The sequence below is a fragment of the Thalassophryne amazonica genome, chromosome 11, assembly GCF_902500255.1.
Source record: "Thalassophryne amazonica chromosome 11, fThaAma1.1, whole genome shotgun sequence".
In the NCBI taxonomy this organism is placed as follows: Eukaryota; Metazoa; Chordata; class Actinopteri; order Batrachoidiformes; family Batrachoididae; genus Thalassophryne; species Thalassophryne amazonica.
In genome coordinates, this window is record NC_047113.1 from 54,675,408 (window position 1) to 54,811,905 (window position 136,498).

Below are 136,498 nucleotides of genomic sequence, written 5' to 3' on the forward strand. Positions count from 1 at the left end.
TTCCAATGAAGTTGGGACATTGTGTAAAATGTAAATTAAAACAGAATACAATGATTTGCAAATCCTCTTCAACATATTTAATTGAATACACCACAAAGACAAGATATTTAATGTTCAAACTGATAAACTTTATTGTTTTTGTGCAAATATTTGCTCATTTTGAAATGGATGCCTGCAACACGCTTCTAAAAAGTTGGGACAGTGATATGTTTACCACTGTGTTACATCACCTTTCCTTCTAACAACACTCAATAAGCGTTTGGGAACTGAGGGCACTAATTGTTGAAGCTTTGTAGGTGGAATTCTTTCCCATTCTTGCTTGATGTACGACTTCAGTTGTTCAACAGTCCGGGGTCTCCATTGTCGTATTTTGCGCTTCATAATGCGCCACATATTTTCAATGGGTGACAGGTCTGGACTGCAGGCAGGCCAGTCTAGTACCTGCACTCTTTTACTATGAAGCCATGCTGTTGTAACACGTGCAGAATGTTGCTTGGCATCGTCTTGCTGAAATAAGCAGGGACGTCCCAGAAAAAGACGTTGCTTGGTTGGCAGCATGCGTTGCTTCAAAACCTGGATGTACCTTTCAGCATTGATGGTGCCATCACAGATGTGTAAGTTGCCCATGCAATGGGCACTAACACACCCCCATACCATCACAGATGCTGGCTTTTGAACTTTGCACTGGTAACAATCTGGATGGTCTCTTTCTTCTTTTGTCCGGAGGACACAGAGTCCATAATTTACAAAAACAATTTGAAATGTGGACTCATAGAGACCACAGCACACTTTTCCACTTTGTGTCTGTCCATTTCAAATGAGCTTGGGCCCAGAGAAGGTGGTGGCGTTTCTGGATGTTGTTGATGTATGGCTTTTGCTTTGCATGGTAGAGTTTTAACTTGCACTTGTAGATGTAGCGACAAACTGCGTTAACTGACACTGGTTTTCTGAAGTGTTCCTGAGCCCACGCAGTAAGATCCTTTGCACAATGATGTTGGTTTTTAATGGAGTGCCGCCTAAGGGATTAAAGGTCACAGGCATTCAATGTTGGTTTTAGGCCTTGCCGCTTACGTATAGAAAGTTCTCCAGATTCTCTGAATCTTCTCAAGTTCAAGTTTATTCAGCATTTTAGCAATAAAATAAAACAAAACAACTGATTTCTCAGCCAGTCAACCCATGCAATCGAAAGGGTGTAGGTAGAAGCAAAGCTTATATACACCTACCCCTTTTACCTCAGTAACTTTTACTTATTACTGTTGTGTGGGCCGCTGAAGAGGAGGTACTGCTGGCCCACCACCACCAGATGGCGCCCTGCTTGGAGTGCGGGCTCCAAGCATGAGAGGGCGTGGGAGCCGCTGGAAGTGACAGGTGTCACCTATCAACACCAGCTGTCACCCATCACCACCACTACAAAGGCCGGACTGCAACTCCACCTCCTCGCCGAGAAATCAACTACCAATCAGGTAATTTTCTCTGCTGACTTAAACTTTGAGTATTAGTCTGATCTCTTTTTGCAGCCATTTTAATGTGGTGTGCCTTATCTGCGGAGTTGGCATTTGGTGTGGACTGCGACGGCTTCGCCTCACACCCCACTCAGATAAGTGGTTAACTCAGGAGCTGCACGAGTGTGTGATTGGAGGTGGAGGTTCTCCCTCCTTTACTGAATACAGACTGTGGGATTACTGAGTGTGCGACCTCACACTCATCTGGACTGTCTCTGTTCTCTGCCAGCAGTACCGGGTCTGACTGCTGAAGACAGCGGCCACCTGGGGCACAGGGCTTGGCGGCTCGGGTGTTCTTCAGCTCCGTTGGCGGTGGAAGCTGTGTGGATCCGGCTTTTCTCTCGCCAGGCGTCTTCTATCGTCGAGCCTGCCCACACGTCACCTGGTGTATGATTGACAGTCACTGTATTGTTATTGTCTGTATATCGTTGTGTGATTCACAACATTAAATTGTTACCTTTTGGCTTATCCATTGTCCATTCATTAACGCCCCCTGTTGTGGGTCCGTGTCACGACACTTTCACAACAGGATTTCTCGGCCAGCGTCATGGATCCCGAGGGGCGTCAACCATCGCTTGAACAGCCAATGGAAGAGCGAGGTGCACAGGCGCCAGCAGGAGGCGTGTTGGGTGAGCTGCAGCACATCTTAACCGCCTTTACCGCTCGGTTGGACTTAATTACCGAGCAGAGCAGTGTTCTCAATCGTAGGATGGAGGCTCTCACCGCCGAGGTGGAAGCGCGTGCTCAGGGCGCTGCTGCAGCACCTCCTCCTGCTGACCGTGTGCCAGAAACAGACATTCCGCTGGTCGTTCAACGAACCCCCCCACCTTCCCCTGAAGCATACATAAGTCCTCCGGAGCCGTACGGAGGCTGTGTGGAGACGTGCGCGGACTTCTTGATGCAGTGCTCGCTCATCTTTTCACAGCGTCCCGTCATGTACGCGTCAGACGCCAGCCGGGTGGCTTATGTGATCAATTTGCTTCGAGGAGAGGCACGCGCCTGGACTACGGCACTTTGGGAGCAGAATTCACGGCTCCTAACGGTTTATACTGAGTTTGTGAGGGAGTTCCGACAGGTGTTCGACCACCCTCATAGAGGCGAGACCGCTTCAAGTGTGCTGCTGTCGATACGGCAGGGGCGTCGGAGCGCGGCGAAGTATGCAGTCGACTTCCGCATCGCGGCAGCGCGAGCCAGCTGGAATGCTGTTGCGCTCCGCGCTGCCTTTGTAAACGGACTGTCTCTGGTCCTTAAGGAGCACCTGGTGGCGAAGGACGAGCCGCGGGATTTAGATGGGCTTATCGACCTGGTTATACGGTTAGACAACCTATTAACGGAACACCGATGGGAACGAGACGAGGGGCGTGGCCAGGCACAAGCCGTCCCTCTTCCTCCCGGGTCCGAAAGGAAGCCGACTTCCCCACGCTCCACTGCCAGGGCTCTCCACGTGACAACAGCTCCCCCTGCTGACGTTGCTATGGAAACGAGCAGGGCCAAAAAACGATCAGATCAGAGACAAAGGAGGCTGATCCGTGGAGAGTGTTTTCTCTGCAGCTCTACCGAGCACATACAGAGAGAATGCCCCAAACGGTCAAAACAACAGCACTCGTCCTTAGAGACTGGGCTAAGGGTGGGTCACAACACCCACGTGGGGAAACCCCGACGATCTGCACGAATCCCAGTCATGATCCTGAGTGGGGATCTAACCCTTCACGCCCCAGCACTGGTGGACACGGGGTCGGAGGGGAATCTGCTGGATAGCAGATGGGTAAAGGAGGTTGGGCTCCCTCTAGTGGCCTTACCGTCACCATTGTCGGTGCGGGCGCTAGATGGCACCCCTCATCCACTAATCACACACCAGACACAGCCAGTGACATTGGTTGTGTCTGGGAATCACCGGGAGGAGATTGTGTTTTATGTAACACCTTCTACCTCCCGAGTAATTTTGGGTTTTCCATGGGTGTTAAAACACAATCCCCGGATTGATTGGCTGTCTGGGGTTGTGGTTCAGTGGAGCGAAACCTGCCACCGGGAGTGTTTAGGATCCTCGGTTCCACCCGGTGTGACAGCTAAGGAGGAGGTTGTAGTCCCCCCCAATCTGGTGGCGGTGCCAGTCGAGTACCACGACCTTGCTAACGTCTTCAGCAAGGATCTGGCACTCACGCTGCCTCCGCACCGTCCGTACGATTGTGCCATTGATTTGATACCGGGCGCTGAGTACCCGTCCAGCAGGCTGTACAACCTCTCACGTCCGGAACGCGAATCAATGGAGACCTACATCCGGGACTCGTTAGCTGCCGGGTTGATCCGGAACTCCACCTCCCCGATGGGTGCTGGTTTCTTTTTTGTGGGCAAGAAGGACGGCGGACTCCGTCCATGCATTGATTATAGAGGGCTGAACGAGATCACGGTTCGCAACCGATACCCGTTACCTCTGTTGGATTCAGTGTTCATGCCCCTGCATGGAGCCCAAATTTTCACGAAATTGGATCTTAGGAATGCTTATCACCTGGTTCGGATCCGGGAGGGAGACGAGTGGAAGAAGGCATTCAACACCCCGTTAGGTCACTTTGAGTACCTGGTCATGCCGTTCGGCCTCACCAATGCGCCCGCGACGTTCCAAGCATTGGTTAATGACGTCTTGCGGGACTTCCTGCATCGGTTTGTCTTTGTATATCTAGACGATATACTCATCTTTTCTCCGGATCCTGAGACCCATGTCAAGCATGTACGTCAGGTCCTACAGCGGTTGTTGGAGAACCGGCTGTTTGTGAAGGGCGAGAAGTGTGAGTTCCACCGCACTTCTTTGTCCTTCTTGGGGTTCATCATCTCCTCCAACTCCGTCGCCCCTGATCCGGCCAAGGTTGCGGCGGTGAGAGATTGGCCCCAACCAACGAACCGTAGGAAACTACAACAGTTCCTCGGTTTTGCAAATTTCTACCGGAGGTTCATCAAGGGCTACAGTCAGGTAGTTAGCCCCCTGACAGCCCTGACCTCCACAAAAGTCCCCTTCACCTGGTCAGATCGGTGCGAAGCCGCGTTTAGGGAGTTGAAATGCCGGTTCTCGACTGCACCGGTTCTGGTGCAGCCCGATCCCAAGCGCCAGTTTGTTGTTGAAGTGGATGCCTCTGACTCAGGGATAAGAGCCGTGCTGTCCCAGAGCGGGGAGTCCGACAAGGTTCTCCATCCATGTGCCTACTTTTCCCGCAGGTTGACCCCAGCTGAACGGAACTATGACGTCGGCAATCGGGAACTTCTTGCGGTGAAGGAGGCTCTTGAGGAGTGGAGACACCTGTTGGAGGGAGCATTGGTACCATTTACGGTTTTCACGGACCATCGGAACCTGGAGTACATCCGGACCGCGAAGCGTCTGAACCCCAGGCAAGCCCGCTGGTCACTGTTCTTCGGGCGTTTTGACTTCCGGATCACCTACCGCCCCGGGACTAAGAACCAACGGTCTGACGCCCTGTCCCGGGTGCACGAAGAGGAGGTCAAGACCAAGCTGTCAGACCCCCCTGAAACCATCATCCCCGAGTCCACTGTCGTGGCCGCCCTTACCTGGGACGTGGAGAAGACCGTCCGGGAGGCCCTGACATGGAGCCCGGACCCGGGGACAGGTTTGAAGAACAAACTGTACATCCCACCAGAGGCCAGGGCTGCGGTCCTTGACTTCTGTCACGGTTCCAAGCTCTCCTGTCACCCAGGGGTGCGAAGGACCGTGGCAGTGGTCCGGCAGCGCTTCTGGTGGGCGTCTATGGAAGCCGACGTATGGGAGTATGTCCAGGCCTGCACCACCTGTGCCAGGGGCAAAGCCGACCATCACAAGGCCCAAGGCCTCCTCCAGCCTCTGCCTGTGCCTCGTCGCCCCTGGTCTCATATCGGCCTGGACTTTGTCACGGGCCTCCCGCCGTCCCAGGGCAACACCACCATCTTAACGATAGTGGACCGGTTCTCCAAGGTGGCCCACTTTGTGGCCCTCCCGAAGCTCCCGATGGCCCAGGAGACTGCAGACCTCCTGGTCCACCATGTCGTGCGTCTGCATGGGATTCCATCGGACATAGTCTCGGATCGTGGTCCTCAGTTCTCCTCCCAGGTCTGGAGGAGTTTCTGCAGGGAACTGGGGGCCACCGTCAGTCTCTCGTCTGGGTACCACCCCCAGACGAACGGGCAGGCAGAGCGGACGAACGAGGAACTGGAGCAGGCCCTCCACTGCGTGACCTCCACGCACCCAAGGGCCTGGAGTGACCATCTGGCCTGGATCGAGTACGCTCATAATAGCCAAGTTTCATCTGCCACCGGCCTCTCCCCGTTTGAGGTGTGTTTGGGGTACCAGCCCCCATTGTTTCCGCTAGTGGAGGGAGAGGTCGGGGTGCCCTCGGTCCAGGCCCATCTGAGGAAGTGCCGTCGGGTGTGGCGTACCGCCCGCTCTGCCCTGCTCAGAGCCCGGACGAGGGCTAAGGCCCATGCAGACCGCCGGCGTTCCCCGGCCCCTGCATACCAGCCCGGGCAGGCGGTCTGGTTATCCACAAAGGACATACCTCTACAAACGGAATCCCAGAAGCTTAAGGACAGATTTATAGGACCCTTCACCATCGTGAAGGTCCTCAGTCCAGCCGCAGTGAAGCTGGCAGCTGCCAGCTTCACTGCGGATACATCCAGTATTCCACGTCTCCAGACTCAAACCCTGCCACACCTCTCCCCTCTGTGCCCCTGGACCGGCGCCGCCGCCTGCCTGGATCATCGACGGGGAGCCGGCTTGGACTGTGCGCCGACTCCTGGACGTTCGTCGAAAGGGCCGGGGATTCCAGTATTTGGTGGACTGGGAAGGATATGGACCCGAAGAACGCTCCTGGGTGAAGAGGAGCTTCATCCTGGACCCGGCCCTCCTAGCCGATTTCTACGCCCGGCACCCGGAAAAGCCTGGTCGGGCGCCAGGAGGCGCCCGTTGAGGGGGGGGGTCCTGTTGTGTGGGCCGCTGAAGAGGAGGTACTGCTGGCCCACCACCACCAGATGGCGCCCTGCTTGGAGTGCGGGCTCCAAGCACGAGAGGGCGTCGGAGCCGCTGGAAGTGACAGCTGTCACATATCAACACCAGCTGTCACCCATCACCACCACTACAAAGGCCGGACTGCAACTCCACCTCCTCGCCGAGAAATCAACTACCAATCAGGTAATTTTCTCTGCTGACTTAAACTTTGAGTATTAGTCTGATCTGTTTTTGCAGCCGTTTTCCTGTGGTGTGCCTTATCTGCGGAGTTGGTGTTTGGTGTGGACTGCGACGGCTTCGCCTCACACCCCACTCAGATAAGTGGTTAACTCAGGAGCTGCACGAGTGTGTGATTGGAGGTGGAGGTTCTCCCTCCTTTACTGAATACAGACTGTGGGATTACTGAGTGTGCGACCTCACACTCATCTGGACTGTCTCTGTTCTCTGCCAGCAGTACCGGGTCTGACTGCTGAAGACAGCGGCCACCTGGGGCGCAGGGCTTGGCGGCTCCGGTGTTCTTCAGCTCCGTTGGCAGTGGAAGCTGTGTGGATCCGGCTTTTCTCTCGCCAGGCGTCTTCTGTCGTCGAGCCTGCCCACACGTCACCTGGTGTATGATTGACAGTCACTGTATTGTTATTGTCTGTACATCGTTGTGTGATTCACAACATTAAATTGTTAACTTTTGGCTTATCCATTGTCCGTTCATTAACGCCCCCTGTTGTGGGTCCGTGTCACGACACTTTCACAACAATTACAGCAAAACCAAACAAAACAAAACAAAGTGAGCAGAACAGCAAACACAGACATCTTAAAATAATCAGTAAACTCAAATTCCTCATCATATCCGCACCAATAACAGCACACATCGCATAATCCCAAAAAATAAATAAATAAATAAATAAATCCAAAATTAATAACTTAATTGTCCATACTTTAAGCAACAGCAACATAGTCCTTCAACCATATATTGAATTTTCAGAGTATTTACACAATTTTCACATATTAGAGAACATAATTTCCTTATATTGGCGTTTAAACTGACTGACATTTGGACATCGCTTGAGTTCCTTTGTCAGACTGTTCCATATTTTTTGGCCACAAGTAGAAACACAAAAGCCTTTCCTGGTTGTCTGAGTGCCAGCAATTTTAAAATGATACAAGTCCCTTAAATTATATTTTCCCTCTCTCTTAACTATTTCCCTTTGGTCCATATGCCTACTGATCTCTTCTACTGAATCGAGCAGAGCCAGTGCCGTGGACCTACCTGCTCTAAAACCATATTGACCTTCCTCCAGCAAGTTATGTCGTTGTATAAATTTATCCAATCTGCTATTGTAAAGCTTTTCCAATATCTTAGAAAATTGTGACAATAGATTCTGATTATATTATGGACTGCAGATGATGGAATCCCTAAATTCCTTGCAATTGAACATTGATAAATATTGTTCTTAAACTGTTGGACTATTTTTTCATGCAGTTGTTCACAACTCCATCTTTGCTTGTGTTTGGCTGAGCCTTTTTGGGTTGTTCCTTTTATACCCAATCATGACACTCACCTGTTTCCAATTAGGTGTTCTTTGAGCATTCATCAACTTTCCCAGTCTTTTGTTGCCCCGTCCCAACTTTTTTGAAACGTGTTGCAGGCTTCCATTTCAAAATGAGCAAATATTTGCACAAAAATAACAAAGTTTATCAGTTTGAAGAATAAATATCGTGTCTAGGTGGTGTATTCAATTGAATATAGGTTGAAGAGGATATGCAAATCCTTGTATTCTGTTTTTATTTACATTTTACACAACATCCCAACTTCATTGGACTTGGGGTTGTAGATTACCTTAGGATATTTGACACTAAATGCCCGTCAGTCCTATATGGAGAAACCTGCTCACTGCTCCTGGTGTTCTGAAGCAGCCTCCCAGCCAAGTACTAATCAGGACCCACAGTGCATTTAGAAAGTCTTCACAGCACTTCACTTTTTCCACATTTTCAATTTCAATTTATTTTCATTTATATAGCGCCAAATCACAACAAAGTTGCCTCAAGGCGCTTCACACAAGTAAGGTCTAACCTTACCAACCCCTAGAGCAAGCACACAGGCGACAGTGGTAAGGAAAAACTCCCTCTGATGATTTGATGAAGAAACCTCAAGCAGACCAGACTCAAAGGGGTGACCCGCTGCTTGGGCCATGCTACAGATACAATAGACAATACAGGAAGTTATACAGGAAATTTTGGGAGTCCATGCCGGTGCATAGGATGGAAGGCCTGCAGAAGAAGACACCACACCCATCTCTGGATGGAGCCGCACCTTAAACAGAGAGAAAAAACAGAATTGGGGCAGAAAGACAACAAATACAGTATAATTTGTCAGCATTTAGCAACAACAAAAACAGAAGAAATACTAAGGTGATTGCCGGCCACTAGCCCTAAGTTTCAGTAAAAGACCCAGAATTTAGATAAAGTTGAGGCCACGGTACGCTCCTTTCCTAATTAAAAGAGTTAAAAGCATAGCAACATACTATGCCAGTATGCTAGCCATACAAAAGGGAAAATAAGTGCTTCTTAAGTCTGGACTTGAAAGTCTCCACAGAATCTGACTGTTTTATTGACGCAGGAAGATCATTCCACAAAACAGGTGTCTTATAAGAGAAAGCTCTATGACTCACAGACTTTTTATTCACCATAGGGACACAAAGTAGTCCTGCACCCTGAGAATGCACAGCCTTGGCCGGTACATAGGGTTTAAGTAGGTCAGCTAAGTAGGGAGGTGCCAGTCCGTAAACAATTTTATAGGTTAGTAACAGAACCTTAAAATCTAATCTCACAGGGACAGGAAGCCAGTGAAGAGATGCCAAAATGGGTGTAATGTGGTCAAACTTTCTGCTTCATGTCAGAAGTCTGGCAGCAGCATTTTGAACCAACTGGAGACCCTAATGCTGGACTGCGGTAAACCAGAAAATAGAATATTGCAGTAGTCCAATCTAGAAGAGACAAATGCATGAATCAGGGTCTCAGCATCAGCCATAGACAGGATGGGATGAATCTTCACTATATTTTGCAGGTAGAAGAAAGCAGTCCTCATAATATCTCTAATGTGGAGGTTCCTCACTTTGTCAGTCTGATGTATGACACACAAGCCTAGGCTAAGCATTAGCTGGTCAAATTGATGCAGATGTCTCACTGGACCAACAACCATCATCACATCTTGTTATGTTACAGTCTTATTCAAAATTGGAGTAAATTCCAAAAAGCTTTTTTTTTTTTTTCTTTTTTTTTTTTTGCAAATGTATTAAAAATAAAAAAGTAAGAAATCACATGTACATAAGTATTCACACACTTTGCTCAATACTTTGTTGATGCACCTTTGGCAGCAATTACAGCCTCAAGTCTTCTTGAATATGATGCCACAAGTTTGGTGCACCTATCTTTGGGCAGTTTTGCCCATTCCTCTTTGCAGCACCTCTCAAGCTCCATCAGGTTGGAAGGGGATTTTCAGATCTCCCCAGAGATGTTCAATCAGATTCAGGTCTGGACTCTGGCTGGGCCACTCAAGGACATTCTCACAGAGTTGTCCCGAAGTCACTCCTTTGATATCTTGGCTGTGTGCTTTGGGTCATTGTCCTGCTGAAAGATGAACTGTCTTCCCAGTCTGAGGTCAAGAATGCTCTGGAGCAGGTTTTCATCCAGAATGTCTCTGTACATTACTGCATTCATCTTTCCCTCAATTCTTCAGGTGCCTTTTGGTAAACTCCAGGTGGGCTGCCATGTGCCTTTTACTAAGGAGTGGCTTCTGTGTGGCCACTCTACCACACAGGCCTGATTGGTGGATTGCTGCAGAGATGGTTGTCCTTCTGGGAGGTTCTCCTGTCTTCACAGAGGATTGCTGGAGCTCTGACAGAGTGACCATCAATTTCTTGGTCACCTCCCTGACTAAGGCCCTTCTCGCTAGATCGCTTAATTTAGACATGCAGCCAGCTCTAGGAAGAGTCCTGGTGGATCCAAATTTCTTTTATTTTCAGATGATGGAGGCCACTGTGCTCACTGGGACCTTCAAAGCAGCAGAAATGTTTCTGTATCCTTCCCCAGATTTGTCCCAAAGAGGTCTACAGACAATTCCTTTGACTTCAATGCTTGGTTTATGCTCTGACATGCATTGTCAACTGTGGGACTTTTTCCCCTGATCATTCAGTTTAGACGGGCGGGCAGCGCTAGGAAGAGTCCTGGTGGATGCGAATTTCTTCCATTTATGGATGATGGAGGTCACTGTGCTCATTGGGACCCTCAAAGCAGCAGAAATGTTTCTGTACCCTTCCCCAGATTTGTGCCTCGAGACAATCCTGTCTTGGAGGGGTACAGACAATCCCTTTGATTTCATGCTTGGTTTGTGCTCTGACATGCACTGTCAACTGTGGGACCTTATATGTAGACAGGTGTGTGTCTTTCCAAATCATGTCCAATGAACTAAATTTACAGCAGGTGGACTCCAATTAAACTGTAGAAACATCTCAAGGATTATCAGTGGAAACAGGAGGCACCTGAGCTCAGTTTGCTTCATGGCATACTTATGTACATGTGATTTCTTAGTTTTAATTTTTAATAAATTTGCAAAAATCTCAAAAAAATGTTTTGCACACTGTCATTATGGGGTATTGTGTATAGACATTTGAGGGAAAAAAAAATGAATTTCATCCATTTTGGAATCAGGCTGTGACATGAAAAAATGTGGCAAAAATGAAGCGCTGTGAATACTTTCTGGATGCACCGTATCCTGTTTCATTTCTGAGGCCTGATGGGATCAGGTACCATCAGGAGTATTACGGGTGACACTGTAACAGGCAATGAAAGGAGGAATTATAAATAATTATAATTCAAAAATCAGTTATTATTCAAGTTCAATTTAAAACAAGAATTACTAAAACAAAAAAATGTAAGTTAAAAATACACTAATTCATGAATAAATAAATAAATAGTTCAAAAATGTATTGAAATGAAATGAAATTTACCACTAAATTCACTAGAACACAGATTTTCATGCAGAGTTTAACATGGCAATTTGTGTTTCCATTTGCCTGCTGTGTTTCCTGAGACAAGGAATAAAAATACAACAAGGCTTTAACTTTTGGGATGTTGCTAAATATGCAAACTCTCACTACAGAAATATTTGAGATTGTTGAGCAAATTGGAAAAAAAAACAAACTATATATATATATATATATATGGCACCAGTGTTATTCCTGACTAAATTTTACCCTCGTCCCCTCACACACACACACAAATAAAAACTACCACCCAAAAACAAATGCAAATATATTTTGCATTTGCATTATTTGCATGATTAGATTTTAGTATTACTTCTATTTTGTCATTTGGTTTTTAAATGGACCTTGTATCATCCATGTATTTTTAATGTATTTACAATTATATTATGTACTTACATTGAACTTACAAAATAAAATCACGCATTCACACACGCACGCACACATGTACACAGACGCCACTTCACTTTTAATATACAGATGATTTACAACCCCCTGCTGTAATGGCATGTGAGTCCAGAATGTAATTATCAAGGTCCATTGTTTAGTGTTGTTAGCTAATATCCATAGTTTTTCCAAAAATAGAGTAGAATAGAATAGAATGGAGCCTTTATTGTCATTTTACATATACATACACACAATGAAATTTGTCCTGTGCATTTCACCCATCCTAGTTACAGTTAGACACACTAGGAGCAGTGGGCAGCCACAGTCCAACACCTATCAACTTTCCGTTTTGGCGGCGTTCATCCTTGACCCAAAATACATAAGCATACTAAACGGCAAATGTCAGCTCTCCCTGGTTTGTCCATGATTGAAGATAAACACACTGACGCATGCACGTGCACAGAGGCCACTTGGCTTATAATATACAGAAGATTTGCCGCCCCCTGCTGGAATGGCATGCAAGTCCAGAATTTAGTTATCAGCATCCATTGTTCACTGTTGTTAGCTAATATCCCCAAAAATATTAGTCCTAGCAACTTTCCGGTTTCGCAGCGTGCCTCCTTGACCCAAAATGCATAAGCATATTAAATGGTAAATGTCAGCTCTCCCCAGTTTCTCCATGATCAGAGCCATACACACGCATGTACACAGAGGCCACTTGGCTATTAATATATAGATTTTAAACCGTCTCTTGTTTTTAGGGGTTAAATTAATGTCTAGGCCAATCACTATGCCTGTACTGTATACTACCAGTGAAAACTATGCGTTCACCTGCTTATATAGGCTATTATTATGAATTATGCCGTTATTATGCTGCATTGACATTTGAAAGGTATTGCTACATGCTGCATCCTTTCATATGCACGTTACTGTAATTTAAATGAGTTCAGCAAATCCTGTGAATTTTCAAATAAATGGTAATGAAACATTTCTTGGAATCAAATGGTAAACAGGTGCAATCCTTTCAATATCTCTTGAGCATTTTGCAGTCAGAACTGTAATTAAGCTCAGTGAATGCTGTAAAGCTCTGATGAGAACATTTTTCTACAAACTGCGACTGTCTGTCTGCATTCTGAAGGTTTATAATGCAGCGGTCAGACTGTGCCAGTTCCGTTTCTCTGAGTTACCACAGATATGAGGAAAATCAGACAGATGACAGACAGATGGTCGGTCTAAGTGGGTTTTTAAATGTGTGAATGTAACCTGAAATGAAACAGTCTTGCATTGGAGGCCAGTCCATTTTGCTCTGTAACTATGCTTCAGCACGAGCTGTGTGGCATGGTGGGCTGCTCTTATACCCTCACGCCTGCTGGACCGCTGCCTGGGAAACAGATGGCAGCAAATAACACTGTCACCCACCCTGAATACTGACGTCCCAGCCTAGGCCTCAGACATGCACTTCACCATCAGTGTGTTTGTGCGGCAGCTCAAATCCGCCCTCATCCTCACCGGAACACAGCCATCACCAGATTAGCACATTTACATGAGTGAAACTGACTGGACACCCGATCATCTCAGCCAAACATATGCTCCAATTGTACAACGGGTCCATCGGGTCTTGCTTGCTGAAGTGTTTTGGGTTTAAAGACAATGACCCAATGTGAGTGCCTCAGGAGCTGCAATGGGAAAACAGAGGTCTCTGGATTTAAACAATTAGCCAATTACTAGTTAAGCAGGATCAGTTCAGTTGTGGGATAAAGGGCAAATGGAAATGCTGAAATACTTTAGATTAGAAAAAGATTACAGACTGCAGACTGAAAAAGAAATAAGCCTCCTTACGCCAACTCAAAGCTAAGATTGGGAGCGTTTAGGGTTAAACTACCTTAGGCTGAGCATGAAATACAGTACCCAAAATAGTGGATCGCATTAAATCCAAAGGTGGATCTACTAAAAGACCAGCGCATTGTATTTGTGGCATTTAAACAGCAAACCATTCAGACGTACCTTACATAATCAGGTTTTTGATGCACCTGCACACCCCAACATCAACAACACATGCTGTCATTGGTGCATTCTCTTTCTCAATACCATAGAATTGTTTGTCTTGTGCACTGCATATAAATGCCCAATAAAAGAGCAAGGGCCTAATTTACAAAGCACAAAAACGTGGCGTCCGTCCATCTCCACACTAACATAAAGATGTATCAAAAGTGAAATGACCGTGGAAATGTGTGGTGCGCCAAACAAAAGTCATGGCTGGCATATGCACATTTCTACAGCTATTGGTCCACCAGCAACACGTAGAGGTGATGTTGGGTCACTGTTAATAGTGTGAAAACAAGAAGTCATCAGAGTGATGTGCACATCAGAGACACACCCACATGTTTGCAATTATATGAGTGGGAATAAAAGTATGTGCAAAGTGATGAAGAAAATGATATTAACAATGTCTGTGTTAGCGTTGTTAGACGACCTTGCAAATGCAATCTGATGTGAGCATGTATTTGGCTCATAAGCTGATTCTGATTACCAAGGTCATTGTTACTGGAGTGGTGTGCTTAACTGCGGCCGGCCCAGAAGGCAATACGGCGAGGAGCCAGGGGTTGTCTGTGCCCACACAGGTGCTGACCACGCTGGGTGTCCCGGCAAAAGGGACATTCCAGCGGGAGCTGGCCAATCAGTCAGGAGTATGCAAGTCAACTTTGAGCCAAGCCATGCCAGCTGTGTGGGATGGAATCATCCAAATGTCATCCAGGTACATCACATTCCAAAATTAAAGCGCAATTTGCAGAGAAATCCGGTTTCCCTAATGGAATCGGAGCTACTGACTCCACACATATTGCTATAAAGGCACCATCACATGATTCATTTGTTTTTGTTAATAGGAAACAATTTAATTCCATCAAATCCTATGTGACGTGCAAATGCATCTAACTAACATCGTGTCTCAGTTGCCTGGTTCAACACATGACTCATTCACCCAGACTAACAGTGTGATTGGGGCAGCCCAGTCATTTTTTTTCACGCTTCCATCACAAGATGAGTGATATTTCCATGACGCGTTACTTTTATTTTACTAATTCTAACCCAAACTCCTTATCCTAACCCTAACCATAATCATAATGTAATTGTCTTCCTTCCCCTAACCCCGCATTTCCTGCTTCCGTCTGGCATGTGCGCGATGAGGAAATAGGTTTTTTCGCATAATTGTTGCAAATAAAACTAGTGCTGGCACATTTAGGCATGTGCACATTCAAATATGTTTTTTTTTGTTATTAATATTGTTATTTTGTTTTTTGTTTCTTGATGGTGAAACTAGAGCTTCTTCACAAGCCCCGATTGTCTCCCTGTGTCCAGTATTTGTCAATAAGTGCATGTATAGTTGTGCTGTCACAGACTGTTAGCTGTGGCACATCCAGTGTGTGTGTGCTACTTCTGTTTCATATTTATTACGGTTGACAGGGTACCAAATAATTCATCCCTACATATCTCCACTTCATTTACTTCATTTACTCTACTTCGTCTGTAGCTCACACTTAGTTCAATTCCTTTTCTTAAGCCCTGTTTACACATAGATGGTTTTGTCGGCGGGTAGTACGTAGACTGAAGTTCGCGGTAGTTCCAGCTGTTTTTGCGGTGGAAAGGGCTGGAGCATTTTGCCGGCGTTTTGACGCCGTAGCATCTGGCACACATCAGGCAACGGGGGTTAATACCCAGTTCTATCCTTTACAATTTCAGGTTAAGATGCGCGTGAGAACGGCGGTGTTCTGCTGCTGCCGATAATGCCCTGTGTACCGCTGGTTAATACCCAGGTTTTTATCCAGGTAAATACTGTGTTACTCCAGGATCATTTGCATATCCTGCACCGCCCCCAGAGTATAATAGGCTGAAGCAGCAGGAATACATGCCTCTGTCACTGCAGGGGGAGGGAGATCATCCTCAGCCTTTTTTTCTCCTTCCTTTCCCCCTCCTCAACGTGTTGCTCCGTCTCCACCACAGGCCTCCCCTCTGCTTCTGAACCAGACCTCTTGGTTTCCTTCTTTTTTAAGTCATTGCCACTGCCAACTTTCTTTTAGGAGGCATACTGGAGTTTCTCTGCAAAAATATCTGGAGCTGGCCACGAGTGAGGGGCCTGCATGCAACGCGCTAGCGTTTTTATACTGACCGCCGCCTATCGGCTGTTTGGAACGCCGTTTTAACCGGGAGGTGGCGTTTAGAATGGCGTACTGTCCGCTAACGCCGCCGTTTTGTCTGCCTCTGTCTCCGGTTAAAACGCTGTTGTGTACGCCGATGTGGGCTCTATCTCCATTTTATACGCCGTTGATTAGGGATACAACGCCGGCCGCCAAATAACGGCGGTGTAAACTGCAGCACTACAGGAAGGGACAGGATGAAACAGCGATTAAAAAGTATCAAATGCCGTTGTTCGCGTTGTCTCTGTCATCACGCGAATTCTCCGGGAGCGCTCCCGGAATTATTCGGCATGTTGAATAATTTTTTCGACGATTCCCAGTGAAGCCGGAACTAAGCCACGCCCCCTAGTGCCGGCGTTAACAACGCCGTTTGATCCCTAAGACGGCCCGGTGGAGCCAAAAACTCTTCCAGGATGCTTCCGGGAGCTCTTACTGTCTATGTGTAAACGGGGCTTTACCGTGATCATTCCGGACAGGGAGGGGAAGCCCCATGTCCCAGGGACTATTTAAGTACATTTGCATATTTAAATAGAGGCATGGACAGGGTGTTGTGTGGGCCGCTGAAGGGGAGGTACTGCTGGCCCACCACCACCAGAGGGCGCCCTGCTTGGAGTGCGGGCTCCAAGCACGAGAAGGCGCCAGACCCAGAAGAAGTGACAGCTGTCACTCATCCTCTGCACCAGCTGTCACTCGTTCATCATCACCACCATAAAAGCCGGACTGCAACTCCACCTCCCCGCCGAGAAATCGACTACCATTACCAAGGTAATTCCTCTGCGAACTTAAGACTGTGTATCTGTCTAAACTCTTCTTTGCAGCCGTTTTCCTGTCGGTGAGACTCATCTGTGGAGGTGGCGTTTGAGGTGTTCAGCGACGGCTTCGCAACACCTCCCACCCAGATAAGTGCTCAAACAGGAGCTGCACGAGTGTGTGATTGGAGGTGGAGGTGCTCCCTCCCTCCCTCACTGACTGTGGATTTACTGAGTGTGCGGACTCACACTCACTCATCATATTTCTGCTTTCTGCCAGCAGTACCAGGGTCGACAGCCGAAGACAGAGGACACCTGGGGACTCGGGACTTGGCGGCTCCGGTGTTCTTCAGACCATTGGTGGTGGGAGCCGTGTGGGACGCGGCTTCTCTCTTGTCGGGGGTCTTCTATCTTCGAGCCTGCCCACACGTTACCTGGTGTTAAATTGACTGTGCAAATTACTGTACGTTTCGTTGTGTATTATCACAACATTAAATTGTTACCTTTTTGGCTTATTCATTGTCCGTTCATTTGCGCCCCCTGTTGTGGGTCCGTGCTACGACACCTTCCCAACAGGATTTCTCGGCCATCGTCATGGATTCCGAGGGGCGTCAACCCGAGCTTGAACGGCCAATGGAAGAGCCAGGAGCACAGGCGTCAGCGGGAGGCGTGTTGAGTGAGCTGCAGCAGATCTTAACCGCCTTCACGGCTCGGTTAGATTTAGTGACCGAGCAGAATGTCCTCCTTAATCGGAGGGTGGAGGCTCTCACCGCCAGGGTGGAAGCGCGCAATCAGGGCGCTGCTGCAGCCACTCCTCTGGCTGGTCCTGGGCCTGTATCAGACGCTCCACTGGTCGTTCAACGAACCCCCCCACTGTCCCCTGAAGCATACATAAGCCCTCCGGAACCGTACGGGGGCTGTGTCGAGACGTGCGCGGACTTCCTCATGCAGTGTTCGCTCGTCTTTTCACAGCGCCCTGTCATGTACGCATCAGACGCTAGCCGGGTGTCTTATGTTATTAATCTGCTTCGAGGAGAGGCACGCGCCTGGGCTACGGCGCTTTGGGAGCAGAATTCACGGCTCCTAACGTCTTATACTGGGTTTGTACGGGAGTTCAAACAAGTGTTTGATCATCGCAACAGAGGCGAGACCGCTTCAAACGTGCTGCTGTCGATGAGACAGGGGCGCCGTAGCGCAGCCGAGTATGCAGTCGACTTCCGCATCGCGGCAGCGAGGTCCGGCTGGAATAACGTTGCGCTCCGCGCCGCCTTTGTAAATGGACTGTCCCCGGTCCTTAAGGAGCACCTACTGGCTAAGGAGGAACCGCGGGATTTTGACGGGCTTGTCGATTTAGTTATACGCTTAGACAACCGTTTAAACGAGCATCGTCGGGAGCAGGCCGGGGGGCGTGACCGGGCACGAGCCATCCCTCCCCCTTCCGGTTCCGACAAGGTGACGTCGTCCCCACGCTTCACTGCCAGAGAGCTCCGTGTGGCTACAGCTCCCCCTGCTGAGGAGGCTATGGACACGAGCAGGGCCAAAGTAAAAACAAATGTCAGACAAAGGAGGCTGGCCCGCGGGGAGTGTTTTGTCTGCGGCTCTTGCGAGCACATGCAGAAGGACTGCCCTAAACGGTCAAACTACAATGCCCGTCCTTAGAAACTGGGCTAAGGGTGGGCCATAACACGCACGCGGGAAAACCCCGCAAATCTGCACGAATCCCAGTAGCAATCCTTTGTGGGGATTTAACCCTTCACACCCCAGCACTGGTAGACACGGGGTCTGAAGGGAATCTGCTGGACAGCAGATGGGTAAAGGAAGTAGGGCTCCCTCTGGTGGCTCTGCCGGCACCATTGCAGGTGCGAGCACTAGATGGCACCCTGCTTCCATTAATCACACATCAGACACAACCAGTGACTTTGGTTGTGTCTGGGAATCACAGGGAGGAGATAGTGTTCCATGTAACACCATCTACCTCCCGAGTGATTTTGGGCTTTCCATGGATGGTGAAGCACAATCCCCGGATAGATTGGCCGTCCGGGGTTGTCACGCAGTGGAGCGAAACCTGCCACCGGGAGTGTTTAGGATCCTTGGTTCCTCCCGGCACTACGGCTAATGAGGAGGTCAAAGTCCCCCCCAATCTATCGGCGGTGCCAAAGGAGTACCATGATCTTGCGGACGTTTTCAGCAAAGATCTGGCGCTCACTCTTCCCCCGCACCGACCGTATGATTGTGCCATCAATTTGGTCCCGGGCGCTGAGTACCTGTCCAGTAGGTTGTACAACCTCTCACGTCCGGAACGCGAATCAATGGAGACCTACATCCGGGACTCCTTAGCTGCCGGGCTGATCCGGAACTCCACCTCCCCGATGGGTGCTGGTTTCTTTTTTGTGGGTAAAAAAGACGGCGGACTCCGTCCATGCATTGATTACAGAGGGCTGAACGAGATCACGGTTCGCAACCGATACCCGTTACCTCTGTTGGATTCAGTGTTCACGCCCCTGCATGGAGCCCAAATTTTCACTAAATTGGATCTTAGAAATGCGTACCACCTGGTTCGGATCCGGAAGGGAGACGAATGGAAGACGGCATTCAACACCCCGTTAGGTCATTTTGAGTAACTGGTCATGCCGTTCGGCCTCACTAATGCCCCCGCGACGTTCCAAGCTTTGGTAAATGACGTCTTGCGGGACTTCCTGCATCGGTTCGTCTTCGTATATCTGGACGATATACTCATCTTTTCCCCGGACCCTGAGACCCATGTCCAGCATGTACGTCAGGTCCTACAGCGGTTGTTGGAGAACCGGCTGTTTGTGAAGGGCGAGAAGTGCGAGTTCCACCGCACTTCTTTGTCCTTCCTGGGGTTCATCATCTCCTCCAACTCTGTCGCCCCTGATCCGGCTAAGGTTGCGGCGGTGAGAGATTGGCCCCAACCAACAAGCCGCAGGAAACTACAGCAGTTCCTAGGCTTTGCAAATTTCTACAGGAGGTTCATTAAAGGTTACAGTCAGGTAGTTAGCCCCCTGACTGCCCTGACCTCCACCAAGGTCCCCTTCGCCTGGTCGGATCGGTGCGAAGCCGCGTTCCAGGAGTTGAAACGCCGGTTCTCGACTGCACCAGTTCTGGTGCAGCCTGATCCTGATCGCCAGTACATAGTAGAAGTGGACGCCTCTGACTCAGGGATAGGAGCCGTGCTGTCCCAGAGCGTGGAGGCTGATAAAGTTCTCCATCCTTGTGCCTTTTATTCCCGGAGGTTGACCCCCGCTGAACGGAACTATGACGTCGGCAATCGGGAGCTCCTCGCGGTGAAGGAGGCTCTTGAAGAGTGGAGACACCTGCTGGAGGGGGCATCGTTGCCCTTCACGGTTTTCACGGACCATCGGAACCTGGAGTACATCCGGACCGCCAAGCGGCTGAACCCCAGGCAAGCCCGCTGGTCTCTGTTCTTTGGACGCTTTGACTTCCAGATCACGTACCGCCCCGGGACTAAGAACCACAAATCAGATGCATTGTCCCGGGTGCATGAAGAAGAAGCCAAAGCGGGGCTGTCGAACCCCACTGAGACCATCATCCCCGAGTCCACTGTCGTGGCCACCCTCACCTGGGACGTGGAGAAGACCGTCCGGGAGGCCCTGACAAGGAGCCCGGACCCGGGGACTGGCCCCAAGAACAGACTGTACGTCCCACCAGAGGCAAGAGCTGCCGTATTGGACTTCTGTCACGGGTCCAAGCTCTCTTGTCATCCCGGAGTGCGTAGGACCGTGGCAGTAGTCCAGCAGCGCTTCTGGTGGGCGTCCCTGGAAACCGACGTCCGGGACTTCGTCCAGGCCTGTACCATCTGCGCCAGGGGCAAGGCAGATCATCGGAGGACAACGGGACTCCTCCAACCCCTGCCAGTGCCTCATCGCCCCTGGTCTCACATCGGCCTGGACTTCATCACGGGCCTCCCGCCGTCCCAGGGCAACACCGTGATTCTCACGATAGTGGACCGGTTCTCCAAGGCGGCCCACTTCGTGGCCCTCCCGAAGCTCCCGACGGCCCAGGAGACAGCAGACCTCCTGGTCCACCACGTCATGCAGCTGCATGGGATACCATCGGACATCGTTTCGGATCGTGGTCCCCAGTTCTCTTCACAGGTGTGGAAGAGTTTCTGCAAGGAGCTGGGGGCCACCGTGAGTCTCTCGTCCGGGTACCACCCCCAGACAAACGGACAGGCAGAGCGGGCTAACCAGGAGCTGGAGCAGGCCCTTCGATGTGTCACCTCCACGCATCCGGCGGCCTGGAGTCACCATCTGGCCTAGATCGAGTACGCCCACAACAGCCAAGTTTCGTCTGCTACCGGCCTCTCCCCTTTTGAGGCATGTTTGGGGTACCAGCCCCCATTGTTCCCGCTGGTGGAGGGAGAGGTCGGTGTGCCCTCGGTCCAGGCCCACCTCAGAAGGTGCCGCCGGGTGTGGCGGGCCGCCCGCTCTGCCCTGTTACGGACCGCCGGCGTTCCCCGGCCCCCACATACCAGCCCGGGCAGGAGGTGTGGCTCTCGACCAAGGACATCCCTTTGTGTGTCGATTCCCCAAAGCTGAAAGACAGATTCATTGGACCTTTCAGAATCCTCAAGATCATCAACCCGGCCACAGTGAAGCTTCAACTCCCGGCTTCACTGCGGATTCACCCTGTCTTTCATGTTTTCCGTCTCAAACCACACCACACCTCGCACCTCTGTACTCCGGGACCTACGCCGCCTCCTGCCCGGCTCATTGACGGGGAGCCTGCCTGGACAGTCCGCAGGCTCCTGGACGTCCGTCGTAAGGGCCGGGGTTTCCAATATCTGGTGGACTGGGAGGGGTATGGACCTGAAGAACGCTCCTGGGTGAAGAGGAGCTTCATCCTGGACCCGGCCCTCCTGGCCGAGTTCTACGCAAGACATCCGGACAAGCCTGGTCGGACGCCAGGAGGCGCCCGTTGAGGGGGGGGTCCTGTTGTGTGGGCCGCTGAAGAGGAGGTACTGCTGGCCCACCACCACCAGAGGGCGCCCTGCTTGGAGTGCGGGCTCCAAGCACGAGAGGGCGCCAGACCCAGAAGAAGTGACAGCTGTCACTCATCCTCTGCACCAGCTGTCACTCGTTCATCATCACCACCATAAAAGCCGGACTGCAACTCCACCTCCCCGCCGAGAAATCGACTACCATTACCAAGGTAATTCCTCTGCGAACTTAAGACTGTGTATCTGTCTAAACTCTTCTTTGCAGCCGTTTTCCTGTCGGTGAGACTCGTCTGTGGAGGTGGCGTTTGAGGTGTTCAGCGACGGCTTCGCAACACCTCCCACCCAGATAAGTGCTCAAACAGGAGCTGCACGAGTGTGTGATTGGAGGTGGAGGTGCTCCCTCCCTCCCTCACTGACTGTGGATTTACTGAGTGTGCGGACTCACACTCACTCATCATATTTCTGCTTTCTGCCAGCAGTACCAGGGTCGACAGCCGAAGACAGAGGCCACCTGGGGACTCGGGACTTGGCGGCTCCGGTGTTCTTCAGACCGTTGGTGGTGGAAGCCGTGTGGGACGCGGCTTCTCTCTCGTCGGAGGTCTTCTATCTTCGAGCCTGCCCACACGTCACCTGGTGTTAAATTGACTGTGCAAATTACTGTACGTTTCGTTGTGTATTATCACAACATTAAATGGTTACCTTTTTTGCTTATTCATTGTCCGTTCATTTGCGCCCCCTGTTGTGGGTCCGTGCTATGACACCTTCCCAACACAGGGAGGAGTTTTGCATGTCTGCATGTGCACTCAGTTCCACGTTGACTGGGATGTACAAACGGAACGTGCTTGGATCCATGCGTACGCTTTCATACATCTTAAATTTTTGTGCTTACACCAATTTCTGGGTTTTGGTGTACGCCATGTTTCAGTATGAAATCCATGCAAGTCTTTGTACATGAGGTCCCAGGAGATTGCAGAATCTACACAATATCAGTTGCTTAATTCAGTTTTTTTAGTAGTTTACAATCAATTAAACTGTTACGAAAGTCATATCTGTCATACTTTGAATGAAGTAGTTATTAAAAATGTAATCTAGAGACCAATAAGGCCTTATAGTAGGAGAAATGTGATTTTATTTGTGATACATCAGATCTAGATGTAAATTTTGGTATTAACTGAGGGATTATTAACCACTGAGAGATATGTAAATTTGATACTTTGCTTGTCACACTCAAAAAGGTTGAATATTTGCAAAATTACAATTACAGTGTCAATACCAAGGCATGATTGATTTGTACACTTCCAAATTAAGATGCACTGTTTCAGTTAATAAATGCCATAGGTATTAAAGGCACTGCGCTGCAGTAGTTTGAATCATATTTGTCTAATAGATTACAATTTGTTCATGTAAATGGGGAATCTTCTTCACAGACTAAAGTTAATTATGGAGTTCCACAAGGTTCTGTGCTAGGACCAATTTTATTCACTTTATACATGCTTCCCTTAGGCAGTATTATTAGACAGTATTGCTTAAATTTTCATTGTTATGCAGATGATACCCAGCTTTATCTATCCATGAAGCCAGAGGACACACACCAATTAGCTAAACTGCAGGATTGTCTTAGAGACATAAAGACATGGATGACCTCTAATTTCCTGCTTTTAAACTCAGATAAAACTGAAGTTATTGTACTTGGCCCCACAAATCTTAGAAACATGGTGTCTAACCAGATCCTTACTCTGGATGGCATTACCCTGACCTCTAGTAATACTGTGAGAAATCTTGGAGTCATTTTTGATCAGGATATGTCATTCAAAGCGCATATTAAACAAATATGTAGGACTGCTTTTTTGCATTTACGCAATATCTCTAAAATCAGAAAGGTCTTGTCTCAGAGTGATGCTGAAAAACTAATTCATGCATTTATTTCCTCTAGGCTGGACTATTGTAATTCATTATTATCAGGTTGTCCTAAAAGTTCCCTAAAAAGCCTTCAGTTAATTCAAAATGCTGCAGCTAGAGTACTGACGGGGACTAGAAGGAGAGAGCATATCTCACCCATATTGGCCTCTCTTCATTGGCTTCCTGTTAATTCTAGAATAGAATTTAAAATTCTTCTTCTTACTTATAAGGTTTTGAATAATCAGGTCCCATCTTATCTTAGGGACCTCGTAGTACCATATCACCCCAATAGAGCGCTTCGCTCTCAGACTGCAGGCTTACTTGTAGTTCCTAGGGTTTGTAAGAGTAGAATGGGAGGCAGAGCCTTCAGCTTTCAGGCTCCTCTCCTGTGGAACCAGCTCCCAATTCAGATCAGGGAGACAGACACCCTCTCTACTTTTAAGATTAGGCTTAAAACTTTCCTTTTTGCTAAAGCTTCTAGTTAGGGCTGGATCAGGTGACCCTGAACCATCCCTTAGTTATGCTGCTATAGACGTAGACTACTGGGGGGTTCCCATGATGCACTGTTTCTTTCTCTTTTTGCTCTGTATGCACCACTCTGTATTTAATCATTAGTGATCGATCTCTGCTCCCCTCCACAGCATGTCTTTTTCCTGGTTCTCTCCCTCAGCCCCAACCAGTCCCAGCAGAAGACTGCCCCTCCCTGAGCCTGGTTCTGCTGGAGGTTTCTTCCTGTTAAAAGGGAGTTTTTCCTTCCCACTGTAGCCAAGTGCTTGCTCACAGGGGGTCGTTTTGACCGTTGGGGTTTTACATAATTATTGTATGGCCTTGCCTTACAATATAAAGCGCCTTGGGGCAACTGTTTGTTGTGATTTGGCGCTATATAAAAAAATTGATTGATTGATTGATTGATTGATTGATTGATTGATTGAAATGCTGTAAGTGCATGTGCAAGCGATATAATACAACTTTATTGTGTTGAAATGGGAATTCATTTTGCACGCAAAACAAAGCAAATTATTCAGGGTTGGTGGACGTCTGCACTTTCTGACTCTTTTTGTACTTTGTTTCTGAACAAATTAAATATCAAACATGTTACAGCAAAAAGCTCCTTCAGCTGCTGTAATCACAGCTGTGGGAAACAACATAATGCCATACAGTATGCACAGCTTTTTCTGTGTGATTATGAGCATTAAACCCTCCACCGGGTTACCAGCCAGCACACCAACAGGCTTTAGCTGAAGGACAGCTTCTCTGTTCTTCACACAAGCTCTGGGATCATTCTTCTCTCAAAATGTAGCTCACTCCTGTTCAAAGACTTGTCAGCAGCATGAGTTCTTTTTAATATCAGCCCGCGAGCGCTCTCCTCGCCCCCCACCAGCACTTCTAATCTGGTTGGCAGGAAGTGATTTGATCTCGGTGAAAAGCGGGACATCTGAAAATCTAATAGATAGGGACATGGAGAGCAGCCCTGGCTATTCGACCTTGTGTGATCATGCTGGTTCAGAGGAACGATTCTGAGAATGGGAGATGGTGACAGCAGGTGTTGTAACTTTTGGCCCTCTCATCTGCTTCCTGTGTCTGATTTCAGTGCAAGCGCAGTCAAATTTCATTCAATTCGGCTCTCTTTAGCCAAGCCAGTGCTGTTCTGTAGATCAAAAATGAACCAAAAAATATGTAATGTCATCTGTCTTAAAGAATCAGATGATTTACTTAATCAAAGCAACATGCACATTGTGCCTAGTAACTCAGAACTTGAAAAGTGACGGATGGTAATACTGATGAGCCACCACGGGGAACATTTCTTTGAGTGGTTTATAATTCATGCTCTCAAAATGTATTGAAAATAAGAAATCATGTAGACAGATTATTTAAATTGTGTCAAAGACACAAAGCTGACAGCCTCTCAACACTTTATTTATACCCCTGTCACATTAGGACACGGATGTCGTACGAACTGACATTTGAACGACATTCGTGCAAATTTGTGCTGCATTCGAAATGCACTTGAACGCCTTGTGGAGCGTTCCTACCGCAGTCGGCACATTCGTGTGTTACTCGTGCTGGAAAACATACCAGCGGTGGTGGAGTCACTTGTACCACATTTGTACTGCCATAGGAATGGACATGCCGTATGAAGTCACATTCAAACTGGTAGAGTTTTAACTTGCACTTGTAGATGTAGTGACAAACTGTGTTAACTGACAATGGTTTTCTGAAGTGTTCCTGAGCCCACGCGGTACGATCCTTTACACAATGATTGTTATGTGTCGATGCGGGTTGAGGAGCGGACCTGCGTTAGACGGAACCCAGCGCTAAAAATAACCAGAAAGTGGTTCCAATAACAAAAACAATTTATTTATTTCACCTGCTGGTGCATAATAAAGTGCAAAAACTAAAATAGCGTCCTTCTGGTGGAGTGAAGGCTGGCACGCTCTCCAGCGCCCAAAAGGATCGAAGCCCGGCGCTCCCGGACTCACTATCACCACCAAACACCCCCCAGGTGGACACGACAAACCGACTCTCTGCGAAGGATAGAAGAGGTGAGGTAAGTCAGCAGTTACAACTAATATCCTTCAAAAGACACACAATATCAGCAACACATTCTGGTCTGTATATTAAGCTTTATGCAAATGAGCAGCTTCTCACAACAGGTGGAGGATCACTTGTCCGCACGCCACAGCAGTGAGAAGCAAGCTGCACAATTCTCATCACAATTCAAATATACTGCGTAACAAAATACCAAGTTACTATCAACAATTAGTCAAACACTTAATCACCTCTTATGTGTGCTGACAGCATGTGTCCCTCACCCTTCCTCCTTCACGGGCTCGATGTGTCAAACCCAGGCGCGGTCCTCAGCGTCTCACAAACGAACATCACAAGGTCGAGTTCCCGGCAGTTCTGCTTGAATCACACATGACTTAAATGCAGAACGCCATCCAATTATCTGCTTCAGCTGAAAGTCTTTAAGGCTGCACGTGAGCACCATTCACAGGTGCTACACATGATGTTGATGAGGGTGAAGAACTCTTCAGCCAGCACCTTCTCCACAGACAAATCAGTGTTCATGCCACCTGGAGAGCAAAGAAAAGAAAAGAACACCAAAATGTCCAGCCACACCCCCCAACACACAACAATGATGTCGATTTTTAATGCAGTGCCACTTGAGGGATCGAAGGTCACAGGCATTCAATGTTGGTTTTCGGCTTTGCCGCTTATGTGTAGAAAGTTCTCCAGATTCTCTGAATCTTCTCAAGTTCAAGTTCAAGTTTATACGGCATTTTGCAATAAAATTAAACATGCAGTGCCGCCTGAGGGATCGAAGGTCATGGACATTCAATGTTGGTTTTCGGCCTTGCCGCTTATGTGTAGAAAGTTCTCCAGATTCTCCGACTCTTTTGATTATATTATGGACTGTAGATGATGGAATCCCTAAATTCCTTGCAATTGAACACCGATAAACATTGTTCTTAAACTGTTTGACTATTTTTTCACACAGTTGTTCACAAAGTGGTGATCCTTGCCCCATCTTTGCTTGTGAATGGCTGAGCCTTTAGGGGATGCTCCTTTTATATCCAATCATGACATTCACCTGTTTCCAGTTAAGTGTTCTTTGAGCATTCATCAACTTTTCCAGTCTTTTGTTGCCCCGTCCCAACTTTTTTGAAATGTGTTCCAGGCATCCATTTCATAATGAGCAAATATTTACACAAAAAAACAAAAAAGTCTATCACTTTAAACATTAAATATCTTGTCTTTGTGGTGTTTTCAATTGAATATAGGTTGAAGAGGATTTGCAAATCATTATATTCTATTTTTATTTACATTTCACACAACGTCCCAACTTCATTGGAATTCGGGTTGTATGATGCAGGTAAATGAATTGTTACACAGCTTGAACATGTTTGTACATACCTCATTCACATGCCATTCATCTATATATTAAAAGCGTGCGTTCGTGTGTTTATTCAGTATGTTCATTGTGAGTACATAATATAATTGTAAATACGTTAAGAATACATGCATGACACAAGAAAGTGAAAACACTTATTTCACACTTATTTATAATAACAATAACAATAATAATAATAATAATAATAATAATAATTATTATTATTATTATTATTATTATTATTATATTAATAGTGTGTATATGATAACAACAACCTAAACAATTTTCAAATACATTAAGACAGTAAATTATCATAAAATATTTACGTAGGTCAAGCCAGTAGCATGTTACTGACTCACTCTCATCATACATATGGAGAATATCTCTGCTTGCTCTGTCTTTTCTGCCATCTCCTCTGCTTGTGACACTCTTAGGCTTCTTAAAAGTCCTCCTCCCTACTCTTACCAGTTTGGCACCTTAGGAGCTCTCTTTGCTTTGTGCTTTGTGGACAACTTTCATCTTACCAAGGGAAAATTCTAAGAAATGTCTAAGAATTCTAGGAATTCTGAGATTTTCCTTAGGATAATGTCACTAGGAGCTATTTTTAGCATGGTTTCCAATCCCACACCACCTGGTTGTGTCCTAGGACAAGACACTTCACCTGCATTGTCTCAGTCAGCCCATGTGTAAATGGGTATTGGCCTTGGTTGGCTGAACTAACATGATGGTCAGGCATCTCTTCCAGGGGCAGCCATTTACTCTCATCCGCTTCATACTACAGATACTGGGCACAAGCACTGACACCAATGAGCCTCGGGGAAGATATAGGATTTACTTCTTCTAATAAACACTTATTTATGTTCACTGAGCCATAGCAGTGTCCTACCACGTCTAAAAGTTTAAAAGTCAGTTGGAGGCCACAGTGAACTCATGCACAGCGATATCACTGGAGGTGGTTGTCAGTATGTCAAACAGGGCTCTATCACTGTATCGAACAGACATGTTGGAAAAAAGCCAGAGACACCCCTGTGAATATTTTCACTCAAGACCATCTTCTCACTCTTGGGGTGAGGTATTTATCTCAGGGCTCTTGGGCCAAGAACAGCATTTTGTTTCAGAAGACAAGAGAGGGCTGTCACTTTTTTCCCTTACTGTGTAATATCAGGGGATCCAAAACTCTTTCAACCCATAACCTATTTCTCTTCTTCTCCTGTTTTGACGTGATATCATGTTTCACAAGACAAGTGCTTGTGCACTCGGGAGGAGATGAAGAATAACTATGGATGGGCCATTTTTGACACACCAGTTCCCTCAGAGCAGACGCACATCCAACACGTGTTCGGGGAAGCAGAAAGGCCTATGAGATGCTTGTGTGCACGTTCACATGGGGCTGAGGAGACAGAAACAACAGCTGCTTCACGCATCACTACCTTGCTGGAAAATCCAAGGGGACGCATTTTCTCTGCAGGAGACCTGATGTGCAAATTACAATAACTGGTTAAAAATGAAGAACATATTTTTTAAATGCACCTCAAGATGTCATTTCTCTTTTACCTCTTTCAGTTAACAATGCTACATTAGCCTGCAATAATAAGATGATAATCAGCGATTTGTGGAAGCACACTGGTCAGCTAAAAATTTGAGATCTGTATGTGCCGTGGCTTTTCCTGAAAGAATTTTTGGGGACTCACTGACTCTATTTTTCCTATGCTTGATGTGTGAATTGCAGGAAATGTATTATGCAGAAAATAAAAAGTGGGTTCTTGTTCAAAAGTGTGGGTGAGGTGGAGCATGAGATTGAAAGACAGATTGCGGCTGCAACTGATGCTGTACTGGACCATTGTGATGAAGATCAAGCTGAGCCTGAAGATTTACACTTATATTCTCACGTATGATCATGAACTTTGAGTAATTACTGAAAAACAAGTTTGCACATGAAAGCGACCCAGGAGGGACTCGGAGTAGAGCTGCTGCTTCTTTGTTAGCTGAGTTGGTTCGGGCATTTGGGGATGATGCCCTTGGTCATCTGCCTAGAGAGGTCTTCCAGAAGCGTCCAACTGGGAGGAGGCCCCGCTGAAGACTGGAGGGATTATACACCTCTGGATCCCCCAGGAAGAGTTAGAGGACTTGCCCAACAATGGAGAAGTGTGGGATGAACTGCTTGGTCAACTCCCACCATGACCCTGACTCAGAAAAGCGCCAGAAATTGTATTTTTTTTTTCTCTGCAACGGTTTTTATTTATTTATTTCCATGATTTTCCTTTATAAATCATTGGTTGTTTGGATCAGCAATTTCAGTTAAATATATCATATAGCAGACAAACACAGTGATATTTGAGAAGTTAAATGAAGTTTCTAGTATTTACAGAAAGTGTGCAATAATTCTTTAAACAAAATTAGGCAAGTGTATAAATTTGGGCACGCCAACAGCAAAAATACATCAATATTTAGTAGAGCCGCCTTTTGCAGAAATAATAGCCTCTAAGTGCTTCCTATGGCTTCTAATGAGAGTCTGGATTCTGGTTGAAGGTATTTTGGACCACTCTTTACAAAACATCTCAGGCTTGTTGGTTTCCGAGCATGGACAGCCTGCTTAAAATCACACCATAGATTTTCAATAATATTCAGGTCTGGGGACTGAGATGGCCATTCCAGAACATTGTACTTGTTCCTTTGCATGAATGCCTTAGTCGATTTTGAGCAGTGTTTAGGGTCGTTGTCTTGTTGAAAGATCCAGCCCGGTGCAACTTCAACTTTGTCACTGATTCATGAACATTGTTCTCAAGAATCTGCTGATATTGACTGGAATCCATGTGACCCTCAACTTTAACAAGATTCCCAGTACCTGCACTGGCCACACAGCCACACAGCATGATGGAACCACCTTCAAATTTTACTGTAGGTAGCAAACATTTTTCTTGGAATGCTGTATTCTTTTTCAGCCATGCATACCGCCCCTTGTTATGTCCAAATAACTCAATTTTATTTCCATCAGTCCACTGCACCTTATTCCAAAATGAAGCTGGCTTGTCCAAATGTGCTTTAGCATACCTCAAGCGACTCTGTTTGTGACATGTACGCAGAAAAGGCTTCCTCTGCATTACAGCATCAAACAGCATCTCTTTGTGCAAAGTGCGCTGTATAATTGAACGATGCACAGAGACACTATCTGCAGCAATATCATGTTGTAGGTCTTTGGAGCAGGTCTGTGGATTTACTATAACTGTTCTCACCATCCTTTGCTTCAGCTTATCTGAGATTTTTCTTGGCCTGCCACTTCGAGCTTTAACTAGTACTGTGCCTGCGGTCTTCCATTTCCTCACTATGGTCCTCACAGTGGAAACTGACAGCTGAAATCTCTGAGATAGGTTTTTGTATCCTTCCCCTAAACCATGATGTTGAACAATCTTTGTTTTCAAGTCATTTGAGAGTTGTTTAGAGGCTCCCATGTTGCCATTCAGAAGAAGAGATGCAAAGAGGGAAACATTTTCAAATGGCCACCTTTAATACCCTTTCTCATGATTGGATTCACCTGTGTAAGGAGGTCAAGGGTCAGTGAGCTTACCAAACCAATTTTGTGTTCCAATAATTACTGCTAAATGTATTCAAATCAATAAAATGATTTTGAATGTATGCACCTGTGTAATTTTGTGTAAATAATTATTGCACACTTTCTGTAAATACTAGAAACTTAATTTCACTTCTCAACAGTCAGTGTGTTTGTCTGCTATATGATATATTTAACTGAAATTTTGATCCAGACAACCAATGATTTATAAAGGAAAATCATGAAAATTATCAGGGGTACCCAAACCTTTGCATGCATCTGTAATAAAATTAATATACTAGACTGTGCAAAAATGATGAGAAGTGAATCCTAAATATTATTGTATACATAAGTGTTTATTTTTAATCATAAAAAAGAATAATTTTACTATCATGTGATCATCAGCTACTGTATTGTGTTGGCAGTATATCAACTGGTAGTATATTTTTATATACATATACATATTTTTATTTTTTTTTATTAAAGGGGTGGCCATTTATAAGCTTTTGTTTCTGCCTACACCGTTTTGGGCACATGGGTATGTTGTTAAATTGTTTTCTTTATGATATATATATATATATATATATATATATATATATATATATATATATATATATATATATATATATATATATATATATATATATATATATATATATATATATACACTCAACAAAAATATAAACACAACACTTTTGGTTTTGCTCCCATTTTGTATGAGATGAACTCAAAGATCTAAAACTTTTTCCACATACACAATATCACCATTTCCCTCAAATATTGTTCACAAACCAGTCTAAATCTGTGATAGTGAGCACTTCTCCTTTGCTGAGATAATCCATCCCACCTCACAGGTGTGCCATACCAAGATGCTGATTAGACACCATGATTAGTGCACAGGTGTGCCTTAGACTGCCCACAATAAAAGGCCACTCTGAAAGGTGCAGTTTTATCACACAGCACAATGCCACAGATGTCGCAAGATTTGAGGGAGCGTGCAATCGGCATGCTGACAGCAGTAATGTCAACCAGAGCTGTTGCTCGTGTATTGAATGTTCATTTCTCTACCATAAGCCGTCTCCAAAGCCGTTTCAGAGAATTTGGCAGTACATCCAACCAGCCTCACAACCACAGACCACGTGTAACCACACCAGCCCAGGACCTCCATATTCAGCATGTTCACCTCCAAGATCATCTGAGACCAGCCACTCGGACAGCTGCTGAAACAATCGGTTTGCATAACCAAAGAATTTCTGCACAAACTGTCAGAAACCGTCTCAGGGAAGCTCATCTGCATGCTCGTCGTCCTCATCGGGGTCTCGACCTGACTCCAGTTCGTCGTCGTAACCGACTTGAGTGGGTAAATGCTCACATTCGCTGGCGTTTGGCGCGTTGGAGAGGTGTTCTTTTCACGGATTCACACTGTTCACACTGTTCAGGGCAGATGGCAGACAGCGTGTGTGGCGTCGTGTGGGTGAGCGGTTTTCTGATGTCAATGTTGTGGATCGAGTGGCCCATGGTGGCGGTGGGGTTATGGTATGGGCAGGCATCTGTTATGGACGAAGAACACAAGTGCATATTGATGGCATTTGAATGCACAGAGATACCGTGATGAGATCCTGAGGCCCATTGTTGTGCCATACATCCAAGAACATCACCTCATGTTGCAGCAGGATAATGCACGGCCCCATGTTGCAAGGATCTGTACACAATTTTTGGAAGCTGAAAATGTCCCAGTTCTTGCATGGCCGGCATACTCACCGGACATGTCACCCATTGAGCATGTTTGGGATGCTCTGGACCAGCGTGTACAACAGCGTGTACCAGTTCCTGCCAATATCCAGCAACTTCGCACAGCCATTGAAGATGAGTGGACCAACATTCCACAGGCCACAATTGACAACCTGATCAACTCTATGCGAAGGAGATGTGTTGTACTGCATGAGGCAAATGGTGGTCACACCAGATACTGACTGGTATCCCCCCCAATAAAACAAAACTGCACCTTTCAGAGTGGCCTTTTATTGTGGGCAGTCTAAGGCACACCTGTGCACTAATCATGGTGTCTAATCAGCATCTTGATATGGCACACCTGTGAGGTGGGATGGATTATCTCAGCAAAGGAGAAGTGCTCACTATCACAGATTTAGACTGGTTTGTGAACAATATTTGAGGTAAATGGTGATATTGTGTATGTGGAAAAAGTTTTAGATCTTTGAGTTCATCTCATACAAAATGGGAGCAAAACCAAAAGTGTTGCGTTTATATTTTTGTTGAGTGCATATATATTTTTCTATTTTGAGTCTCTGTGTGCTGAATAAGTTCATTCATTCATTCATTCATTCAACAACAACAATAACAACTAAAGTCATGAGAATACAAGGATTGTGATCTTACTGAATAACGTCTTAGCAGAAAATAAAATGTTGTATCTGTTTGTGTTGCAGTAGGAATTTTGGACATTTCAGATTTTATTTTGTGTTAGTTTTTTCCAAGCAGTGATCAGAAGCTACATTTTTTCCTCACAACCCTGGAGTGCTTAAAATGTTTTTCGCATCACTGTGTATGCACATACAAGCTGTCACTGTGGTTCAATACTTTTTTATGTATATTTCTTTGTTTGCTCATTGCTTCAATAAAATAGTGTCAATAAAAAATGGTCACCACTGCGTGTGTAACTACCACAACTAAAGAGTTGAGTCTGAGCTTCTGGTGGGAATAATGACAAACTTTCTCCTGTAGAGACCGGATCCTCACCCGCTTATCTGAGTTCGATCCATGCCTGCACTTTGCACACCCCAGGAGCTGCATTTTTTCACTCCCACATGATTTGGTGACACTGTGATTAATCTTTTGTCGTCTTGCAGTCCTGCCCATGCTATGCTCTCCTTGAAAGGGTCAAACTGGTGTTTACCTTTTCTCCTGCGGAAAGTTTTCCTTGGAATGATAACTTATGAGAAGTGATTTTGCAAAACCTTTTCCTTAAAGAGGTGAAAGCGTTAAATTGCAGTATTTTTCCAAATAAAACTCTTGCATCATGGCTGTTGTTTGTCTATATATTTTTTATTCTTTAGATATCAATGTGTATATAAAGATCCATATTTGAAGAGACGTTGTGGCATTTGAGTGACATGTTGGGGTTACCATCGTAACTGTCAGTGCACTTGTCCCAGGAACAGAAACATCCGATTGGTCCTTTACGCATGGTTACCTTGGAACCATCAGCACTTCTCTCTCTGAGACTGCCAGACTTTGCGTTTGTGAGAGTGCATGAGTGGAAGTGGCACGATGGATGAGGAAATGGTGACACATGACCCCAGAATTGACGGAGGATGAACAGCCTGAGTTGAAGGAGGTGGATGGGTAATGAGGACGTCCATCAACCAAAGAGTATCTACCCATCTACCCGTTCAGATACACATGCTTACATCTGGAGCTTCTCGATCCAGTTTTAGACAAGTAGACAAGGCAGCTACGAGTTTCACCTACAGGAAGGAGTAAGAAACAGACACACCAGTTCATTCATGTAGAGAGCATGCACACTACTTTGTGCATGCTCTCTACATTCGTGCTGGCCTGCCAATTTGGCATATTTCCCTAAGTGCCGCACGAATGCTGTGCGGGGAATTTGAATGCAGCTGGACTGCAGAACGACTTGCACGAATGTCTACCATGCAAAGCGAAAGCCATACATCAACAACATCCAGAAACGTTGCCACCTTCTCTGGGCCCAAGCTCATTTGAAATGGACAGACACAAAGTGGAAAAGTGTGCTGCAGTCTGATGAGTCCACATTTCAAATTGTTTTTGGAAATCATGGACGTCGTGTCCTCTGGACAAAAGAGGAAAAAGACCATCCAGCTTGTTACCAGCACAAAGTTCAAAAGCCAGCATCTGTGATGGTATGGGGGTGTGTTAGTGCCCATGGCATGGGCAACTTACACATCTGTGATGGCACCATCAGTGCTGAAAAGTACATCCAGGTTTTGGAGCAACACATGCTGCCATCCAAACAACGTCTTTTTCAGGGACGTCCCTGCTTATTTCAGCAAGACAATGCCAAGCAACATTCTGCACGTGTTACAACAGCGTGGCTTCATAGTAAAAGAGTGCAGGTACTAGACTGGCCTGCCTGCAGTTCAGACCTGTCCCCATTGAAAATGTGTGGTGCATTATGAAGCGCAAAATATGACAATGGAGACCCCGGACTGTTGAACAAATGAAGTTGTACATCAAGCAAGAATGGGAAATAATTCCACCTACAAAGCTTCAACAATTAGTGTCCTCAGTTCCCAAATGCTTATTGAGTGTTGTTAGAAGGAAAGGTGATGTAACACAGTGGTAAACATACCACTGTCCCAGCTTTTTTGAAACAGGCATCCATTTCAAAATGAGCGAATATTTGCACAAAAACAATAAAGTTTATCACTTTGAACATTAAATATCTTAGCTTTGTGGTGTATTCAATTGTATATAGGTTGATTTAGGATTTGCAAATCATTGTATTCTGTTTTTATTTACATTTTACACAATGTCCCAACTTCATTGGAATTGGGGTTGTACCTAGCAAAGGAGTCAACCCCACTTCCTCACAAAAATAGGAGTTTCTGTCCCCTCCGTGCTCAGACTTGCTCTCAGACACCTCCTGGCTTACTCTTAGGCTAATATTCCTTGCCAGGAAATTATAGGCTAAGTTAGGAGCTCTATGAGAGGGCTTTGAGTTGCTTTGTGGATACAGGTCCAGGTCAACACACTGGTAGCCCAACTCCTATCTCACTGATCTATCTGCTCTACATTAAAGCAAATGGAATCTGTTTTTTTTTTTTGTTGTTGTTTTTTGTTTTTGTCTGTCAGAAACAACCAGCAAATAAATGAAGCTTCCAATAACTGTTTATGATACAGAATGATGTCTGCAACACTCTGTAATTGGAAATAATACTTATTGTTCTCCATGTTTGTGCTTACATTTTTTTCTATGATTCCCAAAATGACCAACTGGAAGTTGAGGTCCATTGGCCGGTGACATCATCAGCAGCATCCTGTTGTCAGTCTTATGTTGTCTCTAAACCAACATGTTGTGTGTCATGTGTTTCCACCCAGCTCGTGTTTCTGTTCAGGAAGTTTAGTCAGAATGTTAAATGTCGCTGGATTATTGACAAATATCCTATGAGGCAGGCGTTTGGAGCGTTTCCTGTCTGTGAACAACAGCTGCTTATCTGCCACTTCTGCTCAGGCGATACACTGCTGGAGGTTTGTCTTCTTTGGCGTCCTGCAGGCCAGCACAAATTTGCAACCAAACCATTGGCTCGCCTTTTTAAAAATCTGTCTATCTCACTCTCTCTCTCTCTCCCTCTCTCTTTTTCTCTCCTTCTCTTTCCTTCTAATTTGCTGGTCACAGTTAGAAGCCAGCCAAGTGGGACTTGGTCAATAATTGCAGTCTCTGCAGTGAATGCCTGCAGCATGGCTCCAAACGATGCACTAGAGAGACTTCCGAAGGAAAACTCAATAAGCTCTTCACACTTAAGTGTAGTCATTATTAGGCTGTTTCCACTGCAGTGAACAGTATACAACTTGTTGACAATGCCACCAAGTCGGAAAAATTCTCTTGCAATGTTCACCTGTGAGTAAAACTTGCACCCTTTGCTTAATGGAACCAGTTGGAAACACTGCTAATAGATAAAAATGAATCCATGTTTTAAGGAAGGTGGTTGACTTAATTTTATTTGTTTCAAGAGGATACTTTTGATCTAATCAATGAAAGTCGCACTCTATGGCCTTAAGTCATGAAGACTAGTGTGATGAAAATGCAAAATTGAACAACAAAAAAAACAAACAAACAAACATCATCACTCATTCCGCTCCATTTTCTTTGGTTAACCTCACACTGTTGTAGGAGTGGAAGAGAGCAGGACTAAACCCTGCACAGGTTCAAGGAGATAATGAACACAACGTTGTTTTACAAGCTGCTTGACATATTTCAGCAGCATTTATTGACCCCATCTGCTGACATCATTAGATCTCATGATTGTTGCAGGGTGTCCCAAAAAATGTGCCACAAAATTATTTGACTCTTACAACGACTAATATGAATTCTGTTTTTTTTGTTTTTGTTTGTTTGTTTTTTTTTTGTTTGTTTGTTTTTCAGGAATCACGGTATTAGGAATTTCATCTGATGTAGTTTGAGACTGATCCAATGAGGATGCCGCTTACAATCAAGCAAAAAGGGAAACTGGTGGAATTCCCTGAGATATGCTTCAAGATGACATACGACAGATATCATCAGTATCTAACAGTGTATAGATTTTCTCTGGCTTTATTTTTGTGACACTTTTTTGGGGGACACCTTGTATTTTGTTTGGCAAGAAAGCCTTGTTCTGGTTCATTAGTGCTTCAATTTTCTTTTATTTTAAACCTTCTGATTCAAAGGACATGTGTTGGATTCATGTTCAGTAATGATTTATTTGGTTTATTTGGCTGATCAGGGTTGTCACAGCAGATTCCATAGAGACACACGTTGGGATTACACCAGATGCCATTCCTGATCCAGTTCCATATGGAGAAACGTGGACCTCCTGGTGTTCCTAAGCAGTCTCCCAGCCTGGGACTAATCAGGACCTACTCTGCTTAACTTCAGAAATGTGACAGGATCAGATGTGCACATAGCGGCATAACTGCACAACATCATGTTCACTATATAGCAGTAAAAATCAGCATGGACGTAACAAGAATAGTGCTGTCTACAGATTTACATCAGACCCAGAAAGACAAACTACATGATTAGCAGCAAGCGATATAGTGGGAGTACTAGGAACCCACTTAAACAAACACAGTAGATTATTATAATATTTAGGGAACATTTACCAATTGCTAAATTGTTTCCAACTTATTTTTGGTTGAACAGTGTCAGATTCTTTAGGTAAAATTAGATCTTGGGGCATATTTGTCATTGTTACGCCTCAGGCAAATCTGCAGAATTCCGCTCTGTGTGTGTGTGTGTGTGTGTGTGTGTGTGTGTGTGTGTGTGTGTGTGTGTGTGTGTGTGTGTGTGTGTGTGTGTGTGTGGTGTGTGTGTGTGTGTGTGTGTGTGTGTGTGTGTGTGTGAAGGCAGGAGGGAAAAATGTTTTGTATACATTGCCATCTTTAGTGATCATTGGCTCTTTCCTTATAATAGCTAAAGCGGAGTTCATTAGGTGTTAGAATTACTACAGTCTCAGGCCTGTTCCTGCTTTTTTAATCTCTGTTGCTGGTTAAGGAGTGGTGCGTTAAGCTTCTACATCTGGTTGTGTTCTGGTCCACTGCAATTTAACTTGTGGGCATTTATCCTTGGGAAATATCTGATCTGATTTTATTACCTGAGGTCACTATTTTTGCACATGAACACAAGCACTTCTCGGTCTGGATCGAAGTATTACGGGTCAGTTTTGGTTCTTGTCCAGACTTTGATGTCAGTCGTCATGACACATGGCGACATACTGAGCAAAATTAACTGATCGTTTTGTAGTTTGTGGAAACAAAGGCGGATTGTTTTACCATTTGATTATTTTAAGCTCGTATATAGAGGGGGCAGATTGTACGTACCCCAACTAGCAAACATTTTACCACTTTAAGCCTCACTATCTGTGTTGTATTTACTGGGAGTCGACTGCTGCTTCTGCTTTGCGTTCTGATAACAATAGCCTTGTTAGTGCACTGAGTGAGTGGATCCATGGGCTCTTTTGCCCACCAACATGGTGAAATTGGCACTACATGTCAAGTAACTGCACAGGGTCTATACTTAGGTTAGAGGATCATATTGCGTAAAATCAGGTTTTATCATATGTATAGCTGAATGTACCCATATTTAAGTAATACTGAATACATGTAAATGTACACTTTAAAACACAGGATGCAACACCTCATTGTGACATCTATTTATATAATATAAACTTTCATATAGTTTTCTGAGACACCTGGAGACCTGTATTGACTGGCTGAAAAGATGTAACTCCTTTAAGTCTGGAAGGTAATTAAAGCAGAAATTGGATGTACTGCCATTTTTGTGGGATGCCTTCTGCTGTGACATTGATATATTGACTGAAGTGCAACATGGGTAATAAAGGCTATTAAATGGTGACACCACTTCCCACTTTATGGATTATATGTTTACTTCAGAGTCCACTGGGCTCCAAATTGTGCGCATAAAGAAGCATTAATTGTAAAAAAAAAAAAAAAAAAAAAATGTACTCAGTACCATGTCAGCGGTATGGCAGGACTGCTGCTGCTCCATGAAGGTCTAACCCCCCAATGGCTGACACAGAAAACGATAAAAAGGAATTCAGCCCAAACAGCCTTTCAAACATTTATATTGTTCTGTCTCTTGAGGTCTGTCAAAACTCTGGAAAGTGAGACGAGGCCTCCATTTGCAAAGGAAACAGATCCCATTGGTACAGGTATGGCTCCCAGGAGTGGCAGTATAGATTTCTTCTTCTGGAGCTGGATGTATATAGCATGACAACCAGACCACACCATGAATCACGGCTGCTAGCGATCATTTTCTGATTAAGAGCGCAAAAATACAGACCCCTCACACACCTGGCAATGCAAGCTCAAGAACTGATATGCAGGCACATGAGTAAGTGATGAAATAGAGGAGGCTCAGAAACATCCCCCCCCAAAGAAAAAAAGAGTACAGCCACCCCTCGGGAGCACAGAAAGTATTATTTTCGCAGCCTCCAGCTTTGAAAAGACGTCAGAATAATGTAGCAAACCTGCAGAGGGCTGCATGGTTGTTCAACTCAGTGATGAAGACAGTTTCATGTTCATTATTAAGGAAGCGCGGTCAGATATGATATTGAACCCCCCCGTTAGACGGTGCAATTTGGCAAAATGCTTCCACTGTCGATGTTAACTTACACAGCTCTGTGTATTTGCAATGAAGACTCGGGGTGACATGGCTATTTTTGGGCCCCAGGCCAGAGTCTTATTAAAAGGGGAAGAGAGATAACTCGGCGTCGTCTGTGAGTTACGTCAATCCGTGACTCAGCTCTACATATTTTTCTTCTGGATAGCGAGGTTGTGGCTCAGGTTTCCTGACAGGACTGTTCCTGGTGAGTCCAGTGTGGCATCACAGAAGGAACCGTCTTAAGTCGTTATAACACTGTGAACACAATGATGCAATCCAGAGGCGTCATAACAAGTAAATCTGGTGGATAAATAGCAGATAATTCCCCTCGGTTTATAATTTCCTGCTCTGCGACTGACTTGGACCCTGTGCAGGAAGCAGTGGGTGACTTCTGAGATATTTGAGGTGGAAAAAAGAATGTACAAACCGTTCATAATTCATGAGCTATTTAAGGGCCTGCTCTAGGGGTACATAATCTTTAATGGGTAAGGGTGTATTTAAACAAGAGGGTCAACCCAGTCGCATTAAGTCAGTCCACTGCTGCAGCACTGAACCACAAAACCTGACATTAATCCTGAGGGTAATGTGGTCCTTCCTGTGGCTAATGAAATCTGAAGCTTTAAAATGGCTGCACCTAATGACACTCCCTGACAGTTTTTGAATTAAGCAGCCGTGACTGCTGGGCCTGGCCTAAATAACACACAGATGGCCCACACCAAAGTTTTGTCCACCCACCCCCATTGTTGTTTGGCCCCTGGGTGCTGCATGCAGTGCTGTTCCTATTTGTGCAACTAACCAGCAGAAACAACTGAAACTTAAGATCCTTATTTACGGACTAATTTAGGGCACTTTCACACCTGTAGTTTGTGTGTTTAATCTCCGAGCAGGAACAAAATGTTACAATATTGCACATTTTCCTTGGCTCAGTTTGCTTTCATACACAAATATTTCTAAGTGGACTAAAATGTGTGTGTGGGGGGGGGGGGGGGGTGTGATCTAAACCCAACATGTGTGCATACTGTCCACCCATTTGTCATTAGGGTTACCCATGTATCGCACAAAAATTCTATTTAATAACAGCAGACTTTTTAAACTGTTGCTGACACTTACCATGTTCATGTTTGCCCACTCTCTTCTTTAGATTTTCCTGAGAATTTTTTCTTCGGTTAACAGGCTCAAGCTGCCTCTGGACTACCACTAAATCCCTAATGGGTATTTGGCAGTGGTGGGCACAGATAACCAAAAAATTTACTTCGATAACAGATAAGATAACTGAAAAGTTATCTTTGATAAAGATAAACCGATAAACCACCCAAAAATGTATCGGAAGTTACAGATAATCGATAACCGATAAATTCCGGTGTTGTCTATGTGACATTTACAGTTACTAAACAGCTGAAATTGATTTTTAACACAAAAGCAGTAAAAGACCTAAAGAATAAACAAGAATGTTTGACCATGCTGCCCCCTGCAAGAAGCAGCACAGACAAATCCTGCAAGCACCCATGAAATCAACTCTTTATTAATCATAATCATTAATAAATCATCTAATAATCATCATCATCATAATCAGCTCTTGTTTGCAACAGCACTCTCAGCACAGAGCCCCACCAAGAGCAGCCATAAGGCCAGCTCCCTATCAATTTCAACACTCCGGTCAGGCGGAGGTCTTGAAAAATTAAGTCATACTAACTTATGGTTTTTTGAAAATACTGATAGAATAACTCCATTAATGTCAATTCTGTCATTTGTACAAAGTTAAAATATAACATATATCTTTTAATGTTGAATAAGGCACTAATTCTGAGGTTTTGTAACAAACACAGGCCGCAAAGCATTCTGGGTAAAAGTGCTAAACAGTGATTGGTTCAGTAATCCATTATGTAAACCAACACGTTAATGTGATGTGTGTCGTGTGTTGGTTTAAAGATAAATGTGCTTTTGTAAAATATTCCATTTTTATTTGTAAAAACGGGCATTTTTACGGAGCCCTGGAAGTGTCATCACAATTACATGTTTTAAAACTTTTATGATGTTGTAAAACGTGCACTCAATATTAGTAAGTAAGTAAGTAAATTTATTTATATAGTGCCTTTCATAGACATAAGGCCATGTACACACGTTGTCGGGTATTTGTAAAACCGAATATCTTACCCTTTCAGTTTGGGGAAAAACTTCATCCACACTACGTCGTTTAAAAAATCCATCCACATCGAACCGTATAAATGTGTTGTAATTAGTCTGCCAAACCTTTGGGTGGCAGTACTGATTAAAATTCTATCCAATCAGGAGCCTTATTCTCTTGTCGTCACTTCCACAAAAACTAAAAACATGGCGCCAACCTCGTCCGTGTGGACCGATAAGGAGTCGGAATTACTTCTAACCGTAGTTTTAGAATACAAAGTTAACAAATATATGCACACAAAAAGCGCCTGGACAATGGACAATACCAACACTTTGAGAGCAGCCATGTACCCAGACGTTTAATACTGCCATGAACACTCCTGGCCAGTAGATGGCAGTAGCAGCCTTGAAAAAATGTCAAACAAAATTCCAGATAATCTGTGTCTGCTACATTTAAGATGCGTGGAATTTAACAAACGCAAATACACTAACGTCTATAAACACAGAGAATATATTCACGAGTGTCTCACATACATTTGGAATCAAACCCCGGTCTGTATATTGCTAGGCCAACTCCAATCCTACTGAGCCATCTGCTCTGTATATACTGTATTACAATCCGCATGTGTGTTTTTCTGTACTGGGGAGTTTCCCTTACATGGAGAGGGAGCTTCAGCTATGACTTTTGGGCCAAGAACCTCGTTTCTGTGGATATGATACAGCAAGCAGCTGACTTAGTATTGAAGACCCCAGAAACTGCAGAAGGTCAAGGGAATGTCCATCTTTTATCTGCCTCAACAGATAGATGGTTACCATCAAGTGGATGAGTTCTGTGGTGTGGTGGATGCTGCAACTCAGGACTATACACAACACCGCGCCACTGACTTGACCTGTTTCCAACATATTCTTGGTTTTTGTGAGCTGTGGAGAGCAGTGGTCATCTGACAGAATTTGATTGAGACACTATATCAACAACATATGTCATGCTGTGGTGACTTGTGATTTAAACACACACACAATAGCAAAGCATGGAAAAGTTACGGGTGTGATATTTGGCCAGTTGTTTTCGGTTTGATTCTTACCACAAGTGCTTCGTACCACAGTACACTTGGAACTTGACTGAGTCACATCTTTACAGTGCTCTGCATCAGAGTTCAAAGGTGTGTTCACACCTCCCCAGACAAACCAAATTATCTGAATGAATGTCTGATTGCAATGGACCTAGTAAGGTAGGTATTGAAGAACTTTTAGGTAGCATTTCTGTGCTAATATGCATTATCACACAAGAATGCTACATTAAAGGAATCATATTGGGCAAAATTAGTTTAGACAAAACTTTAATACTGTTACATGTTTTGGCATTTTCATGATAAAGATTCTCAAAGTCCCACAATTCTGAATGCAGTGAATGCAATACAGAAATTCTGAACTGAGTTGGTTGTCACATGGCATAACCTGACATGAAATAAAGGAGATCTAACAGCAAATCTGGTCAGGGATGTCAACCCAGTTTCACGGATTGTTGTGATTCAGCAGCATGAAATATACATGAATCTATTGGTTCGTCATATTGTCAAGAAAAGTGCAAAATTTTCATCATGGCAGCACGAATTCATTCTAATTCATTCTGTGATGGCTGCACATAATTAAAAGTGTAGCGGGTGGGTAGGGGGTGGTTATGGTTAGGGTTAGGGGAAGGAGTAAGGTTAGGTTAGGTTAGGATTAGCTGGCTCCTCCCTACCTAACTGACCTAATTAAACCTTACGTACCGGCCCGGGTTCTGCATTCTCAGGGTGAATAAGAAGTCTGTGGGTCACAGAGCTTTCTCTTATCGTGCCCCTGTTCTGTGGAATGATCTCCCTGCATCAATAAAACAGTCAGATTCTGTGGAGACTTTCAAGTCCAGACTTAAGATGCACATATTTTCCCTTTCGTATGGTTAGCATACTGGTATAGTATATTGCTATTCTAGTATTCATAGTATATTGCTGTTCTACACTTTTTACTCTTTTAATTCATTTCATTAGGAAACGGAGCGTGCCGCGGCCTCAACTTTACCTAAATTCTGGGTCTTTTAGTGAAGCTTAGGGCTAGTGGCCGGTGATCACCTTAGTATTTCCTGTTTTTCTTGTTGTTTAATGCTGACAAATTATACTGTATTTCTTGTCTTTCTGATGCTCCGGCGTTATTTAGTTGAATCACATTTTTGGTTGTGTGTTTATACGTTGCTGCGCACAGAAAAGCAGCATGAGTTGGGTTCTCTGTTGCCAAAGGGGGTTTTTCATTTTTAGCACTTTGGCTCCCTCTGTTGGTAACTGAGTCACATTACCGTTAAGCTCTTAAGTTGGAACAGGTGTGTTCCATTTGTTTGAGCTTAACGGTATACGTCACTTATTAGTTTAGTGTTGGTTCATTTTTTGTGGGTGTTTGAGTTGGTTTTTGTGTGGGATTTTTTTTTTACACTGTTTAGTGTTCTGGGGTCGTGACCCTGCAGTTTGTTTAGAGCAAAAAAAGGACCCAAGCAACTTCATGTTAGTCTGTTAGTCTTTCTTTTTATTTCTTTTAGTTTCATCTCCCAGGGTTTCATGGGACGGTCCCCTGGGGGGTGATGGGGGGGTAATTGGGTTGTTTTTTCTTTTTTGTTTTTTTTTTTGTTTTTTTTGTTTTGCCCTCTCTTTTCCTCTGGCTCCAGTCGTGTGAGCCGTATGTGTCGGCGTTGCTGGAGTGGTGCAGTTTGGTTATGCTGGGCGTTTCCCAGGTAACCTCTGCACCTGGGAGGGGGGGGGGGGGTTCGGGGTGTTGTTGTTTTTTTTTTTTTGTTGATTCCCTGTTCCACCTCCGGCTTCAGCGCACCTTTGAGCCATCTGCCATCGGCGTGGCTGAGGTTTGGGGCAGTGGGATATACCCGCAGCTGGTGGCTGGTTTGGAAGTCGGAGGAGTGGCGCCGTTTTGTGCCGTCTGCCATAACCGCTGTTCCACTCCTCCCGGTTGGCTTCTGGGGTATAGTCACGGTTGGTGACGCTGGACGTGCTTCCAGTTTCCACTGCGCAAAGGGGGTGGCGTTGGGGTTGTTTTGTTTGTATGTTTTTTTTTTTTCTTTCCTTTTGTTTTCCCCCCAGTTTCCGCCCTCAGGGTGTGACTGTGGTGTCCTCTGGGGGGGAAAGGGCTGTGGGTCCATCTAGCCATAGATGGCCGGGGCTGGGTCCGTTGGTCATGAGGGGAGGCGTCTCCTGGGGTTGATGGAACGGTCCTCTGGGAGGCGCTGGGAGTCCCCGTGGGTGACCTTGGATCCCAGAGGGACCTCGGCTGTGGTTATTACTCCTGGAGCTGGCGGGTTGTCCTCTGGGGGGTGTTGGTCCCTACATGTCGTCAGGGGGGGGGGGGTGTTAGCATTTTTATTTGCAAGCTTAAGTTTGGGTTGTTTTTCTTTTCTCCCCTTCCCGGGGTTTGATGGAACGGTCCTCTGGGGAGGGGGGGGTGGTGGTGTTAGCGTTCTTATTTGCAAGCTTAAGTTTGGGTAGTTTTTCTTTTCTCCTCTTCCCGGGGTTTGATGGGACGGTCCTCTGGGGGGGGGGGGGGGGTGGTTTGGTTGTTTGTGTTTGTCTTTTTTGTTTTATGACTAATCAGACTGTGAACATGGTTGGACAAAGGCTGACCGCACAGGTTTAAGAACTCCTGGCCACACCTGTGCTAATTGACTGACAGAAACAAAGGCAAAGATGCAGCCAGAGGAGAAGACATCAACCGTTCTGTCAAATGAAGATTCTGTTGGAAGATGTATGCAGATACGGTTTCCAGCCATGGTCCCTGGAGGGGGGTGTTTCTCCTGGGCCAGGTTTGTGTGGTCGCCGGGAGGCTTCCCGTGAGGGTGGGGTGCTGTTGTGGCTGGCGTGCCTGGCTGGCTTTTGTTTGTCTTCTGTTTCTGTCTTTTGGTTTTCCTTCCAGGTGGTGCGCATTTGGGACTGAGTGGCTGTGTGGCTGAGTTACCAGGACCTCACCCTGATCACCTGAGGCTGATCAGGTGCGGCTCGTCAGGACTCACAGCTGTGGTGCATCTACACGGATTGGAACATGGTGGCATTTAAGTCTGGAGTACACAGTGTGTATTTGCCAGAGACTCGACCTTGTGACCAGACGGGTGAGATCGTCGTCTCGAGAGCCATCTCATCATCAGTGGATGCAGAGAATGTCCAGGTTTGATGCATGGTCTGTGAAAGAGGAGAGGGTGAGGTCTCACGCTCATCAGCACACTTCCTGAGGTACATCAGGTTTTGTGACTAACATTTGTACAGTCAGTAAATGTGGTGTCCCTCACACCTTATTATATTGAGCTGTTATGTTAGTCGTTTTAATCAGCTTCCACTGCAGTGAGTTTGTGAACAGGGTGTTCCATGCCTGCAGGGTGGGAAGCTGATTAGTAATTAAGCCAGGAAGTGTTTGCTGTTTGTACACCTTTGAGCGGTCTCTCTGTGTGTGGAGTGTGGACTCACATGATGATTTCTTCATTCACAGACTCGGTTTGTCGCGGCCACCTGGGGGGTGTCGGCGGGGTCCTTGGGTCCGAACTGGTTCTGGCTCCGGACCGTTAGTGCTGCTGGGAGCGCACCGTAATCCACCACGCCAGACCGCGCACTCTTTTGTTATATTTATCACATCACTGTTATGTTTATTAAACTCTGTTATCCTTTGTACCGTGCTCTGCTTATTTTATACTGGGTCCTTCAAACGCTGGTCGGTTCTCCGGGCTGCGTCCGACACATAACAGTCCTGGATCAATAGAGCCTGAAATGTGGAGGTTTTCAGCTTGAAACAGGCTGACGATGGCGCCTGGGACCGCTGCACGACATCTCGCACCGTGGGAAGTCCTTAAAGTGACAGTATCACCTCAAAATCTCCCATCAGCCGTTAAAATTTTCACCGAAAACCAGCTTAATTTTTCGAACCGTGTCCACTTCGATGTGCCTTACAGGTTTAGAAAAAATTTTGATCAAACAAAGCGCCAGTCTCTCAGCAACTTCTCAGACAAAGGAATTCCGACGAGGGGCTGGACGACTCCTCCCACAAGGAGTGCTCACAGGCGAATGACGTCACCGACAGGCGTGGAAAAACTCATGCATACGCACGAGGGTTCAAGCATGTCTGACGTAAAAACATATGAATGAAATCCATATAGTTTTTGAAAAAAATAAAAAGGACCTATACTTTATTGACAGACCTCGTACATCACAGAAATCAATATCCAAACTCTTGCTTGAGCTTTGAGACAATCAGCCAAACTGCACTTTGTGTAACATACCTGTTTCTGGGAGAAAGAAGATGTTCCATCTCTGACTGAAGTGAAAGACGGTGCAGCAAACAGCAGCTTCTTTCCATTTTAAGCAACAGGCACAGAAACAGGGTTATTTCAAAATTAATTTATTTGGAGACTTGAATTTTATTTTTGTTTTTTGTTTTTTCCTTTTCCCACATGGTTCATTTCCATGTGCCAAAAAAATGGTGAATAATATGACCCCTTGAAAATACTTGTACAACTACATAGATGTTTGCAGCCTTCATCCTGACATTTGTTTGCATTTAAACCATCGAGACGAGATTCATTTCAGCAAATAATCTAAGCATTCAGACTCTTCTGCTGATCCATAGAAGTTTTAATGTGATTTACAAGTTGCCAGGATTCCAGCCAGCAAGTGCGGACAGCAGAAAAAAAAGGATCTTATTTCATTTCTCTCCTGAACAATGTGCAATATTTAAGCAAAGTCAAACATATAATCTAATATAGAATATATTACATTTTCTGTGGTTTTGTCATTCACTTGTACCTTTATGTTTTTAAATCCACATGGGGCAAGTATTAGACATTTTTCCACAAGACAGACAAAGATGCACATTAACAGAATTCTCACGGTAGAACAGATAAAAGATCTGAACTTTACACAAGGTCTTCAATCTCACAGTGTAGATTATGTCACATTTTAATGATAACATGTCTGTCGGGCAGCACGGTGGCTTAGTGGTTAGCACTGTTGCCTCACAGCAAGAAGGTCATGGGTTCGATTCCCACCTGTGGCCTTTCTGTGTGGAGTTTGCATGTTCTCCCTGGCTTCCTCCCACATCCAACCACACGCACATGCGGTGGATTAGAAACTTTAAATTGTCCATAGGTGTGTATGTGTTTGTTTGTCTATATGTGGCCTTGCGACAGACTGGTGTCCTCTCCAGCGTGTACCCCGCCTCGTGCTCTATGACTGCTGGGATAAGCTCCAGCCCCGCGCAACCCTTGGAGTAAGCGGTTGAAGATGAGTGAGTGAGTGAGTGAGTGAGTATGTCTCTCTGTAGTGTGTGGAAATGATTTAGCATTTTCCTAACTCACACCTCCAGGCAATCAGCCTTTTTTCAACACTAAATGTTCTTTGAGGACAACTGAGCTTGTCACAGCTGGACACGAGCGTGAAATTTGAAACCACACAATTGCTGAATTGATTGCTCCAAATATACCTGCAATTTTCCCAAACCAAATATATCAATTAATTTACGAGCTGCAAACCACACAGGAAACCACCTCTGTAAGAAACGTATGAACATCTGCAGAAAACCTTTAGACCATTTTTTTTCATATGCATGAAACAAACCATTCCAGCAACCCACTGAGGCAAATGTAACTGCTGCCAAGAGAGTCTGAGTATGAAAATGATTTTATATGGACTGGAAACACATTATAACCAGAAAATACAATGTTATAGACATGAATGACATCTTAAAAGGGACATTTTTCTAAAAAGCTGTCAAAATAATGTCTTTCATCATGTTGCTTGAATTTTTTTCTTTTTCAGCACAAAGCTTTGCTCATTGCAAGTGCAAGTATTTTATCGCAATGAGAACTCTTCAGAAACTTGACTTTCACTTGATGGCACGTGTTCAACGTAGCGGGATGATGCCAATAAAGAGAAAGTGATGAAATGCTTTTAATGTGCTCACAATATTGCAATATTGTGCTCTGCACATATCTTTACTGCTGCAGAACTGTTGGGGCACAATATTTATTTTTCTTTGCAGCTTGTTGCTCAGTATTGAACAAATTTTCTCTGCAGATTTTATGAGTTTTTGTACTTCACTGAGGGACTAAAACTCCTATTTAGCAACTGGAGACAAATCTGGTAACTTTGTACAACTTTGGCAACCTCCATTCCATTTAAGTAGAGGAACAAAAAGTCACCTTTCACCAAGTTTGTGAATGGTGTCACATCTGCTTGAGCCCCTCTAGCAGAAATTCTAGAATCTTTGACTTTTGCATCCTTGTGAAAGCAGGTACATTTAACTTATCGATAACTTAACTCTTCTGTAGATCATTAATATATCAAAGCATCACATATTTTTCGTGTTTTGCACGATTAAAACTGCAATTGGAGCCGATCAGGGAAAGTTGCCAGATGGTGTAGAAAAAAGATGCACACTCAGCTGCCTTTTAATAATGTTACACAGAGACATGGATGAAGTAGGGCAGAGAAAGATTTTCTTTCACCAAAACATCAAGTCTGTGTTTGCATTTCAGATGTACCTTCTGGCTAATTGTAGCTGAGCTTTCAGGTCTTCTTTTTAAGAAAACCCTCCTCTGCAGCACTTCATCATGAAGCTGTATAACTGGTGATGCAAAACGCAAAACATGCACTGTGCACAATTTCTCCAATCACAGCCACAGAAGCCTGTAACATCTTCTGTGTTGTCTGGGTGTCTTGGTGGCTTTCCTCACTCTTCTCCTTCTTGCATTCAGTTTTTGAAAACTGTCTACTCCACCAGGATTTACCATAGAGTGCCATACTGTTTATATTACTTCATAACTGATGTGAATAAGACATATTCAATGACTTGGAAATATTCATGTATTCATCCTCTGACTAGCCTGAAGAAAACTGGCAATAAAACTGATTATTTACAGGTATGATACCAAAGCATTCCGTTAAAACCCATCAAACTGTAGAGATTTGCTTTGGGTTTGACTTTATGGAAGATAATTTTAGAAATATGTATTTTGAGAAGCCTGATTTACTTTTTGTATGTGAAATGCCATAACAAATTCAAATGTGTGAAATATCAAGCAGCCCAATACTTTTGCAAGGCAGTGCCCCGGGTCTTCCCCAGGGTAACATTTTTAATATGCTGGCATTGGGCATAAATGGAAAATGTGGTTGGGTTTATACATAATGTACAGTGTGTGGAAGTGGTTAAGGTCAAGGTAGAGGTGACAGTGGAGGGCCAGAAACATGACAAGTTGTTCTCTGCACCTCAGCCATGCAGCAGAGAGAATCCCACGAGTCACTTAACATTCAGGCAGCTCCTTTCACCATACAAAAACAAATATGAAATCCTCATTGAAGTGTTCATATACAGCATTATCGCACCACCCTTAGATTGGCACTTTTACAACAACCAGTCAAAAATCTCTCTGTCTTTGGTGTGTCTCTATGTCTCTGCTGTAGAAAAATCATGTACTGTGCTACAGGCGGAGGTAGGCTCACTGCCAGCGGGGAGACATCAAGTTCTTATATAGAATATATTATATTTCAAGACTGTGGAGCTTATTCAGGCACACTTGATTACATGGGTTTGAATATTGTAGTGCAAAATAAGTAAACACAGACCATCTTAAGTTGTTTGATTTAGAATCTGTGTTGCTGCTGAAATGTGCCGCATAACAAATGTTAACATTTCCCCATAAATACTCTGGAAGATCCCCTCGAGCCCCTTTTAAAGGCAACATTTCAAAAAGAATTATACATTACTAATCTCCGTTTTCTTTTCGGCACAAAGCAGGAACAAATGTTTTAATGATCTGTTGCAGTGAAAATGTGTTCAACATGATGTGCACACGTTACAGTGCTCGAAGACTTGGCTCTGGTTGCTGGTTAATAATGCAACATTAGTTTTTTGTTGTTGTTGTTGTTAGTTGGCGTCAGATGTTGCAGTACAAAAACAACGTGTGGCAGTTAATGAAACCAAATTGCAGTTGAAGACTGAAGAGAGAGTTCAGAAAATCTTATCCTTCTCATTCAGTGAAACACTCGGACTTACGACTGTGTGCATTTATAGATAAAAATGACGTAAAATACAGTTGTTAATCGTGAATGTGTGGTTGCTATGTAACGGCAAGAGGTCAGGCGTTCTATGTGAAGCGATGTAGTTCCTTCAGAGACGTCCATTCATCAAGTGCTGCCAACTTGCCAAAACTACAAAGGACAGCATACCCTTTGACTGCCCTGCTTCCCTTTTTGTTTGTCTTTCTTTATCATTCTTCTTTTAAAGTCTTTATAAAGTCCCATTTCATGTCTTTTAAATATTCACACTATAAAGAAAGGCCTTTCTTTTTAATGGTAAGCAGACTTTTTTCTTGATGTGTCTTTTAGAAACAAACGTGCTACTAACAAACTTAAAAAAAAGAAAAAATCCAAATCCAAATTTTGATGCCAGCCCAAAAAAAAAAAAAAAAAATCTAAACCATTTTGTCAAATAAACACACAAATGAAAGCATACTTGAATAACTTTAAAGAAACATAAACATTCATTCCACTATCAGGTGTTCTCCATCTGCATTTCATTGTTGTACATATAAAAGTGTGTTTAATGGGTCTCTAAGCGCATGTCGAGAAATGGCCTTTTATCTACCCGTAGGGAAGCAGGTGGGGAGCAGGCTGCTTCATATAAAACAGAAACAAATTGTGCACAGGATACTAAAAGTTCCAAGTCCACCATAAAACATTATATGTCATTAATGAAAGTGGCCCGTTTTTGCCCTTTTCCTTTTTTATTTCATTGATAACAATACCAGCTGGAGAAATAGTCGCCACATCTGTCGATGCTTTATAGTCATGTGACCATGAATAATTTATTTGGATTGAACATATCAGAGAAAATGGCAGCCAGTGAAATGGAGGCTGGTGATTTTTTTTTCTTTCTTTCTTTCGTTTCCTGCTGAAAACACCAAAGAGAATTCTGGATGAAGACGCCAACGAGACGTCAAGGAGAAATATTACAGATACATTAAAAAAAGAACAGTGACTTCAAATAAACCCTTCCACTGCCTTTTCTTTAGTCACTTCGGTTAGGTTATTTTCTGCAGATTTTTATTTAGTTGTTAATCCTTTCCACCGTGCATGGACTCACACGCTGCCATTGTCTTTTGTTTCCTTGGACAGACAGCATTAGTGTGGTGCAGTTTATTTACAGTTATCCTAAAGTATCCAAAAATTGTGTTATTAGCAAAAGCTTCATTTGCTTATTGCCGATATTAACTGAGCTACTGGAAACATTATTTGCACACGTATCAGTCAGTGTGCGGTACGGTGTTTGTTTTCACACAGCCCATCACTGGGAACCCAAAAAGCCAATCCTGTTATTACTCCAACAACTGCAGGAGGAGCAGGAGGAGGGAGGTCAGAAACCTCCAGCCTGAATGCTTTTACAATGTGAAATGAAGACAGATTTTCACCAAAACTCTTTTTATTTTTTTTGTGAAATCACAAGAAAGAGTTTCATCAATGTTAGAAAATTAGACTATTTAAAAAAAATGTATCAACACTTCTCGGACACAAAACTATTTCAAATTTAATTGAAAGGCCCTTCTTAATTTTTAATTAAAAAAATATTATTATTGTGTTTCTGGATTCTTTCGCTGCTTTCAAAGTCTATGTGGAGTCCATGTTTCTGTTCAGTTTTCTTCTAAAGAGCCACTTATGAACCTACTTTATTCATCCACCTCTACTTCCATTCTCACTTGATTAATTCAAGTGATTGATTAATTCATCATCATTTTCTCCTGCATTCCCTTCGCTGCCCATGTCGCAGCCTCACACATCACACCTGGACTTATAGGCCTAATTTTATTGTTCTTATTAAAAATGATGCGAGTACAAAATCGTAGATAGTCAGATGAAAACAAACCTATAGTCAAATGGTTTAAATTTTATGATTAGATTTTTATTTACTATTATTTTATTATTAGATTTAGTAAAACCATCAGTGAGCTTTGATCTTCAGTGCCACCTACTTTGCACTAACTTTTGTTTATCCCAGACCTTTCAAAGACACCTTATGCCTGTTTTTAGAGCCTGTCTTCTCCCACAGAAAGCATTTGCTTATCTCTCATCTGTCACGTCACATTTCTCCATCTTCTTGTTTGTCAGTGAGACCGAGCTGCGGCACGCATGCTCCCCCCCCCCCCCCCCCCCCCCCTCTTCTCAAACCCTCAGCACTTTAAAAACCGTGTCCATAAGAAACCAATCAGCCATTTACAAACTGCGTGCCACCACTCAGACTGATTCCAATTTTGATAATTGCAACAATATTGAAGGCGAGAAGATATCTGCTTTGGGCAGATCCCTTGTCCCACTCAACTTGTTTTGACTCTTTGATTGCATGTTACTATAAAGTAATGGTGGATGATTATCAAATGCTCTGCGTGCTTACAAGAAACATGTTTCTGAAGAATAGTGAGCTCAGGAAGCAGAGGACTGGAATTCTCAAACGCACAGGAGCGTGTGAATCGCTGGCATGCGGCTCTCTGCTGCACACACATTGGGCGCACAGATATTAAGGGCAAAGAGTCGAAATATTGCACAAACATTCTGCACTAGCAGATCTATATGGCAGATGTGAGAAGCTTGTGTCACCTGCCGCCTGGAGAAAAACCCCGGGTAGATTTTACCTCTGATTAGAAGGCAGGGAGGTTTCCAAAAACACCTACTATTTGTTATTTTATAACATCTGTGAAGAATCTGGGTTTGACAGGTTTATGAGGGTGCACTGTGACTTTCCCCACTTGTTTAACTTTTATCCTTTTCATGCTGCAACAGCTACTTTTAAAACACAAGACAGTCTCATCATTTGGAGACCTCGTTACGCAGAAACGTATATGGTGTGTGTTATCATTTAATTTGGCATTGGCAGCCTTGGCTGTTTTCAAGCTCAACAAACATATATTAAGAGAGAGAGACTAAGAGAAACAGCACAGTCTGAATCACCTACAGCAATAAATAAATAAATAAACAGTAATAATAATATCAGTAATGATAATAAATAAAAAATAATTCCCACAGGGTTGTTTGACTTGTGACCATCAGATGGACAATCGCCTTTATTGTCATTGTAATTTACATTGCAATGGGATTTGAGTGCAACTCCAAAAGGTGCTTTTCTGAGGTGCGAGTAATTATTAGCCAAATAAAAGATAATAAAATTTAACAAAATTGATTATTTAAATATATGTACAACTAAAAATAAAATGTGGACAAAATATAAAATGTAAAACGAGAAATTATGTACAACTGTGGAATGATATTGTACAGGAAAATATTGCACATGGGTACAGATATTGCACAAGAAACTTTGATTGCAGATTAATGTGGTTTGTTATTGTTCAGTGCAGTGATTGTTCTGGGAAAAAGCTGCCCCTGAGCCTGTTTCTCCTAGTTTTGATTGTTATGTGATGTTTAGGATGTAATTGCTGTTTGAAAATCAAAAAGTAACTATTTTTTTTCTTTGATTTCGTACATTTCTCTCTTTCTCTCTCTCTCTCTCTCGAGCTCCATTCACTGTGTATCTCACTCAACCATTGCCCACACTCTCTGTTTCCGTCCCAGCTAAATTCATACAAAATCCTTTCTCCTGGGTTGTGCACTGTAAAAAAAATAGTTGAGAATAATTCAAATTTGCAGGCAACAGTCTGCACTAACACTTTTATGTTGTGCCGATGATGAACTATATACTATAACATATACGAGGTCTGTGATGAAAAAAGCAGTCCTTTTTATTTTTTTCAAAAAATAAATGGATTTGATTCATATGTTTTTACGTCAGACAAGCTTGAACCCTCGTGCGCACACAGATTCGCCGAGTCGTTTCCGTGACGACTCGGCGAATCTGTGTGCGCCGCGACAGGAAAAACACCTCCGTGTTGAAAACCATTTGTAAAATTCAGGCAGCTTTTGATGGCTTTCAACAAGTGAGTAACTGAGAAATTGTTTAACAGCTTGGGCATGTTCCAACGGAGGTGTTTTTCCTGTCGCGACCCCCCGCGGTCGGGTCCGGCCCGACATGCGACTCTGCCCGCACGTTCTTTCATTACAAAATGTCTGTTAACAATGGAATGTCTGAATAAACTCCTCATTCCGACTTCTTCTGAAGGTTCTCTGTTCTCTGACGACTTCCTGGGTCAACAGAGCCTGAAATGTGGAGGTTTTCAACTTGAAACGGTGAGACGCTGCCGCCTTGAAGCGCAGATCGCCGTCAGGCGCCGTGGGCCGTCCTTAAAGCGACACTACCAGACCAAAATCTCTCATCAGCCGTTAAAATTTTTACCGAAAACCAGCTGAATTTATCGAATGGTGTCCACTCAGTTGTGCCTTACAGTTTTTGAAAAAAATTTTATCAAACAAAGCAGCAGTCTCTGAGCCATTCCTAAACAATGAAAAAACGACGAGAGGGTGGGCGACTCCTCACTCAAAGACTGCCCACAGGCGAATGACGTAACCGACAGGCGTGAAAAAACTCTCGCATGCCCACGAGGGTTCAAGCATGTCTGATGTAATCACACGTGATTCAAATCCATATGGTTTTTGAAAAAAATAATAAGGTCGGATACTTTTATCACAGACCTTGTAGTTCATCATCGGCACAACATAAAAGTCTTAGTGCAGACTGTTGCCTGCAAATTTGAAGTATTCTCAACTTTTTTTTTTTTACAGTGTGTGAAGGTATTACAGTTATGTAAGTTTTAAAATATAACTGGTGCCACGCCTGCTTTTAAACCATTACCAATCTGCAAACCAACCAGCAGGTGGCAGACACATCTATTGGACATTACACAAGCAAAACAAAGTTACTTTTTTGTTTAATCTGGTATTAACCAAATCATATTATACCTTTATGATTTATTGAATTGTAAGATGACAGCGTTGCTGTACTTTCTGTAGTATAAATCACACTGCAGTATAAGTTGCACCTGTTAAAAAATGCCTTTTGAAGATGAAAAATCCATATATAACTGGCACCAGCAAATAAGCTACACCCTTTTTTCTGGATTATCAGATCTTTAATTAACTTCCAATATACTCCCAAAATATGTTAATTGTTTTTTGAGTTATTGTGTTAAACTAAATCTATCTATCTATCTATCTACTCACTGCATTTTAGACGGTACATGCCAGCAGCTTCCAAAGTCTCAGAATGTTTTTGTGTCAGCAAATCTACTAACATGTAAGTCATTTTAAAGCGATATATATACTTGGATATAAAACTGCTGATGAGGACGATTCTCAGGTAATGTATCCTTCAACGGTTACGCTCTTATTGCATAATTCATCTGTCCTTTCAGTGGCGGTCCTAGAGTGATTTACTCCCCAGACGAAACCCCCTGCGTGCGCCCCCCCCCCCCCCCCCCGTGCGCACACTAACGTGGCCACCACCTCTGCCCCACCACCCATGAAAACACTAACTTCGTCCAGAACACCCACAATCCCACAAATTAACTCACAACAGCTATTTTCAAGAACAAATTTCCGGTTTTAATGTCTACTGCAATAACAAACACAAAGATAAACAATAATTACTTCAATAAAGTTTTTGAACATAAAAAAACAAAAGACTCAGTGACTTCACATTACAACTATGTATAGTACAGGTATTTAAGAAAGCACAACTGCACTACAGCACCACCCGATGGTCAAAATATTGCTCAGGTCATTCAGTTTTACCAACAGAGAGCACTTTGCATTATCATAGAGTACCATTCACCATAATGAACAAGACTTAAACCTCCATTAAAGTCGCACCATATAAATAACAAAAGAAGTTAAACAATCTGTATATTACAGAATACCATGAAGTGACAAAAAATGTACAAAAAAACCCCTATACATTAAAGTGGCAAAAATGGTAAAGCGCAATCATGTATCATAAATAAATGAACTAATGACAGAGGTAAATTCTATACCCATTACTGTACACATAAGAAAAATAACAAACACTATTGTGTATCATAAGTAACAGGAAGCAACAAGTGAAGAAGTTAACACTCTTTAAAGGCAAAAATGGCAAACCACAATAATTTGTCATAAATAACAAGACGTGCAAAAGAAGTAAGAGGAAAACAGTCTATATACAAAAGTTTGCAGGAGGGCATCATAACTGTTTGCCACAGTGCTCACTATCCGTGATGTGAAATTCCATCGAGTAGGAGCATTTCTGGGCAACCTTGAGCAGCCTGCAGACTCAAGAAAAGACAACTGCAGCGTTGCTCACCTAACGTGAGAGGTGAGATGGGGGGGGCGCTCTGCCGTAACGTAACCTACGAACTCCCCCGTCAGGACAACACCCCCCCCCCCCCCCCCCCCCGGTTTTATTTATTTATTTATTTATTTTGGCCAGGTTTTTTTTTTTTTTTTCTCACACACTCGTTTCTCTCTCTGAAGAGAAATTGTTTCCAGGAAGTCTTTACATATTGTGTTAAAAGACAAGAGTACATTTTCAACAAATACTTGGAACTCTATTGAAACATGAAATTACAGATAATGAGGCAATAAGAAATGCAGACTGGTAATAACTGCCACCCTGTCTTCCAGGGTTCTAGCCAAGCATAGAACAATTTTCTGTTGATTTTTGTCCAGCTGCTGATGTCACGCTGAAAGGCAGATAGGTTAATCTGCCAAGCCTGTGATGTTTGACGTTTTATGATATGAAGCACCGGCTGCCTGAGGGGAGGATCACATTTGTTTAAAAGCTTCACAAACCAAATGCAGCTTGGATTTAGTCCGACTTTGAAGCATGCTAATGAAGATGTCCTCGTTTATTTTCTCACTTCTGACCTCTCCTGAGAAACTAATTAGCAAACACGACCCAATCTGTGTCCCAGTGGTTCCCAAACTTTTTTCTTTCACATCCACTATTTGAAGCTAAAATTAAGAAACCACTGTTATTTTGCTTATGTATTTACCGGTTATCGCTTTGTTTCTGTTTAAAACTGACTTTACAATGATTTAAGAGGTTTTACTTTGTCATCTGATGTTTAATAATCACATTATTCCCTTTGATCGCTTTGGGTGTAGAGAGTCAGACTCAGATGTGCTGCTGCGGCGCTCTGATTGCTCCCCTGTCTTTTATTATGAAATAATGCTGAATTTATGTGGAAATGATTGTTGTACAAAAGCTTCAGATATCTGTTGCTGAGATAGATGATGACTAGAGTGCAGTTTTAAGCAGAAATGAGGTGATAATCAGTGAATCTCTGCTGACACTCTGAAATGATGCATGTGCAGTGAAGGCAGGGTGGACCGATTTTTAGGGGGGACCATTCAGTTGGTGACACCGGAACAAGATCTGTAGCAATGTCTGTGGAGATTCTCAGTCATCCAGGTTGTGGTATTCAAGTAGGTTGAGTCAGGTCAACTGGACTTGTTTAGTTCCTTGAAGACATTTTGCTCTTTATTCAGAAAAGTTGAAACAGTCTCACATTACTCCAACTAGAACTGATGAAACTTTTTTCAGTGAAGAGTGAAAGAAGTCCATTTGACCTGACACAATCTCTGCAACAGTGTTCGTGTTGTTATACCTCTTTTTCTTTTTATTGATTTCATGTTGCAATTCTGCATACACAGGAAAGAACTTTCCACCACGTACTAAGGTCTTGGCGCCATCATCGATGTAGGCTGCACCTCCATGTATGTGACATTGATGTTACTGATTCATTTTGTTGCAGCCACACTATGATTATTACAGTATTTTTATCATGACCAAATCACCAAACTGGATCACTGATCAGCTTGATGTGGACCAAGACCAACTCTTTTGGTTGGACCAAATATTGGTCCTTTGGTCTGGACCGTGGTACAAGGCAGCTTTCACACCCGCTATTATGGTTTGAACCAAACTGAAAAGTCCAGAAGTCTAGACCAAACAAGGAGGGTGTAAAAGTCGTGAACCACAGAGAGTTTATGGGCCTTCGCAAATGATTTTTTTCCCCCCCAAGAGGGCACTTAGAAACCCGATGCCTTGATGTCGGCCAGTTTCTAAAAACGATAACAAAATTTGGCTTCAGTTCTCACAATTCAGCCTCAGAAACACAAAATTTCCTGTTTATTGTCATATAAACAAATGAAAAGTAAAAAAAAAAAAAAAGTGAGAGAGAGAACTGACTTGTCTTATGACCTTGTTGGGTGGTGCATTCACTGCAGCTTTGTTCGCAAAATGAATAAAATCTCCACAAGAAAATCAAACAAATGACTTCAGGGACAGCGAAACAAACAGCCGGCGCGATGACATCAGGCGAGCTCTGATAAGTTTTTTCCTGCGGTTGCTCCCGATATCACGGACACTGACTTCAAACAGCGCACAATTTAAACCGTACCTTCGGCGAAGACAGGGCGAAGAATAGAGTGAGGAAGAGAGCCAGCGTCAACACAAAAGCAGGAAAGCATGAACCTCATCTCGCACCTTCCCTTCTTTCATCTGCTTCCCCTCATGAGCTGATATTTTGATTCCTGGATTCCTGGCAAGCGGCCCTGTTTGCAATTCAAAGAGTTTTCAACAAGAGCATCTGTTTGGGTATTCTCATAAACCTGCATGCACCCCCCAATCCACCCACCCTTCACCTCCCTACCCCCCCACCATCACCCTTCCTCTACCTCCCCTTGCACTCCCTAGCTCCCCTCTCTCTCTCTCTCTCTCTCTCTCTATCTGACTCTGTATGCACTTGTGCGTGGCCGCTATGGCTGTGCGTGTCTGTGGCGGCGGCGTGAGGGGTGGGGAAGCTTTTCCGTGACCTGCAGAGTCAATGATACATAAGCCACACGACCGCCCAGCCTTCTTATCCGAGGCGAGCAGCACTCGCACCCTGACGGACCTGCAGGCTGACTTCCAGCACGCTCACAGCTCCACCAAACGTGTCTGTTTGACAGACAGAGAGACGCACGCACACCTCCGCGGGAGAGCTCAGATAAAGACGTGCCTTCAGTCTTGGAGTGGCGCTGTCACACACTCATACAAATACACACTGGGACTCTGAAAAGAGGAAAAAACGCAACCACCCAGTCAGATACACATTCACAAACTGACACACACATACACAGTCTCTCTCTCTTTCTTGCTCACTCAGCTGCTCCCTCTCTCTCCCTCCCAGACACACACACACACGCACACACACACGCACACACACACACACGCACGCACGCACACGCGCGCGCACACACACACACACACACACACGCACACACACACACACACACACACACACAGCACTACAGTATATCAGAGTGTGACTAGCGGAGAGCCAGAGGGGAGTGCAGAAATGAATGTGAAGATCCTGACGCTGGTGATTGTGCTCTTGGTGTCTCTGCTGTGTTGTGCCAGTGCTGGTGAGTACACGAGCGACCAGCTTTGTCGCCGGTCGTCTCCCTTTTTGCTTTCTGTTTCTCTCCTGTTTGCCTTGGGCTCGTGCAGGCAGCTGTAGTTGATCAGTTACCCAGCATGGTTAGCCTTGTGTGGGCTCTAAAAGGCAGGAATATCAGCACCTGGCTGGATACAGTGCTGCACTGCAGTGGTTATATACTGTCTGCTATTCCACAGCTCTGGCTTTTATCTTAAACTTGAAAAGCTCTTGCTGTCTTAGATTATCCTTTTTTTCCCTGCCTCACCTTGATGTCAGCAGGCTCTGGGACTTGGCAGATGAAATATACAGAAGCTGTTATTGATGGATGTTGATGCACAGAGGGTAGATTGATGCGCTCGATCTGTTTGTTGTGGCTGTTAATGTGCACATGTTCTGCAAGGTAGCAAATGGAATTAATGCCATTTATGGCTTAATGCACGCAGTATAACTCAGCTATGATTATGGCATTGCTGCGATTGTTCAGCGGGGCATTACAGCACCTATACATACATGCATGTGTGCTTCCTGTGGTGATGATAATGAGGAGCATAATTGTTGTACGTAATGATGGGGGGGGGACACAGATCCCAGATGTACGGATCATCTCCCGGGGAGCTTGGTGATGATGCTTTGTCACGGTAAATTTCCGTAAAGGGATGCCACATCTCTGGAGCGGTTGTTCTGCTAGGTATCAAATCAGGTGTGCATCAAAAAGGTCTAATAATAGCAGCAAAAACATTAACTTTGGACAGTAAACAGGACCAGGGCACAGTCTTTCGGGAGTTAACGTGTTTGAAGAAATGTGGCTTGTGGGTTAGTTTGGAGACAGGTGGCTGGGTGACAAATGTGTTGCAGGTAGCATTGTGGCGTGAAAAAACAACAGTTAGGCCTGTGTAAATGTACAGACCATTCTCAGCATTTTCACCTGCCCACTGTATCAGCTCCAGCTGCATGGACATGCATGCACATAGCCAATGCATAAAAAGCTAAACTGATATTGTTGTGAAAAACTGATGTTGCCATGCACAGTCCACGCTCTATGATACAGACCTAAGTATACACACTGTAAAGTCTATATGTTGCTAGCCACTGTATGCACTCTGTGGTTGGAAGGTGCCATGCAGACTTTATGCTTGCAAGATGCTGTCCAGTCGGTATCGATTCACGGCCACGGCGCTCACAGCTCACATGCTTCTCTGCACATTCCTGCCAGCGACATGCTATTTTTGTCTGAGGCACATGAGTAAATGGGAAGCAATTATCCAGCGTCATGGTCAGTATTGTTTTTCACACCCTGTGTGTAGGTAAGCATGTTCCACGCCTGACAGCCGGCCATGCTGTACACCGGCGAGGAAGGGAAACAAGGCTGCTGTTCCTCGGGTTTTCACGCCAGCTTATCCCCCTCAATGCTGCTGATTTGCTTGTCTGTTCCCTGGCTGCTATTGTAGTATCAGAGGCTCCATTGACAGAGGAAGCAGTGAAAGAGAGGAAGGGATGCAAGTGTGTTGCAGCGCCGATGGGTGTGGGGAGGGATGCTAGCTGGAGTGTGCCTGCATAGCACAAGCCTCTGCTACAGTATGCACTGTCGCGGGAAGGTGTCGGAAGAAGCTCTGCATGTAGGCAGTGGGTGTAAAGCCTTTCATCTCGAGACAAATGCTTTTCTAGTTCGATGGGCTTGCTCTCTCTTTCCTTCTCGGGCATTTGAGCATGTGCATCTGAGAGGGAGAAGCAGAACGAGACAGAGAGTGCATGTGCATGTGTGCATGATGGTTTGCATGAAGCACCCATATAGAGGTCATGTATATATGGATGTATATAGAACTCCTGGTGCAACAGGCAATTCACCTGGACAACCTAATGGTGCTTATAATATTCATTATGCACATAAAAAAAGATGTGGCCTTCTCTTTGTAATATTAGCATCCTTTAGCAGCACACTTCAATTACCCATCCTTGAAAAGTACTCTGCTTCGAGAGTGGGCTCCGGCTTTAGACATGTGGTATTCATAATTCATCCCGAGGCCAATCACTCTTCCTCCAGGCGTAACTCTCAAGACTAGTTTATAAGCAGTCTGCTGTTCGCGAGACCTTCTCGTGTCTGTCGAAGCCTCTCTGACATATCAAAGCTGCACTTTTCACCGCCCTGGAAACATCTCCGCAATCTTCAGCCGACAGTATGGGACCCGCATGATAAACACAACAGCAGCTGGCTCAGACACGCACATGCACACTAACTCTTCTGTGCAGACAGAAAAGTTGCGTGGCCCGTGTAGAACAGGTGAGGTGCAAGCGGGGCACGAGGCCCAGATCACAGCCATTATCTGAGAGAGAAATCATCCGCTTGAGAAGGGGGCGGTTTTATGAGAGCTGTCAGCAGTGCTATTATTCCATATTAAACTTTGATGTATTGTTGGGTCTGGCTGCACCGCGGCACCAGCATGCGTGTGTACTGTACTGTAACCGGCTTCAATCAGATGCTCAGCTCAGTCTTACACGTCAAAAAACGAGTTTCGCAGCTACACACAGCCCCTCATTAAAGCACTAAAAGGCATGAAAACACAGCTAGGTGTAGTTATTTTGTTTAACAACAGCTACAGATCGAAACCAACTGTAAGTAGGAAGTTTTAAATCATTATCCTGGTTTTTGGGGAGATGGAGGTTTTCTGGATGAGGGGGAGAGGTTGCGCCTGTGGACATGATTTTATTGTGACTGTGGAGGGAACAAAAGCAGCTAAACTCTTCCAGATGTCTGTGCATAACGGTGGGCAAACAGTTGTGTCAAAAAGGGGGGCGGGGGTGGGGTGGGGAGCAAAAAGGTTATTGCAGGATTCCGGAGAATCACAGGAGCTTGTGATCACCAGCTGGGTTTATGTCACTCACACCACACAACTCACACAAATCCATTTCATGAAGAAGCTGGGTTTCCTCTTCATGCAGCATTATCAGAAAATAAGGTCAACACCGTACGGCGGCAGCATCACAGCAGCATTGTGTGTCTGCGCGTATCGATCCTTCTATATCAGAGTCAGAATCGAATTTATTGTCAAGTAAGTTCTCACATACAAGGAATTTGATCTGGTGTCATTGGTGCATAAACAAAAATAAAAGAAAATACTTCTGTAAGAAGTAATAGTTGCATAAACAATAAAAAGAAAAGGAAAAAAATACTGTAAGAAGTAGAGGAAGCAAAGCTAAGTTTACTGTCAAATAAATATAGTGAAATGGGGCTGTGCAGGCATGCATATGAACAGTACAGGGATGATCAGTCTGTACTTTGAGGGAGTGGGGGGAGGCAGGGTAAATGGGGGTCTCTGGCATTATTTATAAGTCTAGCTGTGGATGGAAAGAAGCTGTTTTTTTGTCTTGAGGTTTTAGTCTTGATGAACCTCAGCCGTCTGCCAGAGGGGAGGATAACAAAAAGCTGGCATCCTGGGTGAGAGGGATCGGCCACTATCTTCCTTGCTCGCCTCAGGGCCCTGGAGGTGTACAGGTCCTGTAGGGATTGCAGATTGCAGTCGATCACCTTCTCTGCTGTCTGGATGATATGCTGCAGTCTGCTCCTGTCCTTAGCAGTGGCAGCAGCGTACCAGATGGTGATGGAGGAGGAGATGATGGCAGTGTAGAAGTTCACCATTACTGTTTTTGACAGGTTGGACTTTGATAGCTATGATAGATATAGGTATGATCAAAGGAATTTTGTAATGTTTTTTTGTGATTAATGATCTGTAAAGTAGCATCCGACATGAGCTTTGTGAGTGTGACACAGTTACTTAGGAGTGAGTGGGAGATGAGGAAGAGATTTAGCAAAAAATCCTAAGTCATGTGGTGGGGATATAAAGTTAACCTTTGGGCTAACATGCCCCCAAGAGTTCAGCTGTCGATGACTTTTATGCGACTGCCTGTCTAATGTAATGTAATTCAGAATTCCTTGGATGAATAAATCTACTCACTCAGGTCTTCCCAGGAGAGCTTGTGCAGTGGAAGGAAAAAGGCTCGGAGAAGTAAAAAAAAAAAAAAAAAAAAAAAAAAACGGGTCAAAGGACTGAAAAATGAAAGGGAGGACAGGAAAAGAGGATATCTGGGGGCTGAGAGGTTGTGTAAGCTATCCACAGAGAAAGATACTTTGAGAACCTCATGGCTGTTGATTTAGGTCATGTTTATAGCTTTCATATGTGGAGAGGGTGGGAAAATCTACAGGTTGAGCATGGTCAACTAGAGTTGCCAAATTATTTGTAAATTAAATTCAAACGCCGTTCTGATTCCATATACAATTTGATCCATCGCTATTTGGATAATAACTCCATTTTTTAATTTTAAATGTCTATGAGACCATGTTAGGCCTTCAATCAACAAGGCATCCAGGCTACTGCTACCAGCTAATCATTTGACTTTGGTTGATGTTATCGAATGCATCATTGAAGTGAGAGGTGCATCTGTAGCACCGGGAGAGCAGAAAACAAATAGTTCAGAGATATGGTCATAATACACTTTAGATTATGACCTCTGATTTCGCCATCACCTTTGATCTATGACCTTGACACAGCCTGTGTTGCAAGAGGTCTGTCCACCAAGTTTAGTCCAATAGTTTGAATCAAATTGCTCTTTGTAGTTTGAAGATATCACCATGGACAGACAAACAAATACAGAAACAACATTAGAAAGACAAACAGACATGACCATTACAAGACCTACTCTCCTTTTTAGTAAAGCCAATAATGAACTTTGCTGAGTACTGCAGACTTTCTTCTTTAATTTGAGGGTAATTGCAGTCAACTTGCATGGACATTGTATGAATTATAACACTTTTAGCATGTGATGCAGGTCTGTATCTTGAGCTGTAATTTACTGATAATTTAACAGATTAGTTCAGAGTTGATTTTAAGTGTCACATGTCCCTTACAGTTCAGTTAAATCAGTCATGACGAAATGCAAAAAGTACGAGGTCTGTGAGAAAATTATCCGACCTTTTTATTTTTTTCAAAAACTATATGGATTTGGATGGAATCATGTGCGCTTGCATCAGACAAGCTTGAACCTTCGTGCACATATGCAAGCGCACATGATTCAAATCCATATAGTTTTTGAAAAAAATAAAAAGGTCGGATAGTTTTCTCACAGACCTCGTATATAGCATGGTGTAATAAGTATGTCAAGAGCAGGCCATTCTCAGAAATGTACATGCATTGTACAGTAGAATAGTGAGGGAAGCCACCAAAGCCCCTGTTACAACTATGAAATAATTACAAGCTTCAGTGGCTGTAACTGGAGAGACTGTGTGTATAAAAACCTTTGCCCATTGCCGCAAAAAGCCATTGTTAAAAAGAAAACTATAGACTGCATGAGTACATATGATCCCAGTACAAGTAATGCAAAATCAGTTCTGTGATAGTATTAAATTACTTCCACCACAGTATTAAAATCAAAATGAATATCTGATTATTTATATCATGATAGAATTGATTTAACATTATGATGAAGATGATTCAACATTGATAGAGTTGATTTAACACTACTTGGAGTTTGACCACATGTACTCACTGCAGAGTCTGGTTTACTCTGCAAAATCTACTCTTTTGGCCCAACTTTGCAAGAAAACACAAGAAACCAAAGCCTAGATTTCATGACTTCTTCTTTTTAACCATTTTCTCCATGGGGGTCGATCCTACGATTAGCAAACCACTGCAGAACATTCGCCCACGTTTATACCACATGAAGATTGTGAGTGGCGTGGCGGTAAGGCCTTATCGCATAACAGCAGTGCTTGTCCCTCAGTTTGACCTTTTCTGCAATGTCTTAATCTATGCCACTAAGCCATAAAACTGAACCTGAAGCAAAAGACAAAGGTTATTGGATGCAGTCTGACCAGTCACAGCCACTGAAGCTTGTAAATCCTGCACAGCGGTCCTGGTGTCTTGGAGAGTTCCCTCAGTAGTCTCCTTCATGCAGGGTCACTCAGTTTTTGGCGATGGCCTGCTCTAAGCAGATTTAGCACGCTATGCTGTACTCTTTATACTGTTTTCTCCAATCAATGTTTAACACTTGAAATCGGGCACTGACGTCCCAATGAAAAAATGGGGAAATAGCACTTGACTGAGAAAGGGCTCATCAGCCAATTGTCCAGTTACTTTTGGTCCCTTATAAATTGTTGTGTGGGCCGCTGAAGAGGAGGTACTGCTGGCCCACCACCACCAGAGGGCGCCCTGCCTGGAGTGCGGGCTCCAGGCACCAGAGGGCGCTACCGCATCATGGGAGTAGCCTGGGTGACAGCTGTCACCCATCACCAGACACAGCTGTTCTACTCAGCACCGAGGTATATCAGGAGGACGGCGTCTCCACCTCAGTGCTGAGATATCGCCTAAGACCAAGGTAGTATTCTCTGCAGTTATACATTGCATCATCAGCTAAGACTGTTAAAACCTTTTTCAGGACTGGTGACTACTGAAAACCTCATTCTTTGGATAAGTACTCACCTTCCTGCTATACTTTGCCAAGAGGTGGAGGCGGCTTCTCCCCTCTCTGTTACTGGGTGCGTTCATCCACTCCTGTGTGTTGTTGCTCTCTCCTGCCAGCAGTACCGGATCCGACGAGCGGAGGCAGTGGCCACCTGGGAATTCGGGACTTGGCGGTTCCAGTATTTCCAGGGTTCGGTGGCAGAGGAGATCTGGGTGGTTCCGGTTCGACTGAGACAGACGTCTCCTACCTTCGAGCCTGCCCACACGACACCAGCGGATTCGACCCCAAATTGTGTTTGTTGTATTACTCGTGCTTGTTTCAGTAGTAAATCTTGTTATTTACTCTCTCCATTGTCCGTTCATTGCGCCCCCTGTTGTGGGTCCGTGTTCCTACACTTTCACAACATAAATGGCAGGACCACATATCTGAAAAAAATGCAATTCCTTCATCTCTATCACAATTCAGATCTTATTAACATCAAGTTGAAGGTGTCTGTCACGTCAACTCTACTCTGCTGCAGTAAGCAGCGGAAAAAAAAAACAAAACAGTTTTGACCATGTCCAAATATTTATGGACCTGGCTGTAGCTGTGTTAGTCAAGGCCACCCTCAAAGTTGTGAGGGCATAACCTGAAGGCTTGAACATGGGGGTGGTGGGAGGTATGAAGGTTGTGTTAACCAGACTTCACCAGACCTGATCCAGAGTCAGGCTGCATGCTTAATTAGAGCCAGATATTACAAAAAAAGTTCTGTTTTTCCACTAGTGTTCAATATTAACTAGATTTATGACTCTCTTTTTCAACACCAAATGTTACATGTGTAGTAGTCCCAAAAGATTTGACTTCTGATCAAGATCAGAGCAGACATTTTCCTTAACTGGCTGCCAAGCTGCACTATAAATAGAGTCCTTTTTTGGAATAAATGTGTTTTAATTACTTTCATACTTAATTTGAGGGAACCCAAAAAAAAAAGGAAAAAAATATCACTTGCTGCATTGAACTGTTTGCGGCAGATATTCACACAGGATACAATTAGCAGGTCCACCTACATTAGAGAATCAAATAAATATAGTTGAGGACATTAGTGTCAAACCTCTATAGGCGCTGCCTCGCTTCGCTGAGATTTCCTACGCATCTGAAAATGCTGCACAGCTGGATGTTGTTAGGCTACGTTAAATTAGACCAGAGACTTCCACGATGTGAAGGTGGTATTATGGATTATAGGTAATGTATGGTGGTGTGGAGGAACCGGTGTCACCTATTTTTCTTTCCACTGTATTTTTCTTTCTCCCATGCGTGTAAGTCGGAAAACAGCACGATACGAGCATAATACGGCACAGATCAATATCTCCCCCTGTAAAAATATGTCCCCCTCTCAAAACATATCTGTGCTTAATAATATAAGTGCTTATGAAATTCAGTATATTGTATATTCAAATAAAAATGAAAATCTTTTCCCTCCTATTATCATCACAAAAATCTTTTCTCCCAAGGAAGGAGAACAATTTGTATGACATAATCATCATGAAATCTTTCCCCCCTAAAATACATGTAACAGCATAGGAGATATTGACATGTGCCATATCATGCTCAGTTTTCTGACTTGCGCATGCGGGAAAGAAAAATACATTGGAAAGAAAAGTATGTGACACCAGGTGGATTTTGGGCACATTTATTGATGTCTCCATTGGAAACTGCCAGAACTCCAGAAGTGTTTTTCCTCAGTGGGACTAGACGACTCGATGGGGCGTCAATGTTCAGATATTTACCCAGATAAAAGGCCCATTGAGATTGAGACCTCTTCCACAAGGAAATATAAGTGCTTTTCAATGATAACTCACATTCCCCCATTCTCACACACACACAAACACGCTTGTGTCAGTATGCTGCCATCCATGACACTCAACTGCACAGTGGGAGCAACTTGGAGCTTAAAGGCACTTCGACACTTGCACGCGTGTAACCCCCAGGTGTAACCCCCGTACCACCGCGCAATTCAACCCGCTGTGTTTAATTATTTCGTAGCGGATTAATCATTTGCTCTCAGAGTTTGACTGATGAAACCACTTCTAATCACTTCTATAGCTGCAGCTTTCTCTCTCTCTCTCTCTCTCTCTCTCTCTCTCTCTCGTGCACTTCATGACACGGAGAACGCATTTGGAATCGTCTAAAAGGTTTGTAATATTTATATTGTAATGGCTTGCTAAAACAGTTGCATTTTCATTCCTTCTTATGAGTATCTGTAAAATTATGTTCATCTCACTATAATCATTCAGATGAGCTGCGCTGTGATGCGTTGCGCTGTCGCAATGACTCGCACCGACAGTGTTTTTGAATTGTTTGCACAATGCTCATGTGAAAGTCACATAATTAAGGCGTGCCAGAGATTTTGAACATTTCAAAAATTTCTTTGTGCATTTGCACAAACCTGTGCACCATTTACAATGGTTTACAACACATTTACTCTCTGGCACGGCAAATTGCGTACTTTGTCCAAAGGACCTTCGTGAAACTGATTACAAGCCAGCTTCTCTAACCTGTAGCCCAGCCTTTGTTTTTGCATATTTGGACATCAAGATTTCTTTCTTTTTTTCTCAACAGTTTAAGTGGTCCTTGGTCTCAACCTGGTCCACAAGTACCACCTAATCTACACATTTTCCATCTCTCCCTGCTCTGGCAAAAGCTGATTAGTTCAATCAAGCACTAGACACCTGAATGAACTAATCAACTTGTGGCAGAGCAGGGAGAGATGGAAAATGTGTAGATTAGGTGGTACTTGTGGACCAGGTTTGAGAACAACTGCGACCATCACATCCCCTGAGACAGCTCAATGAGTCAATCCCCTCTTGTTTGTTAACGTGGTAACTCAAAAACAATAAATGCTCTCATCTTCCAAGTCTACAAACTAAAAACACACTAAGTGATTAAACTCTCGAACGTTTTGATGATTTTGACATTGTTTGCTTGGGTGGTTGGTATCCAAGATCCAAAGAGGGTCCATTGTTTGGTGGATGCAGCACGAGTACATGTGCTTATAATATCTCATATCGCAACTGCTGGACATGTCTGGGGTTGATGCTGCAAATAATCTTATCATCACATGCATGATGGAAATTAAGAGTGGGTGGGATTGAAGTTACACAATAGCTCATGCCATTTTCTTTCACTTCCATAGCCTGGACCTGGACCTGGACCTGGTGGACACCAAGGCTACTGCTGCTTGTGGAATAACAATGTGACATATAAGTGACGTTACCTCAAGCATTATGGGAATGGATCAGTCAGAGAATGTGAGAAGCTGAGGCAGAAAACTGAGGATTTTAAATGACATATATCAATTTGCTGGTAGGGTTATGTCCCACTGAAATCCTTGGAGGGCTACAACTGCATCAAGCCCTGACCAAGAGGTGCCTGTATGTCCAAGCTTTAGACAGCACTACGTGCAGATCACCCTCACTCTCAAAGAATTATGAGCCGCTGTCATGTACCACATGCAGTTTCAAACAGTCACACACACCTTATGTTCTTGCCTTCAATTAAAAGTTGTAAAACTGCAATCACAATATCTCTTCAATCTTCCACACAACTGTGTCCCTCCTAAAACAACATGGAATCATTCATTTACAAGATCATGCATTATTCATAACAATCTTTTTCTCTTTAATCACCAACCTTATTGTCCCCAGGAGACCATTTCACACATACAGGACCCCACTGAAACTCTGGTTCATCAGACCTTCTGCTGCTAGTGTGGCTCTGCCCACAGACTGTTTCCTGATGGGGCTGGGGCCCCTCACTGCAGCATGCTGTCTCACATTGTGTGTGTGGACAGGGCACCTTTCACCCAGGGGCACCTAAAAATGAACAGATGTTTGGAAAAATGTGTCAAGCAAAACTACTAATGCAACAATAAAAATATGGTTATACACAAAGTAAGGTGTTGAGTGTAGTGATTGTCAATATGTGTTGAGAACTTTCTCTTCCCTCTTTGGACTTTGCATGTATGTATGTATTGTGGCTCTCGCTAACACCCTCTGCCCACCTGCATCCGGTTAGGTTGCGGTTGGGTTCCTGGTAGGAAAAACTATGGCAATCTCACGGAATAATCGCCAACCCTGCCGCATCACATCTGCAAGCATACATGGTCAATCTGGAGTGCACTGGACACTATCTGGACTATCTGGATTATTGGGATAATCGGGAATAAAATTTTGAACTGTTCAAAATTTCGACACCAATATACTTCATCGGGAACCCAACCAGATCATCAGCAAGTGCGTGATAACTTGACTGGGCCATCTGCAATGTCTCGGGAACCCTGCTGCAAGCTGCCACCATTAGACTTGTACCAAACACTGATGCAGATCTGTACCCGATCAGTTACCGTAAAGCTCACCGTGGCAGCGTGGCAAGCAGGTGGCGAAATTTTCCATCCCGTGAATAGGCGTCACCAATGGCAAGGTCAATGCCAGCTTCAGCTTCTCCCCTTATTGGGGTGTTGGATGCCGTTTGCTTCTCAATTTCTATCTGGAACCTAACTGGAGACTAAAGAGAACATGTGGACACTAGGCATATGCAGGCAGAATTTACATTAAAGACATTTTTATATACACTCAACAAAAATATAAACGCAACACTTTTGGTTTTGCTCCCATTTTGTATGAGATGAACTCAAAGATCTAAAACTTTTTCCACATACACAATATCACCATTTCCCTCAAATATTGTTCACAAACCAGTCTAAATCTGTGATAGTGAGCACTTCTCCTTTGCTAAGATAATCCATCCCACCTCACAGGAGTGCCATATGAAGATGCTGATTAGACACCATGATTAGTGCACAGGTGTGCCTTAGACTGTCCACAATAAAAGGCCACTCTGAAAGGTGCAGTTTTATCACACAGCACAATGCCACAGATGTCGCAAGATTTGAGGGAGCGTGCAATTGGCATGCTGACAACAGGAATGTCAACCAGAGCTGTTGCTCGTGTATTGAATGTTCATTTCTCTACCATAAGCCGTCTCCAAAGGCGTTTCAGAGAATTTGGCAGTACATCCAACCAGCCTCACAACCGCAGACCACGTGTAAGCACACCAGCCCAGGACCTCCACATCCAGCATGGTCACCTCCAAGATCGTCTGAGACCAGCCACTCGGACAGCTGCTGGAACAATCGGTTTGCATAACCAAAGAATTTCTGCACAAACTGTCAGAAACCGTCTCAGGGAAGCTCATCTGCATGCTCGTCATCCTCATCGGGGTCTCGACCTGACTCCAGTTCATTGTCATAACCGACTTGAGTGGGCAAATGCTCACATTCGCTGGCGTTTGGCACGTTGGAGAGGTGTTCTCTTCACGGATGAATCCCGGTTCACACTGGGCAGTCTAAGACACACCTGTGCACTAATCATGGTGTCTAATCAGCATCTTGATATGGCACACCTGTGAGGTGGAATGGATTATCTCAGCAAAGGAGAAGTGCTCACTATCACAGATTTAGACTGGTTTGGGAACAATATTTGAGGGAAATGGTGATATTGTGTATGTGGAAAAAGTTTTAGATCTTTGAGTTCATCTCATACAAAATGGGAGCAAAACCAAAAGTGTTGCGTTTATATTTTTGTTGAGTGTATATATTTTTCAAATCCATACCCTGCCACAGAAAAGTAACTATGCTGGACAAATGAGAACAAGCATGAGTAGAAGTAACGATGCTCTGACTATTTGCCTGTGGCCTTTAAGTTCCTTTGTTTGTGGAGTTTGTGTGGCTTCATGTCTGGGTGGATTTTTCTAGCCACTGTCCTCCCACCATAAAAACATTAGGTTATTTTTCTTTGTGATAGCTGGAGTTTGCAGTTGCTCTTGATAAATACTAAGCTCCATGGTGTCATGGCAATCAGAAGTGTGTCTGCACACGGCAAAAGTGTTGAACTTGTGGAGACATTCACTTATCTTGACATTCACTTATCTCAGAAACAGCTTATGGAGTCATGAGTTCACTGGTGTTTGGTAATGCCAATACATTTGGCAGGAGAACAAAGGTCCAAATCTTTAGGTTCCTGGTGCTTTATGTGTGACTGTATGGGTCTAGGACGTGGATGCTAAGCAGTGACCTACAAAGAGGCAAATACTTATTTGTAGATAAATGGTTATTTCAGGAGGTGGGGATGGACCATTGTCTGCCTGGGTGGTGAACATCCAGGACTTTAGATGGTTTCGTCATGTGGTGGCTGTAGCAACCATGTCAAGCTCCCAGATCTGACCTGACTAGACCCAGAGTTGTGTCAGAAAGATATCCAGTGTACAACGTGCAAAATCAATATGCAGATCATAAAAAATAATCCTAGTTCCAACCACAGATGTCCACTGTGGCAAGAAAAGTTGGGGAAAAAAATCCCAGCCATGAGAAGGTCTACATTTTTATCACCTTCAGCCTTTTTGGTAGTAAACCATGGTCATGGTATATCAATATATTTTGCATTTATTGCGACAAAGTTCGATAGCAATGGAAAAATGGGCACTTGCAGTGGAGATCATGAGGGCCACTTGTCCTACCCTAGCAACATGACAAAGGCGGTCCTGAATATTAATGAAATGATGATGTAGGATCCACGGAGCACAATTGCTGCAGCTCGCTAGATTATTTGTACTCCTCTTCTTTTTCTTTACTGTCAGCAGCAACGCAGTTTTCATAGAATGAAGTTCCTCATTTGGCAAATTTGAACTTGTCTTTCTTATTGTACATGACATTGTTGCTGTTGGTAGTAAAACCATAATATCCCCATAATAATAATAATAGTGATAATAATACCACAATGGCAATAACATTTGCTGCAATGAACCTGTGTACAAATTCTTCTACCAAGTCCAACATTAGAAGAACATCAGTCTAGAAACCAATCAACTGCAAGCAAAAGTGTAGTTTACATGAGGACAACAGGACGTGTGTACTGTATGCCTGAGTAAAGATCATTGGTGTGTTTGCATAAGTGCAATGTGTAACCAAACAAATAAACTAACTAACCTTGGTTAGTTAGTTTATTTGTTTGGTTACACATTGGCCCTGAAATTACTTTTTTGCACACAATAAAGTTTTATCACTTAAAAGATGCTTCATTTGAGCAAAGAAGAATAGCAAATAAACCACAAAATGTACTCTAATAGTTGCGGTTCAGATATGTTGTCAGTGTGCTGATGGTGGGTGACAGCTGAAGGATCAAGGATGCAGGATGCTTTGCTTTGTGTTTGGTGTTTTGATCCTGATGCAACATTGGAACCGTTTTTCTTTAACAGCTGTGCTGTGTGGACAGGTCTCGGCCCCTCAGGTGTTGGAAACCGCAGTGAACCCTGCACAATGATGCTTGCCTCTTCCCACTGCTCTCTCTCCCCTACATCTCAAATGGTAGAAAGCACGCTGGTTCACAGCATGGGGTGGGGGGGGGGTGATGACACAGGAGAGGGAGGGGCTGTGTTTCACATCTGATTAGCGTGCCCATGGAAACAGAAGATCGGAGGATCCCTTTGCCCTTGACGTGAAGTCTCTGGAGATGAGGGCAACGGTTGGTAGCTTTACCCGTCTACCTGCCACGGGCGTAGAAGGGTAGAAAAAGCCAGATCTGCAATACCCGCATTGCCACTGTTGTGAACCTCAGCCACATTGCTGACAGTCCTCTAGTCAGTTTCTGAAAAACGTTTTTCCTGGAATTGTTTGTGTGTGTTTGGTTCTCAGGCTCATGTTCAGTAAAATTTAATCTGCAGTAACCTTGTAGCCAGAAATTCACCTCTTCAGTTGGAGTGGGACTGTGAATAAACAAACAGGCAGTCAAGTGGTTGAGGGGAGTCAGTGGCTTCATTAGCTGCCTCAGAACTGTACCGGCCCTTTGAGCTACCCGAGCTCTGATCATAGCAGCGTACACGGTCTCACACCTCATCATTTCATACACTGTTTAATTCAGGAGTGTATAACACACTGCACTTCACAGGCAACGCACCGACTCAAAGGGACGTGCAGAAACCCACAAGCTGGCAGGCTACACAATTTGTTTGTAATTTGCTGTGAACCGTCAGCGAGGGGACGGGGTGTTTCGGGTGCAGGGGCAGACAAGGGGTTAAGTTTAAAAGCTGCAGTGATGGGAGCAACTTTTCATGCACTTCGGTTTCCCCCCGTTGGAGTTTGTGCAGACAAAGCCAGCCTTCAGCCCAGCCACAAGCTGAGCATGAGCACAACACAACAATGCTGCATATCAAACAGTGCCCGGCAGAAAAGAAAGTGCTCACGTCCAAAACAACCCCCCACTGAGAGGAGCGCACAAAGGCCAAGCTCCCGACGAGGAGGTGAAAAACATCACCGACGTGGCCAGAGGCTGATCCCGTGTTCAGAATTTTTAACCAGAAATTTGTCAATTTTGTCCACTCCAGCTGAAAGTGTGGTTCTCTTCGCTCCAATCTGTGCGCCTTTCACGGTGGCTGCCATGGTAACATGGTCTGAAAGTCGACAAGCAATCGGTACCAGTTTCTGCCAAGGCCCAGACTTACTGGTCGGCATGCGATAAGCAGCATTACCGGCACTAAATGCTGGATTGTGAAAGACGAACAACGAGAGACTGCCTCCTTGTTCAGGCACTGTTCCATACTCTATGTGCCGGGAGGCTGTCAGGCAGCAAGCAAAACCCCACTGAGACGCTGTAACGCTGCTCAGGCTCATTCTGGGTTAAGAGAATGTTGTACTTGTTCTGGCACAATTAACACTCTCATCTTCACCTAAATAATCCTCATCCTCTAACATGCATCTGTGTCTGTGATGTGTGGAAAGCATTAGCTGAAGCTACTCCTCTTGTTTTACTGAATGAAGCAGGCAGGCACATGATGGAGACAGCAGGCCGGCTCTTCCGACGTCATGGTAATAACCATGGATACACACACCAGGGTATTTATTCTTCCTCTCTCCCGCTAGTCAAATATTGTTTTGTTACCTACAGTGCATCCGGAAAGTATTCACAGCGCTTCACTTTTTCTACGTTTTATGTTACAGCCTTATTCAAAAATAAAGTAAATTAAGTTTTTTTCCAGGGCAGCATGGTGGCTTAGTGGTTAGCACTGTTGCCTCACAGCGAGAAGGTCGTGGGATCAATTCCCGTGGTCTTTCTGTGTGGAGTTTGCATGTTCTCCCCGTGTTTGCGTGGGTTTCCTCCTGGTGCTCCGGTTTCCTCCCACTTCCAAAGACATGCGGGTTAGGTGGATTGGAATCTTTAAAATTGTCTGTAGGTGTGTGTGTGTGTGGGGGGTGTGTGTCTGTGTTTGTTTGTCTGTTTGTGGCCCTGGGTGTACCCTGCCTCACGCTCTATGGCTGGTGGGATAGGCTCCAGCCCACTGCGACCCTTAATTGGACTAAGCGGTAGAAGATGTATGAATGAATGAATGAATTAATTAATTAATTAATTAATTAATTAATTTTTTTCCAGCATCCAGGTGAATGCTGGAGCTCTGACAGAGTGACCATCAGGTTCTTGGTCACCTCCCCGACTAAGGCCCTTTTCCCCCGATCACTCAGTTTAGACGGACGGGCAGCGCTAGGAAGGGATGCAAACGTCTTCTATTTATGAATGATGGATGTCACTGTGCTCATTGGGACCCTTAAAGCAGCAGAAATGTTTCTGTACCCTTCCCCAGATTTGTGCCTCGAGACAATGCTGTCTTGGAGGGGTACAGACAATCCCTTTGATTTCATGCTTGGTTTGTGCTCCGACATGCACTGTCAGCTGTGGGACCTTATATGTAGACAGGTGTGTGTCTTTCCAAATCATGTCCAATCAACTGAATTTACCCCAGGTGGACTCTAAACAGTAGAAACGTCTCAAGGATGATCAGTGGAAACAGGCGGCACCTGAGCTCAATTTTGAGCTCCATGTCAAAGGCTGTGAATACTTAGAAAAATAACTTTTTTACATTGTCATTATGGGGTATCATGTGTAGAATTATGAGTAAAAGCCATTTTGGAATAAGGCTGTAACACAACAAAATGTGGAAAAAGTGAAGTGCTGTGAATACTTTGTGGATGCACCGTATATAGATTTCACAAACAGATGGCTTCTAAGCAAAAATGCTGCAAAATTAATTAAAATGTTTGAAGTTTCAAATGAATTATGTTGAGTTATTTTTGGGTGAATTATGTATATGACAACAACTAAACTGTTGCCAATGATCACTCAGTTATGACACATTCATTCCAATAACACCCTCTAAGATGTATACCTTGACGAGATATAATGAGGATGAAAACATTTGATGGTGATTAATTTTGATAAACTGCATTACATGACTATCTACCATCTGCTGGATGCAATGCACATTTTTGTGTGATCATTAGCTATCAGGGTGTACATCAGCAAGCTTCAGCATGTTTCAACGTGCTTCAATTTGCTCTTAACTTACGTATAAAAAACTTACCCTTAACTTACTGAACTTATGCCAGCATTTTTTACTACGGTTGACATATGCTGGCTAAATCGTCACGGTGTGACAAGGTCTTAAGCTAGCAACAACAGGGAGAAACATATGTCCACTATGTGGCCAAATACAGGACAGCACAACAGAACAGGAAAGTAAAACTGGGATTAAAGAATTGATAGAATGTGTGGCTGGGGATCAGCAAAAAACGTTTTTTGTTAGTACTGCCAACTGGTGATAGTAAACTCAAAACAGCTTTTTTTTTTTTTTTTTTTTTGGTAGTGATCTCAATTTTCCACAAAGTTTTCATTTTATCTCTTTTTTGTTGTTGCTGCAAAATAACCTTTCCTTTGATCTGTTTTTGTAATGTTCTTGCCTTAAAATAAAACAAGGATCAATATTCTTGGTTGTAGATCACACAGACATGATCCAAGAGAACTCTGTAGTCAATAATTGAAGACGTCAAATACTGTCTGAGCCCACAGTGCACCAGAATTTACACTATGTTGTGATTTAATGTTTGGAGTAAATCAACACTAACCCTCTGGAGTCTATGAATCTTGAGTCTAATAACTGAGTGTTAACTGGGATTACCAGCATTTTTACACCACTCCTCTATCTACCAAGCGCTGCCAAATGGCAACACTGGGGTACTTTACATCTCATTTGGCCACATTTTGTTATGTACATGGGGGCCATTAGATCAGAATGTGCAAGTGCTGGAAAGCCAGCTCACAACACATACTCACTCTGTTGACTGAGAGACGCAGAGATGGCTAAGCTTTATAGCACAGAGCATATAAGATATTTTGGACATCCAGTGTGGGCAGCAAAGTACTGTGCATATGACAATAAAGCTTTGAATCTTGAATCTAAATTTCTTCTACTAAGTGTTGTGTTTTTTGTAACAAGTTCACAGAAAGGAGATGTGGCAGTGCCAGGTGCGTTCAAACAAACTAGGTCAAATGTCACCTGGTAACAATAGAAATAATAAGAATATAGAAATAACAAAACATTAGCATAATAACTATTGAAGTAATAGTGGTACAAATATAATTCCTAAAGCTATGGGTATGTCTTCATGGTCAAAGAATCTGACAAAGTTGAAAAGTTTATTTTATTCTTTATAACTAAACATCTGTTTTTTCTTATGTACTTGGGTTCTGTCTTTAGAGTTACTTCTTACAAATGCAACTGAAACTAATTTTTATTTTGCTGACACAAAGAGGACAAATGCGCAAGCTGAATAAGGTGCTACTGTGTATTAGCTCATGAAAGGGGGTCATTGAGATGTAAATCCAGGGAGTGCCATTTGGCAGCGCCTTGGGATTTAAAGGTATAACTGCCATTTGGCAGGTCCTTGGGAGTTCCAGTGTTAAAGTCCCCACATAAGTACACAGAGGCTAGATGGGGTGGTAGAAAAGAATCTGATTGCTGATTGGTTATGATATTAGCTGTTGGCGGAGGTGTGCACTCTTGACTTGGCCATGTTGTAGTGCTGATCACATACAAGGAAAGATTTGGAAAGAAAGGTAAGGCTTATGTGCCTTTGTCGACGAGGAAAAGATCACTGACCTTGACTTTTTGGATGATGCTTGGAACTTTGCTGACTCAGTGGATACTGTGATTGCAGCATTTGAGAAGCTGATTGACGGGTCAGCCATTGTAAGTGTATCTGTATGTGGCAAAAGTTTTATGCTTGCAGATTCACATACAACCCCAATTCCAATAAAGTTGGGACGTTGTGTAAAATGTAAATAAAAACAGAATACAATGATTTGCAAATCCTCTTTGACCTATATTCAACTGAATACACCAGAAAGACAAGATATTTAATATTCAAACTGATAAACTTTATTGTTTTTATGCAAATATTTGCTCATTTTGAAATGGATGCCTGCAACACGTTTCAAAAAAGCTGGATAGTGGTATGTTTACCACAGTGTTACATCACCTTTCCTTCTAACAACACTCAATAAGCGTTTGAGAAGGGAGGACACTAATTGTTGAAGCTTTGTAGGTAGAATTATTTCCCATTCTTGCTTGATGTACGACTTCAGTTGTTCAACACTCCGCAGTCTCCGTTGTCATATTTTGCACTTCATAATGTGCCACACATTTTCAATGGGCGACAGGTCTGGACTGCAGGCAGACCAGTCTACCCGCACTCTTTTACTACAAATCCACGCTGTTGTAACATGTGCAGAATGTGACTTGGCATTTTCTTGCTGAAATAAGCAGGGACGTCCCTGAAAAAGACGTTGCTTGGATGGCAGCATGTGTTGCTGCAAAACCTGGATGTACCTTTCAGCATTGATGGTTCCATCACAGATGTGTAAGTTATCCATGCCATGGGCACTAACACACCCCATACCATCACAAATGCTGGCTTTTGAACTTTGCGCTGGTAACAATCTGAATGGTCTTTCTCCACTTTTGTCTGGAGGACACAGCGTCCATGATTTCCAAAAACAATTTGAAATGTGGATTCATCAGACCACAGCACACCTTTCCACTTTACGTCTGTCCATTTCAAATGAACTCGGGCCCAGAGAAGGCGGCGGCATTTCTGGATGCTGTTGATGTATGGCTTTCACTTTGCATGGTAGAGTTTTAACTTGCACTTGTGGATGTAGTGACGAACTGTGTTAACTGACAATGGTTTTTCTGAAGTGTTCCTGAGCCCACACGGTAAGATCCTTTACACAATGATGTCGGTTTTTAATGCAGTGCCGGCTGACGGATTGAAGGTCACGGGCATTCAATGTTGGTTTTTGGCCTTGCCACTTACATGTAGAAAGTTCTCCAGATTCTCTGAATTTTCTGATTATATTATGGACTGTAGATGATGGAATCCCTAAATTCCTTGCAAATGAACACTGAGAAACATTGTTCTTAAACTGCTGGACTATTTTTAAATGCAGTTGTTCACAAAGTGGTGATCCTCGCCCCATCTTTGCTTGTGAATGGCTGAGACTTTTGGGGATGCTCCTTTTATACCCAGTCATGAGTGTCCTCATTTCCCAAATGCTTATTGAGTGTTGTTAGAAGGAAAGGTGATGTAACACAGTGGTAAACATATCACTGTCCCAGGTTTTTTGAAACATGTTGCAGGCATCCATTTCAACATGAGCAAATATTTGCAAAAAAACAAAAAGTTTATCAGCTTGAACATTAAATATCTTGTCTTTGTGGTGTATTCAACTGAATATAGGTTGAAGAGGATTTGCAAATCATTGTAGTCATTTTTATTTACACTTTACGCAATGTCCCAACTTCAATGGAATTGGGGTTGTATCTCAATAGTGACATTCACATTTCTCGGACCTCTGCCTTTGACTTCAAGACTTGCCTGGAAATAGTTTATGGAGTCAGGAGGTTGCTGAAGAAGACAGAGGTGTTTGGTGATATTTAGTATCATCCATCCATCCATCCATTTTCTTCTGCTTTATCCGGAGTCGGGTCGCGGGGGCAGCAGCTCAAGCAAAGCCGCCCAGACCTCCCGATCCACACACACCTCCCCCAGCTCCTCCGGGGGAACCCCAAGGCGTTCCCAAGCCAGCCGAGAGATGAGTCCCTCCAGCGTGTCCTGGGTCTTCCCCGGGGCCTCCTCCCAGTGGGACGTGCCCGGAACACCTCTCCAGCGAGGCGTCCAGGGGGCATCCGGAAAAGATGCCTGAGCCACCTCAACTGACTCCTTTCGACGTGGAGGAGCAGTGGCTCGACTCCGAGCTCCTCCCGAGTGACCGAGCTCCTCACCCTATCTCTAAAGGAGCACCCAGCCACCCTGAGGAGGAAACTCATCTCGGCCGCTTGTACTCGCGATCTCGTTCTTTCGGTCATGAGCCAAATCTCATGACCATAGGTGAGGATCGGAACTCTACTCAGCTCTCTCTTCACCATGACGGTCCGATACAGCGACCGCATCACTGCAGATGCTGCACCGATCCGTCTATCGATCTCACGTTTCATCCGTCCCTCACTCATGAACAAGACCCCGAGATACTTAAACTCCTCCACTTGAGGCAAGGACACTCCACCGACCTGAAGAGGACAAAGCACCTTTTTCCAGTCGAGAACCATGGCCTCGGATTTGGAGGTGCTGATTTTCATCCCAGATGCTTCACACTCGGCTGCAAACCGCCCCAGTGCACGCTGAAGGTCCTGATTTGACGAAGCCAACAGAACCACATCGTCCGCAAACAGCAGAGATGAGATTCTGTGGTTCCCAAACCATACCCCCTCTACACCCTGGCTGCGCCTAGAAATTCTGTCCATAAAAATAATGAACAGAACTGGTGGCAGCCCTGGCGGAGGCCAATGTGCACTAGAAACAGGTTTGACTTACTACCGGCAATGCGACCCAAGCTCCTGGTGCGGTCGTACAGGGACCGGATAGCCCTTAGCAAAGGACCCCGGACCCGGTACTCCCGGAGCACTCCCTACAGGGTGCCCCGAGGGACACGGTCGAAGGCCTTCTCCAGATCCACTAAACACATGTGGACTGGTTGGGCGATTTAGTATCACATGTAAAAAGCAAAGCACATTTCACCTGGCTGCAGCAGATACAAGGCACTGTTGGAATGTGGGGATGAACTGGTTGTCTACCTGGGTGGTTACAATCGAATATCCACCGAGGTGATGATGTGGGGATGTCGGGTGACAACCAACGCATGATCCCAGACCTGACCGAAAAGAAAAAGTGGATGTACACCCTGGACAGGCCACCAGTCTATAAGAGGGATGACACATATAGACAGACTGATAGACAGATTTGGTCTTTGATTCAGTTCCATCACTTACACATTTTTGATGTCACAAACCTTCATTCCTGTACTAACCACTTTCCCTTTCTGACGTCTGTGTTGACGTCAAGATGCGTGTGTGCCCGAGAGCATGGTTGCTAAACAAACCAATATGACGCAATAGGACAATAAATCAATTTTGGGTGGCATGAAGAAAATTCAACACGGTGAAGATTGCATTTTGGTCACTGTGTTTGGTTGTGTGTGCAGCTATTTCAGCTGATTTGAAATCATTAATACAGTGCTCTTTAGCAGTGTTTCACAGTCTAATATGGTGTAATCTCTTATTTCCTCGCCAGCACAAACACCATTACGCTGTGTTGCAGACATTTGTTATGCGGTCATTTTGGCACACCGTACACACAAATCAGCTTTACAAGTATTAATAAGGAGTTGTGGCCCATTTGCCATGCTGTCTGAGTTTGTGCACTGACACGCATCACTGTGATATACAATTTGTTCTTGCCAGCCACGAGGCCAGCTGATGAACTTGGCGTGAAACCAGAGGACACCCATTCCTCTTGTCTGACTGAATGGACAAGTACTAGAAGATGTATGTCTCTCCAGGCTCCACTGATGGACTGCTGTAAAATCAACAGGGGCAATCTGTCAGTATTGCACTTTCTGTTGGGCCATAAGAAGACAGAGTGGCGGCTGTTTGAAAAAGACAACATAACTGATATCACATTAGGAGTTGGTGGTGAAACTAGGGTGGGGATTTAGGGAGCAGCCAATCAGCTATTCATCATTAGTCTGGAGAGTTTCCAGTCTGTAACAAACTATTCCGCCTGAACACTTCCACTCCTTCCATCCCCACTATTCTATTAGCCATAATATTCCAGGCATTCCTGAAATTCCACCTTTATTAAACTTTAATTAGGGAATTACCAACATTTGGTTAATAGAAGATGGGCAAATCTGTGACTCAAAGGTCATCAGAAGCAGAGATAAGATGGCTGATATGACCTGACATCCTGACATGTGTTTGCAGTCCATTGTGATATTTTAGTATCCAAACATAAACATGAGAATCCCTTGTGAGAAAAGATCAAACATGATATTACCAGCCCAGTCTCACTTTTTTGTTCGTCCTCCCGTCACAAAATGATTCAAATTTTCATGACTGGTGTTTTTTTAACTCACTATGACTAGCCCTACTCCTACCCTTAACCCTAATCCTAACCATAACCACCCGACCCCCCTGCTGCACTTTTAATTACGTGCAGCCATAACAGAATTAATTAGAATGAATTTGTGCTCCCATGATGAAAATTTTGCACTTTTCGTGACAATATGACAAACCAATAGATTAATGTATATTTTATGCTGCTGAATCACGACAATCCGTGAGACTGGATTGAATACTACATATGACGGCTCCAGTACTATACGACTGGATACTACATACGACTGGATTGAATACTACATACGACGGCTCCAGTACTATACGACTGGATACTACATACGACTGGATTGAATACTACATACGACGGCTCCATTGGGATACCTGCCCGCTGTGCATAAACTGATGACGTCATAGCGCGTGCAACCCAAGAACTGTCCGCAGAGGAAAAGATGAAAAGGCGAGAAGTGTGTGTTGGTCTCAATATGGATATTCCGGATGATTTTATCATGGATAGTCCGACAATAATATAATAACATGCTTTTGGAGGGCGGTATGCATTTTCAGAGGCCCGACGTCCATGCCCAGTCGCCCAAAATGACAGATATTCACCCTCATCTAACTCTTTATGTAAACATGTGAGAATCACAGGCTGTCTCTCCGTTATTTTCAATGGGAGTTGCTGTGACCTACAATCACTTCCTGTTCATGTTGTTCTGGGGGAAAGTGAAGTTTGCTCTTTAACGTCTTGATTATTGTTATTTACAACACTGTTTGTCCTCTTTGTTCCAGACTAATATATATAATATGTCTGAAATTCAGTTTGCATTTATTCAATTCCAAGCAGATTAAACGTAACAGACACGGATTATTTGTTAAAATTGTTTTAGCAAGTTTTCAGGGTATCATGCAGCAGTCTCTTATTAATGTGACGAAAAGCATTAAAAAAAATTACATTTTTGTAGTATAATATTCATTTACAGTTGTCATCATGTGGATTCTCTATATGTTGTTTGACTGCAGCAACTCTTTGGCGCACAAGGGATTATGGGATACGTCAATAGGGCGAATGATAAAATCATCCGGAATATCCATATTGGGACCAACACACACTTCTCGCCTTTTCATGTTATCATCTGCGGACAGTTCTTGGGTTGCGCATGATTACCCGCCCGCAGTATCGCAATACCCGCCCGCTGGTGTGGGCCGGTATAGACAGGTAGCGTAAATGTAAATCTATGCTACCAGCCCAGCAACGCCTCAGTAAGTGATAATAATGTCCAATAATGTGGTCCACTATGGGATGGGATTTTTTATTTTTATTTTTTAAATACTGTGGTGTTGTTGCACAATGTGGCTGTTACTTGTTCAGCAGTAACACCCACAACACCTCCAGAATCAGAATCAGAATCAGAATTTCTTTATTGTCCCGTAAAGGGAAATTAATGTTGCAGCAGGAGCACACAAAGGACAAGGTACACAAAGATAACAATATCAACAGTGAAAATAAGACACCCCCCCCCCCCCAAAAAAAAAAAAAAATAATAATAATAATAATAATAATAATAAAATAAAAACAATGAAAACAATACCCATACAATGTCAAATATTCAATCCAGAGTCCATACCAAAAACAAAAGTACTGCAAAAATGCAATATGTGGATGTGCAAATAAGCAACAGTAGTGCAAAATAAACAACATCAAAGGCTAATTGCCACTGAGTAATAAAATTGCACTAGGGATAAACGAGACCTGAAATCTTTTAGTCCTCCTCATAGGAGCCTTAAAACGACGGCCTGAGGGCAGAAGCTCAAACTCTTTTTTCAGTGGATGATTAGAACAATCCAGAACAGCATTAGCCTTTCTCAGGACCTCCCATCAGAAACCCCCCCTTATTTCTTTGTTTTTTAATTTATATTTTTCTAATTGTAAAGTTAAACAACAGCAGCATAAAAACACACTTGTAGGTGAAACAGCAAGGGTACAGTGCTGTAAATACTTTCTGGATGCACTGTAATACTCTGCCCCAGGATTACTGATTACTCAAGGCAGCATGACATCAGTGTGAAATGCGTCAGGTGGTCGGTCCAACAAAATAATCCAAGATGGATTATATGATGGAAGATATGCTCTGAGGCAACAGCTGTAATTCTGTAAGAATCTCTCTGACTTTTCCCCCTCATATTTTATGACAGTTACTGAGAAATAAACACTTTAAATCTAAAAAATCCCTATCTTTGTAAACAGACACCTCTGATTGATTCACAAGACATCTTACAGAGACATTAGCAAGCTAACTAGCAATTGATGGTTTTAGAGTATCCCAGAATCCTTTGCACACTGGGGAGGGAGGCTTGATAATGGCTCAGGTTAATGCTAACTTTAACATTGAAAATGCCATAGACATGCTAACGCGTTAGCATTCCGTTTTTAAGTTATAAAATACATCTATCAACTGTTTCAGAAGACCATAGCAGGTCGGTTTAACATAAAAAAAGGTAAATATTACTAACAGACATATGCTCTTTAGGGTTTTAGCGGGGAAAAATTAAGATAAAGCGAAATAAAATAAAGAACCAACGAAGCAGTAGATCGATGATTGAAGCACTGCTTCATTAGTTCAAGGTTCAAAGCAAAGCCGTGCTGCAGAAACGGTTGATTATACAGACCCGATGCAGAGTCTAGAATCAATGTAGAGAAATGATCATTTTCCTGACAACATCCCCAAAAACAACGGCCACTCTGAAGGACCGATAAGGGAATTGTTAAGCAAAAAGGCGAATGATGTCGATGGATAGAATCATTTCTTAAGGATACCCGAAAACAACCGGATCCCAACACACAACCCAAACAGCAACCTGCTTTTTTTCCCTAAAACTCACATTAAAGACTCACAATTATCTTAATTAAACACCTAAAGACATATTTTGGTTGAACTCACCTCCATAATGATGCAATGTTGCAAACAAGTTGCCGTAAATGCTTGTTTACACTGACAACAAAATCTTGGCCTCCCCAGTGAGAACGTGATTACGCGCGAGATTTGACACCGTAAAGGCGTCAATACAGGAACATCGCCGTGACACACAGTCTACTGAAACTACATAATTAAACTTCTGTTCTGTCATGTACGGAGAGAAAAACCCCAAGGGACAGTGTCATGTTTCCCCTTCTTTTATAATCTATCAGTAAACATGATGCACAGTAATGCCTAGTAAGCATGAGCTGGCCACACCGCAGGACCATCAAGCAACAAATGCCAACTGCTTGTCATTCTCATTTGTAGCTTATCTGACCGTAGAGTAAATAGATGTTCTTTGTTTCATGAGTGACAGTGGATATGGTTTGTATGTGCTTGTGTAGTGTAAGTGATAATAATGATAATAACATGATGTTGGAGGACATTCTGGTTTATTATCTGTCCTCCGTCTGTGGTTAACAACCTGCTGTTTCATTAGCAGCCCTCAAAAGCCTCGGGTTGCTAATTAAACGGTGCGTTGCTAAACATAGATGGAGGGCCGAAGATAAACCATAGCGCCCCCCAAAATTAAGTTATTTTTATAAAGACGGCAACATATCAACAATCAAAAAAAAAAGTTTCATCCAGATGCAACAGAACATGCCGCATTCAATCTATATGTGGCTGCCTGCCTGACAATGTATCTGTCACACTTTCCTTACAGGCGGCGGGAGTTCATCTATACCTCCAGTGTTATCACCAGGGCCTGGCTTATTTTTAGCAGCTTTCATTATACTTTCCTACCCTGTAGTCTGATTGGATGAGTTGAGAGATGTCAGATCTCCCGTCAAAACCGCAGTGCCAAACAGTGGCTGACAGCTTGCGGTGGCAGGAGACATCTAAATTGTCTCATTATGGACCTGGGTTATGACAGCCAGACCCACCCAGAGAGGAACAGCGAATGAGTTGTGTGAGCTGAGGTACAATTACTTTGCTGTCTAGTGTGGGTAATGTTTGTGCATATGGCCTGAGTGTGACTGCACACACTCACACCTGTTAAAGCAGTCCATCGCTCAAACACGAGGTGCAGTTGGACGATCACTGTAAGATACTGCAAAGCTTGTAGTCATGTGGTATGTCTAAATGCTGAAAGCATTGTAGGGCAGAAAGTAGGTGCCTCCCAACTGCACAAAAAATTAAAAAAAATGAAGCTTCTGTTCTGTCAAACTGGGATCTGAGGAAAAAAAATATGAGGTGGATGGCTCCAGAACTTGTGAACTTTGCACAGTTATTTTACATCTGCAACAATAACAGATGGATAATGCACAGATTATTGTGACTAGATGCAAAGATAGGCACAAAGCTCCCTGCTTCACATGACTTAACCCAATGTTCACCTACAGATAGTGTGTTTTGTTCTTGCAAAGGCAGATTAATAATCTGATCCAATCACCCTGCGACTGCGGCGGGGACGCTCTGTGTCCTGTGGTGGTACCGCGGCTCCAGGTCGTGACTGCATCTTTGGAACTATGTGGTACTGATGCAGTTCCTCATAATTCACACAACTCCTTACACCTCTGAGGGGCAATTGAGAAATTTTGAGCCTGATCCAGAAAAAAATAATGGGTGATTGTCCATGATTTACATTCCGAGAAAACCAACATTTCTCGAGAATGTGTGAAGTTTTGTCCAATGTTAAGAAATGCTGGTTTCTCAGAACGGAAAATATAGAGAACCATGCCTTTTCTGGGTCAGGCTCCAAACTTCTCACTCACTACTCATACCATATTGTGCACATGTACAGTTGTGGTCAGAGGTTTACATACCCTGGCAGAATTTTTAAATTTTTGGCCATTTTTTAGAGAATAAGAATGATAATGCAAAATCATTTTTTTCACTCATGGCTAGTGGTGGTGTGAAGCCATTTATTGTCAAACAACTGTCTGTTTGCTTGTAATCAGTGTGTGTGCATAAAAGGTCAGTGGGTTTCTGGGTTTCTTACATACCCTTGCATCTTTCATCCAGTGCTGCACTGACGTTTCTGACTTCCGAGTCAGGGAAAGCAAAATAATTGTCAAAGAAAAGGTATTTGAACTGTATAAAACAGGAAAGGGATATAAAAAGATATCCAAGGTGAGAATGCCCATCAACAGTGTTCAAACTCTAATTAAGAAGTTGAAAATGAGGGATTCTGTTGGAACAAAACCATGGTCAGGTAGACCAACACATTTCAGCAACAACTGCCAGGAACATTGTTTGGGATGGAAAAAAACCCACACAAATAACTTCAACTGAAATACAGGACTCTCTGAAAAAAGTGGTGTGGCTATTTCAAGATGCACAATAAGGAGGCACTTGAAGAAAAATGTACTACATGGCAGTGTTGCCAGAAGAAAACCATTACTATGTAAATGCTACAAAGTATCCATCTTACAATACGCCAAACACAACAGAGAACAATGTTCATTAGTGTGATGAGACCGAAATTGAACTTATTTGGCTACAACCATAAACGTAAAATTTGGAGAGAAGTCAACAAGGCCTATGATGAAAGGTAGACCCTTCCAGCTGTGAGGTGGACTGCTGATGTTTTGTGGATGTGTGAGCTACAAAGGTACAGGAAACTCAGTCAAAATTGATGGCAGGATGAATGCAGCATGTTATCAGGAAATACTGGAGGAAAATTTGCACTCACCAGGCTGGAAGCTGCACATGAGACATACTTTAACGTTCCAACAACAATCCAAAACACAAGGCCAAGTCAACTTGTCACTGGCTACAGTAGAATAAAGTGAAGGTTCTGGAGTGGCCATCTCAGTCTCCTGACCTCAATATCATTGAGTCACTCTGGGGAGATCTCAAACATGCAGTTCCTGCAAGACAGCCCAGGAGTTTACAGGAACTGGAGGCTTTTCCCAAGCAGAATGGGCAGCTTAACCATCAGAGAAAATAAGGAGCCTCGTCCACAACTACCACAAAAGTCTTCAAGTTGTCACTGATGTTAAAGGAGGCAATACACGGTATTAAGAACTGGGGTATGTAAACTTTAGATCAGGGTAATTTGGGTAGTTTCTGTTATCATTATCATTTAAAAAGAGTAAATACAGTTGTTTGACAATAAATGGCTTCACACAGCCACTAACCATGAGTGACAAAACATGTTTATTTGTGTTATCATTCATATTCTCTGAAAAACATAAATAAAATAAAAAATTCTACCAGGATATGTACATTTATGAGCACAACTGTATTCACAGCTTTTGCTCATACGGTGCATCCGGAAAGTATTCACGGCGCTTCAATTTTTCCACAATTTCTTGTGTTACAGCCTTATTCAAAAATGAATTATTTTTTCCCCAAAATTCTCCTCACAACACCCCATAATGACAACATGAAAAAGGTTTTTTTTTTTTTTTTTTTTTTGCAAATTTATTCAAAATAAACAACTAAGAAATTACATGTAGAGGAATGGTCTATTTGAAGAGTTTCAGTCAGGTTTTAGAATTCATCATAGTACAGAAACAGCATTAGTGAAGGTTACAAATGATCTTCTTATGGCCTCAGACAGTGGACTCATCTCTGTGCTTGTTCTGTTAGACCTCAGTGCTGCTTTTGATACTGTTGACCATAAAATTTTATTACAGAGATTAGAGCATGCCATAGGTATTAAAGGCACTGCACTGCGGTGGTTTGAATCATATTTATCTAATAGATTACAATTTGTTCATGTAAATGGGGAATCTTCTTCACAGACTAAGGTTAATTATGGAGTTCCACAAGGTTCTGTGCTAGGACCAATTTTATTCACTTTATACATGCTTCCCTTAGGCAGTATTATTAGGCGGCATTGCTTAAATTTTCATTGTTACGCAGATGATACCCAGCTTTATCTGTCCATGAAGCCAATGGACACACACCAATTAGCTAAACTGCAAGATTGTCTTACAGACATAAAGACATGGATGATCTCTAATTTCCTGCTTTTAAACTCAGATAAAACTGAAGTTATTGTACTTGGCCCCACAAATCTTAGAAACATGGTGTCTAATCAGATCCTTACTCTGGATGGCATTACCCTGACCTCTAGTAATACTGTGAGAAATCTTGGAGTCATTTTTGATCAGGATATGTCATTCAAAGCGCATATTAAACAAATATGTAGGACTGCTTTTTTGCATTTACGCAATATCTCTAAAATTAGAAAGGTCTTGTCTCAGAGTGATGCTGAAAAACTAATTCATGCATTTATTTCCTCTAGGCTGGACTATTGTAATTCATTATTATCAGGTTGTCCTAAAAGTTCCCTGAAAAGCCTTCAGTTAATTCAAAATGCTGCAGCTAGAGTACTAACGGGGACTAGAAGGAGAGAGCATATCTCACCCATATTGGCCTCTCTTCATTGGCTTCCTGTTAATTCTAGAATAGAATTTAAAATTCTTCTTCTTACTTATAAGGTTTTGAATAATCAGGTCCCTTCTTATCTTAGGGACCTCATAGTACCATATCACCCCAATAGAGTGCTTAGCTCTCAGACTGCAGGCTTACTTGTAGTTCCTAGGGTTTTTAAGAGTAGAATGGGAGGCAGAGCCTTCAGCTTTCAGGCTCCTCTCCTGTGGAACCAGCTCCCAATTCGGATCTGGGAGACAGACACCCTCTCTACTTTTAAGATTAGGCTTAAAACTTTCCTTTTTGCTAAAGCTTATAGTTAGGGCTGGATCAGGTGACCCTGAACCATCCTTTAGTTATGCTGCTATAGACTTAGACTGCTGGGGGGTTCCCATGATGCACTGAGTGTTTCTTTCTCTTTTTGCTCTGTATGCACCACTCTGCATTTAATCATTAGTGATTGATCTCTGCTCCCCTCCACAGCATGTCTTTTTCCTGGTTCTCTCCCTCAGCCCCAACCAGTCCCAGCAGAAGACTGCCCCTCCCTGAGCCTGGTTCTGCTGGAGGTTTCTTCTTGTTAAAGGGAGTTTTTCCTTCCCACTGTCGCCAAGTGCTTGCTCACAGGGGGTCGTTTTGACCGTTGGGGTTTTTACGTAATTATTGTATGGCCTTGCCTTACAATATAAAGCGCCTTGGGGCAACTGTTTGTTGTGATTTGGCGCTATATAAATAAAATTGATTGATTGATTGACATGTACATAAGTATTCGCAGCCTTTGCTCAATACTTTGATGCACCAATTACAGCCTCAAGTCTTCTTGAATATGATGCCTATCTTTTTGACAGTTTTGCCCATTACTCTTTGCAGCACCTCTCAAGCTCCATCAGGTTGGATGGGGAGCGTTGGATGGGGAGCGTCGGTGCACAGCCATTTTCAGATCTCTCCAGAGATGTTCAATCAGATTCAGGTCTGGGCTCTGGACATTCACAGAGTTGTCCTGAAGCCACTCCTTTGATATCTTGGCTGTGTGCTTAGGGTCATTTTCTTTCTGAAAGATGAACCGTCTCCCCAGTCTGAGCTCAAGAGCGCTCTGGAGCAGGTTTTCATCCAGGATGTCTCTGTACATTTCTGCATTCATCTTTCCCTCAATCCGGACTAGTCTCCCAGTTCCTGCTGCTGAAAAACATCCCCACAGCATGATGCTGCCACCACCATGCTTCACTGTAGGGATGGTGCCTGGTCTCCTCCAAACATGATGGCTGGCATTCACACCAAAGAGTTCAATCGTTGTCTCATAACATCAGAGAATTTTGTTTCTCATGGTCTGAGAGTGTTTCAGGTGCCTTTTGGCAAACTCCAGGTGGGCTGCCATGTGCATTTTACTAAGGACTGGCTTCTGTCTGGCCTCTAAGGCCTGATTGGTGAATTGCTGCAGAGATAATTGTCTTTCTGGAAGGTTCTCCTCTCTACACAGAGGAGAACAGTGGTGGAGCTGTCACAGACTGACCATCGGGTTCTTGGTCACCTCCCTGACTAAGGCCCTTCTCACACAATCATTCAGTTTAGACAAGTGGCCACCTCTAGGAAGAGTCCCGGTGGATCCGAAATTCCTCCATTTACAGATGATGGAGGCTACTGTGCTCATTGGGACCTTCAAAGCAGCAGAAACATTTCTGCTCCCTTCCCCCAATTTGTGCCTCAAGACAATCCTGTCTTGGAGGTCGACAAACAATTCCTTTGACTTCATGCTTGGTTTGTGCTCTGACATGCAGTGTCAACTGTGGGACCTTATATGTAGACAGGTGTACCTTTCCAGTTCATGTGCAATCAACTGAATTTACCCCAAGTGGACTCCAATTAAACTGTGGAAACATCTCAAGGATGAGAGGAAACAGGATGCACCTGAGCTCAATTTTGAGCTTCATGGCAAAGGCTGTGCATACTTGTGTACATGTGATTTCTTAGTTTTGTTGTTGTTGTTGTTTGTTTTTAATACAGTTGCAAAAATCATGTTTCATGTTGTCATTATGGGGTATTGTGTGTAGAATTTTGAATGGAAAAAATTCCACCATTTTGGAATAAGTCTGTAACAACAAAATGTGGAAAAGGTTAAGCACTGTGAATACTTTCTGGATGCACTGTATTCTTAATATTAGTCAGCTGTGAATCACATTAGAGAGATATATACAAATGGAGTGAGAAGGTTTCGCAATGAAACTTGAGGTATACGCAGAAAATTATCAGTATGCTATCTGCTATAGTCACATAACTCACTGTTCAAACATTAGAAAATGTTCATCCTTGGCCTTTTCCCTTCATTGGTGTGACAGCTTTAAAAAAGAAAGAAGCTCATTCTCAACACGCCATTGCTGTAACAAAGAAGTCACCAATGGTGCAAAGAGATTTTACTGTATTACTACAGATATTCTGTATTAAGGTGCCCTCCAATCAAACTCTTTCATCTTACCACTCACAGAAGATTAGATGTTTTGGTCACACTGGAGAGGTTATGAATGCAGATTTAAAAGTTTCTGTTAAGTCACATTACTGGGGTCATAGCTGGGCATTGTTCATTTAACATACTGTTAAAAAGAAATATTGGCAACTGTCGTATGTTGAAGGTTGGCAAGTGAAGATGTCTCTAAAAACCTGGTAAATTAAGGGAATCTAAAGTACACGTTCACAGCTTCTATAAATGTCTCCACTGCTGCTTTCAGTAGTTCTGCTCCTTTTGCCGACCTATTCACTTGACCGGGTGATTTATCTTAAGCCGTTCTGTTCACCCAAGTTGTGATAAACCTAAGGGGTTATTCTCTAGGGAATTCTAAAAATGTTGAAAGCTATTCCACAGAGGAGACTGGAATGTCATGAGTGATGTCAGTAGGCTTTTTGATGGGTAGGATGAGGAAAAAAAGGGTTTTATTTCCTTTTGTTTATTACCTTCACAGAAACAGGTCACAGGGGGCTGGAGCCTATCCCAACAGTCATAGGGTGTGAGACGGGGTGCAGCCTGGACAGGATGTCAGTCTGTCACAGGGCCACATATAGACAAACACATTCTCACACACACACGCACACCTACAGTCAATTCAGAGTTTTCGGTTCACCTAACCTGCATGTCTTTGGAAGTGGGAGGAAGATGGAGCACCCTGAAGGAACCCACACAAACATGGCGAGTACATGCAAACTCCATGCAGAAAGGCCCCAGGTGGGAAGCGACCCCTTGACCTTCTTACTGTGAGGCAACAATGCTAACCTGTAAGCCACCAAGCTGCCCAAATTCTCTACGTGATATACTTTATGTTAATCCTTTCTGATCTGGATCAAGTGATTCTTGTAAATAGGTGACACAGTAGTTAGCACTTGGACTTCATAGCAACAAGGTCCTGGGTTCAATTCAACAAGTACGCAGTTCCTTTCTGTGTTTGGTTTGCATGTTCATCGGGTGTCTGAGTGGCCTTCCCCTGGACACTCCTCCCACCACAAAAAAAACCCTTGTACTTCTCAAGTAGTGACAAGAAGGGCAACCAGTGTAAAATATGCAAATTCATATCGAGCATAACTGGAATGTAAACTAAGCAAATAGGAATAGCCTGAATTTTTTTTTTTGCCACATCCGCATATTGGAACGCACCTCAGAGCATCTGCCCAGACGTAAAAAGCAAAAATACTAGTGAGTTTTCATGATGTTTTTCTTGTCGTTTCCATGTCTTACTTGTGATGACATCGTCAGTGTGCGCTGGTCTTTTCCAAGTTCCGTAAATGTACTGCGTGAGCCACACTAGCTTTTGTTTTGCACAGGGAATTCTTTTTTTTTTTTTTAATTCCTTGACTATTTTTCCATACACACGTTTTCTTTAATCAGTAGAAGCAACATGACAATGACAACAATTTGAACATTTGTAGTACCAGAGTTGTGCAAAAGGTGGGATGAAACTGGCACTGTCTAGTGCTAAACGTAAGTTATTTGTGTTTAAATCAGACATTTTAGTGAAATATATGGAAGGGTGAGCATTCTGATGAAAGTAATAATGGCACATGCCTCTACATCTGCCTACCCCTTTTCCAATCCAGTCTCACAAGTTTTTTCGTGCTCCTGTCACAAAATGAATCACATTTTCATGACGTTATTTTTTATCTTACGAACCCTCCCCCTTCCCCTAATTCTGACCATAACCTAACCCTGCCCTTTCCCCAAACCCTAGCCTAACTATAACCCCCCAGACCCTCTGCATCACTTTTTTTTCTGTGGTCCCATCACAGTATGTATTCGAATGAATTTTTGCTGCCATTACAAAAATGTGGCACTTTTTGTGACAATATCACGAACCAATAGATTAATGTGTATTTTGTGATGCTGAATTATGAAATGCTGTGAGATATGGTAGCCCTTTTCAGCCAAAATTCCATGTAGAATGCCCCTGCCATTTCATTGTGCAGACAGGGTATACTAGTAAGCTTATGTTTATGTATTTTTGCTGTGTCTTGCCCAGTCTTTTTTCCTTTACTTATGAAATATGATGATAAAACAATAAACAGGGGAGGGCCCACATTACAATTATCTTAATTCTAGAGATGATATGATTTCATTGGAAAAGAAAAAACAAGACAAATTTCATGCATGTTGGTGGAATGCCACGTGTTCAAATTGATCAGGTTGCAAGAGCACTGGATGTCAATGTTTTGACTATTTCCACATTGTGGAGTTGATACAAAACTTACACATATATGTAACTATATCTCAACACCAAGACCATACCACCAACAACACTTATCACAGAACTTCCATCCTCTCACTGTAAGTGCAAACCAGAGCGCATTGCAAAACCAAAGTATAGTAAATCTGCAGGAAGTTAGTTGGCTGAACTAGTCATTTTTGTGGATCAGGAAACTGACTGTACAACAATCATGGTTCTTTTCAGAAGACCTGCAACAAACTCTACCAAATTATACAAAATCTGCATCATAACTTGAAGCCTGATCTAAAAAACACAATTTTCTAAGCAGTTATGTGTTACACAGCGCCCCATAATGGGTGTAATGACAGCAGATAGGTTGCAATTTAACTTTCGGGGTGGAGGTTGGTCGAGCACAAAAAAGTGAAGTCCCACAGAATTTCATCATTCAGTCCAAGAATTCCTTCTCTCTCTCTTTTTTTTTCCAAATAAAGGAGACAATTTTTAAAAAGTATGAACTTTACATTTTGACTACAGGGATCAAAGTAGTAAAAAAGGAAAAAAGCTGAAACTAAAAATTACTGGGTACAGCACCCACTTTAATGAGAAAAAAAAACAATTTTCCTCATTTAGAATCAGTCCTCTAGTAGCGTTCTGTTTACAGTTTGTCTTATGCATTAATTAGCCTGCCTGTACTGTCAGTTCACAATTTTCCTGATTGACTCAGTCTATACTGGTATCTGCAATAAACAAAACACAATATAACTGAGAAAGTGAGCTAGCTTAATAAGCACATTAACTTGAACTAGAAGTAACAGTTAGCAAGTCAGTTAGCATGTTAAACACCAGATAGACACTGCAATACAAACAGCATTAGCTTATATTAGCACCAGAATTAGCCGCTCCATTTGCATATTGAAAGAACAAATGAATGATCATTAACGGACTATTGTTTTCTCTTTTATATGATTAGCATATTGTATATGCTTTTTTTTTACTTTTTTACATTTTATTGTGTTTTTATTTGTTTAATTATGCTCTTTGATCTTTTGGTCCATTTTGTTTTGTTTTTTTAGTTGTTTTCTGTAAAGCACGTTGAGGCAATGCTGTCATGATTTGCGCACTATAAGTTTGATAAATTGAATTGAATTGGACCATTATAACCCGTATTTTACACAAACGCAGACAGTCATGAGTGATGCCACCAACAGCTCAATATTATAATCCCGAAAACCTCTTAGCTGCCCAACAAGGTGCCTGATGTAAAAAACACTAAATTCAGCACTGAACGGTTCCTGTAGGACAACACTGATCTCAAAAATGACTCAGGCAATTGGCAAAAAAAGCAGAAATCTGAGATTTTTCAGCCCTGTGACTACATATTATCACACTACAGTTTATTTTTTATGCCATAAAAAGGACAAATTTTCCATCTTCTAGCCACACAAGATCTGTAATCAATAGCAGCCATATTTGTTTAAGTTGTTTGGGTGTTTCCATGATAATGCTGGGAATTTAGTTTTCATTCATTATAACCTACCATGTTAAGTTACAGAAAATTACAGTGCAATATCAAGTAAAGTAGTGGCGGGTGTTAATGTGCTAGCACATACCATAAGACTATCATGTCCATGAAGACCACATCAGAGTGTTGTGCTGGAAGGTTTTATCAATATATCAAACATCGCACTTATTTTGAATTGTTTGCCACGTTAATCAGATAACAGTAGCTCAGAATTATAGTTTATAATGAATGATAATTTCAGATATATAATGACGTAATATAACATACATTCCAGGTAATGCCTACAATACTTTATCACTATCATACTTCCTTACATTGACATTAGTTTATAGAAACTCTTGCTTTCACCGCTATTTCACAGGAAACAGGAAAGTAACTGCAGTGTGAAAGATGACCTACATTAAATATGTGATTACTAGTAAAGAAAATTTCCAATAAAATAACACTGAAAATCCAGCAGGATGTCTTTGGGTTTGCAGGAGCATTTAAGATTATAGACATGGACCAAACCATTTGGAAAAGAGGGGCTTAACAGGTCACAGTTATTTTGAGTTGATTGAGAACATCTGGGATCTCTCACAAACACGTGCACACACCTAACCTAACACAGTCACACAAACATCCCACTTCCTTTGAGAGGCTCGCTGCTATTGAGATCACCTCTAACACTACGACAGGATGCACCTCCAAAGGATGTGGTACTGCGCGGTTTTTGTAATCTGTAGGCAGAGTGACAAAGACATGAGACACAAGGGTTTGGGTTCCTCACCTCAGACAGAGTGCAACCTGCTGAGTTTTAGTTCTACCACACCATCTACCATACTGGGTGGGCTTAAATGGGCTCACATGCTCTCACGCTACGCTTATCTATACATACCTCCTGATCCATTAGCTATGTAACGTCTGCTTAGATCTGGATACACACTGTTGTACAACAGGGTGGATTTGGCTCGCAGTCAAATGTGACACTCTGGATAAGATAAGGTGATGAAATAACATTTACTACAACAGAGGCCATTTTAGGAATCTAACTATATTCTCTTCCATGTGTGTCCTCTAGGTCCCATGACCTCCACAGAGCATGGCAGAGAACTGGAAGAGATGGCTACGGTGAGAAAGGTGGTCCAACAGAACCCTACGAGGGGCGGCCAGAGCCACAGACCAGCCGGCTGGAAGAGGAGACGCCCACGGCCCCGTCTTTCCCACAAGGGGCCCATGCCGTTCTAGAGCAAGGTGAGATTTGCTTGGAGTGTAAAGACGCTTGTTGGGTTGTGAAAAGGACAGCAAACTGGACAATGCCTAACAGTAATTAGTGTGAAGCAACTGTCCACATGCATTAATTATATCATTCATTTTCACAATCATTAGGACTCAAACAATTAGTGAACATTATCAATAAAAAAAGTTAATTTAAAAATAATTGATGAATACTAGACTCCATGAGACAATGTTGTGTTGTATTAAAGAAAATGTCAAAGGCAAAAACTGATAATGTTACAAACTCCAGATGCACCATGATGGACCTTCTGATAAGAAAATACCCCAGATATTGGAGTGGCTATCAGCTAACAAATTAATCAATCAGTTCATTTTTATTTTTGTCATACGTATGTATGTTAACACATGGTCAACATTACAACGAAATACATTAGACGAGAGAAGAAACAAGTCTCTCAGCAATGGAGCCCTGCAGCTGTTTAAAGGTACAGCAAAATTTTTAAAAAGAATTTCAAAGTATGTAAAGGAATAAACAAACCTAGAAAACAGAAAAAGAAATCAAATTAAAACCTCATGAACAAGGAAAAGTATGTGCATGTATGAGGTCTGTGAGAAAAGTATCCGACCTTTTTATTTTATGCAAAAAATATATGGATTTGATTCATATGTTTTTACGTCAGCCAAGCTTGAACCTTCGTGCGCATGCGTGAGTTTTTTCGCGCCTGTCGGTTGCGTCATTCGCCTGTGGGCAGGCTTTGAGTGAGCACTGGTCCACCCCCTCGTCATTTTTTTCATTGCGAGGAAATGGTGGAATGATTTGGGCTTTGTTCCATCAGAATTTTTTCAGAAACTGTTAGAGACAGGCAGCTGGAAACCATTCGGAAAATTCACATGGTTAAAATTTTATGGGCTTCACAGAGATTATGGAGTGTTACTACCGCTTTAAGGACGGCCCACAATGGCGCACGGCGCGCTGCGCTCCGAGCCACGATCGACAGGCAGAAACCACCATTTCATTTCTAAATGGATGGCTGTGTCGATCTGGGACCGTCGTGTGCAATTTCTCTGGTTATCACAAGAGCTGGACATCAGCCATTTTCCGGCAGATTGCACTTTTAACAAGAGATTTTGTCATGGAAAGCCGCGCAGAGGCTTCGCGCGTCACGACGGAGCCGCTGATGGAGCGAGACAAAGAACACCTCCGTTTTGGAGTGTCAGAGGACAAGTTGGGACATGCCTATCTCGGCTTTCAGTGGCTTACCAGTCGAGTGAGTATAAGAGAAATTGTGGAGAGCTGGGCATGTCCCAACTTGTCCTCTGACACTCGGAGCGCGGCGCACCGTGCGCCAGTGTGGGCCGTCCTTAAAGCTGTAGTAACACTCCGTAATCTCTGTGAAGCCCATAAAATTTTCACCGAAAGCCATGTGAATTTTCCGAATGGTTTCCAGCTGCCTGTCTCTAACAGTTTCTGAAAAAATTCTAATGGAACAAAGCCCAAATCATTCCGCCATTTCCTCGCAATGAAAAAATGACGAGGGGTGGACCAGTGCTCACTCAAAGCCTGCCCACAGGCAAATGACGCAACCGATAGGCGTGAAAAAACTCACGCATGCGCACGAAGGTTCAAGCTTGGCTGACGTAAAAACATATGAATCAAATCCATATATTTTTTGCATAAAATAAAAAGGTCGGATACTTTTCTCACAGACCTCATATACATTGAGGGGTGCAAGTATCAGTATTGCACACTGTTGAAAGTGACAAATAGTGCAATGGAATCTTTAGGTGTTTTGACCTCAGCATCACTGATGTAGATGGGCCTGTATGCCCCCTGTGTGTGTGTCCAGACAGAGCTATTCTCAATTTCAGGGCCCCATGGTCCTTTGTGCATGCTGGGGGTTCTGGTCCGATGGTAACATAACATTGCATGGAGATTCATTGTTTCCTTGAAGTTACCAGGAAATAAGGAGCTTCTGCAATTGGAATATTAATGGCATGTAATCTGGGTGTGATTCATTGTGGGATTTGATAAAAATAAAATAAAATCTATATAAACATTAACTTACATTTGAATGCCTTTGGTAAATGCATTTCACGCTGGTTTGCATTTTTTTTCCTCATGCATGTTGACCGGTGATGCCATTTTCGTTGTTTACAATGGGCAAGTTGAACCGAAACCCCTACAGCTAAAGATATGATGGCTAGTCAGATAACATACTAAAACTGGACTTGCATGAGCAAATACCTTTGATATGCTAAGCTATGATGAAATTGTTAAAGCAAATGAATGAAAACGCCATCAGACCAACTGTACCATAGCAGTTAGCCTGTGCTCACATACACATACGCAGTGATATATTATTTGTGACAAACAAACCAGTTTTAAAGACCATATATGAACAAAAGTGGACAATATTCAAGTCTTATGTGTCAATGAGTCATAGTTTTGCCTCCCAGTTTATTAAAACATCCATTGTTTTAAGGTAGAAGCTTGAAGGGGAACAGCACAAGCAGGCAGCTATTAGCTAGCTGCTAACTAGCCAATGCCATAAGAACATCGCCTGCGTACAACATAGCGTCACCTGGAGGCACTGTGTCCGTTTATATTCATTCAGAGAGAGAGAGAGAGAGAGAGAGAGAGAGAGAAGGCAGCAAGGAAAAAGATTATTATTCAATTACGAGATTAAGAGCAGCTGATAATCAGTTCATTAATCAGCTAATTAGTCAGTTAATCAATGTGATAATCATTACATTAGTTGATGATCCTGCAGTCACAGTAGTCCTGCAGTCCTACGTTAATGTTTTCTGAAATCAGTTATATGACTAAGATCCCAAATTATGACATTGTAACCGCTGACTGGTGAGGAAATGCAGTCTCATTGTTCTTTGAAATGATGCTGAGCTCAACCATCCTGAAAAACATTGTTGGTATAATGCGGTTGCATGCAGTTTCAGGAAGTCACAGCCAAACTCAAACACAAAGATGTTGTTGAAACAAGAAAAACTACATGCTTTAACAAATTACGGAACTTTATTCCAAAGGATTACGTCGTCATAGGATGACAAAGATTTGTTTTAAAGTTGAGATCATTTACTTCTTCAAGGGGGCACCAGTTGTACTTAGAAATCAGCTGGTATATGTAACCCTTTAAGTGGGTTTCTTCTTTACAAATGTGTTTAATGCTTTGTAGATTTTAATGCTTTGTAGATTAGTTACGGAGTAGACAGATCAGTGGGATAGAAGTTGGATTGTCAATATATAGACCTGGGTACAATTCCCAGTGACACTACTAGTCTGTGTCTTTGGAAAAGACACTTAGTCTGCATTATACCAGGCTTTGGCTAGAGAAATAAAATGCAATGGGCTGGCATCTTGTCTAAGGTGAGTCATAGATTCTTAGGCTGGATGGAATACCAGTCCGAAGTAGGTTACTTCCCCAGCCAAAGCCGGTATCCATTTCAAACTGGGTGGACTGGGACAATGCAGATTAAGTGTCTTGGTACCGGGGAATAGCAGGAGCTGTAAGATCACCTCGTATGGCCATACCATTCTGAAAACTTCTGATACTTAGAAGTAAGTCCTATATAGGCCCTGAGGCTCGTTGGGTCCGTGATTATCTCCGGAGTCTATAGCATCAAGCATTAAGCAAATGAAAGTCTATGACTCCAACTGGATGGGACACATGCTGAGGCTGATACCTATTTACAGCTGGGTGGACTGAGACCATGTAGATTAAGTGTCTTATCCAAGGACACAGACAGGTAGCATGAGCAGGATTTGAACCCGACTCTACATATTGGAAGGCCAGCTCCTTATCCATGCAGCCACCTGCTCCACGTGTCAGACTTAGTTCTATAGGATATAGGCAGAAATCTTTTCTACTATTCAGATTTTGTCTTCAAAAAATATAATACTTCGTAGTGAATGGTTCTCACCTTTACTGGAAAAGTGTATGTATTTGCTTGGGGATATATAGTTGTGCTCAAATGTTTACATACCCTGGCAAAATGTTTGATTTTTTTTTTAACCATTTTTCAGAGAATATGAATGATAACACAAAAACTTTTCTTTCACTCATGGGTAGTAGTTGTGTGAAGACATTTATTGTCAAACAACTGTGTTTACTCTTTTTAAATCATAATGACATCAGAAACTACCCAAATGACTCTGATCAAAAGTTTACATACCCTGGTGATTTTGGCCTGATAACATGCACACCAACTGACACAAATGGAATGGCTGCAAAAGGTAACCATCCTCACCTATGATCTGTTTGCTTGTAATCATTGTGTGTGTATAAAAGGTCAGTGAGTTTCCGGGCTCCTGACAGACCCTTGCATCTTTCATCCAGTGCTGCACCTGACATTTCTGGTTTCTGAGTCATAGGGAAAGAAAAATAATTGTCAACGAGAGGGTAACTGAACTTTATAAAACAGGAAAGGGATATGAAAAGATATCCAAGGGACTGAGAATGCCAATCAGCAGTGTTCAGGCTCAAACTAAGAAGTGGAAAATGAGGGATGCTGTTGGAACTAAACCACGGTTAGGTAGACCAACAATAATGTCAGCAACAGCTGCCAGGAAAATTGTTCGGAATGCAAAGAAAAACCCACAAATAACTTTAGCTGAAATACAGGACTCTGGAAAAAAAAAGTGGTGTGGCTGTTTGAAGATGCACAATAGGGAGGCACTTGAAGAAAAATGGGCTGCATGGTTGAGTCACCAGAAGAAAGCCATTACTATGAAAATGCCACAAAGTATCCCAGTTACAATATGCCAGACAGCACAGAGAACAATGTCATTTGGAGTGATGAGACCAAAACTGAACCTTTTGGCCACAAGATAAATGTTACATTTGGAGAGGAGTCAACAAGGCCTATGATGAAAGGTACACTCTTCTGACTGTGAAGCACAGAGGTGGATCATTGATGTTTTAAGGATGTGTGAGCTACAAAGGTACAGGAAACTTGGTCAAAATTGATGGAAGGATGAATGCAGCATGTTATCAGAAATTAGTGGAGGCCCATAAGGTGTGCATGGGAAGTACTTTGAAGTTCCAACATGACAACAATCCAAAACACAAGGCCACGTTGACCTGTCATTTGCTACAGAATAAAGTGAAGGTTCTGGAGTGGCCATCTCAGTCTCCTGACCTCAATATCATTGTGCCACTCTGGGGAGATCTCAAACATGCAGTTCATGCAAGACAACCCAGGAATTTACAGGAACTGGAGGCTTTCTGCCAAGATGAATCAGCAGCTTTACCATCGGTGAAAATAAAGAGCCTCATCCACAACTACCACAAAAGACTCCAAGCTGTCATTGATGTTAAAGGGGAAATACACAGTATTAAGAATTGGGGTATGTAAACTTTTGATCAGGGTCATTTGGGTAGTTTCTGTTGTCATTATGATTTAAAAATAGTAAACACATTTGTTTGACAATAAATGGCTTCACAACTACTATCCATGCATGAAAAGGTTTTTGTGTTATATTCATATTCTTTGAAAAAGGGCCAAAAAAAAAAAATCTAAAATTCTGCCAGGGTATGTAAACTTATGAGCACAACTGTATGTACATGTGCAAATTACTGCCTAGTAACAAGATCACAAATAGATTCTGTGCTAATCAGGGCTTGTGTCAATGTACTTTTTGCACCTGCTCTATGTTAACTTGTCACTGAGAACTGAAGGCAACCACATTTCTATTATATCCTTTTGTTCCTGCTTCTTCTCAAGCATATTTCTTTTCTTTTCCTTTTTAATCGATACTATGTGTTGTTTTTGGTGCTTTAGTCTTCATGTCTATTTCATATTGTGTCTGTTTGAGATAAATAAACAAATAAGAAGCAGAAAAGTCTATTCACATATCATTTCCAGACGCTGTAAGAGACAGGCAAACTTGAGAAAACACAATATCCCAGCAGGAGGTGTCAACCAAACAACACTAACTTGGTGAGAAGCAGTTATAAATTAGACCGGTAGTGTGACCAGGTTTTAGCCAGAGAGTATGAGGGCACAGGTCATCAGTTTTTAAAGGAACAGCGATGAAAGCAATAGATGTTTGGAAGCTCTGTTCTCCAAAGCTGTCAGACAGGTTTTACAATCTATAGTGAATTATGGATCATTATGGGGGCTTTTATGTTTTGAGACAGGGTGAGATTTCTTTTAAACTCACTCTTGCTTGAAATAAAGGCAGCACGACAAAGACGACAACAAGCAGTCCCAAGCGCTTTCCACCGTTCCTCAGTTTCTGCATAAAAAGTGAGAAAACCTTGTACGCATTAAGTGGTCAGTGCTTATAATGCTGATCATATAACACAGGGAACTTGAGGAAGCTGTGAATCTCAGTGGAAATGAACGGCTCACTGACTCACAATGCGACCTACACAGACGCCGCTTAAGCCCAAACATGCTGAAGTTTTCCTTTTGTTTTCTTTCCTCTCTGGCCCCACTGATTTTTGCCAATTTCATACTTCAAAGATTTCTCATCTTGGTACCAACCTGCAAAAAAAAAAAAAAGACAGAGAGAGAGAAACAAAAGGATTTGTAATGCTGAAATCCTTCAAAGTTAAGACACAGCTTGTTGTTGTTACTTCAACAGATCGCAGGAATTAATTTGTCACAAAACCTGTCATAGCAACGAGCCACTCTAACAACAACAACAACATGACAACTCTGTATTCATTTCATGCGTGCTGCTCTCCATCTCATTTTGAACAGATGAGGACAAAACATATGTAGTTCAAGATGATCTTCATGAAAATACAAAAAAAAAAAGGATTTTATACCATTAATTTGCACTTAAATTTGACTCAGTGGTTGCATGTTTTACAATAAAAACTAGCGCTTTCCCCGTGGGGATCCATGGGCTGTAGATTGGGTAGTGTTTATAAAATAGGTAGCTGACATTTTTCAAAGATGGTAATAAATTATGCAAAGTTACAGAAAGAAGTCATGCGTTTGATGTAGGTCCTGTGACTCATGGGTGCCGGTGGTTATCCACTTGGAGTCATCTTTTTCATAATGTGTACCAGCGATCTCTCCAATAAATTTGGTAGGATTATTGACGTAGTCAAACAGGCAATCATTGCAACAACCCCCATTTATGGAGTTTGTAGTGGGATGGTGTGGCATCAAACCGAAAGCAGTTCAGGAGATCTCACTGTCTGTGTGGAAGGTCTATTCCAGGTGGTGGGCAGCTCACTAATGAGAGTTTTGTGTGAAGCATCCCCAACAAAGCAGAAAGGGGGACCAAGAGGGTCACACCAAACAGGCTTGCAAGACTGGAGCCTTCGGGCAGGTGGACCTTTGATGTTTTGGAAGAATGGAAGTCTAAGGATACATTTCACTTTGTTTAGCAGACAAATTGAAGCTTGGATATGTCTTGATGACCCCAGAACTGATCCTGTACTGTTGTTCCACTAGTAATGTAGTACTTTATAGTGGGCCAACATTACAGTACAAGTAATATTCCAGTGCACTTTTGCAAGACATCTTTGTTTATGGTGAACATACCTATGGCCATGCTAGGAAGCAATGCAATCCTATGCATGATCTGAGGCCCACTGGTGCCAATAATTATGCCAGGATACCACAGCATAAAGGGGATGAGAGACTACGACTTCCCCTGCACAAGACATCAGTCCATTATAGCTTATTTTGACAGTCAAGCCTGGTACCCATTTGTAGTGGGGTGGACTGTGGCAATGCACAAGAAGTATCTTGTCTGAAGTATCTTTGGTGGCACAGTGGCTTCGTGGTGAGCACTGGTGCCTCACAGCAAGAAGGTCATGGGATTGCTTCTAAACCTTTCTTGCTGTGTGGACTTTGCATGGTGTCTGCATGAGTTTCCTCCGGGTTCCTCCCACAGTCAAAAACATGCTTATTTAGAGTCTGCTCCTTTCTCTGCCTCTGACCAAGGTAGCGTGGTCCCCGGGCACTGGACTGTGGCAGCCCACTGCTCCTAGTGGTTGGATTGTGTCTAACTGTAATTAGGATGGATTAAATACAGAAGAGAAATTTCATTGTGTGCATGTTTACCATGGCTGGGAACTGAACTTGGATCTATATCGTGCTGTGCACAAGTTTAAATTATGATGAGTATCACTTTATAATTGGCAAATGTTACATGAATATTAAAGTGGGGTCATGGTGACTCGGTGGTTGGGTCACGCACCAGATGCGCCCCCACCTCCCCATCTTCCTGCTCACTGATTTCAGTTGGAAGCGAAGGTGGCAAGTAAAGGATTGATTATTGATCATATCTACTTGATTATGTTGTGGCCTGCTCTAGCTGGTGCAGCACCTGACTTTAAAAGGCATCATCATGTTTGAAAGGAGCTGTGAAGGAGACTTGAAAGTCAAAATGCAGTATAGTGGCAAGATGATGATCATCATCATAAACTGAGGCTGTTCTTTAACATAATCCTTGCACTGTCTGCCTTCAGATTAAATAATAATGAAAACTGCATTCATCTACCTCCTCTCTCATCATCCTGAGATCTACGACCATCACACCTTTTCAGTGTCAAGAACAGCATATCTTTTATTCCATAAAACACCCGAAGTAAACGGTAGAATGACTTTTCTTCATTACACATTCCAGATGTAAGGAACTCAGAAGAAAGATGGCGACCCGGGTCAGCCTCTCTGCACATGAATAGATTCACATCCTAACGTGCTGGATGGAAGCCATGTCTGGTAAAGGAAGACAGGATATTAGATTTTAAACCACAGGCAATTCATGAAAACTCATTGAGACCCTCGGTGTGAGAAAGCTCAGTTAAGATGTTTTCCAGAGTTTTCTATCAAAAAAAGGTTTGCAGCTTCTTCCACCATCTGACTGGGATGCATTCATGAGAATGGCTTCAGGGAGATGAGATCATACCACAGATCCAAATGACAAACAACAAACAAAAATATAACAGAGTGCATTCTCTGGGCGTGACATACCCACAGAAATATGTAAAATTAGCCACAAGAACAGGGGTGTTATCATTGAATAAACTGTGTTGTCATGCAACAAATCTTACTGCCCTAGTCATCTAAAACCTCAAGAACTTATCCCAGAATAGGAGAAGCTCAAAGGCATGTAGAGATAAAAGTCTTTGAAAAGCACTGGTTTACTGCCAAGAGTGTAGAATAATGCCAGGCTTCTACTCCCCATGGTTGATTTTCTTCTATCCTTCATTGTATTTCAGTTGAATATTGCTTTCCTAGGAGATAACGTCATAGAGCACCCGTACTGTTGAAGATATTGAAATGCCTGCATGACATGAGATGTTTTTCAGAAACAAAAGGCGCCAGGCTCATGCCCTTTCTCCCTTTGGTTTTGTTTTGCAGGCACGGCTTTGAGCGCCCTCCACCAGGTTCTGATTCCTATGCTCTTCCTTTGCCTTGGGGGGCCTTGCAATGAAGGGCCTACGGTCGCCCAGCCTGAAGAGTGACGTCCATAGCACCTGCTGGTTCTTCAAGCAACTCTGTCCACATTTAAAAAAAAATAAGAAAAGAAAAAACAAGAAGAAGACGAAGAAGAAGAAAAAAAATCAGGACGAGCCGCTCATCCTCAGCTCTAAGTAGAAAAGGAGGCAGGGGTGGGGGTGGGGGGGGGTATTGAACCTGAGTTATCAGATTCTATTTCTCTGTCTCTATCTATGACTACTTATCTCTTTATCCCGAGTATTTCCTCCTGTTGTTTGCTTAATAGAGCCCAATCATCGTGATCGCGCCAAGTGTCTCACACACTTTGCATGGCATGTGGTGGAGAGGAAGCCCGGTCAAAAGTATCCGAGTCTAAACGCATCTGTCACTTCTCTGCAATGTATTCCCACTCCTCAAATTTTAAAAAAAAAAGTACAGCTGCCGATTCCACTGCTATGTAGCTACTTATGCTTTTACGAGCAAGCAAGGAGCAGTGTCTTTTGAAAAGAAAAAAACAAACTTGGCAACGACAACTACCAATTAACTCATGATATCCTGTCTACAAGGAATCTACGGTTATATATTTCAAATAGAAATGCAAGAGCATTGCTTCATTATTGCTATCAATGGTGCTTGTCCACATGCACATTTTTCAGATCGATCTCTTTAAGTGATAGAATCTATAATCTAAACTTCTTCTGTGTTTCTCAACTCTTTAACACCTCGGGGGGCTTTGCTCACATGCTCAACCTTACTGTAACAGTGTCCACACCTTGAAAGAGTCCTTCAACCCCGAATCCCAATCCTGTCACCAATCCCCCGGCCATCTCGCCACACCGCTGCTCCGTGCAGCTGCTCTAAACGACTGTTAACTGGCAGTGGCGGTCTGCTCCACCGACAGGCTGCCGTGCCTTTTAATGAAGTGCCAAATAATAACCTTCTCCACAATGCTGCCAGGAGCGAGAGAATGAAAGGTTAGACGGAAATGAGAAACACATTACCTCTTGTTTGAAGTCTTGATACACTGACGCATTATGCATTACAAATTCCTGCAAAAATAAATCCCATGAAAGATGACGTAAGCAAGGATGATCATTGAATTAGACCAAAAAAAAAAAAAAAAATCAAAAATAAAATAAAACGTTTCAAAGCAAACATCAGGTCAGTTCATATGCCACCATAATCAGCCTACCGCGATCACGCTGGCTGTTTTATCATCCTGTATAAGACTTGTTCAACCCTTTGACCGATGTTTTTAAATGACAGAATGCTATGCCTTTTTATCATACTGGAATATATATTACAGTTTGTTTTTGTGTTTAAGTAGTTTCATTCCTTTTTTCTCAGGGTGCTGTGATAGAGGCTTGTACTAGAACAGTCTAGTTTGTGCATTTATTTAACAGACATACAATACATTTAAATCTTATATGAGCATATTTTCGTATACTGTATTTTTACTCTCCCTCTGTGTATACAAAAATATAGCCAGGTATCCAGCTTCGGCCTTTTCTAGTCCTTTCCCTAGAAGATGGGTACAGTTGCCTTTCTTGTCTGCCCCTCCACAGCACAGGTGGTCGTGGCTTTGATCATTATGCTCATTAAATCCTAAAGTTAATCTTTTTCAGATGGATCTCCCAGAGGCCGGCCAGGGCCGCTTAGTCTGAGCTTGTTGTTAAATTAGCTTAGACTGAAACCATACCCTTCCCCCTTTGCCAATCCCCAAACCCCCCACAGATTCTGTGTGCAACCATAAAATATTTTAGCACGATAACCTGTAGAGCAAATGCCTATTGAACAGTTCAGATAAAAAAAAAAATGGATTCCACTGTGATTCAATCAACAAACACGTTTTCAAATGTGACCGGCAGATTAACCTAGATTCCCATCACATCATCCCTCTCGCCATGTCTCATGCAAATATTACAACAATAAAAAGCAGCATCTCAGTTGCTTTTATTAAGAGAGCATCTAAAATCATAGTGGTAACCCAACCAGTCAAGATCACCTTGATTAAAAATGTATGAAATCCTAGGGCACTGTGATAAAGAAGAAGAAGAACTTCAGTCCTACTATTATTTTTTTCATACCCTCTCAGACAGAGATGTAGATTTCGTTAAAGCTCCTCGGGAATAAGACGGCTTTGCTCAGTGTGTCTCATGTATTAATGGGGAAGATGGTTTTGGAGAAATGAGCTGGGGATGGATGATCGAAGATGCACGGGTCGGGATCCTGGAGTAGACTGGGTCACGACAAGGGGGTTCAAATCGATATTTGCCCATCGCAGAAGTTACGTTTAGGGAGCCGAGCAACGTCTGTATCCACACTGTTCTTCATGAATGTATCCTCACCATCTGCACCAGCCATGCTGCCCTCTCAGAGATCAGAGCAAACCATTGTAAAGAACCCTTCGAATCTTGGTCTGGTTATCCGATGAGTTTTATTTTAATTTTTAAGCCAAAAATCCTTTCATCCAAAGCCTCCTATGTTGACTACTCATAACAAATAGATGTGGCTTTGCTCCAAGGCATATCTGTTTGGGTTTGCAAGGCTGCACTTTTGCAACTCCATGATGCTGCTGGAAAAATACACCTTGAAAATAAGTCTCTTGGTATGGAATGGTTTTGTTTTTCATGTTTTTTTTTTTTTGTTTGTTTTTTTTTTTGGTTCCTCCCCCTGTGTCTTGTGACAATTTTTGTCTGGTTCTCATCTAGCTGGTTGTCCAAAGCTTACTTCTTGAATACAGTGTGAACAGCTGTATCTTTTGTGGATGTAACAAAATAGAAAAGTAGTCTGCAGCACAATGTCATGGACACTTGAAAGCTTTCAGGCGTTCTTTTCTTGTAGATCACAACCCACAGCCCTCCCCTGCACATCAGGTTAATGGGTCTTGTGGTGTGGAAGGACAAGCACGTCCAGGCTCAAAGTGAAATGGTAAACCAATACATTATGCTCGGGGAGCAAAACCATTTTCCTTAATGGTCTTTTCCAGCAAGGCTTACACAAGAGAAACGATTCCTACCCTCTCAGTGTTCCCTCTCCAGTTCCTCCTCTCTGTGACCATCACAAGGCCTGAGTAATATTCCTATGCACTTGTTAGCATGTTTTCCTGGTAGAATATGTTTGTTCTGAGAACTTGCCCCTTTGTGTTTACTTAGTTTTTTCTTTTTTTGTTGTTGTTGTCTAAATGCATTTGGCTGGAGAGTGTGTAAAGAGTCGTGATAAGCTGAGAGATTTGTGTAACTGGTGGAGACAAGTCAAATCAAGCAGCAGGTTTTAAACATTAGCCGTTGGGTCTCGGTCTCGGCGCCCCCTGTGAAATCGATCATTGAAATACAGACTCTTTGTTTTCCCGTCCTAGGCTCTCAGCTATCTAGCGGATAAGATGCAAACAGTTCACTCATTGTGGAAACACTTGGCACTCAACACATTCCTCGATTTACCTTGTGAATCTCCAAACCCATCAAACTGTATCATGTTGGCCGTCAGAGTGGGTATCTGAAGGATCGAGTGGCTGATATTCTAGCCGATGCATTCACACATTTCCACCGGCTGGGCAATCTGACAGATAACTAGATTTTACATCCTGTGGGAAATGGCTATAATCTGTCATTATCTTTGGAGCCTCAAAATGAGACTTCCGACACCCAGAATAGCACAGGCTCCTCCCGCCCCGATGGTGACACATTCTCCATCCCTGTAACCGCCGAGTCCAACATCAGCCACATTCCGAACAATCTAAAGAGGCTCACGTGCCATCATGACAGTGTTATTAGGTCTGAAGCAGATAACACAATGTATTACTCCTGAATCTTATATTCTGTTTATGGTGTGTGCTCATATTACTCACCAGGCCAAATGTACAGTCCCTGTCTCTGTTTTGATGTTGAACTGGGCAAAAATAAATGACATAAATAAATAAAACAAGTGTATCAGAAATGGTTGAAATACTGTGTACATATTTGAACTTTTTGGTTTCTAATTTATAAAAGATAAGCTTTAGCTCTTGGAGTACTTATTTTTATTTTATTTTTTCCTTTCATGCGTAGCTTTGTGTTTTTATTTTCTATTTCTGTAAAGTGTGTAAATATATCTTTATGATAATAAGTAATATTAAAAATATTATTTTAAGAAAACACTGCGTTGTCTCTTTTTGTTGTTGTAAAATATAAATTTAAATTCACAATGCTGTGTTAAAAATACAAGTCAGTGTTGAGTGAATTGATATTTCGTCACTGGACATGTGGCAGAGGTGTTTGTGGTCTTCTCTGATCATTGTGGGAGTGAAATCAACATCAGCCCGCTCAAAAAAGAATTATTCAATTTCAGTCTAATTATTTAATTAGAAAAAAACTAAAACAACATTTTTTAACAATAGTCAATAAAAGGTCTGGGTGCAAGGTTTTCATGACTTTTTTTTTTCATTTTGACTTTTTCCCTGATTATTATCTCAGTACAAGACCATATTTATAATTTCCCACAGTTAATTTAAATATAATAACATTGAACAATATTTTCAAAATAATAATACTTACATAATTTTGCTGATTTAACTAAGGAATATATTAAATAAAGAAATATCCCACTGAAAGAAACAGCCCCCTCCAAGATTTGATATTGTGTAATAATTTATGTTGTCTATTACAGTGTGTCCCAATTTTTTTCATTACAGCCCCAACACTGAGTCCCCCCTCCCCACCCTCCCCCAAAAGAATAAACTGACCCATTCCACCCCACCCCCACCCCACAAAAATTATTGTTTTAATTAATATTTCTGTCATTAAGTGTGTTTTTATGATTTTATTATTGTACACTTTTAGTTTTGACAACGTAAGAACTGACAAAATAATGATCTTTGGCGCCCCCCACCTAAGGAGGGCTCAGACCATATGTTATCAACCAGGGATGTATTCCACCATGTAGAATAATATGAATTGGGTTGTTTCAGCTTTCAACTGTTCTATTAAAGTTTAATGCATATTTGTATCAATTTTGTTTTGTGCCTTTTGTACTCAAAGCAGATGGCCTCCTGACCTTGGACAAGGTCAGGAGGCCATCTGCTCAAGGTTTCTTCCTCTTTAAAGGGAGTTTTTTATTTCTTGCCCCATGTGGGTAAGGTCTATACTCTAGACGTCACGTGTTGTGTATGGCACTTTGAGATAACTTCTGCAGTGATTCTAAGAATAAATAATAGATTAATCAAACACAAGAGTGGTTGATAATCAGTAATTAATGAATAGATATACTGTACATGTTTTTGTAAAAACCTAATAATAATTCAGCCAAAAGAATTAACTTCTAAATGAAAACAGTAGTCAGATATAAGATATTTATTTTGTTTATTATTTCATGTTGAGCACTACGTTGTAAATGGCAGAATTTGTCTTTACTTTTGCAAATTCTTTGCTTTATGACAGGAATTTATTTTTTTTTCTGCACATTTCTGTATATATTTCACAAACTCAAGCTTGGACTGCTGTGACATTTTGTCACTAAATGTACCCAGAAACTCTATAAAAGAGACATTTTTATCTGACTGCAAGGGGCACAATCATTTACCGCTTCTGCAAAACTCTTCCTCCACAACATGCATGTAACGCTGGAAATGTAAATCAACTCCCCGTCCATTAAGGAACACTTCTCATCAGTGACAGGTAGCCTTTCTAGACCTTATAGTGCATACTAAGCAAGGTTCACATTAATGCACCGCAGCTGCTGAGCATGGACAAAGAATGGATATGTGGACACGGACTGAAATTCGGCGAGAGAAAAAACATGTTATGTGTACGTGCAGTTGGTGTCTGCTCCTTAAGCTTCAATAAAAGAGGAAGTCTGTGTGGAATATTCCTATTTTTCATGGAATCGAGGGCTGTCAATAAAGTAACGTCCTTTTTATTTTTTTCAAAAACTATATGGATTTCATTCATATGTTTTTACGTCAGACATGCTTGAACCCTCGTGCGCATGCGTGAGTTTTTCCAACGCCTGTCGGTGACGTCATTTGCCTGTGAGCACTCCTTTGTGGGAGGAGGTCGTCCAGGCCCCCTCGTCGGAATTCCTTTGTCTGAGAAGTTGCTGAGAGACTGGCGCGTTGGTTTGAGTCAAATTTGTTCTAAACCGGTGAGACACATCGAAGGTGGACACGGTTTCGAAAAATTAAGCTGGTTTTCAGTGAAAATTTTAACGGCTGATGAGAGATTTTGAGGTGATTCTGTCGCTTTAAAGGACTTCCCACGTGCGAGACGTCGCTCAGGCAGGCTCTCAGCCGCCGTCGTCAGCCTGTTCAGGGTGAAAACCCTCCACATTTCAGGCTCGAATTGATCCAGGACGTCGTGAGAGAACAGATAAGTTTCAGAAGAAGTCGGTTTCAGCAGTTTATCCGGATATTCCACTGTTTAAAAGGAGATTTTTTTAATGAAAGACGTGCGGACGGGTCCGCGCGTCGGGACGCAGCCGCCGCGACCTCCGCCACAGGAAAAACACCTCTGTTAAAGCCTTAAGGACAAGTTGGAACATGTCCTGCCTGTTAAAACAATTTCTCATATACTCACTCCACTGAAAGCCTCAAAAGCCGCCTGGATTTACAATGGTTATCAACACAGAGTGTTTTTCCTGTGCCGCCGCACCGCGTCGGCTGCGTCCCGACGCGCGGATCCGTCCGCACGTCTTTCATTAAAAAAATCTCCTTTAACAGTGGAATATCCGGATAAAATGCTGAAACCGACTTCTTCTGAAACTTCTCTGTTCTCTCACGACGTCCTGGATCAATAGAGCCTGAAATGTGGAGGTTTTCAGCTTGAACAGGCTGACGACGGCGCCTGGGAGTGGTGCACGACGTCTCGCACCGTGGGAAGTCCTTAAAGCAACAGAATCACCTCAAAATCTCTCATCAGCCGTTAAAATTTTCACTGAAAACCAGCTTAATTTTTCGAACCGGTCCACTTCGATGTGTCTCACAGGTTTAGAAAAAATTTTGATCAAACAATGCGCCAGTCTCTCAGCAACTTCTCAGACAAAGGAATTCCGACGAGGGGCTGGACGACTCCTCCCACAAGGAGTGCTCACAGGCGAATGACGTCACCGACAGGCGTGGAAAAACTCACGCATGCGCACGAGGGTTCAAGCATGTCTGACGTAAAAACATATGAATGAAATCCATATAGTTTTTGAAAAAAATAAAAAGGACCCTTACTTTATTGACAGCCCTCGTATGTCTTGGTCTTCACTGACATCAAATATTAAGAATACTGTATGATAAATCTGTGTTCTCAAAAATTGAGTGGAAGCTGTAAGGGAGTCACGGACGCCCGTGATGGCTGTGAAAGATTTATCATCTTCTGTGGATGTGAGTGGAGACACGGGGAAATGGTCAAACATTTGCCTGTTGCATCTTCATTCACAGCTTCGTGATCCAGTCTAAGCTCAGGTTTCCCGTGTGGCTTCTGGCAAACTGCAGGTGTAACGTTCTTTGTAAGAAAATCCTCCTCTATACCACTTCAACATGAAGCTGTCTAACTGGTTTTCCCCCGTGTTGCTGCATGTCTGCTCGCTTCCGTTCGCCTCAAACAGCACCTCGTCTCTGCCACACAACAGGCTTGAATTTTAACAAAATCAAGACAAAAACTGAGGACTTCAAAGTCGACCAAAAATCACAGAAGAATTTCAGCATACAGACGTCTGTTATGCTAACATGCTAAAAACAGCTAGCTTATTCTTTCTTCTATTCTCAAGGTCAGCACCACGTCACTTCATGAAGCGGCCAATCCAAAGGCAAGTGCTTCGTACTTCCGCGACTGGCCGCTCGTGAAAACACGCTTGGGGCCGCGTTGCCATCCTCCATCCATCCATCCATTCCTTCTTCTTTCCGCTTTATCCGGAGTCGGGGTCGCGGGGGCAGCATGCTCAAGCAAAGCGGCCCAGATCCTCCCGATCCACACACACCTCCCCCCACTCCTCCGGGGGAACCCCAAGCGTTCCAAGCCAGCCAAGAGATTAATCCTTCCAGCGTGTCCTGGGTCTTCCCCGGGGCCTCCTCCCAATGGGATGTGCCCGGAACACCTCTCCAGCGAGGCGTCCAGGGGGCATCCGGAAAAGATGCCCGAGCCACCTCAACTGACTCCTTTCGACGTGGAGGAGCAGCGGCTCGACTCCGAGCTCCTCACCCTATCTCTAAGGGAGCGCCCATCCACCCTGGGGAGGAAACTCATCTCGGCCGCTTGTACCCACGATCTCGTTCTTTCGGTCATGAGCCAAATCTCATGACCATAGGTGAGGATCGGAACGTAGATCGATCGGTAAATCGAGAGCTTTGCCCCCCTACTCAGCTCTCTCTTCACCACGACGGTCCGATACAGCGAACGCATCACTGCAGACGCTGCACCTATCCATCTATCGATCTCACGCTCCATCCGTCCCTCACTCGTGAACAAGACCCCGAGATACTTAAACTCCTCCACTTGAGGCAAGGACACTCCACCGACCTGAAGAGGGCAAAGCACCTTTTTTGGTCGAGAACCATGGCCTCGGATTTGGAGGTGCTGATTTTCATCCCGGACGCCTCACACTCGGCTGCAAACCGCCCCAGTGCACGCTGAAGGTCCTGATTTGACGAAGCCAACAGAACCACATCGTCCGCAAACAGCAGAGACGAGATTCTGTGGTTCCCAAACCAGACCCCCTCTACACCCTGACTGCGCCTAGAAATTCTGTCCATAAAAATAATGAACAGAACCGGTGACAAAGGGCAGCCCTGGCAGAGGCCAACATGCACTGGAAACAGGTTTGACGTACTACCGGCAATGCGAAGCAAGCGCCTGCTGCGGTCGTACAGGGACCGGATAGCCCTTAGCAAAGGACCCCGGACCCCGTACTCCCGGAGCACTCCCCACAGGGTGCCCCGAGGGACACGGTCGAATGCCTTCTCCAGATCCACAAAACACATGTGGACTGGTTGGGCGAACTCCCATGAACCCTCGAGCACCCGATGGAGCGTGTAGAGCTGGTCCAGTGTGCTGCGACCAGGACGAAAACCACACTGCTCCTCCTGAATCCGAGGTTCGACCATCGATCGAATTCTCCTCTCTAGTACTCTAGAATAGACCTTACCGGGGAGGCTGAGGAGTGTGATCCCCCTATAGTTGGAACACACCCTCTGGTCCCCCTTCTTAAACAGAGGGACCACCACCCCGGTCTGCCAATCCAGAGGCACTGTCCCCGATCGCCACGCGATGTTGCAGAGGCGTGTCAGCCAAGACAGTCCAACAACATCCAGAGACTTAAGGTACTCAGGACGGATTTCATCCACCCCAGGAGCCTTGCCACCGAGGAGCTTTCCAACCACCTCGGTGACTTCTGCCTGGGTAATGGATGAGTCCGCCTCTGGGTCCCCAGTCTCTGCCTCCTCTTCGGAAGACGTGACGATGGGATTGAGGAGATCCTTGAAGTACTCCTTCCACCGCCCAACAACATCCCCAGTCAGAGTCAACAGCTCCCCACCCGCTTCCGCCTCCTGAGGCGTCGGACGGTTTGCCAGAATCTCTTCGAGGCCAACCGATAGTCCTCTTCCATAGCCTCCCCGAACTCCTCCCAGACCCGAGTTTTTGCCTCTGCGACCGCACGGGCTGTGGCACACTTGGCCTGCCGGTACCTGTCAGCTGCCTCTGGGGTCCCACCTACCAACAAAGATAAGTAGGACTCCTTCTTCAGCTTGACGGCCGCATTGCTTTCTGTTGAAATCAGTCGGTTTACATTTGTCTCTGACTTGCTTCTGTCAGCCAGCTAACAGCTATCATTGCCTGGAACAGTGAGATTTATACACCAATGTGACCTGAAATGAACCATTATACATTAAACTGACTTTAATGAGGAGTCTGACGCCTTTGAAAAGTGACCAAATTGCATGTATTTGTATTGAGCTCTCCCATGAACCCTCAAGCACCCAATGGAGCGTGTAGAGCTGGTCCAGTGTGCCGCAACCAGTCCACATGTGTTTTGTGGATCTGGAGAAGGCGTTTGACCGTGTCCCTCAGGGCACCATGTGGGGGGTGCTCCGGGAGTACGGGGTCCGGGGGCCTTTGCTAAGGGCTATCCGGTCCCTGTACGACCGCAGCAGGCGCTTGGTTCGCATTGCTGGTAGTAAGTCAAACCTGTTTCCAGTGCACGTTGGCCTCCGCCAGGACTGCCCTTTGTCACCGGTTCTGTTCATTATTTTTATGGACAGAATTTCTAGGCGCAGCTAGGGTGTAGAGGGGGTCTGGTTTGGGAACCACAGAATCTCATCTCTGCTGTTTGTGGACGATGTGGTTCTGTTGGCTTCGTCAAATCAGGACCTTCAGCGTGCACTGGGGCGGTTTGCAGCCGAGTGTGAAGCGTCCGGGATGAGAATCAGCACCTCCAAATCCGAGGCCATGGTTCTCGACCGGAAAAACGTGCTTTGCCCTCTTCAGGTCGGTGGAGTGTCCTTGCCTCAAGCCGAGGCGTTTAAGTATCTCTGGGTCTTGTTCACGAGTGAGGGACGGATGGAGCGTGAGATCGATAGACGGATTGGTGCAGCATCTGCAGTGATGCGTTCGCTGTATCGGGCCGGCGTGGTGAAGAGAGAGCTGAGTAGGGGGGCAAAGCTCTCGATTTACCGATCGATCTACGTTCCAATCCTCACCTATGGTCATGAAATTTGGCTCATGACCGAAAGAACGAGATTGCGAGTACAAGCGGCCGAGATGAGTTTCCTCCCCAGGGTGGGTGGGCGCTCCCTTAGAGATAGGGTGAGGAGCTCGGTCACTCGGGAGGAGCTCGGAGTCGAGCCGCTGCTCCTCCACATCGAAATGAGTCAGTTGAGGTGGCTTGGGCATATTTTCCGGATGCCCCCCGGACGCCTCGCTGGAGAGGTGTTCCGGGCATGTCCCATTGGGAGGAGGCCCCGGGGAAGACCCAGGACATGCTGGAGGGACTGCGTCTCTCGGCTGGCTTGGAAACGCCTTGGGGTTCCCCCAGAGGAGCTGGGGGAGGTGTGTGTGGATCGGGAGGTCTGGGCGACTTTGCTTGAGCTGGTGCCCCCGCGACCCGACTCTGGATGAAGCGGAAGAAAATGGATGGATGGATGTATTGAGCTCTGAACAAAACTCAACAAAACTCGCCCCTAGAGGTTAACTGCCTGGATGACCGACCTCGAGAATTGTTCACTTTCTGCTGTTTGTATTCGGTTGTGCTCCTAGTGATGAACAAACGGTAACCAGAGGCAACTCAGCAACATCCAATATGTATTTGAAGGTAAGGAATACCACTTTGATTTATTACCTCCACCAACAACGTTGGAGGAGGTTATGTTTTTGCCCCTGTTGGTTTGTTTGTTTGTTTGTTTGTTTGTGAACAGCCTGGAGCCCACAATTTTTCATATATTATGAAATTTTTATTGAAGATTCATATCCTGATAGGCAAGAACTGATCAATTTTCGAGGTCATAGGTCAAAGGGTAAAAACAAAAATCTTGCTGAACTGGAAAAATCCCTATCTTATCATTGAACAAATATTCAAAAATCCATAACTCTGTTGAAAAAGATTCTTTTTTTCACATTTGAGGGCATTATGTAGGATGGTATCCTTTATCAACTGACAAAGTTTCATCTGGATCTGATCCAGATTGTGAATTTTGTGGACATTTGAATTTAATATCGAAAAGCCCATTTGGTGTACATTCTGCATTATATCTCAAACAAAAATGTCTCCATCACTCTCGTTTGTGACAATGAGGTGCAAACTGGCACTCTCAATGAACAGACTAATTTTGATCCCCATCTGAATCGTATTGCAGATTTAGTGAATATTTGATTTTAACATTGAAAAGCCCTTTTGATCTATATATTTTTTATTATTATATTTTAGCTTACGAAAAGTCACTTGTAACAGGACTTAGAAGGTAGAAATTTGTGGAATTGGGAACTAGTGTTGGCAGAGGTTTGTGCTCTCGAGCGCACTGTTGATCTTGTTATCAGCAGTCCGGCAGATATGACCACATATTCTAGATATCAATCTAACATGAAGCAATTAATGCTGCATTAAATACTGCAATACTGTGTTAATATTGTAATTAATATTCCAGTGTCAGATTTGATTTCTAAGGAAGATGCACAATGCTGTCAAAACATCAAATCGTCATTTTAAGGATGTGTACAGTTTAGTTTGGTTTGCCTGGTTGTGTTGGGTGGGTTTAATACTTTAATACTTAACACATGTTATGAATGTGTTAAGGCTACCCATGTATTAATGTACTTATTAAGTAAAAAAAAGAGCAAGCAGCTGTGGCCAAGCCATCACAAGGTGAGTAAAATTCTTAGCATAACTAATAGCGCTGTACTTCAGTCTGTCATCATTCAGCTTAGTAAATGAAATGTGTTTTTACGTTTTAACATCGAAGTATGAGGAAAAGAAAAAAAAGTTCAAACCTGCAGCAGCTGTGGTGACTTTGGCTTCTTTCGACAGGTTTTTACTAGTCCAACATGGCGGTGGCAGAAAGTACACATGGGCAAATTGCTATAAAATGTTGCTATTGGGTGTTCTTTTGAGCGTCACCTCTTGGAACTCCTATACTCTTTGTTCTAATGGACAGAAAATGGATGTCACCATTAATTAAAGAATTGTATCAGATTGTGTCACACCACACCAAATCGTTTTGCATCAACTCTTTCCATAATAGAAAGTATCGTCCATGAAGTAGGGTTGGGTCAACTCATGAAAATCATTAGTTGACGAGTTGGGTATCATTAGTTATCGACTAGTCGACTAGTCGGTGACTAAATTTGACATTGAATGAGTTAATTCAGTTTCGAATCTTCATGGTGAAACTCAAATGTGACATTTATTTTAATAAGTATACGCAAACAAATCGCAAATACAACAAACAGCATTAGCATGAAGACAATGCCTGCATTTATTTACTAGGCACAGACTACCCATTTGAGCTGACTAGTTCACCTGCTGAGGTTCACACACTTTCTTCACTGAGTGAAGGTAGTGGTGGCAGCTCCAGCAGGTCTTAATAAATGGCTTTCCACTACTTGACTAATAAAAATAGCTGACTAGTCAGATGTTAACTAGTCATAGTCGACTATTACGACTAGTCGTCCCATCTCTACCATAAAGTATGTGGTACTTATTGGATTATTTTAAAAGGGAGCGATACACACCCCTACTAACAACATATGAGCGTATGTTGCATGTAACCATACATTCCAAGAACATGTGACAAATTATGCTGTACAACTTTAACAATTCAGGAAAACACAGTTTGAGTTCATTTCAGTGAACTCCAGTGCGGTGGGCGTTACTGATGATCGTGAATTTCATTTTCAGCAGTTTGTGGAAAAAACAGATTTGTCACACATGTGTTCGTCAAAAGTGAGTAAACACACAGATGCTTGATTACTAACGACGTCTCAGTATGAAACAAGTTGTAAAAAAGTAACTTGCCCTTTAAAATGTAATGATTAACTTACAGAGGACGACATTTTGGCAACAAGCATGCAAACATACTGTTTTGTAATTACACTGTTGGTTTAATCACACAGTCTGTTTGGGGTGAAGCGTAAAGGAGCCGCCCTCACTCCCATTTGGAATGTGTCTGGTTAACGCACAGGGCTGACGCGTCATGATGGACAGGAGGTGGACCCCTGAGCCCCAACAACCCCAAAAGACGCCCAAGGTTATACCATCAAGGCTGGGTCATCTGTATAATTGGGCTCAGGGTCAGCGGGAGGATATGGAGCGTAACAATGAGGCTATAGAGTTACAGTTTGTAGCTGAGCAGTGAGGGCTGCCAGTGGAGCATTACTGTGAGGCCAGACATCCCTTTAAAGAGTTCAAGGTCCATCTGCATCCCAGCTCCAGCCCTGTTCACTGTCACCGCAGGAATGTGTCACTGCCTCCAGCCTCCAGCTCACGGGGGGAGGAGAAGCTGATTTGGTTGGTTATTCAAAAAGAAAAACAGTCAGGATGATGAGCGGGGCACTGTGAATGAGTGTCAGACGTTTGCTGAGTGCCACGACATCCTTCTTAATTATTGACAGCATCGCCTGCACTATGGAAAAGCAAGTGCATGTTGAACAGGTCAAAAGTCTGTTTTGCTCAGTGCCCTCGACAGAAACAGAATGTTGGAGTAACATCTGGATCACTCTTAGCACTGAGTCCCACGATCAACCTCTGGCACATAGTAAAACCTTTTACTGCAGCTGGCTGTCTCACAGTACCACCAACAAAGCCCACAGAACCACCGAGAAGCCAACAAGGACAGATATTATCCAGCTCCCTGCAGCCACCAAACCACCTGTCCTCCCTGGACCCTATGTGCTGACTGTGTTTGCAAATTAAATATGTGAAGAGCAGGTGTTCAAAAGCGTTCATTAAATCCATATTATCTGCACTCATAACCGTGATGTACTCATTAGGGCGATGCTGGCTTAAAGCTGCACCGGTGCTGAAGTCGACACATTCAGATCAGCAGAGTGCACAAGCAGGTCGCACATTCACAGTTACAAATTTACTGCAGCGATCCGCGTCAAAGTCGGCGCAGCTTTTAAAGATAAGCTACGGTGGCTGGGAAGTGCAAAAGAATTTTTTTTATATAAATCACTGTTTTGGCCCTAACTACGGAAGAGTGGTGGCCCAGTGGTTAGTGCGCTTGTTTCGGGAACAGAAGGTTCCCTGTTCAAGACCACCCATGCCTATGCACCACATAATGCAGAGTTGCATCAGTCGGAATCATGGTTTCATGGACATGGTACTGTTCACATCATGGTTCCTGTCAGATTTCCTCATACGGGTATAGAACAAAACACTTCTACAAAATAAAAAAGGAGGATAGTATTCCTGTGGAAATTCCTGTGGATGTTCTACCAGTAGCCAGCGTCCTCTTTTACACCGTGGTGTGCTGGGGGGAAGCAGCACATCCAAGAAGGACACATCCAGGCTGGACAAACTGATCAGGCGGGCTGGCATGAAGCTGGACTCTCTGGTGACAGTGGCAGAGAAGAAAACACTGGACAAACTGCTGGACATTATGGACGATGCCAGTCATCCTCTGCACACCGTCATCAGCAACCAGAGGAGCCTCTTCAGCCACAGACTGCTCCTTCCCAAGTGCAGGACCAACAGACTGAGAAACTCCTTTGTCCCTCAGACCATCAGACTGGACAACTCCTCACTCAGGGGGAGGAGGAGTAACAGGAAGACAGAGGACGGAAAGGAGAGGAACAGTAGTAACCAGTAAACCAGTATTGATCACTGTGTCTGGTATTTATATTGTGTATTTATATTTATATTTGTAAACTGTTTTTCTTTTTTACTTTCACTTTTGATACCCTGTGTGCTGCTATACAAAGCCGCTGGAACCTCAACTGCCCTGAGGGAGTCTTCCCAAGGGATCAATAAAGTTCTATCTAATCTAATCTAATCTAATCTGAACATGAAAAATGTAACCCACTACAGAATGTGTTAGCTATTTATCCATATCATTATCTGGGGGACAAACGTGTTGTGACGGTCAGTGGAGGAGTTCACTCTGGTGCAGGAACTGGACCCCAAGGACTCCTGGCAAATTTATAAATAGATGCACATAAATGTGTTTTGTTGCATTATTTATGTATGTTTCCTGTCAGATTGTGTGGTAAACTTGAGTGTGTGCTTGTATAGTTGCTGGCGGTGCTAAATACCTTAGAGATGCAGTTTGTTACCCTATAAGCTGAGTAATGTGTCCGGGCTGTGCAGTGTCTAGAGCATGACATTTAACATGAGTGATGGACAGGTGACAAAACATCATGTTCTAATGTTACACAGCCCGTGACTCCGTCTGAACAATCTGGTATGATTTCCCTGAAGATTCCCGTATCAAGTAACCCATTTAAAGAAATACTGGCGCAGACAACACCCGGGTCGGACTATGAATGAGCGGACAGTGGCAAAGCAGAGTCGCTTGATGTGCATTTCAGATCCTGCATGCAAGTTTAACCTGCGTCACCGTGTCAGACTAAACGGGGGTATAATCAGTAGTACAGCTGAAGAGAAAAGAGTAAAAACTTCCCGTCTACAACCAGAGCCTGGAGCCTGTTATGAAGCAGAAACAGTGTGTAATGTACTTCAGCTGTGTTAACAGCAGCAGCAACGGATCACTGGAATGGTCATAAAAACAAAGTCAGCACAAACACCGAGCGGGCGGGCGGGGGCAGCTGGTGGAGAAATCTAACACTCAGGATGGGGGTGACTCCTAGAAGAACTCATGGCCTCATCAGTATCCCCTTAAGTGGTCATTCAGTGTGCTTAAATCCTTAGATTAGCTTACTTCGTAAACTCTTCATTGGTGTCTAGTGGATTTGGAGCTTTTTCTTAACTTGTTTCCTCTGTCAGGAAGCCAACACTTCCATCAGGATTATTCTATACTGTAGAGCTTAGAGACGTTAGGTTTAGCCCACAAGTCAAGAACAAAGAAAACGCACCGGCCTGTGGACGAACAGAATTAGGGTCATAGGTTTGCCACCATTAGAATGTTACACGCTAATGGATTTAGGATAAGAACCAACACCTTTTCTTAAGCCACTGTTGTAGAAAAGTGCCACAAGGGCACTTATTTTTTATTATATAGACTTTTGCAGTTACGTGACTATGAAATGTTCCCCACAAGAGAAGCCTGGAGTTAGAGGTAACATGAAAAACGAACAGTCCCGTGATGAGGAATTCTGAAGGGAAACTGTGCAAAAGCCTCAAGTAAAATGTTAAAAGGTGATAAAATGTTAAAAAGGAGCTTCTGCAAGTTTGAACAAGTTATCTTCACAAAATGAGACACAGCGTTAATATAACACTGGTCAACACAATTTTTCTTGCATGGAGTTTTTCAATGGATTTTGGGTAATTGGAGGGCGTTGAATCCAAATCTGGTGTTAGGTTTTGCCTTTCAAACCCGTGAGTGAATGAGCAACTTCTGCATAATCCATCAATACAGAACATGCAGGTTGCAAAAAAATGTGATGTGATAGATCTGAGCTCAGATTTTGATTCAGCACCCCAAAATTACCCTAAATCACTTCTCAAAGTCCATGCAAGAAAAAACAAATGTTGATCAGTGAATCTCTTAAAGTACAATTTCACGGTTTTTGTTGTTTTTTTAACAACCTTAGCTAGAGGAGCACATAACTGGTACTCATCATGCTCATCTGTGCTAAAAATCACTGATGCACAGCAGACAGCACACAGAGGGAAACACTTTTCCTGCAATCTGTCATTGCTTTCCTCCTATGAAGTGCTTCCCTGGTGTTTTCTGCTGCACATCATTTATTTTTAGCACGCACAAGCACCATGAGTACCAGTTATGTGCATGCCTGGAGCAGTTAAGCCTCTGAGTGTTCTACTTAACCCTTGACAACTGCACTATGACAGAAATCTACTTTTACACAAATTAATAAAAACTTGTACGTGGGTATCAATGAGGCACCTAAAGAACAGCTCTAAATTAACTTCCATACCCGCTTACTCCAATTAAGGGTCATGGGGGGGTTGGAGCCTATCCCAGCAGTCATAGGGCATGAGGCAGGTTCTACATTAACTTAATCCACATATTTTCAAACCTTAAAAATGTTGAAAAAGATGAGTTATTTGCATGTTATATCATTGCATAACTATTCATAACATACGTGGCTGGTGACACTAAATTGGCGATATTCTTGTAAACATCTGCTGAAGATTCAACATCCAACTTTGTCCTTATTTTTCAGTAAAGTGAAAGTATGTTTATGTAATAGCTGGTTTGCTTAATAGTAACCTTGTATCACTTCTACCATGGTTAGTTTATAAAGAGGTCCCCAACATATTGCATGTTGCAAATGAGTTTTGTATTTTAAATGATTTTACTTTGATTCTATTATTTGCTCTGGTGTGTGTCATATATGAGTCTTTACTTTTGGCACCCCGATTTAGTTGGGGAAGTAGGACCACCCCCACCCCCACCAACACCTCCTCTCAATACGATCCCTACATTCCAGTGGGTGGATTTACAATTTGTGGTATTTAGAGACGTGTGAGTGTGCAATGTGTGCCCGTCTGTGTCATCAAGTGCAAAAGTGCATGTCTCTGTGTGTGTGCACCTGTGTTTGCCTTTTCTGTAATTAGTTACTCACAATTCATGCATTATTTTTACTGCCATAATGACTATGTGTAGAACACAGTACAGGTAAATGAATTCTGTCATTGTCTGTTTGTCCCCCATATTTTAATGACTGGTCCCTCTTTAAGACGGTGCATATCATATATGATGATAGTGTGGAGGTGAGTGTGTAAATCAGATGGATGCTGCTCAAATACGACATGGTTATCAGCTGTGTGTGAGGCAGAGATGATCTGATAACATGTGCTCAACTTTGAAATAACTGTTGATGAGTTCCATTCAAGGTCATATCAGGAAACACTCCTGTTTTCAACCACCAAATAGAAGTATTGAAGGAAACCATTTGCTCAGAGCAACCGCAGTGTTATTATCTTGTTTAGGGTCTGTTATAGGGCATGTCTCTGTGGGCTGAGCCAACCCTGTCAGGAGGGCATCACATTGCTCGGCGTAACCACAGACACTTTAACAAGTCAAACCCCCTGTCCACACAGACACTCAAAAAAAAAAAAGAAAAAAAAAAGAAAAAAAGACAGACAGCAACATGAGACACTTTGTTACCCTCAGGGTATTTCCCTCAGGTGCTGAGTGGCTCCAAGAGGCTGAAACATGCTGCCACATTTCATAGAAAGCTATGTTCATCTACAATGCACAAAGTATTCACAGAACTTCATTTTTTCCACATTTTGTTATGTTACAGCCTTATTCCAAAATGGAGTATATAAATATTTCCCCTCAAAATTATACTCACAACACCCCATAATGACAACATGAAAATGTTTTTTTTTTAATTTTGCAGTTATTAAAAAAAAAAAAAAAACTAAGAACTCACATGTGCCTAAGTATTCACAGCCTTTACTCAATACTTTGTTGATGCACCATTGGCAACAATTACAGCCTCAAATCTTCTTGAACATGATACTGAAAGCTTGGTGCACCTATCTTTGGCATATATATATATATATATATATATATATATATATATATATATATACGAGGTCTGTCAATAAAGTACGGTCCTTTTTATTTTTTTCAAAAACTATATGGATTTCATCATATGTGTTTACGTCAGACATGCTTGACCACCTCGTGCGCATGCGTGAGTTTTTCCACGCCTGTCGGTGACGTCATTCGCCTGTGAGCACTCCTTGTGGGAGGAGTCGTCCAGCCCCTCGTCGGAATTCCTTTGTCTGAGAAGTTGCGAGAGACTGGCCGCTTTGTTTGATCAAATTTTTTTCTAAACCTGTGAGACACATCGAAGTGGACACGGTTCGAAAAATTAAGCTGGTTTTCAGTGAAAATTTTAACGGCTGATGAGAGATTTTGAGGTGATTCTGTCGCTTTAAGGACTTACCACGGTGCGAGACGTCGCGCAGTGCTCTCAGCCGCCGTCGTCAGCCTGTTCAAGCTGAAAACCTCCACATTTCAGGTTCTATTGATCCAGGACGTCGTGAGAGAACAGAGAAGTTTCAGAAGAAGTCGGTTTCAGCATTTTATCCGGATATTCCACTGTTAAAGGAGATTTTTTTAATGAAAGACGTGCGGACGGGTCCGCGCGTCGGGACGCAGCCGCCGCGACGCTCCGCCACAGGAAAAACACCTCTGTTGAAAGCCTTAAGGACAAGTTGGAACATGTCCTGCCTGTTAAACAATTTCTTATATACTCACTCCACTGAAAGCCATCAAAAGCCGCCTGGATTTACAAATGGTATCAACACGGAGGTGTTTTTCCTGTGCCGCCGCACCGCGTCGGCTGCGTCCCGACGCGCGGATCCGTCCGCACGTCTTTCATTAAAAAATCTCCTTTAACAGTGGAATATCCTGATAAAATGCTGAAACCGACTTCTTCTGAAACTTCTCTGTTCTCTCACGACGTCCTGGATCAATAGAGCCTGAAATGTGGAGGTTTTCAGCTTGAACAGGCTGACGACGGCGGCTGAGAGCGCTGAGCGACGTCTCACACCGTGGGAGTCCTTAAAGTGACAGGAATCACCTCAAAATCTCTCATCAGCCGTTAAAATTTTCACTGAAAACCAGCTTAATTTTTCGAACCGTGTCCACTTCGATGTGTCTCACAGGTTTAGGAAAAAGTTTGATCAAACAAAGCGCCAGTCTCTCAGCAACTTCTCAGACAAAGGAATTCCGACGAGGGGCTGGACGACTCCTCCCACAGGAGTGCTCACAGGCGAATGACGTCACCGACAGGCGTGGAAAAACTCACGCATGCGCACGAGGGTTCAAGCATGTCTGACGTAAAAACATATGAATGAAATCCATATAGTTTTTGAAAAAAATAAAAAGGACCGTTAATTTATTGACAGCCCTCGTATATATATATATATATATATATATATATATATATATGTGTGTGTGTGTGTGTTGTGTGTGTGGTGTGTGTGTGTGTGTTGGTGTGTGTGTGTGTGTGTAAAAATCTAAAAACAAAATACTTTTTCCACATTGTCATTATCGAGTATTGTGTGTAGAATTTTGAGGAAAAAATGAATTTCATGCATTTTGGAATAAGGCTGTAACATAAGAATAATACCTCATCCTTCTATGAGTATACAGGGTGGGCCAATAAAATGTTACTTTTTGATTGTACACAAGTTTTTGAAATGAGAACTTATTTTGAAAAATTCATTTACAGACTCGTAACAGAAGCATCAAATTAACATTTGATACCAAAGGTTTCCCACTTTGTCTCTTGTTTTCCACACAGTTCAGATAATTGATGACATGTTCAATCCATGCACCTCTTCTTTGGATTACAGCTGCAACGCGCACATTGAAGTTTGTGATGACAATGCCACACATCTTATGAGGGATGAAAAAGAAATTTGGAGAATCCCTCTTATGTACTGTAGGTGGTCATACTGTTATCGGTTGATTGGTGTATAATAAATTGAAAGTCTGATTAAATAAAACCATTTACTCATAAACTGCAAAAAATTTATTAAAAAATTGTTTGGTGCCTTCCTTAATGTCATTAAAGAAAAGGTTAACTGTGGCTGTTAACACTAGTGGTTAATATTAATCACAGTTAGTGTGACTACAAATATGCTAACCATGATAGCTGCTAATGGTTAGAATCAACAGCGGCTAGTGTGGCCACAAATGCTAAATCTTGGTCTGTGTGTTCTTTAATGACATCCATCAGCTAGGACTAGTGGATCCTAGGACTAGTGGACCCTAGGACTAATGGGACATTCCCTTCCCTGAGTGTACAAACAAAAACACACTGAACAAAGGATATTGACAGTTGCAGGTCGTCTTGCTGACAGTCCCCAATGCTATCTTAAAATAGTCCTCAAAGACCTCATAACATTAGCACTGAAAGTGTGATTACACATGTATGAGTTGAGAGAAACACAAATTAAGTCTTCCAGTGATTTGGCACACATGCTCTGTAATGACGTGCCACATTATGGGTAACTGCTCCTAGTGGTTGGATTGTGTCTAACTGCAATTAGGATGGATTAAATGCAGAGGACAAATTTTGTTGTATGTATGTAACAATGACATAAAGGCTCTAGTCTATTCTGTTCTATTCTAATGCAACCATAACAACTACAGGCATAAATAGCAGTTTGTCTCAAACCCAGAAATATGGTTCTACCAAATAGCATGAGCTTCACTGCATCCTCCTCCCCGAAGGAACCACTGTGGGCCCCGACTGGCAACCACCCGAGCCATCCCTGATCTCCATATGCATGAAACTCAATATGTAAATTGTTTTTTTTCTTCTTAATATTGTGATGGCTTCTTTTCAAAAGTGCTCACACACCCCTCACATTCTTGTAAACGACTGCGCGAAAACACTTAAACAGCACTGTGGCGCAGCGCTCGGGTTACTGGATATTTCTGTTCCACTTCAAACAGTGAAGGGAAAACCAACTGATTATGTCGAGCGCCGTTCAAAGAAAAGACAATGATGGAGTGACACAAACTGACCTATAATTACCCACAGCAGAGCACAGAGGGTCAGGTGATTGGCTGGTTCTTGTCAGCCTGGTTGCCCTAGAGGACGAGGGGCCATCATGCAATTGCACAGGATCAGCAAATCACTGTCAGATGCCTATTGGTTGGAGCTAGAATTCTCCAAACCAGAGCGATTTTCCCTCCATCAGCCTGAGATGGTTTACAGAAAACAATAAACACAATGATTTGCTTACAGTAAACCTGAAGGAAGACAGGAAGAGAGAGAAATTATTCAGGATGAAAGAAGCACCGAGTAAAAGAAATGTCTTGTTTCATTTAGTTTGGACCCATCCAATAAATACATTAAAGTAGGTACAGAGACATCAGTTAGCAAAAATTGGATGAACTCCAGGCATTTTGAATGTGCCAGCACTATTTAAACTGTGATGGCAGATTTCTTTAAATCACTGCCAAACTCTACAGATTAACAAGCTTTTGGAGATGTTCAAAAAGCCATCCCTATTAGGCCGTCAGGCAGAGTCTGATGTCTTAATGCAGGTCAGCTCCCAGACTTGCAGCTGCACACAGACAGACCGAAGGAGGAAAAAAAAAAAATCCCTCATCAGCAGCTCTCCTTCTTAATTGCTCTCCCAGACAGTTGCGAAGTGTACAGACAAGTTTTGAGATGAGTTTGTCTTCCTCATCGACATTTCTGGGTGAAGTCCAACAGACAACAAGCACCTCTCGGCTGCCCAGCTCTCTGAGTGGACTGTAGGGTCAAGCAGTTGGAAAGTCCATCGCTGATGGAGTCACCATAGTGATGCCACACAGCTGGGATGAAACAGCTGGGATGCGCCGTTCACTGGCTGAAATAAAGATGGTAGATGAACGTGCTCAAACAGTGTGTCCTGCTGCTTGCTTCAGAGCAGCCCGATGGCTGTGATGGTGTGCAATCAATTTTAATACAAACAAATTTTAGACAAAATATCAATAAGAGTGTCACTGCCTGGCGATACACAGAGACGTATCAGACGATCATGAGCCATGTACAGGATGAGATACTGTGCTGCCTCACTCTGAGAGACCTGGTGGCATTCAACTTTCTTGTAGAGCACAGAAAAAAAAATAATAAGAGATAACAAGAAGAATTCACCTGCCTGGAGATACATGGAAATACATTTGGCCATTGCAAGCTGAAATAGATCAAACGCATTCCAGCAGAGTGGCCTAGTGGTGTTAAACCTTCTTGCTGAGAACAGAAAAAATAATTCATTATATACGACATGTGCAAGGGGCTCCACCTCTGAAACTTTTTCCTTAAGCCCCTTTCACACCAGGCCTGCATAGAGTTGCATTGTACTACATATGCAGTGCGCAGGAATGGCTGCGTATGTTGCACGTAGGGGAGAAGCTTTGCTTGCCTCTTCTTCTGTGGTTTTGAAGCTTTGCTGCCAGCTAAGTTCAGCAGAGTGTAGCAGGATGAATAACATCTAGCAATGCAGGTATGAACTGATAAAAAACCTAAAAGGATTTTTCGCTGGACTGGCGTAGGATAGTGTACAATTGCAGAGGCATGGTGTACAGTAGCGTAGTGTTGCGTAGACTTGCGGAGAGCACTGCGTCCAGTGCTCGCCACCGAAAGTCCACAAAAAAATTAACAATGTTTAATTTTTTGCGTCCATTTCGTGGGCCACTTTGTATCCATCAGCGTATTGCCACGTAGAGCTGCATAAGCTCGGTGTCAATAAGGAGACTTGTTTGCTCTGAACCCAGCCAACCAATAGCTGCTTGGGAAAATCAGCTGAGGTGCACCTTTCCTCAGCCTGTTATGGTAAATCAGAAAAAAGTAAATAAATATGCGTAGACATTTGCAAAGATTTGAAGGGTGTAAAATAAAGTACATGCAAAGTACAACTCAAAAAACCCCATTGTCAATCGCAATATCTTACTGCAGGTATAGTGATTTTCCAATAAAGTACACATCACCCAATCCTCCTGGTGTGATTCTATTTTTTTTTTTTTTTTTTTTAATGGCTGACACTATTGTCTCAAACCATAGAATCTCACATTAGAGGTGCACACAGATTTGTTAGTAGGATCAATATGCAAATACTACAACTGTCCTCGCCTCTGAATTCCCAGTGGATTCATTCTACACTTTCCAATTTCTCCTCCATGATTTTAATTGATGGAACATTCAACATATGGTAATGTAAAGCTTCTGCACAAGGCTTGGCTTGCAAGAAATAGATGTGGTTGCATGCATGCAGTAAATCAATGTGATGTCTTAACTAATTATCTTCACTGAATTGTTTATCACAAGCAAACCCTGAAGACTTTCCACTGGCCTTCTCTGCATAGGATTCTTCTTGTGTCATTAGATAAAACCACTCTAAATTGTCTGGTAAAATACACACAGCAGCGATGTATGAAGCCACTACCTCTGCTAACATAATACAGTTTATCACGTGTACTGTGTATCCGGAAAGTATTCACAGCGCTTCACTTTTTCCACATTTTATTTTGTAACCTTATTCCAAAATGGAGTAAATTCATTTTTTCCCCTCAAGATTCTACTCACAACACCACAAAATGACATGAAAAAGTTGTTTTTTTTTGTTTGTTTGTTTGTTTTTTGCAAATGTATTAAAAATAAAAAACTACAATGTACATAAGTATTCACACCCGTTGCTCAATACTTTGTTGATGCACCTTTGGCAGCAATTACAGCCTCAGTCTTCTTGAATATGATGCCACAAGTTTGGTGTACCTATATTTGGGCAGTTATGCCCATTTCTCTTTGCAGCACCTCTCAAGCTCCATCGGGTTGGATGGGGAGCGTCGGTGCACAGGCTTTTTCAGATCTCTCCAGAGATGTTTAATTGGATTCAGGTCTGGGCTCTGGTTGGGCCACTCAAGGACATTCACAGAGTTGTCCTGAAGCCACTCCTTTGATATCTTGGCTGTGTGCTTAGGGTCATTGTCCTGCTGAAAGATGAACCACTGCCCCAGTCTGAGATCAAGAGCACTCTGGAGCAGGTTTTCATCCAGGATGTCTCTGTACATTCCTGCATTTATGGGTGATTCTTAGACTACGGGCAATATATTATGTCCTTTGATCATATTATATGAAAACAGAAAAAAGGGGAATTTTCACACTTTTATAGTTATCTTTACAATGAAAGTGTGTTAAGAAATTTGTTCTAGTAGTCTATGATGACTTTTTCACCTTTTTTCAGCATCATTATATGCAAATATTGCCGTTTTGTGCTTGTCCCACACCCAGACTCTTCAATGATAAAAATGAATGGTAAAGAAACGTTTTTTCTAATGTTTTAAAATATCTCTGAATAAAATATTAGTAAAACAATCAAAACATAATTGGGGTATTCAATGTCATACAACTGTTGTGATTTTTTTTTAAACAAAATGTAGTTGTCACACACTACTGCCGTAATTTCCATCACAACACTGTAATGTCCCTTTAAACAGTTTGTATGAAAGACTGTTTGGGTAGTTTCTATGGAGATAAACAGTGACATCAGAGTACATGTATATAGCGCCAAATCACAACAAACAGTTGCCCCAAGGCGCTTTATATTGTAAGGCAATGGTGTGGTGGAAATTACATTTACAAGGCCAATAGTGCCCGTAGTTAAAGAATCACCCTTATGCATTCAATCTTTGTCTCATCAGGCCACAGAATTTTGTTTCTCGTGGTCTGAGAGTCCTTCAAGTGCGTATTGGCAAACTACTGCTGGGCTGACTCAGGCCTTCTCCCCAATTTCTCAGTTTAGATGTGCAACCAGCTCTAGGACTATTGCGCTTCATGGCAAAGACTGTGAATACTTATGTAAACATGATTTCTTGGTTTGTTTGTTTGTTTGTTTAATAACAAATCTAAAAAAAACTTTTTCATATTGGCATTATGGGGTATTGTGTGTAGAATTTTGAGGGGGAAAAATGAATTTCATCCATTTTGGAATAAACCTGCAACATAAAAAACTGGGAAAATGAAGTGTTGTGAATGCTTCCCAAATGCACAGAATTTTCTGAATATGAAGAACTACTGAGTTATGATTGTTGGAATGGTTTCCACTCATTAGGACCCTTATGGCTATTTTTTACATGTTATCTCTACACATTCTGAATATCTAGAAGAATGGTTGGGGGTGGGGAGGGGGGTGCCACTTCAGCATTATTAATATGCACATATATGCACCATACAACCTTAAAAGGTAATCAGCTCGTGCACTCCCAAGGGAGTAAGTATGGTGTAATTAAGAAGTGTCTATCATGTATTGCTAATTAGTTATTGTGTTCAAAAGAGAATTAACATCATCATTAATATGCAACAGTATGCACCAAACAACACTTAAATATAATCAGCTCATCTACTCCCCAGGGTGTAACTATGGTTTAAGTATGACATGTCTACAATATATTGTTTATCAGTTATCATGTTCACAAGAGAATTTACCTCATCATCATTAATATGCAAATATATGCACTCAACAACCTTAAAAGGCAAAGACAACAACTGCATTTACTCCACAGGGAGTATGTGTGGTGTAATTATGAAGCATCTATTATGCATTATTATCATGAGGGGTGAAAGTAGCGTGGTGTCATGCTGAGGAGAATAAATAGAGGTATAGTAAATAAACAAAAACACCTGTGGATTGAGCATAAGTGTGGAAACCATTTAAAACATCTATTACTTGGATACTCAAAAGCTTTATGTGCTTTCCTGATATTTTACATGCTAAAATGAGAAGCCGGCATTGAATCGGAGATGGCAGACTTTAAATGAGTTCACCATAGTTTTGTCATACCCATTAGTTTTGAACTCCACGTTCGCTGGCCTCCTTCAGGCACAGCTATCTAAAAGTGAGGGGGGGGGGGTTGTTTGTTTTTTTGTCCTCCCATCATGAAATGATTCAATCAATCAATCAATCAATTTTATTTATATAGCGCCAAATCACAACAAACAGTTGCCCCAAGGCGCTTTATATTGTAAGGCAAAGCCATACAATAATTACAGAAAAACCCCAACGGTCAAAACGACCCCCTGTGAGCAAGCACTTGGCGACAGTGGGAAGGAAAAACTCCCTTTTAACAGGAAGAAACCTCCAGCAGAACCAGGCTCAGGGAGGGGCAGTCTTCTGCTGGGACTGGTTGGGGCTGAGGGAGAGAACCAGGAAAGAGACATGCTGTGGAGGGGAGCAGAGATCAATCACTAATGATTAAATGCAGAGTGGTGCATACAGAGCAAAAAGAGAAAGAAACACTCAGTGCATCATGGGAACCCCCCAGCAGTCTAAGTCTATAGCAGCATAACTAAGGGATGGTTCAGGGTCACCTGATCCAGCCCTAACTATAAGCTTTAGCAAAAAGGAAAGTTTTAAGCCTAATCTTAAAAGTAGAGAGGGTGTCTGTCTCCCTGATCTGAATTGGGAGCTGGTTCCACAGGAGAGGAGCCTGAAAGCTGAAGGCTCTGCCTCCCATTCTACTCTTACAAATCCTAGGAACTACAAGTAAGCCTGCAGTCTGAGAGCGAAGCGCTCTATTGGGGTGATATGGTACTATGAGGTCCCTAAGATAAGATGGGACCTGATTATTCAAAACCTTATAAGTAAGAAGAAGAATTTTAAATTCTATTCTAGAATTAACAGGAAGTCAATGAAGAGAGGCCAATATGGGTGAGATATGCTCTCTCCTTCTAGTCCCTGTTAGTACTCTAGCTGCAGCATTTTGAATTAACTGAAGGCTTTTCAGGGAACTTTTAGGACAACCTGATAATAATGAATTACAATAGTCCAGCCTAGAGGAAATAAATGCATGAATTAGTTTTTCAGCATCACTCTGAGACAAGACCTTTCTAATTTTAGAGATATTGCGTAAATGCAAAAAAGCAGTCCTACATATTTGTTTAATATGCGCTTTGAATGACATATCCTGATCAAAAATGACTCCAAGATTTCTCACAGTATTACTAGAGGTCAGGGTAATGCCATCCAGAGTAAGGATCTGGTTAGACACCATGTTTCTAAGATTTGTGGGGCCAAGTACAATAACTTCAGTTTTATCTGAGTTTAAAAGCAGGAAATTAGAGGTCATCCATGTCTTTATGTCTGTAAGACGATCCTGCAGTTTAGCTAATTGGTGTGTGTCCTCTGGCTTCATGGATAGATAAAGCTGGGTATCATCTGCGTAACAATGAAAATTTAAGCAATGCCGTCTAATAATACTGCCTAAGGGAAGCATGTATAAAGTGAATAAAATTGGTCCTAGCACAGAACCTTGTGGAACTCCATAATTAACCTTAGTCTGTGAAGAAGATTCCCCATTTACATGAACAAATTGTAATCTATTAGATAAATATGATTCAAACCACTGCAGCGCAGTGCCTTTAATACCTATGGCATGCTCTAATCTCTGTAATAAAATTTTATGGTCAACAGTATCAAAAGCAGCACTGAGGTCTAACAGAACAAGCACAGAGATGAGTCCACTGTCTGAGGCCATAAGAAGATCATTTGTAACCTTCACTAATGCTGTTTCTGTACTATGATGAATTCTAAAACCTGACTGAAACTCTTCAAATAGACCATTCCTCTGCAGATGATCAGTTAGCTGTTTTACAACTACCCTTTCAAGAATTTTTGAGAGAAAAGGAAGGTTGGAGATTGGCCTATAATTAGCTAAGATAGCTGGGTCAAGTGATGGCTTTTTAAGTAATGGTTTAATACTGCCACCTTAAAAGCCTGTGGTACATAGCCAACTAATAAAGATAGATTGATCATATTTAAGATCGAAGCATTAAATAATGGTAGGGCTTCCTT

General features: G+C 43.1%; 1 protein-coding gene across 1 annotated transcript; it reads left to right on the forward strand.

The window, feature by feature from the left end:
- Window positions 1-60,397: 60,397 nt before the first annotated feature.
- apln (apelin) lies at window positions 60,398-111,101 on the forward strand. The gene is made up of 3 exons (XM_034181753.1): window positions 60,398-60,573; window positions 98,019-98,191; window positions 107,522-111,101. The coding sequence occupies exons 1-2, from the start codon at window positions 60,507-60,509 to the stop codon at window positions 98,183-98,185; spliced, it is 234 nt and encodes a 77-aa protein (XP_034037644.1). The 5' UTR covers window positions 60,398-60,506; the 3' UTR covers window positions 98,186-98,191; window positions 107,522-111,101.
- The last annotated feature ends 25,397 nt before the right edge of the window (window positions 111,102-136,498 follow it).

Bases quoted from the DNA above. Each gene is read 5' to 3' on its own strand.
- apln (XM_034181753.1), top strand. From the start codon at position 60,507: ATGAATGTGAAGATCCTGACGCTGGTGATTGTGCTCTTGGTGTCTCTG. The intron at 60,574-98,018 runs GTGAGTACACGA...TGTGTCCTCTAG, and splicing joins GCTGTGTTGTGCCAGTGCTG to GTCCCATGACCTCCACAGAG.